This window comes from Paramisgurnus dabryanus, chromosome 15, assembly GCF_030506205.2.
Source record: "Paramisgurnus dabryanus chromosome 15, PD_genome_1.1, whole genome shotgun sequence".
Lineage (NCBI taxonomy): Eukaryota > Metazoa > Chordata > Actinopteri > Cypriniformes > Cobitidae > Paramisgurnus > Paramisgurnus dabryanus.
Genome location: NC_133351.1, coordinates 25,957,843 through 26,073,792, shown reverse-complemented (window position 1 = coordinate 26,073,792; position 115,950 = coordinate 25,957,843). Strand labels below are relative to the sequence as shown.

The 115,950-nt window shown below is 36.9% G+C and overlaps 8 protein-coding genes across 11 annotated transcripts; 2 read left to right on the top strand and 6 right to left on the bottom strand.

Annotated features, from left to right (window-relative positions):
- Positions 1 to 3,595: 3,595 nt before the first annotated feature.
- Positions 3,596 to 9,955, top strand: LOC135782543 (nucleoside hydrolase-like). The gene is made up of 6 exons (XM_065292894.2): positions 3,596 to 3,701; positions 5,654 to 5,838; positions 6,722 to 6,901; positions 6,977 to 7,088; positions 7,499 to 7,635; positions 9,558 to 9,955. The coding sequence occupies exons 2-6, from the start codon at positions 5,662 to 5,664 to the stop codon at positions 9,903 to 9,905; spliced, it is 954 nt and encodes a 317-aa protein (XP_065148966.1). The 5' UTR covers positions 3,596 to 3,701; positions 5,654 to 5,661; the 3' UTR covers positions 9,906 to 9,955.
- A 1,000-nt stretch (positions 9,956 to 10,955) lies between these two features.
- LOC135782544 (nucleoside hydrolase-like) lies at positions 10,956 to 15,537 on the top strand. Its single transcript, XM_065292896.2, has 6 exons — positions 10,956 to 11,062; positions 12,570 to 12,754; positions 13,713 to 13,892; positions 13,979 to 14,090; positions 14,709 to 14,845; positions 15,200 to 15,537. Exons 2-6 carry the CDS (start codon positions 12,578 to 12,580, stop codon positions 15,530 to 15,532), a joined length of 939 nt encoding a protein of 312 aa, XP_065148968.1. The 5' UTR covers positions 10,956 to 11,062; positions 12,570 to 12,577; the 3' UTR covers positions 15,533 to 15,537.
- A 370-nt stretch (positions 15,538 to 15,907) lies between these two features.
- Positions 15,908 to 17,154, bottom strand: coa5 (cytochrome C oxidase assembly factor 5). Its single transcript, XM_065292897.1, has 3 exons — positions 16,886 to 17,154; positions 16,342 to 16,425; positions 15,908 to 16,049 (listed from the first exon to the last, which is right to left on the bottom strand). The coding sequence occupies exons 1-3, from the start codon at positions 16,985 to 16,987 to the stop codon at positions 16,008 to 16,010; spliced, it is 228 nt and encodes a 75-aa protein (XP_065148969.1). The 5' UTR covers positions 16,988 to 17,154; the 3' UTR covers positions 15,908 to 16,007.
- Positions 17,155 to 18,789: 1,635 nt separating this feature from the next.
- mgat4a (alpha-1,3-mannosyl-glycoprotein 4-beta-N-acetylglucosaminyltransferase A) lies at positions 18,790 to 91,684 on the bottom strand. The gene is made up of 16 exons (XM_065292893.2): positions 91,516 to 91,684; positions 90,869 to 91,208; positions 59,668 to 59,835; positions 57,077 to 57,217; positions 46,911 to 47,044; positions 42,324 to 42,370; positions 41,963 to 42,076; positions 38,581 to 38,656; positions 36,140 to 36,254; positions 35,462 to 35,592; positions 35,199 to 35,306; positions 33,351 to 33,544; positions 23,741 to 23,819; positions 23,252 to 23,312; positions 22,811 to 22,923; positions 18,790 to 20,568 (listed from the first exon to the last, which is right to left on the bottom strand). The coding sequence occupies exons 2-16, from the start codon at positions 90,960 to 90,962 to the stop codon at positions 20,542 to 20,544; spliced, it is 1,602 nt and encodes a 533-aa protein (XP_065148965.1). The 5' UTR covers positions 90,963 to 91,208; positions 91,516 to 91,684; the 3' UTR covers positions 18,790 to 20,541.
- Positions 70,730 to 73,294, bottom strand: LOC141280848 (uncharacterized). The gene has a single exon (XM_073812011.1). The coding sequence runs from the start codon at positions 73,292 to 73,294 to the stop codon at positions 70,730 to 70,732; it is 2,565 nt and encodes an 854-aa protein (XP_073668112.1).
- Positions 91,685 to 93,233: 1,549 nt separating the features above from the next.
- Positions 93,234 to 97,912, bottom strand: creg2 (cellular repressor of E1A-stimulated genes 2). The gene is made up of 4 exons (XM_065292892.1): positions 97,426 to 97,912; positions 96,886 to 97,055; positions 96,030 to 96,143; positions 93,234 to 94,273 (listed from the first exon to the last, which is right to left on the bottom strand). Exons 1-4 carry the CDS (start codon positions 97,825 to 97,827, stop codon positions 94,132 to 94,134), a joined length of 828 nt encoding a protein of 275 aa, XP_065148964.1. The 5' UTR covers positions 97,828 to 97,912; the 3' UTR covers positions 93,234 to 94,131.
- Positions 97,913 to 98,389: 477 nt separating this feature from the next.
- Positions 98,390 to 106,575, bottom strand: cracdla (cracd like a). 3 transcript variants are annotated; one of them, XM_065292887.2, is made up of 9 exons: positions 106,503 to 106,575; positions 106,237 to 106,372; positions 105,989 to 106,124; positions 105,670 to 105,798; positions 105,247 to 105,453; positions 103,488 to 104,979; positions 99,814 to 101,027; positions 99,620 to 99,716; positions 98,390 to 99,533 (listed from the first exon to the last, which is right to left on the bottom strand). In XM_065292887.2, exons 1-9 carry the CDS (start codon positions 106,558 to 106,560, stop codon positions 99,340 to 99,342), a joined length of 3,663 nt encoding a protein of 1,220 aa, XP_065148959.1. In that variant the 5' UTR covers positions 106,561 to 106,575; the 3' UTR covers positions 98,390 to 99,339. The 3 variants fall into 3 exon arrangements, with proteins under 3 accessions (XP_065148959.1, XP_065148960.1, XP_065148961.1); XM_065292888.2 differs by having other exon boundaries at positions 99,814 to 100,964; XM_065292889.2 differs by lacking the exon at positions 106,237 to 106,372 and having other exon boundaries at positions 106,503 to 106,563.
- Positions 106,576 to 109,242: 2,667 nt separating this feature from the next.
- On the bottom strand, positions 109,243 to 113,917 carry mitd1 (MIT, microtubule interacting and transport, domain containing 1). Of its 2 annotated transcripts, none has more exons than XM_065292890.2 (8): positions 113,403 to 113,917; positions 113,225 to 113,326; positions 112,981 to 113,117; positions 112,777 to 112,863; positions 112,526 to 112,638; positions 111,921 to 111,981; positions 111,054 to 111,792; positions 109,243 to 109,368 (listed from the first exon to the last, which is right to left on the bottom strand). In XM_065292890.2, the coding sequence occupies exons 1-7, from the start codon at positions 113,545 to 113,547 to the stop codon at positions 111,697 to 111,699; spliced, it is 741 nt and encodes a 246-aa protein (XP_065148962.1). In that variant the 5' UTR covers positions 113,548 to 113,917; the 3' UTR covers positions 109,243 to 109,368; positions 111,054 to 111,696. The 2 variants fall into 2 exon arrangements, with proteins under 2 accessions (XP_065148962.1, XP_065148963.1); XM_065292891.2 differs by having other exon boundaries at positions 113,413 to 113,548.
- Between the last annotated feature and the right edge of the window lie 2,033 nt (positions 113,918 to 115,950).

Here is a 115,950-nt window from a genome sequence, read left to right as displayed (position 1 = left end):
TGGTGCACATTAAAGTTGGGAGCATTAAAGTTGGGAGCATGAAATTGTCCAAAACGTCTTTGTATGATGAAGCATTAAGAGTTCCTGAGGCCATGGAAGTGATTGGACACTGGAATTTAATGATTTTGAGAGGTGTCCCAAAACTTTTGGCAGTATGCACATTTATCCTACATTTCTGTCAAGTCTAAAATTGTCTTGCATCAATTGAAGAAGAAGTGTCACTGTACCCATAAATTATTGGGATTGTGACTGCAAGCCATAGCGCTTTTAGTCACAGATACCAGAGCAATATGTTTAAAAGGAATGTATGTAAATAATTTAAAATACATTATCATATTTACACTTCAAAGGTGATTAAACGAGGCTTATTATCTGTCGGGCTAAAAATAAACGCTTAGACCGGACCGGAAATGATACATTATTTATAATACAGTCAAAATAATACCTATGGCAGCTGTTATGATTGGCTAATTTTTTTATTTTGTTTTTATTAGGAGTGTGTTTTTTTCCTTTATTACAGAACATATAAACATCGTTACAGGAAAACAGCCATCAAAGACAGAAACTCCAAAAATTTGATCAAATTAAAACAGAAGACATTTAGGACTACAAGACGGCAATACAGACTGTTTTACAATAGAAGTATCTTTTACATTTTTCAAACTTTAAGAGACTTCATTAAAAGAGTAAGCATCGTATGAAGGAGTTGATTATAGCAACCTATAATAAAAAAATGCTGTGCGTGTGGTGTGCGTCGTAATAACTACGCTATTAGGGATAGGAAGTCAAAACTGCCATCTGATGTTCTTCCTCCAGGGTGAGCTCTGTGGCTCAAATCGCATGCTATTTTATGATGGTTTTTATGTCAAATAAAAGTATTAATTTCTCAAAGAACATACAACTAATAGAAAATGTTTCTCTGATAATCCCAAAGCGTAAGTGTTTGACACACTAAAACCCACCGCAATGTAAATTTGGCATATGCTTGAATCAATCAATGATTAGTCCATCCTGCCCTGCGCTGTGAAAAGTAACATGTATCACGTGTGCAAAAATCTTATTTAATCTCTCTTCTAAATCTCTTCTGACAGGACACGTAGAAAAATCATACTCAGTGAGTTTGCGGTTTCGGACGCAGCCTCCAACTCAAATCAAATGAAGGTACTTAATTTCAATGAGTAGGCTAGTTAACGAGCGCTTAAACAGTAGGCTAACTTAAGTACATTCGCGTTTGTTTTCCCCCCCAGAAATGTCATTTAGATACATGGATAGATACATTATTGGCTACGTCACAAAATGTATATAAAAAAGCATACATATATATTATGCAAAATTTTTAAGTGCACTTCTTTCACTTTATTTGGTATACAGTATTTATATGGTAAAAACCATGTTTTCTTCCATTTAATGTTATCTATTTTAGAACCCAAAAAATCATTTTTGGAGAAATTGAGTTGCGAGATTAAAAGTTGACGGATAAATGAATTATTACATTCTTTAACTAAAATTGAAACAACATAACTGTGAAAGTTATGGGTAAAGGCTTTCATTAGACATATATTAATCCATCAGGAATTGCCTTTATTACAGATTTAAATTCTTTAAATGAAACAGGACATATACATAAAGCATTCATAAGACAACAGATCACAATTAGGATTGAATAGATCAGCAACAAATTATTTATTTCAAATTATTATTCCATAAAATGGAAATTTTGTGGGGGGAAAGTTGTGGTTGTAAACGTTTCCAGGCTAACAAAGCTTGTTGATGGAATCTAGCCAGTTTAATTTACTAGTGGAGTAATTACATTTCATCAAAAAAGAAAGGCCACCTACCCTCTTAAATATATTATTAGGAATGAAATATCACAAAAGATCTGACCAAGCAAACATCTTTTTAACCAATTTATTTTAAATGTATTGTTGGTATCCTCAAAATTCAGGACTTCAAGACCCCCATCACTCCTTTTGTTTGCCAAAGGTGTGATTATCTACAGCCAAAGACAGGGAAGGGTACGCAAATCTGGATACTCCTTCTATTTTGGATAAGAAAACTCTGCCTAAAATTGATAAATCTCTTCGGAGCCACTTAATAAAAATATATTTTGTTTTCAATAACCGATGAGAGAAATTCAGAAATTGTCTACTAATTTCTAAATTTCTTAATTTTTTGTTATATGAATTCCCAACTATTTAACTTCATTTTTAATTGGAATATTTTCAGTTTCTACAGTGTCAAATAAGCAAATAATTTCACATTTACATAAATTAAGTTTGAGCCCAAAGACAGAGAAAGCATTGATTGTAGATAAGACTGGATAAACTTGCTCTTTATTCTTCAAAAATAAAGTAGTATCATCTGCTAATTGTGAGATTCAAATCTCTTTGTTAAAGATACAAAGGCCAGAAAAGTTATTATTTTGCAAAATATCTATGGATAATGTTTCTACAACAAATAATAATAAAAAGGGACTCAAAGGGCAACCTTGAAGTATTCCGCGAAGAATAGGAAACCTTGGTAATGTACGTGAATTTAAAATTATACAACTATCTATTTCTTTGTACAACGTTTGAACAATATATGAGTTTCAAGGGAATTCCAAAAGCCTCTAAAGAGTTTATAAGGAATTGGTGCTTTACAGTGTCAAAGGCCTTATAATAATTGAGGAATAAGATAATTGCATCAGATTTGATTTCATCTCTAAAATCAATAAGATCCAAAACAAGTCGAGAATTACAACTAATACGACGACCTTTCATAAATCCAGTCTGTGTTTCTTTAATGATAATTAAATGTTGTTTTAATCTCTTAGCAAGTATGGAAGTGATTTGTTTATAATCAAAATTGAGAAGAGTGGTAGGGTGCCAGTTATCAATTATAGTTACATCTTTGTCTGGTTTGGGAATGAGAGATATTTTGCCCACAACAATCACAAAAATGTCAGTGTTTTTCTGGAAGGACTGAACTTAAAACAACAGGAAACATGAATAAAAAAATGAATGAATAAAACCAACAATAAACGAAAACATATAGAAGTGAAACAAAATTTTACTATTTAAAAGATTTAAAATCCATCGATCCTTGCTTCATAATCTGGGAGGACTTTAGTCAGTAAGACATCTGGGGATTTCTCGCCTACTTCGGACGCAGCCAGAGTCTCTTATCTGTGGCGTTACATCCTATAGGAATGGGCGATAATTTGCATGTAATTGTCATTGCGCATCTCGTCAGTGAATCTGGGCGATTTCGCATACGATATGGCCCAGCTTATCAGTGAACTATGGCTTTGTGTAGTAAATGCCCCTTCATCTGAATAGCAGGTGATTACTACTAATCAATGAACCAGCTTTACTGACAAGATGCGCATGACATCGCATGCAAATTATCGCCCATCCAGGGGCGTCAGACTGGGGTTAAAAACCAATACTGATTACCAGGGCCCCAAAGGAAGAGAGGGCCCTTGAAAAGGCTGGAATATATGGGGGTGGGGCATGGGGCCCATCAGGACTGCCTATGAATAGGGCCCAAGATCTTGTGCAACGCCCATCAGGGCCACCTACAGCTTTAAATTGCTTTAACGTTACATATTAACTCAAACTCCTGCACTAACAACAGACAAAGAAACCTCTGTTTAAACACAAGGAGAAGTCTACTGGAAGTGCGTCTGAACTTCTTTAATAAGCGAGACTTCACCACAGGTAAGAAATTTGGACATCCTTATTCATTTGGTCACCTGATTCAGCAAACACTAGTTACAGTTTCTTTCACTTTTACAGTTGCTCAAGGTTTGATATTAAACCGTGTGCAGAACTCTTGCACTGTGTATGCTAGACGTAAATGATACATCAGCTGCATGTTACAGGGCTCTCAAGTCCCACGCATTCACCGACACACATTTCAGCTGGTTCACACGCTCAAACACCTTGCATTTCTCACGCTGAGAAGTAAAAGAGAGCTTTTCCTGCTATATCAAATTAATGGACGAAGCGCAGGGCAGTTCTGTCGAGTAGAATATTTTGATGCCTGAGTTGCCGAGATGAGATAACCTTTGACCTTTTCAAAATGGCGGAGAGCAACTGAAGAGTAGGATTGTACACTAAATGTTTTTCCTAATGTTAGCACATAGTTTTTGTAGCCTATACAATGTTGTGTCATTGACAATTGTAATATAATGCATTAACACTCAGTGTCACTTTTAAAAATACCGTTATGGTTTGGTGTTACCTAGCAGCTAGCAGATGCTAGCTAGCAGTCAATAGGAGCCTATGAGTGATCAGGCAGACTTGAACACAACACACTGGGAAATACCAGTTCACAAATGGAAAATATCATTTACCATAGCACGTTAAGGCAGCATAAGACCCGACAAGCAGATGACATCAGAGTACCGCGAGAAATCTTGCGTAGGAGTTTGATTTAAAATCGCTCTCGCGGTACTCATGTCATCCACTTGTCCAAAAGCAAGATCAGATGAATGCGGTAGATTTAATTAACCCCCTTTTTAAAGCATTTCGATTTTACGATTCCTTGATGAAAACACTTGCCTTTGATCAAAGACAGTGAGAGCTGATGTTGGGTAATACAATTAAATTTGTTAGTAATTATTAAATTAGTCAAAAACTCTACAAGAGCTTTGCAACCAGAAGCATAGCTTACTTAAGAGAAGTACTAGATAGGCTTCCTAAAATTAATGAAAAGAGTAAATATGCATTTTATTATTATTGCCCTGTCATCAAGGCATCAAATGTGCAACAAACTTAACACAAAACATTATAAGCTGAAATGTATAGCCTATCTCTCTCACACATTTATAGCCTATCTCTCTCACACTAAAAAGTATACTTCTATAATGTACTTAAAGTGCTCTATTTTCATGTACAAATTCGTACTTAATATAGCCTACATAAATGCCTTCTTTAGTAAATAATAATGAACAAAAATATGCTAAAATTTATTTTTAAAAATTTATTTAGGTACCACTTTCATTTCTTTGTATGAAAAATGGGTAACTTTACAAGTTTATTACAAGTGGTATAGATACATAAAAATTCTGTCATTATTTTCTCACTTTCATGTTGTTACAAACCCATATAAATGTCTTTGTTCTGAAGAACACAAAGGAAGATATTTTGAGGAATGCTTGTAACCAAACCAATCATGAGCCCCGTTCACTTCCATAGGGAAAAGTGAATGGGGCTCATTAATGGTTTGTTTACAAAATAATAGGTAAATTAAACTGTTAGCAAACACTTAAGAATTGGGTTGGGCTGAGGGGACGATGCTGCAAATACCCAAGTGTCCCCTCCACTAATAGATCTATAATCTCATTCCAAAGTTTTGGTAAACTTGAAAGGCCTGTGCATGTAGAAGAGACACAAAAATCAACAACCTAACACTGCCAGCCAAGCATCAGTTTTTTGTTTGTTTGTTTTGCAAAACAATTTTGTTAGCTGTGAAGCTTTTTTAAAAACAATCTGTAAACATATACACATATTTGTATAAATAATGTTTAACCAGTACTCCTAAAGTGCACAGAGCTTAGCTCATGGCTGACCCCTTGTGGGCTTTAAACTCTTACCAGCACATTTGTTAACCAGGGTCCATCACCAGCACTGGTAACTGAATCTCTTATTTCTTTCTTATTATCTAGAATCCATCATGAAGAAACTGCTTGTGGATGTTGATTGTGGAGTGGATGATGCTCAGGCCATTATGATGGCCTTGGCCGTGCCAGACGTGCAGATCCTGGGCATCACCTGTGTTCATGGAAACACTAAAATAGATAATGTCTGCAAAAATGTTCTGCGGGTCCTGGATGTTTGTAATCATCTGGAGGTAACACGGACATGCATGCTTTATTTAATGTAGTTTAAAAAAAAAACATTTCATTTAAGTTTAAGTTTTTAAGTCCATCCATATTTATTTTTCACTCTTTTTATTAAGACACAAACAGAAAATACAGGAAACAAAACAATTTTCAGAACTAAATGTCTTCTTCAGGCATCAGTCAGTATTTATTGTGACATCTCTTGACACTATTAAACACATCTTACAAGCAACAGTGATCTAGTGATAAGTCCCTGCTGTTAGCCACACCATATGGGTTAAAATAGCTTAAACTGCAGGGATTTAAAGGTGACATAGAATGATTGAATGGGGTATTTATCCTTCTTCTGCGACGTGACATGTAGACAAAAAATGTTTTGTTTGGGTCTGTAATGCCTTAGAAGCTTCCTAAAAACCTCTCTCAGATTGCTCTATTAGGGTGGGGGATTTTAAACAAGTGGTTTTGCATCTATTTGGCTCCCCCTACTGGTTTAACTTGCAATCTCATTACTGATTTGCTGACTTTGCTGCCACTGAAAAAATGTAGCCAATTATTTTAAAATGGAGGGGCAGTGAGATGCCTGTGATGTCATAAGCATCAGTTTTTCAGATTGGGCCGTTTTCTGGCTGACATTTCTAAAAGAGGAATTTCTATGAGATTGAGATGTTAGCATGTTTAGCACTTTTTGTATGTTTGTGAATGCGAGTAGACTACCATTATTCAACAAAGACAAGGTAAATATGTTTTTTTCATTCTCTGTCCCCTTTAAATTATTTTGAGAGCCTGGATGATTCCACCCATCTTAGTACACAATAATGCATTGTTGTCTAGCTAGCACATGACAACCATTTCACTTTAATTGGGAAAAACATTTTGTTTAATTTGCTTCAGATTCCTGTATTCCGTGGAGCAGCTAAATCACTCTTGGGTCAGATCACCAGTGCTGGAGAATTCCATGGGACAGATGGACTTGGGGATGCCCCAGATCCCAATGCTCCTGGTTTGGACCTCATTCAGGCAGAAGGAGCGGTGTCAGCCATGATTCGAATAGTCAATGAAAATCCTGGGGAGGTACGTAGAAATATTGAAAAAGGGACGGACCACACATTGCCAACACTTACCATAAATTTTACTTGGTTCTTCAAGGTATCTCTAGTGGCCACGGCTCCACTGACGAATCTAGCATTGGCAGTGAAACTTGATCCCACATTCCCCCAGAAACTCAAAGGCCTTTATATTATGGGTGGCAACACAGATTGTGAGTCCCTAAAACACCTAATACGTAACTAGAATATGGCTGGCTGATATATTTAATTTTCACAAATCTTTTGCTGATCACAATGATTTTAACTATTTTCTAAGCATTTTGTTAATATACAAGTATAAGAATGTTAGGACGTTTGTAAGATGTTTTAATATCATCTTTGAATTTCAGTAACAAAGATGGATTTTTAGTAAGGGAGTTAGTAAGTTTGAATTGTTAATGTGAATTAGTTAAATTATCCAATAAATAAGTTTTATGCTTAATTTTTAATTTTCACTCAGAAATATTTAGGTAATCTGTGGATTTTATGCATGTTTTAGTAAATGTTTTAGTTTGATTTACTCTTTTTTTATTTTCCTCTAATTATAACCAACTGGAGAATAATGACAAATATTTATCTTTAGCTCGTGGGAACACCACCATGTGTGGAGAATACAACTTTGCAGCTGATCCTGAAGCAGCTTACATCGTTCTAAATGAATTTCTTTGCCCAATTTACGTTGCAACCTGGGAGTTTACCTGTCGAAGTAAAATACCCTGGGTAAGATCCTCTTGACTTGTAATACAATAGATACATGCACATCGAAACAACTCTTGGTGGTTTAGGCATGCATGTGGGTGATTATATAATTGCAGGTGAATTTGGTGGCCAAAGTCATGATTATATTTTAAATTACTTCAATAATTTGTACTCATGGATCACAAGATGTTAAAGGCCATAACAATATAATATATACTGTAAAAGTGTCTCTCATAGCTGAAAATCATGATTTTCTGATGCAGATTAACAGTGTTGACAGTCATGTAACAGAAGTGGTAGTCATACAGAGAAACACACACAGGTTTCCTGATTTGCATGTTTGTCACACTGTAATGTTTCAGATCATGAAACCAATTCAAATATTAATCAAAGATAACACAAAATGCAGTTTTAAATAAAGTTTTTTAATTATGAAGGGAAAACAAAATCCATACCCACATGGCCCTGTGTGAAAAAGTGCTTGCCCTCTAAACCTAATAAATTTGGGCCACCCTTAGCAGCAACAACTGCAATCAAGTGTTTGCGATAACTTGCAATGAGTCTGTTACAGCGCTGTGGAGGATTTTGTTCCACTCATCTTTGCAGAAATGTTATAATTCAACCAAATTGGAGGGATTTTGAGCATGAACCACCTCTTAAAGTCATGCCATAGCATCTTAATAGGATTCAGGTCAGGACTCTGACTAGGCCACTCCAAAGTCTTTGTTTTGTTTATCATTAGCCAATCAGAGGTGGACTTGCTGGGGTGTTTTGGATCATTGTCCTGCTGCAAAACACAAGTTCGCTTCAACTTGAGGTCATGAACAGATGGCTGGACATTGTCCTTCAGGATTTTTTGGTAGACAGCAGAATTCATGTTTCCATTTATCACAGCCTTCCAAAGAATTTCAGGTCCTAAAACATCAAAATGGCACCAGACCATCACACCACTATATTTTACCATTGGTGCATGATGTTCTTTTTCTGGAATACAGTGTAACTTTTACATCAGATGTCATGGGACACACACCTTCCAAAAAGTTAAACTTTTGTCTTGTCAGTCAAACAAGTATTTTCCCAAAAGTCTTGGGGATCATCAAGATGTTTTCTTGCAAAACTGAGATGAGTCTTTATGCTCAGCGGTGGTTTTCGTCTTGGTACTCTAACATGCAGACCATTTTTGCCCAGTCTCTTGCTTATGGTGGAATCATGAACTCTGACCTTAACTGAGGCAAGTGAGTCGTGCAGTTCTTTGGATGTTTTTGTGAGGTCTTTTGTGACCTCTTGGATAAGTCATCTCTGCGCTCTTGGGGTAATTTTGGTCGGCTGGTGACTCCTGGAATGTTTACCACTGTTCTGTTTGTGGATAATGGCTCTCACTGTGGTTCACTGGAGTCCCAAAGCTTAAGAAATGGCTTTATAACCTTTTCCAGACTGATGACTCCAGACTCTTAATTACTTTCTTTCTCATTTCTCATCCTGAATTTCTTTGGATCTCAACATGATGTGTAGCTTTTGAGGATCTTTTGGTCTACTTCACTTTGTCAGGCAGGTCCTATTTAAGTGATATCTTGATTGCAAACAGGTGTGGCAGTAACCAGGCCTGGATGTGACTAAAGAAACTGAACTCAGGTGTGATAAACCACATTTATGTTTTAATGGGGTGGCAAGCACTTTTTCACACAGGGCCATGTGGGTTTGGATTTTGTTTTCCCTGCTTAATAAAAACGTCGATTTAAAAACTGCATTTAGTGTTTACTTGTGTTATCTTTGATTAAAATTTAAATGTTTTTATGATCTAAAACATTAAAAGTGTGACAAACATGTAAAAAAAACATCAGGAAGGGAGCCAACACTTTTTCACTGTACATGACTCTCAACACGGTTAGGAGGATGCACGTGTTAAGTATATTTTTAATGCATTTGTACTTGTTCTGTTACAGGACTTCTGTGATGGCTGGCTGGCCCAGGACACAGATAAGACTCGGTTCATGAAAAAGATCTTTAAGCACAGCATGGAGTCCAGCCACAGTGAGAGAGTGGAAAAGGAGCTGGTATCAGGACAGGGGTTCATCTCCTGTGATTCTTATGCCATGGCAGCTGCCATAGATGACAAATATCTCATTGAAACTGACCAAAAAGCTGTAACAGTAGAGCTTGCAGGCAACTGTTGCAGAGGAATGATGGTTGTAGATCATCTTGAACTTCTGCAGAAAACTCACAAAGTCCACATCATAAAGAAGGTGGACTTAGAGCGATTTAAAATGCTTATGATGAATGCTTTAAAATAATATATCCATAATTTCATTTTATGAATGTATTTTATAATCATCTTTGTAGATTTTCGTGTCTAGTGCATTAATGACTCTACTTCATTAAAATGTTTCCAATCATTTAATGTTTAATTTACTTTATGTCCTCATGTGCCTTCCCAGGGTTGCACAGAGATGTGTCCTCTGTTATTTCTTAACAATTCTGTGCATGCTGTTCTAGAACCAAAATCAAGAATCGAGCCATTATCGAGGAGGATTAGGGCCAAGCTAAAATAAAAACATCTCAAGATTAAAGTTATTATAATGTGAGATTTAACTAGTTTTTTTTATTTATAATTTCTGGGAATAAAGTCATAATATTTCAAGAATAAAGTCAAAGTTGTGAGGTTTCGAGAAAAAAAATAATGAGATTAAACACATAGCAATATGGAATTAGAGTCGTATTTTGAGAATATCATAATTTTACATGAATGTGCTTAGTGTGATGTGAACAAGGAGGTCTGCAAAGCAGATATCAAATTACATACCTGCCTTATTAATAAAACAGTGAGAGGGAGATGCGCTCAAAAAGGCGATTTGAAGGAATCTCCCTCATATTAAAAGGCAACATGAGGAAGATATTGTGAACAAGCAAACTTTAGACGCTGCAGAGAAAAAAAACACTACCAAGTGCAGGATTTTAAACACATCAGATGTCTTTATGGGATTTTTTACAAGTAAATCCCAGATGCATTTTCCGTGTATTATCTGTAATGTCTGTGAAAAGGGCTATAGTTAAGTCAATGATCAAGTTGGATTTGGAAGCCAGAAATTTTGACAAATCAGAAAAAAAATCCTTTGACAATGGGGCATTTAAAGAAAAGATAACATAACAAATATCAATAAATCAATAACAAAATTACAATTCAAATTAGTGTTACTAAATATATCATCTCATTTGTGGGGTATATTATTCAAATGTTTTAATGTAGTTCTTTGTTGGAGACACAAAATGTTAAGAGCCATGCTGTTTGTTAAATTAAAGAATAAGTAATTTGTAGACGGTCCCTCAGAGATTGGTGACGCGTTTCAAAAATGTCGACTACAGAATAACGGGTTACCACTATTATCAGTGGTTGCCACAATAAAAATAACGTATAGTAGGAGAAATACGTTGTATCGTTTGGACGTATTCGGTAAGGATAATTTAAAGAGATTGTAATTTTTAAATGCATGTTTCAATTTTTATTAACAAAGTTAGTGAACCCAACTTTATGAAATGAAACCAACTTTAACATTACCAAAATGTGGGCTTCTTAATTATTTCGGATGTGTCTGTGTCACATATTAGTCTGTGATGACTTCAGCATTGTTTACGTGCCTTTTAAGAGAAATCAAAACTCTGTATACATTCCAGTTTTATTTGAGTTTGTGTTTTGGTTATGCGTATCTGTTAACATTACATCTGCGTCACCACCCAAAGCTTTAAAAGTGGTTTACATATTAACAGTAAACTCATCCTGCACTAGCAGATACACGGGGCTCTCAAGTTTTATTTAAAGTTTGGATTGAGATTACATATGGGCCATCCGGGTATTTGCAGCTGCGGTTCTTCGATCGCACCCAATTCTTTTTAGGTTTTTGATAGATGTTTTACCTATTGTTTATAATTGACATGCACAAATACAAATTATAGCAAATTGTCTGTTAAAAGAAAAATTCATCTAAATAAATTATTTTTTACTGACTGAAAGAGGAAATGCTGCTGTAGATTGACTGAATGTCCTGTTTTACTGTCATCATGAGTGAATATTGAAATAAAAAACACAAATTAATTTTAAAATGACACAATTATTCTAATAAAGTGAATGATTCAGAATGCATTAATGCAGTTGCAATCAGAATACACAACTTTTTTTGTACAAATTTCACAAACAACTTTAAATAAACAATCCCCTTTAACTGCAAAGTTTAGACTTCTTTAACAACTGAATGAAAAGAAGTACAAAGGTGTGTAACTTGCATTAATAATACTAATCCTTAAAGTTCAAGCCCAGGTAAACTACACAGTACAACATATTAGCAAAATATAGATGTCCTTAAAATTAGAATTAAGAACCTGCTCTACCCAAGAACCTACTCCCTTTGACCCCAATTGGCCCTGGCCTTATCCTGACTGTATTAAACAAACTATTCAAACTGATGATGGCAGTGAGTATCTTCCAATCAGAGGAAGAGTAGCACGAGTCTTCACAGAATGCTGGTGTGATAGTTGGCATAAAACTCGCAAATAAGGGACAAACCCCACCTGTATGGATTGACCCCAGGGAACACAAATACTGATAAAATGTATACCTTGTAATGAACTTAAAGTCACATTGGATAAAAGCATCTGCGAAACGTAAATGTTTTATCTTTTTACATTATGTGTACTGGTGTGTAAAGCATATATTTCAGCTGTTTTTTCTCTTATGGCTAGTTTGGCTACCATCTGATTTATTATTGTAATGCTGTACACATATCTGTACTGTTACATAGAGTACGATGATTGACCAGTACTCTATTCCAAAGAAAGTGCAGAGAGCTTGTAGTTAATGGCTGACCCCTTGTGGCTTTGAACTCACACCCTTTGGTTACAGCACACTTATTTAACAAGGCTACAGAACTGGTAACGAAATCTCTTATTTCTTTCTTATTATCTAGAATCCATCATGAAGAAACTGCTTGTGGATGTTGATTGTGGAGTGGATGATGCTCAGGCCATTATGATGGCCTTGGCCGTGCCAGACATGCAGATCCTGGGCATCAGCTGTGTTCATGGAAACACTAATGTAGATAATGTCTGCAAAAATGTTCTGCGTGTCCTGGATGTTTGTAAGCATATGGAGGTAACATGGACATGCATTCATTATTCAATGAAAGTAGTTTTTAAAAACTGGCATTAAATCATATGGATATTAAATGCTTGTGATGTTTCTCATTTGCTTTGGATGAAAGAATCTGCTAAATGAAAAGAATGCAACAGCAAAAACAATATTATCATTTGCTTGTATTAATTTGAATGAATCAGACACTTAAATGCAAATGTTTATCCTTATTCACTATAAATCATGATATTTGCACTTAGCGTTCACCTGAGTATGAATAGAGCTGTCACACAATATGCATTGTTGTCTAGCTCAGTGATTCTGAAACTGGGGGCTGCGAGATTGTGCCAGGGTGCCCCAGATTTATGCATTTTATAAAATACATTAAAGGGCACATTTCACAAGACCTTCTTAAGATGTAAAATAAATCTCTTGTGTCCAAAATGTATGTATGTGAAGTTTTAGCTCAAAATACCATAGATAATTTATTATAACATGTTAAAATTGGCACTTTGTAGGTGTGAGTCCTGTAAATGCAAATGAGCTGATCTCTGCACTAAATAGCAATGCTGTGTTTGGATAGTGCAGATTAAGGAGCAGTATTATCCCCTTCTGACATCACAAGTAGAGACAAATATTAATGACCTATTTTTTTCACATGCTTGCAGAGAATGGTTTACCAAAACTAAGTTATTGGGTTGATCTTTTTCACATTTTCTAGGTTAATAGAAACACTGGGGAGTGGGGACCCAATTAAACATAGAAAAAATCAGATTTTCATGATATGTCCACTTTAAATGATCATAACTTCTGTCTTATTAAACCTAAGAAAAATAAGGCTAGTAACCAATACACTGTATATACAATCTTAGTTGTCACCGTACAGAAGGGCTGGGGCACACGCCGAAAAGTTTGAGAACCAGTAGGCTAGCTAGCACAATCATTTCACTGTAATTGGGAAAACCAATGTTTGCTTCAGATTCCTGTATTCCGTGGAGCAGACAAATCACTCTTAGGTCAGGTCACCAGTTCTGGAGACTATTATGGGAAAGATGGACTTGGGGATGTCCCAGATCCCAAAGCACCTGGTTTGGACCGAATTCAGAAAGAAGGAGCAGTGTTAGCCATGATTCGACTAGTCAATGAAAATCCTGGGGAGGTACGTAAAAATATTTAAAATAATATTATTAAGGGACGGACCACACATTGCCAGCATTTATCATACATTTTACTTGGTTCCCCGAGGTATCTCTAGTGGCCACGGCTCCACTGACGAATCTGGCATTGGCAGTGAAACTTGACCCCACATTTCCCCAGAAACTCAAAGGCCTTTATATTATGGGTGGCAACACAGATTGTGAGTTCCCTAATACACCCAATACATAAATAGAATAGGGCTGGCTGATATATTTAGTATTTACTAGACTTTTGATGATTGTGTAAAATTATTATTTTTTTAGCATTTTGTCAAGACTGATAATACAGTCATTCCTTGTCTTACAACAAGTATGAGAATATTAAAGATATATTTAACTCCAAAATAAACGTTTTATTATAAATCACTTACCCCTGTGTTGTTCCAAACCCATAAGTCCTTTAATCATCTTTGGAACATATTTTAAGATATTTTTGATGAAAACCGGGTGGCTTGTGACTGTCCCGTAGACTGCTATTTAATCTATACAAGCCCAGAAAGGACTGAATGAAGTCACCAAAAGTCTATGTGCTATAAGTGGTTCAATCAGAATATCATGAAGAAAAGAGAACACTTAAAGAAATAAAACTAATGACTTTATGCAACAATTAGTTTTTCCGTTGACGCGTTCACAAGCAGACTACGAGTTCACACCGTGACCTCCTGACGTAGAATTAACACTGACAATGTGAAAGTTCATGTTTTAGTAAACCATTTTCTTCTAGTTTTTTTCCTCTAATTTTATCTTACTAGAGAATAAAAACAAATATTTATTTTTAGCTTGTGGGAACATTACCGTGTGTGGAGAATACAACTTTGCAGCTGATCCTGAAGCAGCTTACATCGTTCTAAATGAATTCCTTTGCCCAATTTACATTGCAACCTGGGAGTTCGCCTGTCGAAGTAAAATACCCTGGGTAAAATCCTTTTGACTTGTAATCCAATAGATAAACGCACATCGAAACGACTATTGGTGGCATGCATGTGGGTGATTATAAAATTGCAGGTAAATTTGGTCTCATAATTTTTTCTGCTTTTTTCAAATGGTTATTACTTTAACAATATAATGTTTACTGTAAAAATTATCGCATTTAGAAAATCATGATTTCCTGTTGTCAAAATTTAGTTGCAAGTGTCAAATCTGTTACCAAGGCACAGTAAGAGTGCTGACAGCAGTCATGCAGCAGAACTGGTAGTCACACACATGCATGACTCTCAAGACGGTTAATAGGATGCACATGTTATGTATATTTGTACTTGTTCTGTTACAGGACTTCTGTGATGGCTGGCTGGCCCAGGACACAGATAAGGCTCGGTTCATGACTAAGATCTTTAAGAAAACCATGGACTACAGCTGCAAAGTGGAGAAGGAGCCAGGACAGGGATTCATCTCCTGTGATTCTTATGCCATGGCAGCTGCCATAGATGACAAATATATTCTTGAAACGGACCAAAAATCTGTAACAGTAGAGCTTGCAGGCAACTATTGCAGAGGAATGATGGTTGTAGATCATCTTGAATTTCTAAAGACTCCCAAAGTCCACATCTTAAAGAAGGTAGACTTGGAGAGACTTAAAGTGCTCTTGATGAATGCATTAAAATAAAAGTTTTCATAATTACTTTTTTTCATCTCTGCTTTATTAACATTTTTTAAATCAATGAACATTTCATTTTTTTATTGTCCTAAGGTGCTTTCTCTGTGCAGCACAGATGTGTTATCTTCACAGATTATTTCTCAATTATTTCTTAAAAGTCCTGTGCATGCTGTTCTAACAGTAATATTGTATCTTTAAATGTATTGTTTCTTTTCTCAACAAACAATATGCATTGCCATTAAACATTTCCAGCTGCTTTTTGTCTGAGAAAAACGATGCTATTGTATGTCAGAGATTAAAAAACAGAACGTTCAGACCTGAAGACTTTTCATTTAATGATTTTATATTGATGCAGTTCATAACACTTAAATCAATAGTCTGTATTTTGAAGAAATATTTGCATAAAAATAAAAAAGATTTCTATCATGTCTTAACGTCTTCTGTTCATGCTTTATCTTCACAATAAACACACAGGAGCTGTTATTCAGAATCCCTTTCTGCCTCGGAATCGAGATCGTGTGTCCAGCTAGAAGAAAAAAATGAGTTGTGACTTGTAAATATAAACTTTCAAAAGTTTTAAATATTTAAAAAGCATTTGACAATGTTAGAAGTTGCACATGGTTGTTGTTTATTAAACGTTCCCTTATCATATGCGACACTGTCTGTGAAATCTGGGCTCTAATCACATAATGTAAATCACTAAATTACTTTAAATGGGTTTTCACAGGCAATATCACATATTTATTTCAAGCTACATTATAATAACATGGTAAAAGGTTATTTTATACATTAAGAATCTGAGCAGCAGGTGTACTTACCATGGATCTCTTGCACTCAAAGAAAGCCACCTGCAAACCTTTGCAATGTCCCTCCTTCAGACACTCACTGGGCTTCTTGCCGTCCTGCGGACACAAAACAGACCAGCATGAGCTTAAAATTACATTTTCTTAACCTCACTGGAAGTTGTAGTTTTTAGCAAATATTGTTAATTATTGACAAAAAATATAACATTTTATTGTGTACCAAATCTACCTCGTGACCTTGGCATTGCTAGAGTTCAGCTGAGCTACATATACCTGTTGTTATATTTTCATACCTACAAAACTAATCTAATAAATAACAAAAACAGAAACTTTAAGATGCAAATATAGGATAATAAAAAAGACGGAATGTTGCTTAGGTTTAATCGAAGTTGTGGGGCAGCCAAACGCCTCAGCCATAGTGGAATGGACTTTATAACTGTGTTTGCTTACTTTAAATAAAATTAAAGAAACGAATGTAAATTCCATATTTAGTAAAATGCACGATAAAGCATGTATAAATATATTTGTCAGTGTGATTTTAAACAATGCTGCCTGTTACCTTCACCACACAGTCATGCTGAAGGAGACAAGCTTTAAAATCCTCTCTAATTCCAGCGCATGCACGACCATCTTCCTCTTTATCCTCGTAATATTTGGGCATTCTGTAGAGCTTTCATCCGAGCAAGTTTAAGCGAAAGAAGGCGATAGAAATTGTAAATGAAAAAGACAAAACAAGCTAATAACAAGTACTACTGTTACGAGACTGTTATGAGAGCGGCCATGTTGAGTATGACGCACCTTCGGAAGTGGACGTGAAATGCATTGTGGGAATTGTAGGTTCAATTCAATTCAAGATTATTCGACATCATGCGGTGCTGCAAAACACGACACGCCGATGACGTCAAAGTGCCGCGAGAGAAATTCGAGAAATCATACGGAGAAGGCAAATTTTGAATCTCTCTCGCGGTACGTTGACGTGATCGCCTGTCAGTTTTGCGGCGCCACATGATGTCAAAAAACACCTTTTGTCATCCTATACAAACCATGCATGATATCGACATCAATGCTGCCTGTATGTAACTAAGAATTTGATACAGAAGGTATATATAAAATATAAAATACATCAAATTGAATATATACATTTATTTCATACAATATATGTTTTATATTTATTTCTATTAATTATATTGACCAGATGTCGTCATGAAAACAACGCCAGTTTTGTATTGAACCTGAAATACAGTGGCCTGTAAAAGTAGGCATTTAGATTTTTACTGTATAGTAAAATATTAAAACAAGTGGCATAATATCAAAGAAATTGCAACACAAGCACACTTTTTTTTACTTTTTAAGCAGTAAATGTACAGTAAAAAAAATATGACATTAGGACAAGTAAAGTTAAAACCAGCATCTTATGTTTCCAGATGTCACACATGTAGTTATCCAATGCAACAAATCTCATATCTTATACAAATGTGGCCCTTTTGTTTTGGGGAAACTGTACAATATACACCTATGCGACTAGAATATACTATATGGGACACACCTAAAGGCGGGGTGCATGATTTTTGAAAAACACTTTGAAAAAGTCAGCCTGAGTACCAAAACACACGTGTAGCCAATCAGCAGTAAGAGGCATGTCTACTAACTGACATCGTTGCCTGGGTATGTGTGGGGCGGGTCTATCAAAAAAAATCCAGATTCTATTGGGTTAGGGGCAAGTTTGTTTAAGTGATTTCAAACGTCATCATTGGCTTTCAGAGATCATGCACCCCGCCTTTAAAACACCATAAATCACACATCAGCTGACCCACATACCTCATAAAGCTCAAACATTTACAATGTCACATAGTTGAATAGTTACATATAAAACTGATTAAATAATAATATCAAAACCGTTTTAATTCAGAACAATTTATTCAAATCAATGTCAGAGCAGGTAAAAGACAGATGAAGGCACATGAAAGTCCAGAATGTACCTTAAGGGTGCAGCTGTGAGGGACATGTTTCATGATTCATTTCAATGCAAGTTTGGATGGTTGGTTTAAAGACAAATATATGCAGATCCCAGATAGAGCTAAGATGTGTCTGGAAACCTATCACATGAGCATTTAACTAAAGGGCATTAGAGAGAAATCCACCTTAAAGTCATAAACACAAATCTGACGAAAATGTAGCAATTTTGCCAAAGACTCTCTTTGGATGGGTAAATTTCACAACAGTTTGTACTTCTTCATTACCCGGATCTCACAACAAGATGCAAAGGATGATACAGTGCTCTACAGTACACTTAAACATAAGGAAACATTTCTGTCGCGCCTCTCAGAAGAGATCATAAAGTGTAAACAAACAAGTATAACTGTACATTGGCTTAACAAACTTTGCATTTCACATCCAACCTAAAGTTGTCACAAAATCATGGGAGTAGGTAAATAAAATGTATGAGCGCTGCAATTGAGGACATAAAGGGGAGGACAAAACTAAAACTTTATTACCAATCATCATATTAAAGATATATACAATCACATGAGATGACAGCACTTTGAAAACTTTGTACAGTAGTTCCAACACCATCATTTCTCATAGCCAGTAACTACATGCAAAATAAATCAGACCCATAGTGTTACAATATAAAACAATACAACCTGATTCTGTTGATGAAGCTAATATTGCAAAAAATGATTTGCTGAAGTGTTCATTTTCCTTTTATCACCACTATAAATCTATGGTTCTGGTAAAATTTTGCTCATGACCAGAAACGGTTAATCTGTGGCAACGGGACTTTACAGAAAGCTCTGCAGTATTAAAATGCCAGTCGGTCATATAGTTGTACACACGCTCCTTTCAATGCTTGTTTTAAAATATTTTGACTAACTCTAATGAATGGTGTTTTCAGCTGAGCTACCTATAAGAAAGAAGTACTGTCAACTCTGTTTAAAACTGTTTACCCACATTACAGACATCTATTTTCACAGACTTCTCCCCAAATCAGTGCAGATTTTGTCCGAGCCTGCTCATATGCCCACCCATCGAACTTATTACAAATACTCATGTGTATGATACAGCGTCAAATATGGCCATAGGCAGGAAAACCTTTTCTATCTGACAAGATGATATATTAAATGAAAAATACCCAAACGTAGGGCACAGCATGAAGTCCTCTGGAAAATAAATATGAACATGCCATGCTCTAAACTTCAACGCTTCAGTTAAGCAAACACATAACAAAAGATCTATTGTATGGTTTAAGCATTTTGACAAAGGGCGCAAGGCAGTCCTTTTCCAGATCCCTTAATTTTGGGAACGCTGGACGATAAGGCACAGAGGTGGGCGGCCCTGCACCCTTCAGAATTATACAAAGATACTAACATGAAGTTAAGCCACAATCACCCAAAGCAATAAATTCTGTCACGTCATACATTTCCGATGAATATAAAATAAAATGATTTACCTCTTGTTAAAGATTTATTTTAAATAAATTAATTCACCTTCACAGATCGTCATAATATTAACAACAGCAATAAAAACCTTCAGAGTGTTTTACTGGTTGACGATAAACCGACACCAAGAAAAGCCACTTTCGCTGACCAGGAGAGGTCTAAGATATGCTGCCTGTAATTTTTTGAAATTATCTTGTGAAACAAGTCAATAAAATTCAAGATTTTTCTAAACGTTTTTAACACGCTGCCAAATATCTACATCCTAAAACCTAAAAACTAATCATTAGAGACCAACAAACCAAAAATACTTCTTAGAAGCAAAAACTTCTGTTTTCCGTTATCTGAGGTCACCTATGGTCCACGAGTGCCGCGCATCAGTAGGATCCATCACATTTTCTCCAGCATTGGTTGAGCCTACAATCCTTATTGACAGCAATGATTGCAATTCTTCATGATTCCAGATTAAACGTCTGGAAACAATCCATTCAAAAAGTGTCTTTTTCTGTACAGTAGTAGTCACATTTACACAACAGAAATCGGAAAGTAGAAAAAAATGAAAACTGCAAAGACATGATGAAGTCATCAGAGAAAGACGAAATGGTGAAAAGTGAGGAAAATTCAGTCTGAGAAGGAAGGAAAATAAAGTAAGGATCATTTTAAGAGATTGGCTCCTTGCCATGCAATGTCACTTTTTCTTTAAAGCAGCAGAGACGTGTGTGGGACAGCACATCGCCTCATACATAATCGATTCAAGACATCAGTTGGTGTGGGGTAGTTACCCAGGTATCCTCTTGATGTGAATCTATAAAAAGAAAAAGCACATTTGTTAGAAAAGCACACATCCAAAAATGAAAAGACCTAAGGTAAATTTTCACAATGCAGCATTCATATTTTTGGTCTTAAAGGGATATTTCATCCAACAATGTAAATTCTGTATTTTTTTTTAATTTCATGTTGATACAAAACTTTATTAAATTTTGTTGTTCTGATGAACACAAAGGAAGATATTTTGAGAAATGTTTGTAACCAAACCAATCAAAAGCCCCATTAACTTCCATAGTGTTCTTTTATCCTACAATGAAAGTCAATGGGGCTTGGTTACATACAGTCCTCAAACTTTCTCCCTTTGCGTTCATCAAAAACAAAGAAATGTATACAGGTTTGTAACAACATTAGGTTGAGTAAATGATAACAGAAGTTACCAGTAAGAGAGATTACCAGTAATTTACTAGTATGATGCTATATGTGAACAAAGAATAAGATTACCAGTATAGTTCAGTATGAAGTTTGGTCAAGAGCAACTGATACAAGTCAGATACAAGTCATACCTTGCCATTGTAAAGATAGTTTGATGGTTTTACTTTCAGACTTATTTTAAGCTGTGAATCTGCATGTAAACAACATCACATTCTTTTCATTTTCATTTGTGAATTCATTTGATTCCTGTCCTAATGCCAAATATCCGCATTTATAAATATTTATACCCATTTTCATTAAATCGCATATAAAGTTTGTGAAAACTTTCACAAACAAATCTGCTCGCAATTGACGGTATTATACAACTGAATTGTTAGTTTGTTGTGTAATGCAATACATCCATAGACTGTAAAAAAAGATGGACAACGCAACGTTGCTTCCTTTCATTATAATGAATCGAAGGCAAAATGTCTGACCATGGGTCTGACACAAAAACGTTAGTTTGGAGCAAAGGCATGCGCAGAATGAATCGTCCGTGGTCTGTGGAGCACGTTAACAAACCTCCGCCCAAACGCTTGCATGCCGCATTGAATTACGCCCCATGAACGTCTCATTTGACTGGTTTGCTAAATAAGGTAATTAAATACAACTCATTTTGTCAGTGTAAAATAACAGAAATTGAAAATAAATAAATAGTTATATCTTCAATCTTCCCTCGAAGCTCCAAGAGTCCGCATAGAGAAGCTGTCTATCACAAATGTCAATCATAACGACACACCCTGTTTCTATAGCATCGAATTACTAGCTAAAATGAAACGTACACAAAAATGAACAATTGAACATATATCAGCGTGATAACAACAACCTTAAAGGACCAAAACCACTTTCGGAAAATTTTATTGGAAGTGTCATTTATTTTTTATTTGGAGCCGAGTCCCGTTTGTTTGAATGAAGAGGGTGGGGTTTATGACCTGTACTGCAGCCAACCACCAGGGAGCGATCAAAGAGCCAGCAGCTTCACTTTTCAAGATGTATGAGGCACACGGGGGTTAATCACACCAGTCAAACTGGACTTGAATTGATATTTCGCTTCAGTACTTTTTGTGAAAAATTAATACTGCACAAAAATAATGACTTTTGCCTTTAAAGAACAGGAGAGGCCTGCAATTCATAACAATGATGACCTCCCATCCCAAATTAAATTAGACTTTAAATATTATTTTGGATCTGTGAAACATTTTCACCTTGCCTTAAAATGAACAGGAGAGGCATGCAATTCATAAAAAATGACAGCCAAATTGAAAGTTTTCAAAAATTTGTTAAAACGTGTATTTGTCATCTTCCGCTTTAAATGTTTAACAAGACTTGACGGTGAAAAACTGTACTGTGAAAAAATTTACAAATCAAGCTGGACATAACTACAAATCAACGTGTGCTTATTACAAGCAAAAAAAAGAAATAAAATAATTGCCAATGGGGTAAGAATTTTTTTTTTGAACTTTTTCTTATACCCTTTTCAAGAAAATGTTAGTTTTTTTTTGCTTGATTTAAGCATAAATTCACTTAAATGTTATGTTTTTTGTCTACAAACTAAATTTATATTCTTAGGTCATTTTGCTCATTAAGAAAATGCATCTTGATTCAAGAATCTGTAGATATTTATTTTGTACTAAAAAAAAATAAATAAATAAATAAATAAAAAAATATTTTTTGTAGTGTGTGCGTTCTTACTAACACCCCATTTCAATCCCAAGCAAATTGAATAGGTGAATAGAGTCCAGAAAACACTCATTAACAAAAAGAATTGGTGTATATGACTAATCAAAGCCCCAAAACAGCAAGCATACCTCACTAAGTATTGCCCAAACAGTAGAGTCCTTCTGGACGGAGAGACGTACAGCCACCACAGGATTGAAGGCAGAATCAAGCGTCCCTTCTGCCACTCCCTTCTCAAACTGAGCTGAAGACAGACAGAAATAATGTTGGCTTGTAAATAAGTACATGAACAACAAAAAAGTCCTGCTTTGAGCAAATGTGTGTATTTCACAAAGTAGCATGTTTTATGTTGTGCTCCTGTATAGCACCTTATATAGCACTGTAAGCATAAAGGTGTAAAGCTAAATGTAATGCAAGTATTGAATATAAATATGTACGAGTAAATTTACACATCACTTTAAACACAAAATTCATGCATTTACTACATTTATTGTTTGGAAAAACTGCTATTTTGTCTTTGCATATATCATACTCTCAAAAGAGCTGGTGTGAGCAAGCATCCAATAACTCACCAATTTTATAAAAGCGGTCCTCTGTTCGTTTATGTTTCTCTTTGGTCTTCACTTCAGTATCCTTTAAGAAATCAAATTCTCATTTAGACACAATTATAGAGCCTTCATGCTGGCCACTAACAAAGTTATACGCAATTTTGAAAGCAATGTTAGTAAACTTTAATGAAATTATATGCAAAACCAAGCTCACAAACTCATTTAGTCAAACTTAGACGTATAACCGGTCTCATTTATTCACGGGAAGTCTACACAAACAAACATCAAAGCCAATTTAAAGGTTGTTTAAGCTGTGTATCACAGCAGGGTGGTAGTAGGCTGCCTCATTATCACTGATATTGACTTAAATAAGCGTGAATAACAGCATGCACAGGAGACCTATACCAGATATACCCGTTAACCCTCGGTTAGACTCTGACAAATCTGTCACCCTAGGGTTTGTTAGGACATTTAGGGAAAACTTTATGGATCTAATTGAGAGTGCGGCCTTACCGTGAAGGGCAGGATCTCGACAGTAGTGTTCTCGATTTTATCTCCAGGGTGCTCCTGGTTTCCACTGCGAAAAAGGAACCTGCCAATCAGAAGCCTGAGTGTTAATGAATATTCATGTACAGGCACAAACTCATGAATATGCGTGAACACGCATGTACACACACATGCAGGACATGGGCAAGAACTTAGAAAGCATCGACGCTAGCTTAGAAAAGTGAGGCCTACACACACACGCACAGCCTTACTGAAGCTGTTTATTAAATCTAGTCACACTTAAGTAAATTGAAAGCTCATCTTGTTAGCACTGTTTATACTCAAACACTCTGAACAGGTCAAGACTTTGCTAGACAAGAACATTAATGACTGCATGTTTTTATACAACCTAACTCTCTGTCTGTGTCTATTAGGAAAGCTGCTTGATCTCTTTTTCTCTTAAATAGATCCTGCTTGTACCTTTTAGTGAAATATATGATTGATGGGTAAGTAGGCAGCCCTAGAAGCAGTACAACAGTTTAGCATTTAAAAATGTAGAGCAGTTTGTCTGTTTAGGGCTACTGTAGAAACATGACAGTGACTTTCATGTAAGGGGTGTATGTAGGTAAAAACATCTCATTCTAAGGTAATAAAAACAATACAGTTCATTATGTAGGGTCTTTATAAGGCACTGATAATATAGTTATGTATATTATATTTCATTATTGTCAAGAAACTTTCTAAAGTCCAACACTGCATCTTTAAAACTGACCACAAAGATGATAGTTTCTGAATATCATTCAAATGAGGGGCCCCCATAATAATAAAAACAGTAACAGTTTTATGCATTTTATTTGTTCAAACGTAAAAAACAAGTTTCAGAAAGCAAGTTTTTAAGAATGATAGTTATCGTCTCACGCAAGTTTGTAAAAACGGTGATGTCATGTGCATGTACGTGCATGTCCAGACATCTTGTGACAAACTGACCTGGCATACATAAAGCATTGTTGCTAATCGTTTGTGGATCCGTCTGAATTGGAACGTTGTCGTCTGTATGCCAAACATTTCAAAACGCAAAGGATAAACCTTTACCTTAAAGGGCCAGATTTACTAAACAGGGAAAACTAGGATGAGATTGCAATTCCAAAAAAGGGCAAATGGGAGTGGAAATTTCTGTAGGTGGCGCACGTTTAAAAACACAGGTGCAAAATAAGGCAAGAGCAGCGATAAACGGTTAAGACATGCTTTTTTCACCACATTGTGCGATTCATTAAAATACTCTCCTCTCATCAATTTTGCATCTAAAAGGAAACTCCTACAAATGCATATGCAATAATATCAGTCGCAAAAACAATTGAGTGTAAATTTTTCTCTGTGTGTTTTTAGCAAATACTGAAACTAGTACTTTAAAGACCTTGTGAACCAGAAGTCAATTTTACTTCGCGTTGTGAGGCATTTCTTAGTGAAACGCAATATCTCTGAAAAAGTGGGTGTGGCTTGTGTTTTCCGGTTTGAATTGATTGGATATAGAGGGGTAGAGTTAACAGATGATCCCATCCAAGACATCTAGCTCACATCAGAGAATGATTGCCACAAGAGGGCGGAAGTACATTTTCAGGTTTAGATTAAAGCTTTTAAGGACACATAAATAAAAAAAATGACTTGACACAAGGGCCGGCGCTACAGGCAAAGTAGGCAAATGCCTAGGGCCTCAAGCTCCAAGGGGGGCCTACACAACTGCTAAATCCATGTGGGCTAGTCCGACAATCACTATTGACAGAATTAGATTAGTTTTAAAGTGAGTTCGACTTTATGTGGCGTGCAAGAACCGCAAGCGGATGACATTAAAATAACTCAAGAAGGCTAGATAAGCAAACTCCTCTGTATGATTTCGCAATTCTCTCTCGCTGGGCTTTGATGTCATCTGCCTGTTGGTTCTTGCAGCACTGCATGAAGTTGAAGAAGCTTATATGAACTAAACTAACTAACCTAACTTAACCAAATTTATCTTAACTTATCTTAGTAAACTAACTAAACTTAACTAACTTAACTCAAGTTAAAGTTTGTTAAGTTAGGTAAAGTAAGGAAAGTTAGTTTAGTTAAATTAGTCAGGTTGAGTTGGTTTAGTTGGTTTAGTTGGTTAAGTAAAGTTAAAGTAAGTTTAGTTAGTTAAGTTAGGTAAAGTTAAGTTAGTTTAGCTAGGTTTACTTTGTTAAGTTAGTTAATTAAGTTCAGTTAGGTTTAGCTAGTTAAGTAAAGTTGGGTAAAGTAAACATTATTACTACGCTTTAGTAGTACTACGCGTTTATTCTTAGCCGCTGTATTCTTCTTCTTATATTACCTATAGATTATTCTGTATTTTCCCCTACATCTATTCATGTAAAGCTGCTTTGAAACAATTAACAATTGTGAAAAGCGCTGTATAAATAAAATTAAATTAAATTGAATTAAAGTAAGGCAAGTTAGTTAAGTTAGGTTAACCCTGTGGTAAGATGGTGTTTTCCACAATAGATTGATAAATTAAGTTGAAGAAGCCTAAATGAACAGCATTCAAATCTCTGTAGCTGACCGACTTTAAGTGACGCTGAAAGTGGCTAACACGTCCTTTGTTTTTCTGCTAAGCAAAACTTGCATGCAAAGACAGTGCAGCACATGATGCAGGTATTTTGAAATAATGCATTTAAAAATAAACTTGGCTTTGTTCTGCGTAACAATGCCATTTCAGGATGCTGTTGACTCGGTTTAGACACTTAACGCGTGTGCAAGATATCACGTGGGGAGCTGACTATCAAAATAGTCAAGTTAAAATGTTTTTAAGTCAAATGGCAAACAAAACTGGAGTTATTAAACTGTCTGTATATCTTGTAGGTCCTCAACACTTTATTTTAGTTTTCAAATCATGAAAACATGATGCATATTTATTGAAAAATTGTTAAAATGATGCAATGTAGTGTTGTCTTGAAAGTAAAACTGTTATCCTGTGTTATCCCACAAATGGTGTTTTTTTCTTAAATTACTGCATCCACAACAACAAATTTTTTTACCTGCCTTAAAATGTTTAACACATGTGGTTTTGCATAATTTTTAAAAATAAAAATAAATAAATTTTATCAATTTGTTAACTTAAAAAAGTAAATGGGAAAAAACATGTTAGATAACTGCATTCGTTCTTACATGGTAAAAAAACCTTTCTCACATTATTCTAAAAATTCGAAGGGTGTGAGAGGCCTCCAACAGAAATTTTGCCTAGGGCCTCCAAATATCTAGAACCGCCCCTGCTTGACACACAGATATTGTTTATAATAAACTCTGCAATATTTTATTTAAAAATTATGGAAGCATATGGGTAGCATAATTCAATTTAGAATGTAATATGCAATATGACAATGCAATATGTAAAATGGCAATGCATTTCTGTATTTAAGTTTACATTTTCCATGCTTGTATGTGCAATGCTTGGTGCAAAATAAAAATGAAAATGTAATACTTTAATTTACATTTTCCATTTTCTACAGCCCTGTTTTAAATACATATTTTAATGCTTTAGAAGTTGCAAAATTAAAATGGAAATGTATTACCCGAACTGATATAATGTGTTTCACATGGTCAAGCAAAAACTGTAGCAAAATTATAATTTAAATGTAATTCTCCCTAAATGCATTTACATTTACAGGTGGGAAACTTGGGATTGCATTTTCATTTACATAGAGCGCAACGGATGTAGCAAAATTAAATTGGAAATGTATTAGCTGGATTGATTAGATGTGCTTTACATGGTCAAGCAAAAACTGTAGCAAAATGACCATTTAAATGTAATTTTCCCTGAATGCATTTACATTTACGGGTGGGAAACTTGGGATTGCATTTTCATTTACATAGAGCGCAACGGATGTAGCAAAATTCAATTGAAAATGCATTCCGAGTTGACCACGCCCCCGCCCCGTGAATCACTGCGTCAAGGCGGGCCAATAACTCCCATTGCCTGGCCTCTCACGTGGGAAACATTTCGGCAGCAGGGCTGATTGAGAGTGTTATATTCGCTGACCGATTAAGTGAAGCATAAACAGAGAAATATTAGTGTTTATGAAGATTATTACGTGTCTGCTTTCACACTCTGTTTGCAGTTCGCTGCAGCTGCTGACCGCTGCTTTTGCCTATAAAATGATCGCGTGATTGACACTTCCTGCGGAAAAGCGCAAAAACAATATAACAGATCATCCTTTTTTTTTCACAAAACAATATACTTTAGATATTATTTGATAGACTAGTAAGTGTGGATTAATGATGTTTAAAATCTCTAGCCTGGTGGTCAGGACATGAATGGACCAAATCAGCAGATTAGCAAAGGTTTATTTATCTCCACATAATCATAAATAAAAATTAGCAGTGTAACTTTGCGATATACTTCTTTATATTTCCTACTATGTATATATGATTTCCATATTATAGACGAGAGTATTCAACGGCAATAAACATCTCATATGGCAATAAATATAATAAACATAATAAATATTTTTGGCAGATTGATTACGGTTTGTATTACCCTATGTTTTTTTTTTGACCATCACAGTTCAAATAAACCCTAACTGTTACATATGTAGTGTATGTATTTTTACGTTGAAAACATTGTTCAAATCTTTTTTTTATATCACAGATTATTTACGCTACCAGATTGTTTTTAACATGGATCCTGATGGATGTCTGTTTTATATATTTATGTTTGAGTAGGCTATTGTTGTGTTTAAATATTGTTGTAATATTTGTTTAAATTTAATTAGCTTATTGCGAAATACAGAATAGGCCATTTTAAACGTAATTTTTCTTCATACGTTTTGTTTGCTTCTTTAAAACGAATTTCATTTTAATCTATGATTTTGTTAATAACTTTTGTGGATATAAATAAATGGAACATTAAAAGTAGTGAATAATAAGCGGACCCTAGCCACAGGTCAGTATACAGACCCGTCGCCAGACCTCAGTCTTAAGGGGGGCATATGAAATGCATGGGAGGGCACACTTATTATTAGCCTACAGTACGTATACTTATAATAATATATACTCTATTCGCGCAGCACGTAATCATCACGTTAAACATAACCATCAGCAATATGACCAGATAGCCTATATAGCCTACACCACATTACATATAGAAGCAATTTTATGAATATCCATAAATCTATACAATATTACATGTAACACCAGAGGCATCTCTCAAACATTGCATTTTAAAGCAGTCAACAGAGGGATATATGCATTGCCATGAGACACGTGCGCGCGCACACACACACAAACACACACACACACACACACACACACACACGCACGCAGACTTTGAACCTACGGTACTTGAGTAGAGGCAGCGCTGTCGTCGTCTCTCCCTTCCCTCCTGTCAGTATAGCGGCAGGCGGCGTTTCTCCGAGCAGAACCTCCTCATTAATAAAGTGTCCACTCGGAATTAAACTTGTGATTGAGGTCCTTTTCAAAAGCAAGCTGAATCACCGCAGTGAACAAGTCCATATCTTCAGAATGTAGTAGTCTGTTAAGCCCGGGGTCGGGCTCCACGGAGCTGGTATTGGGCTCAGGGCAGGCTGTCGTCCAGTGTCGTCTTCTCCAACATCAGGCGTCAATGTCGTTTCAATTTTGGCAGAGGAGACTGTTTTTCAATTTTGGCAGAGGAGACTGTTGGTGGGCTTTTTAACCATTTGCGGATAATATCCATCTTAAGCGAAAACTCATCCAGTTTAAAAAAGTGTGGTAACTGTTGAGCGGCTAAACTGACGTAGGCTACGTCACGTACGTAGCCTCGTGATAGGCTGTTGCAGTGTAGCTAGATTCCCATCAATCAAACAAAATCACACACATGTTTTTTATATTTTTAATGTTTTAATTATAAAGAATACAACATTAATGCAACACAAAATAGCAACTGTGATAATTTAAAATTACAGTATTTTTTAAATACTGGGGGGGCACAAGCGTCTTTGAGGGCGGGCCCGGCCCCCTATGGCCCGCCCATAGCGACGGGTGTGTCAGTATAGCCTTTCATTCATTAAGCTTCTGCTAGGATGAAAGTGTATAAAAGTAGAAAGTTAAATGTACGTTTGGTCTGATCGGGTCAATATGCTAATGTCCGGGTGTGCAACTAGTCGATCTGCAATACTTATTCGAAAAGAAAAAAATCTATTCAAAATTTTTTTAACGTGTCACTGCAGGGTTAAGGTATTGTAATATAGAATGGTCATTTAATGCGCTATCACTTCATTTGTTTTATTTTATGTAAAGAAGTAGTATACCTGAAAATTATTTTGTATGTATTTCTGATTGTTTTGGCCATTCAGGTCGCAGTAACCTATTTCGAGATTTAACACCGCTGCTGGGTTTTCTGATTTCACTTGCTCGCGTGTTATTTAGACGTGCGCATCATGAGAAATTAGCCTCTTTTAATCCGATAAAACAGAAGAGCTAACCGAGACTGAGAATGAAACGAAACTTAGATTATTATATGCGGTGCTCTGGTTATGAACCGAATTGCTGGAGATGCAAACAGTAAAACAAGCAACGCCGTCTTAGACCCTTTCGAAAATGTATCATAGTTTGACTATAGTTAAAGTCAAAATCATGGTTACAACCAGATGGTTTTGAAAACCAACCACACAACAGCTTTAAAAAAAACTTAAACCTTACTGTAGTAAAACCATGGTTATTCTTGTTAGATGATAATCTATTATTGCATAATTGTTAAAGACTTTCATCGGAACAGGTAATGTTTATTCTTCACAATAACATGTCAAACTAAATAAAGAAGTAGTCTGTTATAGCTTATAAACCTTTTATCATTCGCACCGTGTGAGGTTTTAACGCCATTATCTTTATTTTAAAATCATTTTAAAAAACTTACAATGTTTTCAACGTAAAAATACATTCACATATATGTAACAGTCAGTGTTTATTTGAACTGTGATGAAATGTTCGCGTGCGAAGGCAGCCACAGGACAGTGCGGGGTGAACTAGCGTCTGATAATGCAGACAATTCGGTGAGAGGATCAAACAACGCTGTAGTTCTGTCACCTACAGACACGTAATAATCTCCATAAACACTAATATTTCTCTGTTTATGCTTCACTTAATCGGTCAGCGAATATAACACTCTCAATCAGCCCTGCTGCCGCCATGTTACCCATGTGAGAGGCCAGGCCAGGCAATGGGAGTTGTTGGCCCGCCTTGAAGCAGTGATTCACGGGGCGGGGGCGTGGTCAACTCGGAATGCATTTTCAATTGAATTTTGCTACATCCGTTGCGCTCTATGTAAATGAAAATGCAATCCCAAGTTTCCCACCCGTAAATGTAAATGCATTCAGGGAAAATTACATTTAAATGGTCATTTTGCTACAGTTTTTGCTTGACCATGTAAAGCACATCTAATCAATCCAGCTAATACATTTCCAATTTAATTTTGCTACATCCGTTGCGCTCTATGTAAATGAAAATGCAATCCCAAGTTTCCCACCTGTAAATGTAAATGCATTTAGGGAGAATTACATTTAAATTATAATTTTGCTACAGTTTTTGCTTGACCATGTGAAACACATTATATCAGTTTGGGTAATACATTTCCATTTTAATTTTGCAACTTCTAAAGCATTAAAATATGTATTTAAAACAGGGCTGTAGAAAATGGAAAATGTAAATTAAAGTATTACATTTTCATTTTTATTTTGCACCAAGCATTGCACATACAAGCATGGAAAATGTAAACTTAAATACAGAAATGCATTGCCATTTTACATATTGCATTGTCATATTGCATATTACATTCTAAATTGAATTATGCTACCCATATGCTTCCATAAAAAATAAGTCAAGTTTTAATTTATAAATAATTGTCGGTTTTGTTTTGCCAATAGATGGTGCTGGTGCAAGATGTTAGTAAATCTGGCCCAAAAACCTTTGATATTAGTACACTGTTATCATGTAACTGTGTTTGTCAAAATGTTTTGAAGTAAGCGTAAACAGGGTTTCATACTTGCTGTCTTTCTGAAAAAACTCCATGTAAAGTTATTAGATCTATATCTGCTAAATAGTTTCTCCATTACATCACACAGTCCTCTCTATCTATCTTGCTCGCTCGCTCCCTCGCACGTTCTCCCTCTCTCTCTTCCCCTGGAGCAGTTTTGTTTGTAGCTTATTTTAGAAGCTTCTCATTAGACACCTCTACTCCCCTGTGAGGACAGCCTGACATGGAGAAGTGTGACTGATTTCTTCTGATTAAAGCTCTCTGACTCTCACATTTAAGAGAAGGTGAAGATTAGAGGGAAGAAATCATTACGATATGAAAACTTTTTTAATTGAATACAACAAATTAAAGTAAAAAACGTTCATGTGTTCATCTACATACTAAGCCATGGATCGGGAGCAAAATTATCCGCATTATTGAGCCAACCATGACAAAAAAAAAATGTTAGTATAGTACATACAAAAATAAAACGATGGAAAAACATGTTAGTCTGTGTGTGAATACATGTGCTTGCATCTCTCTTAAACCCCATTTAGACATCACTTCAAAGAGGCTTCTGTGTGAACACAAACACGCCGTGTAAATGTTCTGGAATCACTCCCGTAAAGAGGACCTAGTAACATTGCCGTAAGGGGCGTGCCGTAGTGAGGACGCGTGTGTCATGCAACCAGAAACAACCAGAAGTGTGTCATGCAACCAGAAGGTTCAGCTCTTTGACACAGGGATTTAACGCAGATCAACATTCACAACTAAAGAAATGTCAGCAAACTGGACTGAGCAAAGATCAGGGAGCTCTTCAAATATCCGTGTTGAAGCTGAGATCATTTACCAATATGACAGAACAGCACATCACGCGCTCCTTATGATCTTGTCATAAACAAAAATGCATGTGCATGGTTTCTCAAGAGAAAACTCATGGATAATAATAATACTACTACTACTACTACTAATAATAATAATAATAATAATAAGCAAACTTAAGATGCTGCGGGAAAAACCTATAAAGTTAATTTAGTTAGTTAAGTTAGGTAAAGTTGTGTAAAGTTAGGTAAGTTAGGTAAAGTTACTTAAGTTAGTTTACTTAGTTAAAGTAAGTTAGTTTACGAAGTTAAGTAGTAAACTAACTTAAACTAACTAAACAAACGTATCTAACTTAACTTACTAAAGTGATTATTTGTACAATCATTTGTACCATGAGATTGGCGGCATTCGAATGTTTTGTGACTCACACGTGAACCCTGCCGTAAGATGGTGTTTTCAATGTTAGATTGCTAAATTAAGTTAAAGGTGAAGCGGAGGATTTTCTCGAATTTTAGAAAAGAATCGCCTTCTCCACTTTAAAAAAAATGCAATTGCGCAACACTCCTGATTGACAACTAGGAGGACCAATAGTCTTGATGAACCACCCGAAAAAAGAAAATCCTCCGCAATACCTTTAAAGCAGCCTAAAAGTGCAGAACTTTAAATACGTCAGATGGATGCACAGATTCCGGAAAAACTTTGGCACTGTGAACGAACCAAAAATCAAACAATCCTGGAAAAATCCTGGACACATTTCGGTGCATTTTCAGTAATCTCTGTGTGACTAATGTTGCTCGGAAAAGAAAATGTGCACGCACTGACCTTTCTATGTTAACCGGTCGATCAAACTTGAACAGGACGTAGTCTCCAGCCATTGGATTGATGGCCCAGAAGAAGTCCTCGCCCATGTAGGTCTTCTCAAGCGTGTGGCCTTGATACACTTTAAGAGAGGTGGAAACTTCAGCCGGTGGGTTCACGTGGATCTTATGGAGTAGTGGTTTCAGGAAGTCTTTATCCTATTCAAGAAAACAGAGGACGTCAGGACTGAAGCCAACAGATGCAGGTGACGCCCTGCGTTGACTTTTCTCCAAAGTACGGTACTTATAATAGCAAACTAAATTAAAGGATAATTCCGGTATTTAACGCTTTGAGTCTCATTTCTGGTTTGTTTTGGATGAACTACAGTGATCGACACTGAAATTTTGACAATGAATCGTGTCTTGACTTTTTGACTCGTTTAGAAGCGTCTCTTGACTGCTTCAGAATGGAAGTCAATGACCATGCACAAACATGTCATTAAAACAACACTTAACGTTCATTTTCAAAACTGTACTACTCACCGAGTGGTTCGTGGTGTTCGTTGATGATTAAAAACAAATATATTGGCGCAATGTATGATTTCAATTCGTGTTATTTGCTATAGTGGAACTATTTTTTCAGATACCTCACAACCGCGTATATACTTCCGCTCTATATTTGAGTCTGAAGCGTTAGCACACTCCCGATGGCGACAACCACTTTGCCGTACAAGTACGCTCGGTGTCTAGCGTATAGACAGTCACAATCAAGCTCAACTTCAAACCTAAAGCTGGTCACTGAGCCATCAAATATGGGAAAAATTTCTTCTGAGAGAAACAGAACGAAAAAACTACAACCACATGTAAACAGACCCTTTTCTGTTTCCCGGCGGCGTAGTGATATATCAGCGAGCAATGAGTCTTCCAAGAGAAGTCAATGGAATTTTACAAAATGCCAAATAAAATACAACAGAAACTGTATTTCGCTACACAACTTGTTTTTAATCATCAACGAACACCACAAACCACTCGGTGAGTAGCACAGTTTTGAAAATGAACAGTAAGTGTTGTTTTAATGACATGTTTGTGCATGGTCCTTGACTTCCATTCTGAAGCAGTGAAGAGACGCTTCTAAACGAGTCAGAAAGTCAAGACTCGACCCATTGTCAAAATTTCTGTGTCCATCACTGTAGTTCATCCAAAACAAACCAGAAATGAGACTCAAAGTGTTAAATACCGGAATTATCCTTTAAGGAAAAGGTTAGCAATTAAAGAAAAACAGTTATCAAACAGGATACTAAAGGAAAACAGGAGGCTAAAATACTTTGTATGGAAAAGACCTGGTATTCCGATCCGATCACAACTACACAGCATCACTTAAACCACATGCTGAAGTAGTCAGAAACATATTTGGCAAATAGCATTGTACTGTTAACCCAAATAACAGTGAATGACAGTACTCTACTCCCTTAAAAATCATGTATTGCACCAAAATAATGATTTTGAACTGTAAGGTCACCTTTATAGTGAGATTAAAGCATATTTGTAAAGTTTTTGGCTGTAACACACATACAATGTGTTTTTTAGCCTTAGATTGTGGATTCAAACCCAGCCCAGGTCACACAATATGCACAGCAAGTTATCTCTCCAACATAATAAGTGATGCATGTGGTCCTGAAATCAGAGCTTCTTCACTTGAAATCGAATGACAAGCGAGACACATTTGAGACTACCAGGTGTAAATGATAACGTGTCTTGGCTGACCACCAAAGACAGATTTTAATACAATGTAAAACCGGAGCAAAAGTTCAGGCAACAAAAAGCTGGTAAAAAACACCACAGTGGCAAAGAAGACTTGCGAAATAAGAGTTACCGTGAGCTTCTGGATTTTCCCAGCCAGGGAGGAATGCAAACCAACATGCTGGAATAAAGACGGCCTGAAACGAATACGCAAACTAGACTTCTGTCTCTCACAGTGTTTCTAAAGAGAAAGATAAATGGGGGACATAAACACATTGCAATTTACAACTGAGTTCAACTGAGTGTAAAATGTGTTCAGAGGTGTGAAAAGCTCTGGTCGGTCTTGACCACAGCAGAGGCGTTGTACACATCCGGATGAAACTCGTATTAACTTACAGCATCCTTTTCTGGGTTGCAAACTTTGACCCAGAGTATGTGATCCAGCAGCCAGTCAATGGGCTTCTCCTTATAAAACATGAAGATAAACTCCACTATGAGATTTAGATCCGGGGCTTGGAACATCTTTCCTGAAATGGAAAAATAAACAAGTCTTAGTCTGGATTCATAACCAATAACAATAAATATACAAGTAACAGTTCACCTAAAAATTAATATTGTCAACATTTACTCATACTCAGGGCTTTTGTCATGCCAACATTTATTCTTCTGTGGAACACAAAGGGAGAAATTTATGACCCTGCCTGTAAGGTCATGTCAAATATTAAAGTCAATGTAAAATCAATAATTAGAAATTAATTCGCGATTTTAGCCTGGATTTCACAGACAGGGTCACATTTTATGGTGCTTATGGTCATTTTTTTATTTCGGATTGGTTTCGATCACCATCTGCTTTTGTGTTCCACTAAAGACAAAATACAGGTTGGAAAAGACAGGGTAAGTAAATGCTGAAGGCATGCTTTTATTTGTTTTAAAAGACTGTAATCGATATAAAATGTATGAAATATTAATTAGCTTATTAAATATTAAAATAGCTGAAGCTCTGCATTAGCTTATCCATTAAAAATTATTTAAAACATGATAAAAAAATAACAATATTTTAAATAAGAAGCACACCAATGAAGCCCAGCTGTGAAAACTCGAGGATCATCCAGTCCTCAGAGGAGAGTTGTAGAGCAAAGTTTTTCATTGTGGCAAAATAGTTCGGCTTGGCAACGATATCGTCCTCTAACTGAAAGAAGAACAGGAAATAGATATGAATCATACAGCAGAGATCAAACTTACAAAGAAAAGCTACACATACTAACTCACAAGCAACCTGAAAAAAGATAAAACAAACCCACACACGCTCCATCTGCTAACAAAAACACAACTGAACAAAGTTTGTGCATGTACTATACAGTACCCTTGTGTGACTACAGTTACAAAAAAGATGAAAGCAATACCTTTCCCCTCTCCTAGGACAGCACAGCATGTATAGAGAGCACAAGGACATGAGGACACTGGAGAGGTTTATTGGCACAGCACAGAGAAAATCAAAACAAAGTGGATGAAATTAAGATATTCAGTATAGCCAACATGCAGACAGACAGAAATGAGCATGTGAGAATGAGACAGACATGAATGAATGCATCGTGACAAACAATATCAGATGATGAGGTTTTTGCTTTTCTTGGGAAAATGTGAAAAGGTCAGACATAAATGACATTTAATCCAAACATAGATACAAAGCTTCAGTGAAATGAAAGTGAACACTGAAGTGTCAGACATCTTCAGACTGACACTTAAACCTCAATGCCCACAGATGCTCACAGTTTCCGTGAGTACCACTCGAAACGTTAAACACTAAACTTGAAACTAGAAACCAGAAATCTTTCAGACGCAAAGCAACTGGATTCATGGGAATTTGTCAGTCTGTTTTTTTTCTTGATTCCTGGCAACCCCCCTACAGTTCATGTTTATATGTCCATCAGAGAGAAACAAATAACATACATATATGCATATATACATATACATACATATACATACATATACATACATATACATACATACATATACATATATATATATATATATATATATATATATATATATATATATATATATATATATACACATACATACATATATATATAATATATATATATAAAAAGTTATCCATATACTGTAGTACTTACCCAATATAAATGTTTCCTTACAAAAACCAATTGCTTCCCCCTTAAGAAGAAATGTAATAACTGTATGTATTAGTTTTTGATGGATGGATGTTCTTTTTGGAGCTTTAAAAATGGGGCACTATCAAATGCCATTATAAAACTGAGACAGGATATTATTTAATAAAACTCTGACTGTGTTGTGGGGGGAGAGAGAGGGAGAGAAAGAGGCAATGCAGCTGATTTACCCACACTGATTATGACTAGCTGGATTTATAAACTAAATGAAACTGGTTTATAAAAAATAATAATAATAAAATAAACAAATTTTACTAACCAACCCTTGTCTATGTATATTGTGTTGGACTTGATAAAACTATTTCCAGTGCACTTATTATGTATTGCTGTTCTTGTGCTGCTATAACTGCTTCTATTGTTTACCTCACTTGTAAGTCGCTTTGGACAAAAGCGTCTGCTAAATGACTAAATGTACAGAAACGGAATGCGGCACAACTTATATTACCTCAACATATTGCTTTTGTAATCATTTGAATCACAAAAAAAAAAAGATGAATTGCTCTTTACTGTCACAAATCTTTCTGCTGACAGTATTCCCAATTGTAAAATTTCACCTGATAAAAACAAAAATCCCCAAACAACCCACCGAGTTACCATGACAACGGCTAAAAATCCAATCGGTGTCTTTTGGGGAAATTCACATCATTAACAGTAACATAACTGAAGCCTAACCATCAAGTAACCAGAACCGCAAATACGTTTCAAAATATGTTTTGATATTTGAAAGTAAAGCATAAGGTAAACATGTTAGCATTAGCATAATAACAGTTGATAAAAAAAACTAAAATGAACAAATTTGTCTATGAAATATTTTAAATAAAGTCACAATCAGTTAAAAACACTGTAAAACCTCCTGTAATGGCAATTGACTTGCAGGACATTAACAAGTAACTCAAGTTGATCAGGTAAACATTTTTAACATTTCCAGATTTTAAAACCTACGGCCTGAGTTTTTATTGCAACCACAGTACTATAAACATTAAACACCCATTAAATTAACCAAACTGAGGAATGTGTTTAAATTACTGTGTTCAATATGGGAAAAATGTAATGTAAGTGTTTGAGTACAGTATGTTTACAAGATTATACTGCAATGAATGTGTGTTATTTTCTTTGTTTGTGCTCAAACACTTTCAAAGTATAATACACAGGAACGACTAGCAATTCAAACTACAAAGTCATTTTTGTTTAAATTCTCCAAAAACTGTCAACAATTTGACTATGTGACAGCATCAAAAGGGTTTCGTAATGGTCATTGTTTCTGTTATGCCACATTTCTATACCACAAACTACACATTTCACTTATAAACTTTGTGATTTTATTACCTGGACATAATAGACTCCCTTGTTGACGGCATACATCATCAGAAAGGAATAGTCCAAGTTCTGCTTGGTCCGCCATCTGCAAAAAACAAAAAGCAACTACATTGGAAAGGAAAAAACCTACATGGAAGTTAACCTGCCTGTAGAGGACAGGGGCCTTATGTATAAAGCGTGCCCATTGACCTTTTTGCCAGTTCACAACACGCAAAGGTCAATCAAACTTGATGGGAAAATGGGCTTGCAGGGTGGGATATTAGGATGATTCATGTACGCACACTTGCAGATGATCTGTGATTTATAAAGGGAACAGTGCTTTGTTTTAGAAGTCTTCATAATTTTTGGTGTATGCCATTTTTGGCTTTTGTGCGTACGTAGACTTTTAGTAAGGATCCTACGCACAGTTTTATACATGAGGCCCCTGGTGTTTATGTGGAATGTGACGGGCAGAAACTGAAAACCGATCCATGTTCACACTTCAAGGGGCGGTTTCCCGGACCAGGATTAGCTTAATCCAGGACTAAGCCTTAGTTTAATTAGGAAATATAAGTAGTTTTAACAAACATGCCTTACTAAAAACATTACCTGTGTGCATTTTGAGGTAAAACAAAGGGTACTGATGTATTTTAAGATATGTCAGTGCAAGTTGTTTTCAGTTTGGAGAGCTCTTAAAAGTGTTTAAGTCTAGGACTAGTCTAATCCCTGTCCGGGAAACCACCCCAATATGCCAAAACACACTATATAAGTTGTGTTATTCATTCAACCTCTGCAGTTAAATGTTCAGGGAAGTATTAATATTTAAAAGGGACAAAGAAGTTTTAATGTGAGGAGCATCAAAGCTGCCTGTTTCCTTTGATCAGACAGACTTGAGAGAGTTAAAGTGGATGAGAGAAGAGTCTGTTGCAGAGAATAAGATGCTTGACATGCATACTTAAATCACGGATACGGACAAGTAACACACGCTAACACACCTACACAGACATGTAAGATGTAACGTTACTTGCAATTTTGTTTTAAACAGAGATGGTGATATAGAAACAAATGTTAAGGATTGCGGCTTTAATAACTCAATATATTGGGTGGTGTGGCAAAAAGCTCATTTTGAACCACCCTAGCAGTTATTTTCCTTTTAATGTAACAGTCTTGCAAGTGAAGAAGGGTAAGCCGCAATCCCTAAAAATTTTTGCTAAGCGCATGTCAAAGCAATGACCAATCTCACAACAATAAAATCCCAAATATAGCGCAAAAAGGCTGTTTGAGCTAATGCACATGCATCACTTTGCTGTTTTTATGATAGATGAAACTTTCTTTCCTACAATCCCATACGAAGTAATTGTGACTTCACACATTCGTTGATTTTTAAATCATAAAAAATAAACCGCAGAGAAAGAGATACGCAGGGTGATTGAGATTAAAATGAGACAGCTGTGGATGAAAGATTTAAAGGGAGCTGGAGATAAGAACGAGAGTCTTTTTAGCACAGACAACATGAATCATTATGAAAAGAGAGAGATTGAGTGAGTGAGTGTGAGAGAAAGTCAGACAGACAGACACAGACAAAGAGAGAGAGAGCGAGAGAGAGAGAGAGAGAGAGGAGGAAGTGAAAGGGACCTTGAAGTAGTACAGAAGGATGTAAGACCGCTGCCTTTTGCTCAATCAACATTCTGTCTTTCACAATAACTCTACCACTTCTCTATCTGTCTATCCCTAGAGACAATCTAAAGATTTCTGTCTGTCTCTCTCTCTCTCTCTCTCTCTCTCTCTCTCTCTCTCTCTCTCTCTCTCAGCCCTGGCACTGAAATATGAGATCTGCATTAATCAAAACTTTATTATTTCACCCTCATCGCGGAAAATGTGGTTAACAAAAGCACTATGGGTACATAAATATTGTAATAGGCACCAGCCAAAGCAACAATATAACCTAAACCAGCACTTAGACACACCCGAACATGCATTTGCAACCTTTTGACAAAACTTACAATTACAGGGAATGAAGAATAATATGTGTATATAAATTAAAAATATATACACAAATAAAAGTTACATTAAAAATATAAGTAATTACAATAAATGTTATTTTAATGTATTTATATTTTCTCTGTAATCATTTATTTATTTTAGGGTGGACGGGATGAAGCATATTTTGTTGATAATTGCTATGAAGTATTAAGTATTGCCATGCTTTGCACTAAAATATCCCAGTTATATGGGAATGATTTAAACAGGATTTAACATTTTTTCTATTTTATGTTTATTTTGATAATTTATAGAAGCAAAATTATGTAGCATATTTCAATTTTCAAATAGTTAGGTAATAATTAAATGTCTTCACAGTGTAAAGGCAAAGACCTAATATAACCTAATGTGTTTTAAATGTAAATTATCTCCAGAATTGTGAAATTCTTTAACCTTTATTTCCTTTTCACAAACAATTACATAAGAAAAAAAATTATAGGTAGAAATAGTATTGTATAAAGTAAGTTTTTATAACTTGACCAATATAAAAATGGTAATATAGTAATATAATATACTTTATAATTAAGTTGGTGTAATTTTTGACTGGTAGGGCTAAATACCTATTTGCATACAATCCTTAAATGTAGCATGCAAGATAGTTTACCCCAATTTATTTTTAAAAGTATGTTGGGTGACCAAATCACACACACTTCTGGTTTTATAAAGTGTGCATCTATGCAAATCTTGTGGGATAACAACAACCTTTGAATTACAGAACAGGATGTTTGTACGAGTGCTCTTTGACTTTTTTAGCTGTACTTAGAAATGTGTCTAAAGCATAGACTCTAAAAAAGATGGACATATTGTCTGTGACGTCACCCATAGGTTTCTGAAGATCGTTTTTGAAGCTCAAAGTAGGCAGTGCCTGCCAGCGCCATCTTGTACGCGCGTCACCGCATATCACTCGCGGATATGCGAAAATGGGTAAAGAGGAGGGACGTGGGTGAAGCTGAGGTGGCTGTTCAACCGTCACTCAAGTGGCCATGCCCTTAATTATGCAAAACTTTAAGGCTTAATCATTTAAACACTGAGTAACAAAATATTCACCCCCTCACAGTTTTCATGGAGGGCAAAATTAGCTATATAGACCAAAAAAAACTTTTTGTACCCGGCTGTAAACATTATTTTCTGCTCTAAAGACGGGCATTTTAACATGGGGGTCTATGGGGATTTACTCTCTTTTGGAGCCAGCCTCAAGCGCACAGTCGATGAATTGCCATTTAAATCACTTCAGTATTGGCTTCATTAGAGAGATCAGAAGGTTGCCCCTTCGTTCTAAAGCTGCAAGAGCAAAGTTTAAAAGTGTCCATCTAAAAGTTAAATAATTTTAGATGATAATGATCACATAAGTTAATGATTTCGGTATACTTACTTCACCCTTTCCTTTGAGTCGCCGAAAGTCTCTTTCAGGTTGCTGAAGTCTGGATAGTAGCTGACAGGGGGAGAAATAACCTCCAGCAACCCAGAATTTAGTTCTGTGTAAAACCTTAAAAAAAATAACAGATGAAAACACAAGTTAACAGAACAGTCACCCAAAAACTATTATTTGCTCTTTCTCATGTTATACTGCACTTGGGGCATTAAAGGAAAACATTTTGGAAAAATTTGAATTTTCAAGGACAGGAAAGATGTTTGTATTGTTCATGGTTTGCTATTCTTCTTCTTGTTGTAAAGACATAAAACACTTTTATTTAAAGAAAAGACTTGTGGCAAAGAAATTACATCACACTTACTCTTTCTCAAGGCCTGCAGCAACACTGTTTACGTAATCAATGTCCGTCTGTTAGGAAGCAAACATGACAACATGCTGGTTAGTACAGTATACACAAACACACGCACATACACTTACAAAATGCAGGTGCAATAACAAGGAAGTAAATAAAAGCCAATGGCTGGACTTTTTGTTATCTCAGATGTCTGTTCTCACTGAATTTTAGGCAAAACTACAGTGGATAATTTAGAAAGGAAGGGATATTCTCTCTCAAACACATGGTGCAGGATAACACAAGTCTCTCATTAAAGGCTATTTAGCTGTACAGCCACAGGGTGTGTCCACTTTACTAAAGCACTCAACATTAATGTACGCCATTGTTCCAGAAGAACACAATGCATGATGACAGATCAAACTAAAGGCTAAAATAAGCCAACAGATATTACAGATGATCACCAGCCATGCAAAACAAAAATAACTTCATGAGAGAGCTATTGTATAAAAACACGACAGGAAAAGAAAGTTTCCAGAACAGCTGTCTGTAATTATGTCTATTAATAATTTTCTAGAGTAATTTAAGGGGTTTCTGTATAAAGAAAAAATCCAAACAACTTTAAACTTTCAATGAACCAATGTTTGAAAGCATCTTATTTTAAGGTTGAATGGTTACAAAGCCAGCTAGAAATTTTCATTATTAACAGTAATAATTAAAGTTACTGTTAATTATGTAAATCTGTGATAAATTCTACAAATAAATCTTTATCTCCCTTAAACATGTATCAGAAATATAAAGTTCAATATATAAACATTTGTTTTGTTTTTCATTTTGATTGCTATGAGTACCTAAAACTACATACAATTTTAACAGTTTTGCTGCACAGTTGCTGGAAAATATGTAATGCACACGAAGATTTCGGATGCAGAGTGCATCTGACATGTTCATCCAATCTTCTTGAATGCACTTAGAGGACTTTGCTAAAAAAAAGGATGTGGCATTTACTGGAATTTTACTTACAAACAGGTATTTCTGAATGGCCTTAGGCTGGGATTAAGCAAAGTTTAAGAGAAAGTATTCAATAAACGTATAGTACATGCCGAGGAACAGGGGCGTCAGACTGGGGGTAAAACCAGTACTGATTACCACTGGGCCCCAAAGGAAGAGAGGGCAGTTGAAAAGTCTGGTATATATATGGGGGTGAGGCATGGGGGCCCATCAGGACTGCGTATGCATAGGGCCCGAGATCTTGTGCATCGCCCCTGCCGCGAAAATTCGGTAAATATTTTGACAGAGCTGGTGTTAAGCAGTTTTGCATCTGAACTTTTCACGACAGACCAGCATGTAACACACGTTTTTAGACGTAACAAGCGAACGGACAATATTGAAATATTGGAAATGTGTTTAGAACCATATAATCGTTATTGAAAAATATACAGCTTATTGTCAAGCCCTACCCTAGGTGTTATTATACATGCAAGTTCTGAGAAATGATGATTAACAACATGTACTTACTATAGAATAAGCAAGATCATGCAAGTGTGCAAAACACATATAGCAAGAGAAAAAAATAAAGCAAGCACGCAGAGGTTAAACCAGCATGATCACAACGATGCTCGATGCCAAACACACACCTGTGCTTTTTAACGTCATGCGAGATGAAGCTGGTTGCAAATGTAATGAAATGGCATCCGCAGTGGATCAGAGAGGGTCCGATAAAGAAAATGTAAATTAGGGATGCACCGAAATGAAAATTCTTGGCCGAAACCGAAACCGAGGAAACCAAGGCCGAAAAACAGAAACCGAAACACAGAAATAAAAAATTATGCCAATTATTAATACAAGTGCATTTTTGGCTATCACTGTGTACTAACTTTACTAGGGGTGTGTGACAGATCACAAAACTCACGGTTCAGATCACATTACAGTTTTTGAGGCACGGATCGAATTATTTTTCAGATCAGCAAAAAGGGGGTGGGGAAAATCTAAAAACAAATAAAGAAATTACAAACATTTACAAAAAAGAACAAAGCTGCACATTAATAAGGGCTAACATTAGGTACAGAAATCGAATGAAAATGAGTCATAACACTGTCTTTATTGTATAAATTAAATATATTATTATTTTTAGAGCTATTTGTCTCTTTGTTAGACTTAAGTAGGTTAATTGAGGTTACTGTCTCTTTAAATAAGCAGAGACTGGTTTACGACTTATACACTTAAGAAATAAACAAATGTTTTTATTAGAAAAAGAATAGAGATAATTTAGTTTATATGTGCCCTGTCAATAACAGAAAGATTTTACGTTCGCTTGTTTGCATCTCACTCGTGTGTGCACTATTGAGGGCACTTAAACGTGCGCACACAGAGAACGAAGGCGAATCCCAAACAGCGCAGCATAAAAACGTTACGTTGTTTTTCATTGCTTTATTCGGCACATGTATGTTAATGGACTATACAGTATGAGACACATTTGCACGACTCTCTCTAAAGTTTACACATCAAGAGTTCTGATCTTTGAAGGGCGTACTCACTGTGATGATCACGTCTGGACCGGACACAACCGCATGTGCCTCTATGCGTACTTTAGCGCCTTTTTGCGGTTAAATACATCCACGCCGCATATATGTTGCTTCAGACAAGCACGTGCAGGTCGCGGTTTCTGTTTGCGTCATCACAACATTTCCCTAATGTAAATACGGTTAGGATACTGAATGCAAAAACCCTTTTCAGGGAAGCCTGCAAGCTTAGCATAGCAACGCTGCTAACGTTGCTATACACAGGGAATGAGACCGGAAGGCGTTTTTAATGAACAGATTAAAAATGTAATCTTAAATTCTGGAAAGAAACTGTAAAATGTAAACTGTGACTGTCGTTACACTCCGAATGCCCGTAACATATATCACTGATCATAACTGACTGGCTGATGCACTACACGCTACTCAAGTTGACTGTTGCGTGTTTTCTAATGGAAGGTTGCCTTGCCATCTCCCTAATATAAGCATCTTTTCTGAAAGTACGCTGCAAGTCTAAACTTAATTAACCAGAATGCAATGCACAAAACTGAGTCATTAGCTCCACCCACTAACCACTGACCAATGCAGCCTTTAGGTTTGTTTGACTTTATGCGGTGCTGCAAGCACCGACGGCCGGATGACGTCAAGGTTCTGCGAGAGCGATTTAAAAGCAAACTCCTCCGTATGATTTCATGAATCACACTCGCGTACTTTGACGTCATCCGGCTGTCGATTCCTGCGGCCTAACAACTTCTTTTACCGCTCAACCTGCTCTCAAATCAACTTGAAGTTAGCCGGCAGATGAACCCAACCAAAGAGTAACTCCGCTTTTACCATCTCTGAAGGGGGAAATCGCCAAAACCCTCCATAAAAGATGACTAGAACCTGTGCATTATGTGGATGCAACTTCAGACAACAAATTCAGGTCACCGGGAGTTTTTATTGTTTACATCAACGCGATCCTCAGTTGACAAACAGATTACTCAAAAATTTGAATATGCAGCAAGCACTGTCGTCAGGAAGATTTCAAGTACTGTTTTCAGACAAGTTTTTCCCCGGACTAAGGTCATGTAAAATGGTAAAAATATCTAAAACATCATTTGGCTTAGTTGTTGCTTGTTTTGTGTAATAACATCGGTAAACATACTACGTAGAAAGTTATTATCATGTTGTTGTTATTATGAACACCAGCAAAGCAAGCTAACGTTAGCTCATCCTGTGCAACTGTCAATCAACGACGTTATCATATACTGTCAATCATCTCGCCTCAAGACCCGCCCCCATTTAGAAGGTTCAGAAAATGTAGTCGTGCATTTTTCTAAGCCTTCATTTTTTATATGGAGTTAATACATTTGATGGCAGCACAATCAACTACATATATGTGATGAAATATAGCGTTGGAGCATAATGTTGTTTTAGGGTGGACTTCCGCTTTAAACTTAAAATTAAGTCCATAATGTAAAGCAATATGAACCACAAACTACTGACATCTACCAGAATTATTTTCAATTTAAGACTCTTGTTTTAAACTAATGCTCAAAGATTCCCTCCACATTTTGTTCGGAAACGTTTACAGCCACGCGACCTTGCAGAGGATATGTGCAGGTGTGCTGCATGAAAACATCAAGACCCCTTACCCACTCACACTTACAAGCAACCAAACCAAAAAGCCCCCTAACACAATTCAGCTGTTTACCATGGGCACAAAAGGAATAATTGACGATGGGCCATTGAATTATAAGAACATAATGCACACCCAAGGTGGTAATGACGTGTGCATTATTTTCAAATAATTCAAAAGGTCAATTATTCCACTTATACCACGGTTACAACAAACATTGCCTATTTTAATACATTTTATAGGTTAGATGTGCCGTTTACAGAATAATTACCAACACCCATGAAACATTTCTCAGCCAATCAGAATACAGCATTCAACAGGCCCGTGGTATAAATACTTATAAGCACTACGTTTACTATATGTTTGCATGTAAGCGTGACTCAGTCTTCGAGAAAGCTCTATCTATCTTAAGAACCTTCAGACAGGAAGACATAACCACCACAGACGTCGTCAACCATAGCTTATAAGGCTGCTTACCTCTCCCACAAAAACTATGATGACACAGTCGAGTTTCTCTTCCGCTGAGAGTTTATCGATGAGAGAGTGAAGAGTTTCTGACAGGTACGACTTCACTTTTCGCTTCACCGTCGGGATGCCCATCACCATGGAAACTGCATAGGACAGAGAACAAAAACTTAATTTAAACCTCATAAACTCAATTTAGTAATATTTCATACACACATTGCTCTGAAGATGGCACACTTATCAAAATAACGTTTAAATAAATTTAGATACAGCCATCAAAGAATGTTTGACAGATATCCTGAGGTTTTGGCACCTTTGACCATTGTAGTAATGTGTTGAGACACTTTTGCTTTGGTGGAATAGACAGAAATTTTAAGGGGCAGTTGTAGCCTAGTGGTTAAAGAGTCGGGTTTTTAACCCAAAGGCTGGCAGGTTGCGACTGTGTTGCCCATGAGCAAAGCAAGCACCTTTAACCCAGCTGCTCCCCTGGTATTGTAGGGATACCTGCTCACTGCTCCAGGTGTGTGTGTGTGTTCACTACTAAATGGGATGGGTTAAATGCAGATGTCACATTTCGAGAATGGGTTACCATACTTGCCAAACATGTTACATTTTCACTTTCTTACCGTAAGGTCAATGATAGCAAAACATAAAAACATTGGTTGTTGATCAACCAGGAAACATCAAACAGTACTAAGGTGTGTAAGGCTTTGGACAGGGTTATTTCTGTAAATGCAGTTATTATTAATCTGTGTTGTGACTTATATGTAAGCATCTGTTATGTGAAATAGCTTGTTCAGGAGAGTACTAAATAAAAAATAAAAAACGCATTTTGTGTGATTTATTTGGAAGATGTTACAATGGGGATGTAAACTTATATTACACTGCATTTTTTATGCAATGAATTCAGAGGAAGACAAGCAAAGCACAAAAACAGAGACTGTAATGTACATTAAGTGTTACTGTACTAGGGATGGGACGATTACCGGTTTCATAATTAACCACCATAAAACAACTTGACTGTTAGTATTATCGTTTAAAATGTAATTATCATTACAACTAGGGCTGGGACAACGCGTCGATGTAATCGACGACGTCGACGCAAAAAATACGTCGACGCAAAATATGCGCGTCGATTCGTCAGACCCAAAAAGGCGGCGCAGTAGTAACAACGCGAGTGGCTTCAGTCCACGCCAGTTTCACACAGCAAGGGTGAGCAGTGCCTGCGGCCGTGCGGCGCATGGTTTTTTCAGCGCCCATGTAAAACAAGCATGCACCCCGCCGCATGAGCAGCGCGAGCTCGCGGCTCGAAACGGATATAAACGGAGGTCGGAGCCAGCTGCAAATACTTGGGCGGCTCTGTAGCAACAGTGCTGCAATCGTTTCTGCGTGGTTCTGCTGCGCTGCTCACGCTCAATTAAAGTGAAAGTGCTTTGTTTATGGTTTAAATGCTCGTGGATTTACGCGAAAAAGTGTCATTTTACCATAAAATCATGAATGTGATGCCAAGTGTGTTTTAAACAGTCATTTGAGCAATTTAACAGAAAGCAATGAAATATGTCACTGTTGCCAGAAGACTGCACTTTCATTCACTCTCTGTCCAGCAGTAAATGAGTCCTCATCTATCTTAACAAACTTAAGAGAAAGAGATTTAATAATATATGTGCTTCTTAAGTCTATAATAAGTCTATCTTAAGTCTATCTTAAGTTTAGATCTGTCATTAAATGGACTAGAACAGCACGAAAACAATGTGGATTAAACAAATCTAGTTATAAAAATTACACAGACCATCAAAAGGCACATTGAAGAGGTTTTGCTCATAAATGCATGTAAAATAAAGTAATTTGAATTTGAGATTTTTATACGGTTACTTAACTGCACAGTATGCACTGCAAATGCTTTATTGAATGCTACCTCTGTCTAAGAATGCATTATTTTGCATTTGTATAGTCTTTTTTTATTTTGAAATTTTAAGAGCAATAAAGATATATTGAAATGTTTACATTCAGATATGTAAATCAACATGTATAACTTGCTATTAGTTAATTAATGGGGAGATAATCGAGAATCGAATCGAAGTCGAATCGGACTGACAAAATGAATCGTTAGATTAATCGATGCATCGAAAAAATAATCGCTAGATTAATCGTTAAAAAAAATAATCGTTTATCCCAGCCCTAATTACAACCGTGCTTGATTACCGTGATTTAAAAAACTCGCGGTAAATCCTGTCCAGCCAGAATCAGTATGACGCAGGCACGCACATGCAAAATAGTTTTTTGCACAAGAAGGCATTTAAGGGATAATGTATTGTATTAATTCACGGTAAACTTACTAGGCAGATGTATTTATTTTTTACCACAGAAATAATTTCAGGGACATGAAATATTCAATTGTGATTTTCAAAAATAAAACATTTCCATTTCATTGTAACAAAAGCATGATAATATTGATAACCGTGGTAACTCTGGTCAATATAAGCATGATATGAAATTTTCATACCGTCCCATCCCTATACTGTACATTACATGAGAAACACTGCCTCTCATCTCTCCGAGATGATCTGTGACATCATTTTCAGCTAATTTTTTCCCCTTTTTTTGTGTATTCTTTCATATATTCTCAAATGGTAATTCTCAGTTTATGCTATTTTTAACTTTCCGCAGTACAATTTTAATTTAAACCAGTATAAAATATATTAATGCTACATATTATACTGTATTGACAGCCAAGTGGATTTAATTGTCATAAAGGTTACAAACTAAAAGTTTGTTCCGTTTTAGGGAGGTTCTATTACTTTTACTACAATGGTTTGTACAACCGGTATTTGGAAAACTGGTTTAAAAAAATGTGCAACACTAGCTATGTTTTCATTACCCTTTAAAATGCGCACCAAACTGAATGTTTACCACCAGGATGTGGTGCACCAAAATTTTTTTAATGCTCCAATAAGGGAGCATTTCAGGCAATTCAGAAAAAAGTGTATTATTTCGCAAAACTGTTAAACAGTTTATTCACATTTTCAAAAGTAAGTAAACATAATTATTATTTGAAGATCACACAATACGTACAGTACTAAAACCTCCCAGAAAAATCACAATACGTGTCTGGTCCCAAGTATAAGAGGTTTTTCTTGCCAATAATGTTTGGATAATACTCTTACGTCTCCTTCTGTAAAAATGATAACTAGTGCGGTGGAAGTGATATTAGTAATTTTTCCAACATCAGTCGAACTGATGTTTGAAATAAATTATCGCGAGAGAGAAAAAAAATGTTTTAGTCACATATCATCGGTTAATGGAAACGCCGTCATTTTGCAATAGTGAAAGTGACAAGCTTGTCAAGTATGCAACGTATACTCAGTATGTGACTTCTGCATTTAACCCATCCCAGTGAGTGGTGAAACACACTGCAATTAGCTCAAGGGCACCAGAGACGCGAACCGGCAACTCTCAGGTTACAAGCTTGACTATCTTAACACTATTCTACATCTTAAAATTTCAAAAAATGAGGTCAAAATTCATGTAATAAAGCAAGCCAAAACCGTATGTATAATATGCATATGACCAAAATAATTCAAGCAGACAGACACTTTTATCAAAGGTGAAATTACAAGGTACCGTCTACTAGTGTTGAAGTTCTTGAGACCGGTCTCCGTCTCAAGACCACTTTTTAAAGTTCTTGGTCTCGTCTCAGTCTCAGACAAAGAGGACTCGGAATTTTATTTCAAGACTGGTCAAGACCACAACTGATGGTACAATGCAAATAATTATTTTCAAGAAAAACATTTTTTTTGTATTTTTGTCCTGTTTTCAGTAAAAAAATAAAAAAATTCTTAAATTAAGATGCTTTTTCTTGATAACAAAATAACTAGTCTAGTTTTTAGAGCAAAAATATCAAATTTAAGTGATTTTGTGCATAAAACCAGCAAAAAAAAAAAAAAAAAAAAAAAAAAAAAAAAAAAAAAAAAAAAAAAAAAAAAAAAATCGGCCAATGGGGTAAGCATGAATTTTTCTTGAATTTAGTGTTTAAGAAAAAGGTTTTTGCTTGTTTTATGCACAAAATCAACTAAATTTAATATTTTTGGTCTAAAAACTAGACTTATTTTCTTGGGTAGTTTTGCTCATCAAGAAAAAGCATCTTAATTTAAGAATTTTTAGATATTTTTACAAATTTATTTTTGAAAACAAGACAAAAAAAACAAATGTATTTTTTATCATTTATTTTATGCAGTTTATTCAGGTTTGGCATATGATGTTGGCATTGTTTAAGCATTGTTTAAGTTTCTCACAATGACATTTTTTCTAATTTTATTAAACACCTGCATTGTGTAAAGTGAATGGCAAGCCATGGAAAGACAGTTCAGATTAAATGGTTAAGTTGATTTCAGCTCTTTAGTGTTTGTTCACTTTTATTTGCTTATAGACAAAGATGAATTCCCACATATCTGCAATGCCTTTGATTATTTGATCAACTTCTCTGATGGCATACACACACACACACATGCACGCACACAGACAAGAAGTGCCTAATCATACGCATATTCCACATTTTATCATAAGTGTTTTAATGCAGTGACTTGCACTGGTCTTGGTCTTATCTTGGTCTCGGCCTGTCTTGGTCTTGACTCTGTCTCGACCCTTTAAAGTCTTGCTCTTGTCTCGGTCTTGGCCTGTCTTGGTCTTGGTCATGACTTTGTCTCGGTTTAGGTGGTCTTGACTACAACACTACCGTCTACATTTGATCATTATGTGTATTCTCTTGGTTTGAATTCACAACCATTTGCGCTGCTAACACAATGCTCTACCACTGAGCTACAGAAACAATGGACAGAAATGGACAGAAATACCTTCAATACAAGTACTCACGTCGAGCACAAGTGTATGAATGTGTGTCACGTGTGTGTATGGCAGTGATCTGATGGGAGTGACAGGGTGACAGAAGCCTTGTCACACTTCATCAGCACCAAACAGAAAATAATAAAATATGCCCCTGTATCTTCTGCAAGTGTTTTGAATGCCATGGTTTGTCTGGTTGAGTATCAGACAGAGAGAGAGAGAGAGAGAGAGAGGGAGAGAGAGAGAGAACACATAAAAGGGTAAAGTCTATCCGACAGAGATAAAGTACCTGAGAGACCGAGATAGAAAAACTAATAGAGACACAACAGTTAATGTGCGTTCAACACAAGTCATCTTCTCCTACGCCACCTCTTCTCTTTCACCAAAGTAATGTCTGGCCTTCAGGTGCTCGGTTACATAAAGACATGCTGAGCTCCATCATTAACCAAGAATGCTTTACTTTCATCTGCAGTATGATGTCTGCATGCTGTTTGGCTGTACTTTAAGACAAAGCCACAACTATAAAACAAAATAAACTACTGTAGATTTAAATAGACAGTCTTTAGGGAGATTACAGCACCCTACAGATGACAAAGATTGTGTGTTCGTCTTAGAACTGGTGTATATAGCTAAAAACACCATGTCAAAAAAAAGTATTTTATACATGCAAATCATGAGCCAAAGAAAAAACTGTCAGTATTGCTTATTATATATGGCCAGCACATAGTTTGGGAATTAAGTTTGTGTGATCTAAGCCTTCCTACCACATCCCCTTGGCCTCTCTCGGGGCTCACTACGACAACTGTACAAAAGCATTTTTGAAGCCCAAAGTAGGCACCGCCAACTGTCGCAATCTTGGCCACGTGTCACCGCATGTCACTCTCGGATACCCAAAATGGAAAGAGACAGAACGTGGGTGGAGCCAAGGTGCCTGGTTGGTGAAACCACACCCATGTAGCCAAATAATGTGAAAAAAAATTTATATGTTCTTTGATATCTACATAGACGTTATGGCTTTATTAAGCACAAAAAACTATCCAGAGATAGTTGTCCATTTACAACCCTAGGATTTGCCTTTAGAATTAAATGGTCTATAAATAATAAGCTCTTCTCTGATTGGCTATTTTACAGAACAGCTCTTTTGAGTAGCTGTATCAGCTGTATCATGTTTGAGCCTGTATCAGACGAAGATGCCAAGCTTGAGGAATAATCAATTGTTTGGAGATTGTTAAAGCGTCATGAAACACTAACCAACACTTTTTTTAGATATTAACAAAATTAGTTGTGTTGCACATCATAGAATACACAGTTAGTATCTGTTAATTTTAACATTAAAAGAAAACTGGTAAATTTTTAGCTTTTTTGTGATATTTTTGTCTTCCGGGTTTAAACTCCATATCGTGTAAACATCACAGGGCTATGACGTGGCAAATTACTGCAGTACATCATGACCGTCAGTGTCTCATTATTATTTAGAAGATAACATGTTCTTATCCAAGCGGAGACATTTCGCTTTTGTGTGTGCGCACGTGCATGTGCTCCGTGCCCCAGGTCAGCCGGGGGAGGGTTGTCTGTGGCTCAGGATAATCGCACATGGATATGGTTCTGAAGAAAATTTATAAAATATCATATTCGTTTAATTATTTCTGTAATACTGCTCATCTTAGTAAATCTAGCTTATATCAGTTGCCCCGCCCACTCATCGCCGTTCTTCTCAAAGCGTCCATGCCCATTTAAATAGCATTTTTCAAAATGATAGTGAGGTAGACTGGAGCTGAAACAGTGAGGGTTTCATGACGCTTAATGGACTTTTCCGAGTGGTAAGTTTGTATTTTTTTTTAGTATGGACCTGCAAAACATAACTGTAAAGTCAAAAGCAGAACTTCAGCCTAAACGCTAGCATATAGCATTAACTAGCATATAACGCTAACTTAGCAGTCACAACTTTTTTTTAACATTGTAACAACATTGTAATTAATTTAATGTGTCATTTAATATTGGGGGCGTATATCACAACTGTAACATCACAGTTGGTGTTATGTGGAGATTGGCCTTTGTTTTATTTATGTGCCCTTATGAGCATCTTGTGGCGATCATTATCTGATGACATCAGCTAGACAGCTTGGGCGGGAGCATCTGTTAACTCCACCCCCCAACTGTCAGTCAGCTCCAGTTCTATTTCTGAATGAAACGCCTACTTATATAGACCTAATCAAAGCACAGTGAAAAACACAAACCATCCCACTATTTTACTCACGTGATATTCTGTTTCACTTGAAAATACGTCACAACACGGAAGTAAAGTCGATCGCGACTTCCAGCTTACAGGGACTTTAAGGCTTAATATAATTTAAATGAGTAAGTTACAAAATCACAGTTGTCATGTAGGGCAAAATTAACTATATAAACCAAAACCACTTTTTTGTAGAGTTGGTAGAGCATTACATTAGCAGGGCAAAGATCAAGAATCTGATCCCCAGGAAACACACATACTGATAAATAAATATATGGTTTAATGCACTGTAAGTCACTTTGTATAAAAGCTTCTACCAAATGCATACATGTAAATATAACACGAATGTTCGATCACTCAGCCCCATGCATGCAAGAGAAAGACATTGGGGACTCTAACAGCAAGAATGTCTGCCAGAATGATATCATTTTCTAATGTCAGCTTTTTTTCAATATTTTATCAAGATTGGTGAGTGTGGGACATTGTCTCTAGGGTCCAGACAGAAGAAGATGTCCCCATTTACAGATCTAAAAATAGCCTCCCCTAAGCCACGATCTCATTAAGAGGAGAAGGACCGCATGCACGGGCACGAGCCAGAGTCAACCGCAGTCTTGCCACACAATCTGAATAGGGCGGCTGACATTACTATAAGCCAGCAGCGGAGGTCCATCAACGAGTTGGGGAGGGGATGGGTGTAGACCATGGGAAGCTTTTGGTGTTCCAACAAAAACACGCTCTCTGTTTTTCCCACATACTCAGAAAAACAACCTCCTCATGTGAAAGGATGCCAGACACATGAGTTTTTTTTTAACGTGCTCTAACGTCATTTAGTCATCCAAGAATATTGTTGTGCACCGCAGACTGTTCTGGAGTAGGATGTTGCATGTAATAAAACCATCTAGTTGTTTAGTTACATGTCATTAACCCACATACCGCATGAGATGGGACAAATGAGAACAAAACAGGGCTTACAAAAGAGCACGACAGCTCCAGGCTCTGGGTGTCGACAAGCCTGATGACAGTAGAGATGTATATACCAGTAAAGCAGCACAGCCAATCACAGACCAGTGGGCTGTAACCACTATACACCCCTACCTCCTACAAGTTACATTTTACAATTTGGACCCTTATATCAGAAATGTTTGGTTAAATAGTTTATGCATTCCATTTGCCAAAAGCTTTTTATCCAAATCAACCATTAAAACACACAAAAAAAACTAAAACCTGTCCAAAACGTGCATTTTTATGTTATGCCATCCCTTCAGAACTGTCCTTTCTGTGACCCTCTATGGATCCAGAAGGTGTTGATTCCTCTAATGGGAATCTGATAATCCTGCTGTGGGTGTGATGGAGAGCAAAAGTTCACCTGGGCTTCACTCAGGGCTGCTGGCTACGGCTTCAGCTCTGACACATGTACTAGGCCTACGACAGCCCACGTGTAACACAATATGAAAGGCAAGGACGAGGTAAACGGCAATCCCCCATTGTTTGGGTGAAAATGGGAGGAACGGACGGTGAAAAACTTCAAATGAATGCTTTGAAGCCTCACAAGGCCACAGCAGTTGTTAGCATTTGTCTAGAGATGAAGAGCAGTGGCTGAACAGTGCCAACATAAAAAGATTTAAATGGATCTGATGTGGAAAAACTTAAAATTTCTGCTGATTTGTGAGAAATTTGGTAACATACATCATATCCTGCTTGGTGCTTTCCGATGATACCCCAGACAGGGAAAGACTCTGGACAGGTGGCCAGATTATCAAGAAAAACAATCCTCAAATCTGCAATTCTTTAACTTTTGCCACGCTATAGCCATCTCGGTTTAAAACATAAACTTCCAAATTACTTTAGGTAACCGTCTTTTACGCTTTTACGATAATTCTAGCTTAATTCAAGCTCAAATTAAAAACCATTACTATAATGCTGCGCACACACCAAACGCGAAGCATCGCATTCCTCGCTCTAAATTACATGGGGGAATATTTTCAATTTGCGTTAAGACGCGTTGGAGGCAAATTGCACGTGTTTTCGCTGCAATTGCGCTGCCCAATTCGCATCGGCCCATGCATGTTCACCTCTATTTGCGTCTTTGCATGTAATCTACATCATGCAAATCATTGAATTTACGTTCAATGCGTAGTGAGTACGTCCCATAATGCTGCATACACACAAAACGCGAAGCATCGCATTCCTCGAACTAGATTACTTGCGGAATTTAACTTTGTGTCATGCAAATTTTTTACTCTAGTTAAATATTTGCAACTTGCACGAAGACGTGTTTGAGGTGAATAGCGCATGTTTTTGCTGTAAATGCGCCACCCAATTCATGTCATTCACATCAACCATGTAAGTTTGCGTTTTGAATTGACTTTCTATGTAATCTACTCGCGTATGGTGTGTACACCCCATAATGCTGCGTTCAGACCAGCCACGGTAGAGACCAGCCGCGGTAGAGGCATCATGTGCGAGTGATTTAAGTGTTAAGTCAATGTGAAGACGCGTTGACGAGATTCCTCCACATATGGCACGTATTGAGCGTTGCCGCGGGAAACGCGCACGTTGAACATTTTTTACTTTGCCAGAAAAACGCACCACGCCAATCAGGAGCTTGCTCTAGTAGTGACGTGATTACAGAAAGCGAGCGGAGTCACAGAAGCCCCTCCCATGACGTGAATTTCTGCATGAATGTCTTGATGACTAGAATTTCACTCGCGAATGAAGTGGGTAAACTCAAAATGTTCAAGCGGCAAACTAGATGCGGTAGGCGTGAATTTGACGCCTCAAATGCGGCTGGTGTGAACCCATGGTAAGGTAAGAACCCATGGTAAGGTAAGAAGACAGTTTTAAACACTGACTGTTTATGTACTTGTAAGCTATAGATTGCACCTTTAATCAGTAAAATATAATCAAATGAGATTGATTGCCTTTCATTTGCCAAGTATTAAAATAACTAGATTATCCAATGTTGGCAGCATTTATTAAAACATGTTAAAATATCCAGGAAAAAATAATAGTGAGTGACACATACCATTTCCATGCTACTGGAAACGCCTTTCACTTACAAAATATAACATGCAAATGAATGACTGCTAATAGTTGTTTCGCTCACCTCCTGTACGCCCCTGGCCCACCTGTACTGCGGGGTGCAGGCTGCCCTCATTGTTGAGCAGGTGAGGCAGGTGGTGGTAGATATTCGGCACCTGGAGAGGCTTCCTATGAGCCAACTCCTTCAATAACTTCTGTGTCTCATCTGTAGAAAAAGCACAGCAAAACGTTCAGATCAAATCTAATTCAGCAGAAGCATTGGAGAAATCTGCATACATAAACTTTTGACATTTAAAAATATTATTAAATTATACAACATACATTATTTTAATAAGGTTTATCCAAAACAACAGCAAATTTTAATACTGCAATAAAACATTCAGTTACCGATCTATTATGGTTGGAAACATGCGGAGGTGGTTTACTGTATGCGGACTAAATGTGACCATGGACCACAAATAAGCTGCATGGTTATATTTGTAACGATAGTCAACAATACACGTTATAAGCCAAAATTAAAAATCCTTATGATATAAAGTAAAGATCATGCTCCATGAAGATATTTTGTACATTTCCTACTATAAATATATTTAGAATCTTAATATCATTAGTAATGTGCTAGTAAGAACTTTCTCAATATTTAGAATTTTGCAACCCTCAGATTCCAGTTGTATCTCTGCCAAATATTGTCCTATCCTAACAAACCATAAACCAATGACCCTTATGATTGTTTTTTGGTCTAGAGTCACAAATCAGGACAAAAAAAAACATTCTCATGGAGAAACTGCATCACCTAAGACTCATGTTTGGCTTGGAGTGTAAATGTCTTTTTGTTTTGAGAGATTTTATTAAAAGTTTCAAGACACTCATTTATAATTTGTCTCCTTACCATATAATTTATATTAGGGATGGGACGGTATGAAAATTTCATATCATGATTATACTGACCAGAGTTACCACGGTTATCAATATTATCATGCTGTTGTTTTCAATGAAATGGAAATGTTTTATTTTTGAAAATCACAATTAATTATATGTCATGTCCCTGAAATTATTTCTGCGGTAAAAAAATAAATAAATCTGTCTAATAAGTTTACCGTGAATGAATACAATACATTATCCCTTAAATGCCTTCTTATGCAAAAAACTATTTTGCATGTGCGTGCCTGCGTCAAACTGATTCTGGCTGGACAGGATTTACCACGAGTTTTTAAAATCACGGTAATCAAACAAGGTTTTAATGGTAATTAAATTTTAAACGATAATACTAACCGTCAGGTCGTTTTATGGTGGTTAATTGTGAAACATGTAATCGTCCCATCCCTAATTTATATGTATTTACAGTTATAACTATAAATACAAAAGCACTTTTTAAGACAACTCTATGATATGGGAATGCCACCATGAGCGATATTGGTTTTAAGCTCAATTTCTAGAAGAATATATCTTCTGTTTTTAACAAACCAAGGCACCGTTTTTCAAAGGTGAGTATTTTTAGGCAGATTGAAGCCCCCAAGTTTAGTAAAGAGCTTTGTGAAAAAATGTTAATGGTAAGAGTTTAAAATAAACAGAACAAAGCTGCCTTCCAATGCAATACACTTAGGATCTGTTACTTGTAGTGTTGTCACATTTTCAGTTTTGAGGGGGGACTCTGCATAATTCTGTATTAATGGACTAATTCTGTAGTTAACACAAAGTGACATTTCATTGGAGCACTTAGAAAAAGTTTGCAATTCTTAACATTAGTTAAAATTAACTAACAATTTAACTTTCTTATAAAATAATAATATTTGTTAAAGTGATACTCCAGCCAAATATCCAAAGTACCCCATTATGTATTCCCCCTCAAGCAATCAGATACATATGTTCATCATCTTTCAGATGAACACATTTGGAGTTATTTTAGTAAATGTCATTGCTCTTCCAAGCTTTATAATGGTAGAAAACAGGAATCAGGGAACAACTTCTGACTTTAAGCAGCAAAACAGTCAATTCATCCTTTACAAAAGTAATCCACATGGCTCCAAGTGGTTAATAAAAGGTCTTCTGCTGGTAATTGTTTTAACTTTGTATAAAAAAATATACATATTTTGAACTTTAAAACCGTAATAACTAGCATCTAGTAACAACGCCATCTTGGAATCAGCCTTGTGGATAACTTACGTGAAGGATGGATGCACTTTTTGGGCTTTAAAGTGAGAGGCTGTTACCTAATCCCTGTTTTTGCCCATTTATAAGCTTAGCAAATCAAGGACATTTACTAAAATAACTCCAAATGTGTTTGTTTAAAAGATGATGGACATATGTATACATCATGGGACATTTTTAATATTTGGCTGGAGTATTGCTTTAATGTTAGTTAATGGCTATACACTTCTTTAAGTGCATTAACTAAATGTTAACAGTTACAACTTTTCATTAAAGGCTGGCATTAACACAAACAAAGATACTACTAAATGCTGTATAAGTATTCTTCACTGTTAACAAACGTTAACAAATACCCAATACTTTTTGTGTATAGAAAACCGTATAGCCGATAAACAAAGTAATCATTTAATTTTGTATAGCAAAGTCAAACATGAGAAGTTAATGCATTAAAAATAAAAATGAGTGATGCCAACCAAATCTTTAATGAACATAGAAGCATCCAATAACCTGAGAAATTGGAGAGAGCATCTTTGCTGCCATTGGTCTCTGCGATGGCGCGTCTGAACTGTTCGAGGATGTTGTTGAGCTCAGATGAGCGCTGGAGGGTTCGGTGCTCCGCCACACGCAGTCGCTCCCTCAGAGCATGAAACTCCCTCTGGTAAGCTACCAACTTTTCTAAAGAAAAAGGAGAAAGAGACAGAATATTACGTCTGACTGAAAACATGAATTTATCGGTTTGTCATCCTTCAAGCAGCAGCAAAACCAACAACTGTCACACAAAGAAGCACCAAACACAAGCCATTCCAATGTATTTCCTTCTAGAGCTTTAGCACTCACAATTCAATTCAATTTATTTATTTATAGAGCACTTTCACAATTGTTAATAGTTTCAAATTAATGAGAGCTTTAGAGGGTTCAAATATTCTTGACATACTTTTCAAATACGTCTGATTTTTAATATTTAATATTGTTTAAAACATACAACATATTTGCCAAGATTGTTCTCCTTTTGATAGGCATCATTATTGTATCTCAGACCACTCATTTATGTGTTTTGTTTAAATCAACCTACAAATCACTTTTTCATACAAATGCATATTAAGCTAAACAGAAAAAAGTACATCAACATAGATTTTTTTACACTTCTTTAAATGATTTATGACAGTTAAGCATGCTTCATGCAGTGAATGAACAGGCATCTGTTTAGCAGCATGAAACTAATGAACTTGCATCGATAAAGATAAGCAATTGCTGTAAGTTGGGGGTTGCGCAAAAATAAGCTTCTAAGCGCAGAGAAGCTATCAAGTATCTAAAGTCAGCAAAACCGTTAATGTCAGGAAGCAGACCTGCTTGACTTTTCCTGGTTACCTCACAGTTTCTGAGAGACATGTGGTTCCAGGAAGAGTATCTGTCTGTTGCTTATATGAAGAAAAACAGACAGACAGAAAGACGGCTAGATTCTGGTTTGAGACATTGCCAGTGGGAAGTATCCTTCTGCTAGAGGAGATTAGAAATGGGTCATACCACCTACTGTATTTGCAGAGTCAACATGCTATGAACATTTCAAAGATGCTTTAAAGATGAATGAAGCTTAATGTGTTTACCCTACAGACAATGAAGAACTGTGAGAGCATTTTTATCGGAGGGGGCATTTACACCACAACGTTTTCAACGATAAACGTTTATTTTGTGAGATGTGGCTGTTTGTTTGCATGATAATGGCATTTTGGTTTTTTAGACGTTTAAACAACGCGGTAGTTCTGTCACCTACAAACACGTAAAAATCCTCATAACTTTATGCTTCACTTAATCCGTCAGTGAATATAACACTCAATTATCCATGTTTCCCACGTGAGGTCACGCAACTGGCAATGCTGACCCCGCCTTGACGCAGTGATTCACAGGGTGGGGGCGTGGGCAGCTCAGAATGCATTTTCAATTGAATTTTGCTACATCCATTGCGCAATATGTAAATGAAAATGCAATCCCATGGGTCCTACCCTGAAATGAACATTTTTCTAATTACATTTAAATGATCATTTTGCTACATTTTTAGCTTGACCATGTTAAACACATCTTATCAGTTTAGGTAATACATTTCCAATTTAATTTTGCAACAAAAAAAAAAAAAAAAAAATGAGTTTCAATTTCAACAAACCACAATCATTGCGATCAGTGTTTGCATTTCATCAGCTCATTTGCATTTTAAATGACACATTTGTTCGCACCTACAAACTGGCAATTTTAACATGTTATAATAAATTATCTGTTGGGCATTTTGAGCTAAAACTTCACATACGCACTCTGAGGACACCAAAGACTTATTTACATCTTAAAAAAAAAACATAACACATACATATTTTGTCCAACAAGGTAATCTGCACAGATGAATACAAACAAGATAAATATAGCATATCTGTGTAATCCAGGACCTTTTTGACATCGTTGTCATTTATACAGGAAATTTTTCTAAAACTCAGGGGAAAAGCTTTTCATTTTTTACTATTGGTGTCATTTAAACATAGCCTGACTGATACAAAACCTCTTCTACGTTCAATCAACTTCCATTTCTCCAAAAGTTCATGGTTTAAATCCTGCAGTTGATGTTCATGTACATTTTTCTATGAAAGCGTCAATGTTTTTCTGTCAAAATGTTAGACTGTCTTCATATAGATGGGAGCATGATGATCGATTTGAACTTTTCCCATTGCATCTAGATCTACTTGGGGCCACTACATGTTTCTAAAAGGATTTCTTTTATATCCAAAATTACTGTATTTTATTCATCAGCAACCTTTTCATGCTGTCTACTGCCTTTATAGGCAGCCTTATAAAAGTGTCTAATTTCTTTACAAAGGCAGCAACTCTATACATAACAAAGAGTGATAGTATAAATATATAAATAAAGAATCATGATTAATCCATTCAAAGTTAACAACTACTATCATGTCTTTTTTATATTACTGATCTAAAGTGGAAGTGTCACCCAATTCCTCTGTGGTTTAGACAGACAATCATCCAGTGCTACAAGGGAAATTCTCATATTCCCAAAAGTATTGACTTCATCATGTAGGACAGTAAAAGCACCCTATTCACCAATAACATAAGGATCAAATGGCATGTTTGTTAGCAGACCACCTGAAAAACCTTAAGATTGTGTAAACCTTAGATGGTGTTTGCAGTAAATAAAGCAGGAGGCATTTAACCTACATACAGATATGTAGTGACTGTATAATAATCCACATGAAAATATGCACACATTTCAAATAAAGAAAAAGATGATGCAGAGCTCATGTGCAAAAGATGAAGAGGAATGTAGCTGCTAACATCCTTAAAGGGATAGTTTACACAAAAATGAAAATTATTTTATCATTTACTCCAGTGGTTCCCAACCTTTTTAGCCCTAAGTACCCCCACAGCCCTATCAGTAAGGCTCAAGTACCCCTTCATCGAAACTTAACCAAAGTTGTGTTTTAAAGACAAATAATTAGTAATATTAATTAATTAATTCATTTTAAACATTAAAGTAAAAAGGACTGACTGATGAAGCATGTTTATTTCAACAAACCACTATCATTGCGATCAGTGTTTGCATTTTATCAGCTCATTTGCATTTTAAAAGATGCAAATTTTGCTCAGGCCTACAAAATGGCAATTTTGACATACTATAATTAATTATCTATAGGGTTTTTTGAGATAAAACTTCACATACGGACTCTGGTAAAGCCAAAGATTTATTTTACAAATTAAAATATTTCATCATATGACCCCTTTAAGGCCCAGATTTATTAACGGCTTGCGCAAACCATCATTTTGGCGTTAAATAACGACTGAACTTACTAAAGACACGCAGTAGATATTTAGCTCTGAAAAGGTGTTATTTTTGCGGCCTTATTGCATATGCATTTGTGAAAGTTTTCCTTTTAGAAGGAACATTAATGGGAGGATAATATTACATTTCGCCAGAGGAACATACTTTTTTTTTAAATATATATAATTTGCCATGCTATGTTTAATTTGCTGGAGAAAAGAGAAGTAACGAGGAGAAGTTAAATCAGGTATTTCAAAACTTCTTTTAACCCTTCATCTTTCGTCCTCTGGTTCTTAGTGTACTTTTACTTAGCTGGAATTTCACACTCCACAGTCCGCATTTTCATTGCGATGTCCTGCGGAGTTCTCTTATTTGCGACCCTGCACTAATTTGCGGAGCTCTTAGTAGATTGCAATGGTCATTATGAAAATGTGCTTATGTCATTATTGTGCCTTTGTATTTTATTTGCGCCTTTGTAGTAAATCGCACGCAAATTGTCGCAGGTTTGGAATTGAGCTCTAACGTCCTTTTTAGTAAATGCCCTAAATTTACTAAAATCTTAATTTAAGTTACTGATAATTAAAATGTGCAAATAAGTTAAATAATTATGTTCAAATATAAAGAGAAATAAAATGTGTTAAGACATTCACTATAAATACAAAAGACATCAAATATGTTAGCCAAAAACAATGCAAATATTTTTCTGCATCATTTGAAAATGCAAAGGCAGCGGGAATGAATATCATTATTTGAACATTATTTATAGTTAATACATTTTGTGTCTTTAGAAACTACTCAGGTTCCTTGAAAATAGTCAGATGTTCTTGAGTTGGCCATCGCTATTGCGTTTTGGAGCATGCAGGGCATTTACTCACGACGGGTGAATAATATTAATGATAAGATTAAAATTACATTTAAAGTAGTCCTTTTTACAATGCTTTCCTCACAAAAATCAATCTTAGGTCAATGACTGGACAAACGAAAGACATTTTTATTAAAAGTAAATGAGATCACAGCAAAATCTAAATCTTTTCGCGTACCCCCTGGAAACTCTTCACGTACCCCCTGGGGTACGCGTACCCCTGGTTGGGAATCACTGATTTACTCAACCTTATGTTGTTCGAAACCTGTACAAGTTTCTTTCTTTGTTGAACACAAACTGAGACATTGAATGATGGGTAACCACACTGTTGACTACTGTAGCCATACACACTAAACCCCAGGTTAACTGAATCCTGGGTTTTCTGTTTCACACTATTCATACTTAACCAGGGGTTAAGGGTAGTGTGCGTGATTTAAAAAAATGCTTACATTAGCCTACTAGCACTTGAATCACGATCCCACCCTCTATTTAAATCGACAACCAAAACCACGTCTCCTCCAAAACACATGAACATGCACAGTCTAAGCCCACATCTGATATCTCGGACTATAGATATATATGTAAACAGATGCTACATTTGGCAGTGTTGGACACAGAGTGCATACTTAGTTTCACGTTTGCAACACACAGTTTTTTTCCGGTGCTAATGTTAACAGATAAGAGCATTCACAATGCACATGCTCGCCATCACAGATGTAGAGTTGAAGCAGCAGTGTTGCAATCGTTTCAGTGCCAAGCCAATGCAGCATCTATCCATAGTATCTAAGGCACGAACTACTGATCTACTCAATCAACTGTGAGGCTGTTTACACTAGGGCTGTCACTTTTTATTCGATATTCGAATATGCATTCGAACATGATGTGAAATATCCGTATTCGAACTTTAAATAAACTATCCGGTTTTTTAAATGCCATATGTAACACATTTTTTACAGTAACACCTCGTAATAGGAAGGAGGTTGAGAGTGAGACCGACGACGGCAACTGTGCGCAAGAGAGGGTATCAAATTGGACCAACATGAACCTAATGTGCATGTCAAGATAGAATTATAGTTTGTATATAAAATGACATATTAATGTTTATAGTGTTAAATATTATAGCAGAATAAAAGCTTGTGTTAATACGTTCGCATTATGAAATTAGCATGAATGAAGATAATTTTATTATTTTTACAACGCAATGTAAACTTTATATTAAACAACAACAGCATTTGTCTTGTAAACGGATTTTAAATGATCATGTGCTGACTGTCACGCGTCACATAGACGACAGAGTCAAGTGAGATCTGCTTAACTCTGCGGTAAGTTTAATTTCATCTCAAATATCAAAGGGTTTGTGCTCTCTATCATTGAAAACGGGCGAGCAAACAGCACGCGCAGGGTTAATGTACTCTCCACTGACGGCTCACAAACGCGTGAGATAGGCTATGTATGTATGTGTGCTTGTTGTCAATGAGATTACTTCTCACAAACACGCTCAAGCGCGGGATATGTGTGCTTGTCAATGACGGGCATTAAATCCGCAGAATTCCGCAGTTTTCTTCCGAAATCTGCGGGCGCGAATTCCGTTTGGGCTCCTATACTCCTGCTGCTGTTTAAGTTGTCATGTTATTGTCTGTAACTGTTCTGAATCGTTTTTCATATATAAGTTTTGTATTCATACGTTGATAACCTGCTGTTTCAAACATTAAGTAAAAAGGTAATCCAGACAGCCCAGTTTATGACTGTCACTGTTAATAATCTTGTGATTGAATCACTTTTTTCTCAAAAGTGACAGCCCTAGTTTACACTTGGCATAAACATGCATTTTCGTCAATCCGATCACAAGTGGATGATGTTAATGCCAGGTGTAAACGATGTTCAAGACGTTTTGACTTACAACCACATTCAGAGATAGTGAAAAAACACTTTAGATCGGATTGCTTTTGTAGTGTAAACGCACATGTGGTTGAATATGTTCGAAAAGCCACCAGACCGCCTTCTCTCCGCCCATTTATCTAATCTGAGGTACTGAACACATTTTATTATTTTAGAACATTCCCAAGCCCACAACAAATGCAGGTGAAACTTCTTTGTGTTTGTTTACTAGGACTCTTTCTCCATCTCATGCATTATTTATGATTTCATGCCAGCATCATATTATACGTAAATTTGCACTGATCTATAAACCAACCATGAAGGACACTCCGGCCTTAAATCACCATTAGCCTAGTGTTTGTCTCAGCCGTACAAAGTCCATCTAATATCCTGACAGACTGCAGCCTCTAAATGGATTAGCACATAAACTGTTGCACATCCACTTAATCTTGTTATCTTCTTCCCTACCCCTCCTTCCTGCCTCTTTTCTGTTTCTCTTGTTTATCTCAGGCTATAATCCAGAGGTACTGCACACATATAAAAAGTGCCTTTGATGGATGGGCCAGTGGGTCAGTGTAGTGTCTATGAATTTTGGTAAAACTGACACATCGTCCAATTACACTGTCTGTGTGTCTACCGAATGAACAACTACAAGAAAAATAACTATAATCCAACACTGAACTGATTTTAAAATTCTGTTGTTCCTTCTGTATTCCTTTACAGGCTAACAAAACCGACATTGCCTAGATGCACAATGTTGTATCACCAAAATAACATGACCCCTATATTTTTAGAAATTGAAAGTTTGCCAAAAATTACAACTTATAGTCCAAGCAGGATATGCCAGAAAGACCTGCTTTTTACTGGTACTGAAGGTACTGGGTAGATTTAACATCACTTAAATAAAAGAAATTAGTCAAAATTGCCCTTAAATCCAAGTAATCATATTAAAATAAGTATTATGGAAGCCAACATGAAATGGCATATTTAATATTAATAAGAAAGATAAATGATATTTGCATGCAAATAAGTATAATATGCTGTTGCAAGAAATCGTTTAATTTCATATTTACATGCACTGATGTATCAAGCATAAGATAAGGCACATAAAATAAACTATTTTAAAGTGACCATAGTATTAGTAAAGGCCTAACAAGCCTAATATTTTGGCACAATGCACATGTATAAACCACAAATATTTCTGAAATGTGCCACTGGCTCTCAAGTATCGAGTCAAACATGTTATAGGGGAGAGCGGGGCACAACCTAAAGCTTTTTGGTTTTGACTAAATCATTCAAAAAATATTTGAGTTTGATTAATTATATTTTTACACAAGCAACACACACACAGACACACACATCTCTACTACAAATGAACATTTGAAGTTTGTTTCTATTAATTACCATTCTTGGACAATTACACCAAACGTGACAGAAGTGCAAATGTTACAACCTACCCTATAGGTGGGGTTAATTGTAACAGGCAGGGGGTTAGTTGTAACACTTGTTAAAAATTAAGTTTGCAGGCAAATATTTCAATACTATTCTGTCTATATCTGTTCTGATATTGTTTATATATCTGTCTATAATTGACAGGTATCCACACTGTATTCATTCATCCAGCCCTTTTCTAACAATAGTTCAATTATAAATGGATACAAATGTCGAAATATGTGAGAAAAAGCAGCACAATTATGACAATTTGTTTTTATATGTGACCCAGTCTGTAATAACCTACAGTTTCAAAATCAAATTCTGAGATAATGAGCATCAAAGTCTGATTTTAGCCATTCATTTCATTATGATTTCAATCTTTGACGTGACCTTATTCAATCAATATTAAAGATATGAACAAAAATAGATTTGATACATGATTTTGATAAGACAGGCACATTTATTTTGTTGGCAACAAGCAATTATTCGTGTGTAGCCTATTTAAAACAACGGCAAGAATTCGCTAACGTTAGGGGTCTTCATATCGTCAGTGCTGAGTGGTTAGTTGTAACACAGCGTTACAATTAACCCCGCTGGGTCAAAATATTTAAAAAACGATGCTATGTTAGTTAACAAGACACTGATTAATATGACATGTATCTTACACACCCCGCGCACCCCTTTAATTCATTTTGGGTACACATATGGAGCTATTTTTGGTTTCATGAATGTATCATTTGTGTCTGTTATTCACATTAAGTCTTATTGTGTATTAAGTGTTATTATTATTGGTTCAGCTGAGCTAAGAGGATCATCATTTATATTTTCAGTTAAAAGGGCTGGTAAAAGTAAGCATTTGCTTGTAAAAATTAAGGTATAAACATGGGAAATGCATGTATTGCTTAAATTTACATTCAAATGTATGTTTAATTGACAAAGCTCATATAATCTTGTGGCATTTTTAAAATAATAAACCTATATTTTACTTTCATTTATGCATTTAAAAATGACAAAATGAAACAACATGCAATAATATTTTTGTTGAAAATGTAAATAATGGTATGTTCATCATTTGCAATGTTCAATTTAGTTTAAATATGTCAAGAAGGTCACGGAACCAACAGAAAGATTGCAGAACGTCTCAATTCTCACAAAGGTTGATCGGGCAGGACAGGTCTTCACTAGAACACAAGTCTGTTCTTTGATTCCTCGACAAAAGTAAAACATCTCTTCACTCAGGGTTTTTGTTGCTTAACTGGTAGAGCATGGTGCTAGTCACGCCAAGGTAACAGGTTCAATATCCAAATACAAATTGATCAAACATACACTGGATGCACTATAAGCCTCTTAACATAAAAGCAACTAAATAAAAGACAGATACATTTATTTCAATATATACGGAGTTTGGACAGAAGACAAGATTTTCTTGCACTCTCCACCCTTGGGAGAGGAGTACAAAAATGTTTTAAGCAAGAAAAAAACACTCTCTGTCACAGATAACCTCCATTGTCAAGTTAACCTGTCAAAAAGCACAGAGACCAGGAGGACTGCAGAGGGATTGGCTTTGTTCTGCCTTGAGAAGTAATGAAGAGCAGCACTTCAAAGCGCTGCAGATGAAAGTCCACAGGCAACCACACTGGCAAGAGTAAAACAAAGCTGCTTAAGCCCTGCAACATGGTGAAAAAGCAGACTTTCAAACCTTTGTTATAAAATATGAATCAAAGAGCAAAAATGTAGTGCAGGTCTATGACTGGAACATGAGCTAGTGTATATAATGTCATTGATGGGTCATGACACCAGTTAAACCTCAAAAAGTCACATTTTTGACCCATTTTATGCTTGCAATCTATTATTATGATGGGAATTTATTTAATCGATCAATCTATTCCTAAAATATGGGCAAAAGGAAGGCACTGAAAAACAAGAGGGGTTGGCAGCACCAACAAAGGGCAACGTTTGTTTAAAAGCTAAACAAATTTTATGTGTTAAATTCTACTGAAACATTACATTGACTAAGATCAAAAATGTGTCAAAAATAAAAATAAATCTGACTTTAAGTGGATTTTAACCCCCTGGGGTCCAAAAACGCGGCGCCGCGTTTTGACGTGTTTTCTCCTTATCATGGCAGATCAACTTAAAATACTCCATCATTAATTTACATTTACATTTACATTTAGTCATTTAGCAGACGCTTTTGTCCAAAGCGACTTACAAGTGAGGTAAACAATAGAAGCAATTATGGCAACATAAGAACAGCAATACATAAGTGCACTGGAAATAGTCTCATCAAGTCCAACACAATATACATAGCCAAGGGTATGTTAGTAATGTTTTATTTTTTATTTTATTTTTTAGATAAAGAGGAAGGTAGATAGAGAAAGAGATAAAGAGAAGGGTAACTAAATAAAGATAGTAAATCTGTAATTAGGAAGTTAGGTAATGGTGGAAGAGATGGGTTTTTAGCTGAGTCTTAACCTCTCGACGCGCACTAGCTCGCGGACGGAAGGACGTCAGTTTTTTTTAATGCTGCTAACAATATATATATAGCCTACTGTGTACAAACAAGAATAATAATAACACTACTATACATCGTTTAAAAGGTCTAAGGGTTTAGCATCAGTGTATGGTGTCCGTTTTGAGATTAAATTGCTCTAGTATCATAAATATAGTATTTTATTACAGAAGTCCAGATGCATAATATATGCATAATATAAACTGACTCCTTACCTTTGTGCTGGTATAAGGAACGCGAATCGAATCCAGTCTGTTTCAGATGTGTGAATAACCCATAAAAACTCTCCAACAAAGTACATCCAATGACCACTGTTGTCCACAAATGCGTATAATCCGTGAAATATGGATATATTTTCCATTGTTTACATCAGATTTCAGATGCACGTCTTGTAATAGATTATAATATACAATCTGAGGACTATTTACATCGTAACACTTGTATATGAGAGCACACTCGCGTTCAAAACCAGCGCTCAAACTTGATTGTACAAGTAGGCGGGAGTATAATACATAATATCCAAACAGCGCTGTCTAATATCGTGACGTCATCTGACTCGCGCGTTCCTCCAATGACTTCATGGAAAATATTGATAGACAGAACGTGTAGCCAATTAGAACACGAATTCAACGATCTTTGTGTGAAGTTTTATTTCCTGGTGTGGATACGGCATTTTATACGCTTATATAAGGATAAACAATAAAAAGAACGAACGTGTATGCATGTAAACAAAAGACTTTTATTTTGTGGCTGACTGGCACTAGTCTTACAAAAACTCTTGCAAGAACCTCATTTTGGGTCTATTGACTTCAAACGTGAAATATAACTTCTTTAGACTTGTGGCTTTGGCCTCATTGCATTTCTAGGTTTCACACATATATTTATCATTAAGATTTTTAGTGTTAAAAAAGATGTTATGCAAAAAAAATTTATTACAATGTACTTCAGCCTCTCTAACTTTTTTTTATCTTAAAATAATTTTGAAACATGGAAAACGAAGCTCAAAGTGTCTTCTATCTAATGATACCACAGTTATGCTTATACTATAAATGGTTTAGTAAAAACAGCCCTTTTAGTGAAAGTAGGTATTTTCATGGTTTCGGGCCAGAATGGGGGTGCTTTTCAAGAGGTTAAAGACAGCTACAGTGTCAGCTGATCGTGTCACGACCGGCAGATCATTCCACAGTTGTGGGACAGTTCCTGAGAAGGTACGCGTTAGTGTTTTCTTCCCTTTTTGGGATGGTACCACAAGTCGTCGCTCGGTGGCAGAGCGCAGTGATCGAGAGGGTACATAAGGCTCTATAAGCAAGCGAAGGTAAGGGGGTGCTGACCCAGTGGTGGTTTTAAAGGCCAGGAGCAGAGCCTTAAATTTGATGCGGGCTGCTATAGGAAGCCAGTGTAACTTGACAAAGAGAGGAGTGACGTGCGCCCTCTTTGGCTCATTGAAGACCACTCTTGCCGCTGCGTTCTGAATCATCTGTAAGGGTTTGGTCGTGCAGGCTGGAAGTCCTGCCAGTAGCGCATTGCAGTAGTCCAGCCTGGACAGGACAAGAGCTTGGACCAGGACCTGCGTAGCATGCTCATCTAGGAAAGGTCTAATTTTCCTAATATTGTAGAGGATGAATCTACAAGAGCGAGCAGTGCTGGCAACATGCTCCGTGAAGCTAAGCCGATCATCAATGACCACTCCCAGGTTTTTGGCCGTCTTGGAAGGCGTGATGGTCGAGGAACCTAGCTGAATGGAAAAGTTGTGCTGAATCTTTGGTTCAGATGATAAGACAAGCAGTTCTGTTTTCGCAAGGTTAAGCTGGAGATGGTGATTCTTCATCCAGAGTGAGATGTCCCTCAGGCATGCCGATATGCGGGCAGAAACCGTAGGATCATCAGGGTGGAACGACAAGTGAAGATGAGTGTCGTCTGCATAGCAGTGGTAGGAAAAGCCAGACTGATTGGTATCCAGGAGGTTATTTTGTGTGAAGAAAGTGGAGAGCTGGTTGAACACAATGCGTTCAAGAGTCTTGGAAATGAAGGGAAGAAGAGAAACGGGTCTGTAGTTCTCTAGCATAGCAGGATTGAGAGTGGGTTTCTTCAGCAACGGGGTTATCCGGGCCTCTTTAAATACTACAGGGAAGGTGCCAGTGGAAAGGGATGAATTGATAATGTGAGTGAGAGCAGGAATAACAGACGGAGAGATGGCCTGGAGGAGATGGGTGGGTATGGGATCTAGCGGGCAGGTAGTCGGATGATTAGAAGCCAAGACCTTGGAAACATCTGCTTCGGATAGGAGAGAGAAGGAGGGAAGGGAGCATGTCTCAGGGATTTGAGAATGCGCAAGAAGCGGCGGCTCGGAGAACTGACTGCTAATTGTTTTAGTTTTTTTCACAAAGAAGGAAGCAAAATCATCAGCCGTTAGGTCGGACGAAGGTGGAGGGGCAGGGGGACAAAGAAGGGTAGAGAAGGTCTTGAAGAGAGTGTGAGAGTCAGGTGAGTTGTTAATCTTTGAATGGTAGTATAGGGTCTTTGCAGAGGAGACATCCTTGGAGAAGGAGGCAAGAAGAGACTGATAGAGGCAGAGATCAGAAGGATCATTCGATCTGCGCCACTTCCTCTCTGTAGCCCTGAGTGTGGAGCGATGCTCACGGAGAACCTCAGTTAGCCAAGGAGCAGGAGGTGTGACCCGGGCCGGTCCAGATGTCAGAGGGCATAATGTGTCTAAGCAGGATGTAAGAGTGGAACAAAGTGTGTCAGTGGCATTGTCAGTATCTAACAGAGAGAGTTGGCTGGAAGCGGGCAGCGTGGAAACAATCGCAGAGGATAAGCGGGAGGGAGAGAGCGTGCGCAGGTTGCGCCTGAACGTGACCAATGGGGGATCGTATGTAGCGACAGGGGGAGTCAGGTCGAGGTCGAGAGTAATTAGGAAGTGATCAGATGTGTGAAGTGGGGTGACCTGGGTGTGGTAGGTGGAACAACAGCGTGTGTAGATAAGATCTAAAAGATTACCAGACCTGTGTGTTGGTGAAGTAGGGACTCGCTTGAGGTCAAACGACGCAGTCAGGGTGTTGAAGTCAGCTGCCTGTGGTTTCTCCAGGTGGATATTGAAGTCACCAAGTACTACTAAAGGAGTACCATCCTCAGGGAATGAAGACAAAAGTACGTCTAACTCCTCCAAGAAGTGTCCAAGTTGACCTGGGGGGCGATAGATAACTAAAAAATGCATTTTAGTAGGGTGGATGATAGTAACAATATGCGATTCGAAAGAGTTGCTGTCACATGAGGGGGTTTGCTGTTGGAATTTCCAGTCCTTTGGGATGAGCAGACCAGTTCCTCCACCCCTTCCTGTTGTGCGAGGACTGTGTGAGAAAGTGTAGTTGTTGGAGAGGGCAGCCGGAGTGGCAGTGTCCTCTGGTTTAATCCATGTCTCAGTAAGTGCTAAAACAGAAAGGCCAGAATGTGAGGCAATGGCAGTAATGAAATCTGCTTTGTTGACAGCAGATTGGCAGTTCCATAAGCCAATGGGAAGAGAGAGTGAGGCAATAGTGGAAGGTGGGAGAGTGCGGAGGTTATTAATATTTCTCCCACGGCGACGTGATACAACATATTTACGAGTTGTAATGACAGTAGAGATTTGAAAGCACATAGTAAAATTATAAGAATAGGAAATGTACAAGAGAGGAAAAAGAGTGCTATATAGATAAATAGAAAAAGTTAGTACAAAAAGTGCAATACTTAAGTGCCCAGTCGGTGTCCCTGCTCGGTGGAGTCGCGCAGGTAGAGTCGATGGTCTTTACACTCTTCGGTCTTCACACGACGAGGGCTGCACGCGACCGCTGCCGCGGTGGACTGACTGTTTTTATAAGTGCTTCAAATGTGGGCTGAAACTCAGCAGGCCACGCCCGAAAACAATCAACAACAAGTTAATGGCCGAAACTACTACTGTATTTACTGTAATACGCTAAAGCACGCGAGGACACGCGAGAACAAACGCGGATTGCAGCACGTGAGACAAAGGTAAACAAGAGAGCGTTTCTTAGCAACGACACTGCGCTAAAACTTCACAAGTCTAAAATCAAATACACTTACACGTTTCTGTGGACTCCTGTTGATAACTGCTTCACCTGAAGACTGAACTGTTTACTGCTGTTTAATAATCATACACTTACATGTTTGACATCATTTGAAACCGTAAAGGGTCTTCTTTAATATGTGTACATTCACAATAACAACAGATCTTTGTGTTTTTGTCAAATAAAGAAAATAAACAGCGTGTGCATCCAGACATTTTTGTCTCCGCCAGCTGCCTCTCAAAACACGTTACAAAAATCAATTGAAACTCCGTGAATAGTCACAAAAACATGATACGCATATCCAAAGAAAGCCTGAAATGTCTACTTTTAAACAAGCTAATTATAAGTGAAAACAAATATTTCCTCTTTATATAATCTGCATTGAAGTAAAGAGAGTACCGTTTTTCCTGGCTGAGCTTATTATCTCTAATGCGGTCACGCCCACAGGCTGTTGACATGGTAATGAACAGAGGAGCAGTTCAAACCATAACAAACAAAGCGTAAAGTTTTAAAGACTTGACCATATTTTTTGGATGATAAACTTTATACACACATGTGAGGAATATCTTAATTTATGTCTGGACATTGTGGAAGAGAAGCGTTTATCTTTAACCTTACCCAAGAAGAAGAACAATGGAAGACACACTGGAGGAGGATATATTTCTGAAGTGAGTAACTTATTTATCCTCATTTATATTTGCTATCATGTAATATGGGTATGGCTTGTGCATTTCAGCCTACATAAGCGACCTCAGCAGACTGCACGCTTCGGATTGAAAAGCTTTCGCATTGTTTACAAACGAGGACACGTGATCTCATGTAATGGCGGATATATGTTACATGCTATACAGTGTTAGACACAGTAATTTACTTTCATATCCTTCATGGAAACTTTCAGTGAGCCTGCAATGCAGGCTCTTTTAAGTGTGTGCTGTAATATGATTCCATATATTGTTTACATGCAATGCAATTCCATACAATGCGCTTTACACGTGACGCCGTTTTTTATGAGCGCCGCGTTGTTTAAGCGGAGACGCGAGCTCGCGCACGTGGTCGCCATATGCAATGTGTTTTTAAAGTTCATACGCGCTTACATAAACGCGTTAACAACAGAAACTATATGATCAGGCGATCGGCATCTGAAAACAGTCATCTGAAAACAGCTTTTATAAAACTAATCACTGCAGATGTTTATCTGAGATGTTCTGAATTTATGAACATGATAGTTTATCTGAATGTAGTGCTATCAGTGATATTATTTACCCATCAGTTATGTATATAAGGGTATTTCTGTGGACAATTTATGCTAACAGCTGTTTATAACTCTCTTACAGGTCTGCATCCCTCTCATCAGTACAAAACTATGAAGTGGAAAAACATATTCACACTTTTTTGACATTAAGTTATATGGTAACATGAGCAGCTCTGTTGTGTATCAGTTTCTTAGTTTATACAAGTTAAGTTTTTGAACAGGGTTTGTTTCCAAATAAACTGAAAATGTCCTACTGACCTTCATTTATATTTTTATTATATTGTTAACTTCTTAATAAACCTCAAACAAACATGTTTACATTTGTCCTCACATTCTTTACTGTAGTTCCCTCCTAGCTCATTATGCGAGTTTTTGTTTGCTAGCTGTCAATCAATCCTTCTCGCATACGGCCTCTCTAAACAAAAAGTGTCTTACAATTTCTAAATCAATATATTGTTTTATGTGAATGAGTAGGCAGGATGATTTTCACATCATTTCTGTTTAGAAAAGTCTTGTTAAAACATGTTTAGTATGGGTTTTGTGGACTTATATCAGTGAGTTCAAAAACCACGCATAAACATTTTTCTCTCAAAAATACAAACATGTACATACATGTAGCTCATATAATATTTTAGCCCAGTTTGTGCTGAACGCAGTGGTATGAGACACTTGCCATTAATATGTTTTAAAGCAACTGAAAAAAGACCAAATGTAAGAGCATGTCAGAACCTCTGCCAGTGTCCTAAAATGGTCGGACCCCAGAGGGTTAAGGTTGCCCACCAGAGCATTAAATAAAACTGCCTAGAACTACTGTATATAGTCACTACGCTATCATGCACCTTCATAACGTGATTATGAGATTTTGAAAATATTTAAATTACACTTTACCTCCAGTAAACACAACATTTTGATCAAAACAATGCAACTGAGCTCATAATGGCAGCCAGCAAGCACCATCATACTAAAACATGTGGAGTATGCAGTTTAATAAACAGCAATAGACGGGCACGTAAACACTTTAGTCGTATCTATTCCACACTACCTGAAGCGTGCATAAGCTTTTGTCTTGCACATTACACAGAGATTCATCTTAAACATGACATTAGGGGGTTTTCCCTCCCAAGAACAATGAAAATTACATGTAAACAGGAGTGAAGAGGTTTGCTGGAGTCATGTAAACATTTTACCCTGACTAAAGTGCTCATTATAGTTCTGCATAGGTCGACACCGTAGGGTATGCATCGCAACTTCTGCTTTATCGTCCATGTCAACATGCAATTATACATGCAGACGCTAGCATCGTTATTTACAGGGCTCCAGACTGCCACCAAAATTTTAGAGTGTGCCACTGAATTTTACATCCAGTCGCACATGTGCGACCAGTAAATTTAACCATTTTTTTTGTGATGTGACACTGAATTTGAAAACAGCACATTGTACTTTCTGCATCTATCATTAAAGTGTTTATTAGTAATACAGTGGAAATTGGTAGAAATGTGAATATTTGGTTAGCATTAGGGTTGTAACGGTATACCGCTATGACGGTATACCATGATATTAACATGTACGGTTATCATACTGTTAACATTTGCTTATTACCGGTTATGGAAAAAATTATAATAAAGGAGATCTCACCTGCGCTACTGCGCATATGCAACTTCATTTCACGTGACTGCTAGACGCCACTCGTTAGTGTACAGCAGAGAAAATTTAAGAGCCAGAGACCACAAATTCTAACCTCTATCTCCCACTGGGAAAAAGTTAAAATCTGCAGTATGGGAATACTTTGGGTATCCCAAAAACGAGCACGGGTTGTCCTTAAAGATGGATATCCAGTTTGCAAGAAATGTGGATGAAGAGTGGCTGCAAAAGGAGGAAATGTGTCAAACCTGTGCTACCATATTTGCAAACACATCCCTCTGTGCCTCTAGTTAGCATGTTGATTTACGGTGTGTGCCCCTAAATTTTCTGGTTGCGCCCCTAAAATGTTTAGTTGGGGCCACAGTGCTCCTAGTAGGCTTGTTGTGATAGTCGGTGAAACGGTGATTACCGGTGCTTCAGCCTCTCACCGGTTAGATCACTTGCCCACCGTCTTTCACCGTCGTTTTGATATTTTCTTGTAATTAAATCATTTAGTTTCGTTAGAGAGAGCAAACACTTACAACTGAATGTGTCTGCTGGCTGAATCCAGCGGAGCTGAACGCGCGTCATCACAGCAGCGGCTGCGGGTGTCAGATTTCATTCCTGTCAGACTGCGGCGAGCAGACGATGGCAGAAGCCGCGTGCTTACTCGTTTTTGTTATAAGATACATATGATGTTATAAGATACGTATGTTTAATATAGGCGAGATCGTTTTGTTGTTGTGTTTTTCATTAAGAATAATAATAAACCCATCATTCAAGCAGCGCTTTATGGAGGAATAGCCGGTTGCTCTGCTTGGGACTGGCGGGTTTCTGTCAGAAGTACCTGCGCACATTGACTCAAGCACTTAAACCAGCTGTTGCACTCACATTTGCACGCAAATTCATACGCGATTTAACGCAGCGTACGCAAGCGCTGGATTTAAACAACAGTTGCATCTAACTCAAAAGTGAAAGTAAAATGCGCACTTCTGTGCATTTATAAGCCCCTCCCACCCGGTGAAACCGGTAAAACCGGGTTTGTCACGCGCTGATTAACCGGTGGGAAAATTCTGTCACCGCAACAACCCTAGCTCCTAGTGAAAAAAGTTAGTCTGGAGCCCTGATTTAGAAAATGATTTAACAAAATCCAAGCCGAAGAACGGACATTTAATCTGGAAAGGCAAGTTATTCAACTAAACAATAGCACAGAACAGCAGGCTGGTGTCCGTATATGTTAAAGTAACATAAACAGTTATTTACACAATAGCACATCAAACATACCTGGGAGGCTAAATAGGCTAAATTAACACAACAAGCCAAATCAAGTTCACAAAGGTCCCGAAGTCATTCTGCATTACTGAATCCATTAAATTACATAAATACAGGAGCAGCACAGAGTGGACTCTCGCGGCTGTAGACGGTAATGCTTTCTCTTGGTTCATATGAAATAATTTTGACTAGAAGTTCCAGGACCCGCCAAACTATAAAAAAAGTGCGACTTATGGTCCGGAAAACACAGTAGGCAGTATACACGCGTGTAACCCACAGAAGTAGTGCAACAGCCAAAACAGCAGCAGCAGCTTGGCCAGTAAACCCACAAACGAAGAGGAAGCAGCAGATTGTTGTGTATGATTTGAGAAGGCCAGCAGTGATGGAGGAAAATCAGCAATTTTTGTTGCAGTTTGGGTTAAATCACCTTTCAACTTGGTCCAACTTTGTTCTTATCATTGCAAGCAGAAATGCCCATGAAGAAATGCAATGCAGATTTATTTAACCTGGCGAGAGGGGTTCTGGTGGACCAATCACAGTGCGTCCTGTACACGTAGAATGGATATGTTGTTACATTTTTGGCGAGTTGCGCGTCAGGCTACGCACAGCCATGTAGCTATGGTGTAGAACCTAAGCACGACTATAAATTACCCATACTGTAAGTCTTTACTCTGATTATTAAAAATAATCACATTATTGATGCGCATGTAAAAATTTTCAACATTGTTGCCTTTTATATTGGACAAGGAGGAACAGGATGTTGAGATTTAAAATAATCTTGAAAAAACTAAAACCATAAACATACACACATGAAAATTACTAAATGAGTTTACAGCGATAAGAGGTCATTGGAAGAGTGTGTGTGTGAACAAAGACATTTGCTTTTAACACATGGCCTTGTAAAGAAAAAATGGAGGGGTCAAGACTAATGGGACACTGAGAGCTCAGTTCACAATCACAACATGTTTCTTTTTGACACGCACAGTAAACAAGCAACAGGGCAGAGCTGCATCTGACTGCAGCAGTTTTATCAACTCTACTCAGGAAACGGCTCCACCCTCTTTTTGTAATGTCTTCTCCTTCCTTCTCTGAAGATCTTACAACTTCAACCTTCATCCTCAAAGGTGCATTGTGTAACTTTTCGAAGGATCTATTAACAGAAATGCAATATAATCTGCAAAACTATACTATCAGTGGTGTATAAAGACCTTAGACAATGAACTTTGTTTTTGTTACACAGTAATAAACTGTATTACAGTATTATTGGCAACCAGCTGCCAGAAATACTGTCATTTCTACAAAAAAAATTTACAGTGTACTTTAGAATGAGCTGTTTTTATCTACATACACCGCAGGTCTGCTGACATGGAAGTTGGCGTCATGTTTCTACAGTAGCCGTAAACAAACACACTGTTGTACAGAGCGCATTTCCACCCTACTTTGTTTCAGATGACCACATGTTTGTCCTGTGGCGTCCTGTGGCAGCTAACAAATGCATTTTGAAATTGAGGGGTGAGCTGTTGGTTGTAATACGCAATCTAACTACTAAACCTCTGACCTCTGGAACAAACACTTGTCAAAATAAATAAAAAATCGGTTTCGTAAAGACAAGGAGATGGCAAACATGAATTAGAATGTGCAAACAGCGGTTCGGCAGCCAGGCGAAAATTCAAGGATCTGCAGCTAAAATTGTATACATTCATTTTATCCCAGTAACGTTAGCTCAGTGTAAAGCTGCATTCAGACTAGCAGCGACTAGCAGTAGCAGAGCGACGCGATCTCATTGATTTCAATAGAAGCTTGGCGACTTCCGGCGACACGAGCGACAGTCACCATTGGCGACTGGATGGGATGTGTCCAGTCGTGGGACAAAGTTGAGAAATGTTTAACTTTATGCAAATTATGAGCGACTTTTGGGAGCGACCACCAATGAGAATGAAGCAGCGGGGTTCACATCATTCGCCTCTTATCAAAGTGGACGTTACTGATTGTTTATGACAACCACATTTAGAAACGCCTCCTTTGAAAGAGCCGAGCGACACACAGCGACAAAGTCGCTTTTAATGTGAATGCACCTTAATAGTTGATACGCTTTAGCTACATGGTAATTTATTTATTTATTTTGCTTGTTGTAAGCAATAATCTACTCTAGAGGGACTCGGCAGTTATAGATTCTTTGCGGACGTCTATCGGAACTTATGCTTGGGCAACAAAAGCTGTTTGTTTATGTTGTAGCCAGTTAAACCATCTATAAATTTTGTGTCTGAAGGAAACTCCTACGTTAAAATATGTTAATCCTTTTTAGTGCAAATCTTTACGTCTTTACTAAATCCAATCAGTAGTTTTTTTTTTTATCGCCAAAGGTTGGTGCTGGCGCAAGCTGTTAGTAAATCTGGCCCTCAGTGTGTTAACTCAGCCCGCATAACACATCTCTCTAAATTAATGCCAACCAGTTCATTCATACAAACCCATAATTGTGATGAGGCCAAGCAGAAATGAACTATGAATAACTGAAAAAGAAAATGCAGACAGAAAGGAAATATTTAGAGTCATTGTGTGACAAGATCACTTCGTTGGTCATATGATGTGTGGGTGAATTGTTTCGGGACAGTGGTATGAATAGAACAAACAGGAAAGGTGGTGGTTTAGAGGGGTAGGGGTATGAACTCGATTCTCGGGAACCGATGAATGAGTCACTTTTCCTTCTCTGCCAGTTAGTGAGAAACAGAAAGTGCAGGATAAGCAAAATGCTGTATCTCAGTGGGAAAATCTGGGTTCTTCTACAAGGACACTAGACAGGCACCAAATACAGTGCTTGTATCTTTACACTCCCCTATTATTTAACATAACTCTTGCCTGTTTAAAAAAAGTTTTTTTTTCAGTGAAATTATACACTTAAAAAGGTAATTAAAAGGATAGTTCACACAAAAATTTAAATTCTGTCATAATTTTCTCTTCCTCATGTTGTTCCAAACCTGTAGTTTCTTTTTTCTGATGAGCACAAAAGATATTTTGATAAATGATGGTAAGCACACAGCTAATTCTAACCATTGACTTCCATAGTAGGAAAAACAAATATGATGGAATTTAATGGGTACCGTCAACTGTGTGCATGCCATCCCTTATCAAAGTATCATCTCCATCATTTATCACAATAATATTCTATAATATTTGTTTTCCTATGGAAGTCAATAGGAACAGAAAATTCATGCATGTTTAGAACAACATGAAGATGAGAAAATGACAGAATTTTCATTTTTGGGTGAACTATCCCTTTAAAAGGTTCACAAATATTCACAGCTATGCCACACTCTACTTTATTTTTGACCCATAATGGGTAAATATTGGACAGAACACACCACTGGGTTAAAATTGACCCAATGCTAGGTTGTTTTAACCCAACTGTTGGGTAATTATAATCCTCGGTTGCATAACAACAAACCAACATTGGGTCATTTTAACCCAGCATGTGTTCTGTCCAATATTTACCCATTATGGGTCCAAATTTTTGGAGTGGATAGAAAGAACATCTTTGGTTCCTCAAAGCTAGTTATTACAGTTTATGTAAGGAATAATTGACGATGGACCGATGAATTACAAGAAAATAAATTATTTCACTTATACCGCAAATATTACTAAGACATTGCTCTTGTGGGTTTTTTTAAGACATTTGACAGGTCAGGTGCGCGTTTATGGAAAATTAATGCATACCTGTAAAACATTTTTCAATCTAAATCAAGTGTTCAACATCTCTGTGGTATAAAGAGTTTTAAATATGGATATTACTTATTACAAAATCACAATTATTACCTTCAGAAAGCCTTTATTAGCCCCCTGAAGCCATTAGTGGATATCGTCTGTGAAGGATGGATACACTTTTACTAGGCTTGAAAGTCATGGACCCTGTTTTCTACCGTTATAAAGCTAGGAAGAGCCAGACATTTTCTACAACTGAAATTGTATTTTAAAATTATAATTGTATTATATAAATTGTATTATATTTTCTATAACTTAAATTGTGTTCATCTGAAAGATGATGGACATATGCATTTCAGATGGCTTGAGGGTGAGTAAGTCATGGGGTAAAGCACTTTTCATATTTAATTGTTTACAAATGATTCTGTTAAAAAGTACACAGTATAAACCCTTAGTTTGTAATATAAGTGAGCTCCTTGAGCTTCAATGACTGTTTGCAGCCTTTAGTAAGAGTTGTGCATGAGTTGTGCAACACTGAGCTGCTGTGAGAAGAATTCAAACATGCAGCGTAAGGAAAGCAAGGAACCAAAAGGACCTGAAAATTTTGTGCAAAACAGAGGGAAGCTTTACAGCTTAGGACAAACCTTACTAATACAAAAAACTTTGCTTTGCTAAACATACCCAAATATCTGATTATTTAAATGATATGTATTCAAATTTAGGATTCTTAGGTATGTAAACCTGTGAGCAGAATTGTATATGCAAACAAAACTAGACAGAACAAAATGAAACATTTTGACCGCATGTTACATATGTTGGCTGAAGCAAAACCAATTGTGACCTTACCACAGCTTTAACCAGCAGCTTCATCGAAATTATAACCTCAGTTAAACAACAGTTTGTCCCCAACACTATTCATTCACTTTAATAGGCGTTACCCTAACCTTCTGGTATGGAGTGCAAAATTCTTCCATTCAAATCCAGACCTCTGATCCTTATCCTGATCTGAATCCAGATCCTAATGGCGGTTATGGAAATGCACTGCAATTCCCTTCCTAAACCTACAGTCACCATGCCAACCTAACTACCCTGTTGGGAAGTAGATGAGCCATCTGTTTAGAGTCCCTGCACATCTCCCTCTGTCCAGCTCTTATCCCTCTGTGACCGTGTCTCTCAGCTCAGGTTTAGTCCTGGTGAATCACAGCGAGTTGTCTAGTGTTAAAGATGAAAGCCCCTTCTGGTTCTGCTGACATCACTGCTGCTCTGTTCTGTTTCCATTTTGGTTGCCGAACTGCCAAAAATAGTGCCTGGGCTCCATTAGCCATGTGCTTCGATTGGATTACCTATCTCTGTTAACTGTCAGCATATCACAGAAATATAGGAGATAAAAACCATGACGTACACATAAAACACAACTATATAAAAACAGGGATTAGAATCATTAGGTCTGACATTTTAAAAAGGCACCTATTATGCAAAATCCACTTTTACAAGGACCTAATGCTGCGTTCAGACCAGCCGCGGTAGACGCATCAAGCGCAAGTGATGTCAATGTTAAGTCAATGTGAAGACGCGTTGATGGGCGTCTGGAGGTCTCGCGGCGCGAATGAGGCGTTAAGCGCAGTAGACGCTATTTCGCCTCGTTCGCGCGAATTAAGCGTTGCCGTGGGAAAAATGTTAACGGAAAAACATGCCGCATTAACCAATCAGAAGCTTGCTGTAGTAGTGACGTGATTACAGAAAGCGAGCAGATTTGCAGAAGCCCCTCCCATGACGCAAATTTCCGTATGAATGTCTCAATGACTAGAATTTCACATGCGAATGAAGCGAGTAAACTTAAAATCTTCAAGCGGCAAACTAGACGTGAATTTGCACCTCAAACGCAGCTGGTGTGAACGATTAATCGTTTTTTAAAACGTGGTCGATTAAAAATCTACTCTCAAAGAGCAGAATAATTTTTTTTCATATTTATTTCCGCAAACATTGAACGGAGGTATGGAAGCATTTTAGATTTTGCAAGCAAGACGTGTTGTGGCTTTTAATTTCTTTTTATTAATTACCCATTTGTAAACTGCTGATCACTGTTCTTTTTTATTAATATAGTATTTGTATTAAATCTATATTCATTGAGTTGAATCGAGAATCGAGTATAAAAACCTACCCGAGAACTGGAATCGAAAATTCTACCGAGAATCGAAATCGATTTGATAGCTTGTGAATCAAAATCGAATCGATCTGGAACATCTGAATCAATAGACCTCTCTCACAGTAACCGGAAATACGTAATCGTCGTGTAAGCGGAGTTCCTGTCAAGCGTCAACACACTAGAAAAACATAAACCCGGGCAAGTTTAAAATGGATCAAAGAGTCTACAAAACTTCGTTAACGGATTTGCCAAATATTACATTTGCTGATGTGACACAACTAATGGAGGAAAACTCTTTCCATGAAGAATTTGTCAATAAATTTCTAGGTAAGTAGAGAGCGAGTATAACTGTTACTGAACTGTTAACTAAAACGACATATAAGTCTCGCCGGATAGCCTGAATCCACTTCTGTATACCTTCACCATCAACAGGGAATTGATGGAACAGATACGGCTTTTTACATTGCCTTGACTGCGGAGGAAGTAGATTTCCGCGACGATTGCGTAGTTCCTGTCATAAATACGGAAGTTGTGAGAAAGGTCTATACCCAGCCCTAGTTGACAGTGTGAACACAACCACTGTACAATAAAAAAATAAATCCACCCACTCTTTCTTTTTTAATCCCAATTAAACCAAAGCAGTCTCATTAGACATGCTGTTTTGATTCTCGTTAATGTGATGTCACACTGATAAAGCCCCACCCACAGCCACTCATTGACAGTAAACTCACAACTCGCGAAACAAGCCATTTCTTTTAGCAATATATTCAGCAGCGGCATGCAGAAAAAGTGTCAGAATATTTTCAAAATGGACGAAGCATGCACGCAGCACAAAGCATGTCCAACTGTTATTCATGAAAATCATTTGGTTCCAGAAGAATCAATTTTGCAATTATTAATACTAAACAGAAGTGATGTTTCTTACACAACTATATATACCCATGTGCGAGAGAGAGAGGGCAAAGCAAAGTATGTTGAATAACACCTGCCAGGAATGACAGCCAGGAATGAGTTCATGCAACAGCTCTTGAAAACAGCAGCCTCTGGCACTAAAGAGATGCGAGGTGGTAAAACTGAAAAATGTCAACAGCAAGAGCCGAAAACTTATTAGGACTCAATGACAACAGCTGCGTTCTTCAACCTAATATGGAAGTACAATGGAGGGGAATGCCACAGTAAAGTGTAATGGTGACTCAATGAGAGCTTGTCTGGAATACCGACAATGTTCTTGTGTCTTCTTGCACAGCAAACAACACTTGACAGGATACACACAGTCATTTCAACCATACACAGCTTGTGCAAAGTAAAACAAAACCATGTGCTACTCAAGACAACACAAAACACACACACTTTACTACTTAATTACCTTTAAACAGCCCCAAAAAGTTGAATAAGAACTAATAATAAAGACTGAAATGAGAAGCAACTTCTTGAGTTAAACTAAACATTATATACAGACTACTTGATGCATATTTGGCGGATCAAAGCGGTTTACTGTGCATTTAATTCATACATTTTTATATCAGCATGTGCTTTTCCAAGGGATCATAATGCAATGCTCTACCATTCAAGCGGTTTCTATTAACTTGCTAAAGCACAGCAAACTAAATCCATCAGAATGTGTTTCTAAATAAATCCCTTTAAACCTCCAACAGGGTAACATTAGTGCTAAAAAAAGATAAAATCTAAATGAAACTTGCACGTCGACCTCACTAATCAAACTCTCGCTCTCAGAGTCTCCGAGTTCATTTTCTTTCTATTGTAAATCTGTGAATTTCTCTATCAGCAGTGTGCTTAACACAGCCCCCTCGCTTTCCTGCACCTCGGCTCTGCTTGACAGGGCACGCGTGGGCTCCTCACGAAGCAAAACAATCCAGCCCCACAAAAAGCAATGCTTTGAGAGCGCTACGATGTGCCTCTCCATAATCTTCATTAAAAACTGACCCCTCCCGCACAGTTTCTCTGAGAATAATCATCCCTGGACTGCTATTTTCAGCCTATTGTGATTTCCACACATCCTGATGGAAAGCCTCTGTGGTATCAGTGGAGGAAAAGAATAAGAAGAAGTAATAAGCCAGTGGTGCAGTTAACATTAACCTCTTGTACTGGAACAGTATCGTAAAACAGTGGTTCACAACCTGGAGTCTGTGCCCTCTTAGGGGGAGCCAGAGTTCAGGGGGGCGTGGGATCTGATGTGCTTCAGGGTAAAATTTTCCACTAATAATATTATGGGGCGGTTTCCCAGACAGGGATTAAACTAGTACTAGACTAAAATAAATGTAAGAGCTGTTTAAACTGAAAACAACTTGCACTGACAAGTAATTTGTTTTGCCTTGAAATGCACACAAGTAATGGTTTTAGTAAGGCATGTTTGTTAAAACAAGTTATATTTCCTAATTAAACAAAGACCTAGTCCTGGCCTTAGCAAATCCTTGTCTGGGAAACCGCCCCTATATAAAAATATATTTTTATCATATGCAAAGATAAGGTAGTTAAAATAAAGAGCTCAGATGCAAAACCCTTTCACATGTGCATTTAAGATTTATTCTTGTAAATAAGTATAGGCTTTTTTTTATCAGGCTCTTATGTTTAGGTTTAGCAATTCCACTTTAATGGCAACAAAAAATGTTTTCCAGTAAATAAGTAGTCAGTAATTAAATTCAATGTCACACAAATGTCACTTTAGTCATTTCATTGGTATTTAACAAATATGACTGTCTTTCACTGCAAACCCCTCTAAGTGCATGCAAGCTTTGCTCAACGTGCTTATCAACAAAACGGCAAAATCAAAAGGAAAGATGGATATAGAGGTTTGGGGGTCTCAGATTGTCATATGTACATGGGAGGGACCAAGAAAAACGTTGTAGTAGAATGCTGTAGAATGCTGAATGATCCATCAACATTTCCCCTTTTAGCCCGAGCAACTTTTGTGAACATAATACAGAGACCCACATAGATCAACTCTTGTGGGTTTGAACCTACAATCATTTAATTACCAACTCAGATCTTAAATCACTACAAATTATATAATCACCACTACACACTTACCCTGGTTTCTAATCAGTGTTACTTAAGATGTCATACACATGAGAACATGCAAACAAACATCACCGTTATCCTATACCTTTCTTGATAAAGTAATAATCAGAAAGTTGAACAAAGGTTCAACTTTGATCAAAGGGTAAAACTTCCCTATTTAAGTACTAGATAAACACATTTACATTACAGCTAGGTGTGGCCAACTATTTTCCAATAAATATAATTCATTTAAGATATCACACTGAGACCTCAGTATGGCGCTGAAAAGAGGCATTGCAAAAGAGCAGAAAACGCAATAAAAGATTTTCAGTGACATTGAATTGTGTGACAATGAGTCACTGAGATGTGCACATGTGGGAGGGGCTCATTTCAACAAATACTTTTCAAACAGTGTGCTTTTCACAGAGCATGTGACTAAGGCTGGTGACGGTTGGTGTGCACGTCACAAACTATGAAAATTAAATCTCGCCCAGCAAGATGTCTTAATGAGGTAAGATATTCTCTCTTGGTCACATAAGGTTGCAAAAAAGTAGCAATCTGTGTGACAAGTACATCATCAGGTCGCATTTTAAGCGCAGCTGGAAATATTAAACCCCCAATACAGTTCCTCACTTGAACCGTGTGTTGTTTAATGGATGGAAGTGCTACAATAAACATACACATAGGTGCAGATCCCGTGCGTGCTCTGGGACTCAGCTCATGCATCCACCGAAATTTACATTTTTATATTTCAAAACATATGTACCGTATGCATTATATATAAGCCTATATGCATCAATGCCCACGTGCCATACGCACCACTGTGGTGAATTGGTGCAATACCATCGTAGTCGTAAAATACTGCCAGCATCACAGTCCTACACGTGACCACAAAATTCACCTGAAGTATATTTGGAATTAGCTGTAACTTCTGAGACCTTTCAAACTGATCATCAAGCGTGCCATTGTACCTTTACTGCATAACTACCAAATTAGCCCCGTTATGATTATTCAGGATAAACAAGGTTATATAGACAGGTCCAACAACAAGGTAAACGAGATTTTAAGAAGAATTCTTCAACTGTCTTTCCAGAAATGCATAAAAAAGTCTACTATTAGAATAAGATATGAAACGGATTCTGTATTAAAATATATATATAACATTTACATTCTTATTCGTTTTACAAAGCCTTACTGTTGATATGAAGATGACATGAAATTAATATGGCATGAAATGAATAAAAACATTTCAAACTCTGCACTTTTGAATGTGTACTGCTTAGTTAGTAAATTATGAGGAAAAATGTACAGGACTTAGCTTTAAAATTACAGAACACAATATTTGACAATTAAGATAAACCAATTTATGTACTGTCTGTTGATCATCTGCAATCCAAATCTCCCACATTTTTTTATATTTTAATATTTTTTACCTCAACTCAGATGAATAAATACATCCCTATCTTTATTCAATGCATGCACTTAATCTTTGTACAGTGTGTCGTGAATGTGTTAGCATTTAGCCTAACCCCATTCATTCCTTAGGATCCAAACAGGGATGAATTTAGAAGTAGGGCTGCACGATAAATCGCATGTGATTGTCATGCGCATCTCGTCAGTAATGCCGATTCCTTGATTAGTATTAAATCGCCATCAGCAGCTTTCAGGTGGAGCGGCATTTACTACACAGAGCTGTAGTTCACAAACAATCGGGCAATTTCGCCTTAATTATCGAGGACGTATCGCCTGTGATATGTATGCGATATCGCCCAGCTTGTCAGGGAACTACGGCTCTGTGCAGTTAATGCCGCTCCATCTGAAAGCAGCTGATGGCAATTTAATACTAATCAAGGAACCGGCATTACTGAAGAGATGCGCGTGATATCTCATGCGATTTATCGTGCAGCCCTATTTAGCCCTATGCTTAGTAGTATTTAGCCACCAAACACTTCCATGTTTTCCCTATTTAAAGACTGTTACATGAGAAGTTACACGAGTACGTATGGTGGCGATTTTTTAAGCGGATAAAAAAGAGAACTACCCTATTTTCCAGACTATAAGGGGCACTTTTTTCATAGTTTGGCGGGTCCTGGAAGTTAATGTCAGGTGCGACTTATACGTCAAAATGATTTAATATGAACTAAGAGAAACCATTAACGTCTACAATCGCATGAGTCCACTCTATGCTGCTCCTGTATTTATGTAATTCAATGGATTTAGTGATGCGGAATAACTTCGGGACCTTTTTGAACTTGATTTGGCTTGTCGTGTTAATTTTGCCTATTCAGCCTCCCACGTATGTTCTGTATGCTATTGTGTATCGTGTAAATAACTGTTTATGTTACTTTAACGTGTACGGACAACTATTCAGCCTGCTGTTCTGTGCTATTGTTTAGTTGAATAACTTGCCTTTCCAGAATGTCTGTTCTTCGACTTGGATTTTGTGAAATCATTTTCTTAATAAACGTGACGTATAGTCCAGTGCGATTTATATATGTTTTTTTCCTCTTCAAAAAAGTTTGAGCGAGAAGGGGAGTAGTCAAGAGTGATGATGTTACTGCGCTGCTCTTCCGCCATACAATATAGTTCTCATTTTTTATCTGCTTAAAAAAAACGCTGCGTTTTATTTTGTGCCACCATACTTACTTGTGGAACTACTCATGTAGCAGTCTTTAAATAGGGAAAACATGGAAGTGTTTGGTGGCTTCTAAATTCATCCCTGTTTGGATCCTAATGAATGAATGGAGCTAGGCTAAATGCTAACACATTTACGACGTGCTGTACAAAGATTAAGTGCACGCATTGAAAAAAGATAGTTATTTATTAATATGTCTAAGTTGAGGTAAGAACATAGTAAAATATTGAAAGACGGTGGTGTTTTCCTTTAAATGGCAAAAACGTCAATTAACACCAAACTTGAATTCTCAATATTTATCATGTGTAAACTTCTTAGAAGCTTTTTCCATTTGTGTTTGGGAAATGCAAATGTGAATAAATGCATTCAAGAAACACATTTGACTACATTTGAATGCTTTCTAGAAAACACAATGAGCACTGCCGAAAGTCAGGAAGTATACGGATGTATACGTTAAACTTCCCACAACTCTCGTCAATACAGGGATACACATGATCCACTGCTGAACACTGAGCTGTGACCTTGTGCACCAGAGCTCATTCATTTCCAGCTGGGAAGGTATGGCATTATCCTAAACACAAATTCCAACATTAAGGGGCGGTTCCCGGACAGGGCTTATCCTAGCACCAGACTATAATGCATGTTTGAGCTGCCTTAATTTAAAAACACCTTGCACAAACATATCTTAACACTTGTCAGTGACATTGTTTTGTCTTAAGGTGCATCAGTATTGTTTTATGTAAGGTATGTTTGTAAACTACTTAAATGTCCTTATATAACTAAGGTGTAGTCCTGGATTAATCTAAACCGCATCTGAGAAACCGCCCCAAGTGTTTTCAAAAGTTAGATCTGATGTAGTCATGCTCCTTAAACTCACAAAAATATAAAATAACGCTCTTTTATGAGACATCTAAATTAGTTTATAGACAGCACATGGTGTGTAACAACCGTGTTACAACTATTTTGAACTATTTAGCATTTTACAATTGTAATAGTTTGTGTCAAAATGGCACACTTATTAAAGTAAGATGCCGCAATAAAAATGTAACTTGTTATAAAACTAAAGAAAAATGCATTCTGAAACTGTCTTACACTATTTAAAGATGACATGTTTTTTTTTTTTTTTTGGATTTCACAGCATCAATAACTATTGTAACTACAGTCACTATGTAGTAACTATGTGTTTTACTGGGGCTATAAATCTTTAGTGTTTCTCAACCAGAAGACCCAGGTCCATTTCAAAAGGTGAATCAAGTTAGCTTAAAATGATACAAAACATGAAAATACAAGCCTTAAAATAAGCTAAATGTATAACTGTTTAGATTTTACAATACATATATCACATATCTTTTTTGTTTCTATAACAACTGGGTAGAAATTGTGAGCCTTCAAATATTGTTGTGGACAATGGGGGCCTCTAAATCAATTAGGTTTGGAGCCACCTTTGCAAATATTTACAAACTAATGTGTTTGAATGCAAAATGAATGAATCTTGTAGATCAATTTACCTTTGCCATTTTGCCAAGCCGTGTACCAGGACAGAGAGAGAAACGAGGTGAAGAAAACAATCGCAGTGGCAACAGTTCCATGTCTGAGCCTCATCTCATTTCAGCGCCTCCCCGTGCAGCTCCTCCGGATCCAGCCGTGCATATACGCGCTTCAGAGGAGCCGAGGGGAGGTGACAGAGGCACGAATCATCCGCTGTCTGCTTCGCGGTCCTTCTCCTCTCGGTCGCTTCTAGAGTCACGAGGCAAACCAACAGAACTGATGCATTTCCAAAGCAAAATATGCAATCCTCATGCTTTACTGGAGATCATGAAGCGCAGATAATCTTGTGATTTCCCGCACCTAAGAAAAGGAATAGACACGGTTACATTATTTATTTGCGTTTCTGACAGCTTTGCTAAATTAACATGCAACCTTCTGTTTGGAGGTAATTTTAGCTGTAGGAAAATTACAGACCACTATTTAATACACATAACTTACAGAAATAACGTTACTGCAGGGGTCCGGTGTTATAATAAATGGGGAGGTTACGTAACGTTAAACATAACAATGATAGTTTTATAAATCAGAGTTGACTACCTGTCGGAGGAAGCCAGAATACGTCAGACACAACAGGCATGCTCAACAGCACAAGTTTAACAGATCTTACCTTTTCGCCCTGTTATTGAATAGCAAACCAGTCCGAGACCGATCTCATACGCACACGCTTTTAATAAAATCAAACACAAATACGTTTTGTGACGTTTCGTAAATTTATAAATGACACGCGCCGTCCTGCCCGGAATCTTCAGCGGTGATGTGAGCTCTCAATCAAGCTTTGTTGAAGACCACACCCACCGAAAGCTGCGGTAGCCCACTGTGAACGATGATTGGGTAAAGTAGATTGACCCCGCCCATCGAGAGTAGTGATCGCTCATCTTGGATTTGATTGGCTAGAGTCAGCGCGCAGCTCCTGCCTGTCACCACATGGTGAACTTAACGCATTGCACAGATTTATTTTCTGACATAACACTTAACACACATTCTGCTTATTTAAGCGGCTTTGTCATTAATATATTGTTTGTTTGTTTTTCAGTGCAAAAACATACCATTAAATATTATGCAGCATAAATAATTTAGTAATCCGTATGCATACTTCAGGTTTACTTCAATTTAATTTGGTACAAGCATGAACATTCTCTTTTGAGTGCTATATGTGTGTGTGTGTAATGCATGCTGAAAGTAGGCGCCTGAGGGCATGCACATTTAATGAATAATTGATTGGCTTATCTGACCTTCACTGTCATTGATAGCATGAGGGCTTGAACCCTTGTTGCATAAAGGCATCTTTTATAAAATTTTTCTACAGTCCAGTAATTGTTAGGCTGGTAGCTACCATTGTGCTATAGAATAACCACTTGACAACTGTTGTAAGTACTTTTTGTTTTACCCCATCATGTGAAAGTCACATTCTCTGGAGCCTGATTTTTATCCCCATGGCCAGCAGTTAACTGATCCACACGTTTCACATTGTTTAGAAACTAAACTATTTCCATGTATGGGTGAAAACTCTTAATTCTGTTTCGCTCTGCATCTTGAAAAAATGTAATACAAATGTTTACGTATATAACATAAAAAGTATATATTAAGTTAAATTCTGTATCTTATTACTGAAATCAAACAAATTACATTTTCAGGATCATTGTTGTTCTTTCAATTTGAAACACTAAAATGATAAAAAAAAAAGGATAACAACTTATTTTCCATGTAATACTTTATTTTTGCAGCATATGTATTAGTGTGAATAGGGAATACAAGGCACAAACTGTTATTTAAGATTTCATTAGGATGATTTATGGCTATAATACAAGGTTAGTTACTGTCCTCCAGAAATAATTAGAGCTAAAGCTTCGGTTGAAGAAACATCTTTGGATCAAGGTTTTTCAAATTGAGGTCCAGGGGCCTCCAGGAAGTTCTAGGGGGTCTCACAAATTTTTAGTGAACAAAAAAAGAACATTTGTAAAATGTATTTATATTTCATTTCTTACTAATAAATTCCAAAAATAATTTTTATATGTATTGTATCTTTCTATTGTGTTTTCAATGTTAGATAATCTCAGTCTGGGGTTTGTAAAGCAATATTCCTTGTATAAAGCAGCTATAAAACATTTATTGTCAAAGTTGCTGCAGTATAAATTAATTCAATTTGAAAATGTTTCTTTTCAACTTTATACTTTCAACGTTACTCTAAACGTAGCAATTATATTTGCTATACACAAACATATATCAATAAATATATAGTTAGGGGGTCCTAACAAAAGTTTCATCATATTTGGGTGTCCTTGGCTTCATAAAGTTTGAAAACCCCTGCAAGATTATACGTGTAAAAATTAAGAGACCACTTTAAGATTATTTTCAGTTTATCTAAATCTACTATTTATAGGGGCAGGACTTAAGCATAGTCCCAGACTAAAATGAATGTCTAGGGAGTCTTAACTGCAAACTACTTTCGCTGACATTTCTTAAAACATATCACTGACATTGTTTTGCCTGAAGATGCACACCTCTAATGCTTTTTGTAAGGTAAGTTTATAAAAATATCCTAGCATAACCAAGGCCCAGTCCTGGCTTAATCTTTTACAGATTTACCGATATTTGCAGAAAACGGAAATCAGACAAACTATCAAAAAAATGCAATGTTTTTAAATCTTGAATACGGCAAACAAAACATGTTTATATTCATGCTAACACAATGCTAATAATTTTACATTTATTTTAGGAATAATTAAAAAATGAATATTTGATAGAATAACCCTGATTTGTAATGATATCTTTCATGTTTCTTGCTCTCTCAGTCTTTCACATTGCTGCTGGGTGACTTTATTGTAACTCCTAAGATTTGCATTTTTTGGAATTCAACAGACACTGGACTGAAATGGTCACAATTCATGTAGAAATAATGATTAAAGGTAAACTGGAGTAGTCTCTTATTTTTTCCATGGCTGTTATAAAACATAAACATATTTTGTCAGGCCAAGTCTACAAGTTGTTGTTTTTTAGATCATTCTTACATACAGTAACTTGAATTTTTTGTTAAATGCTCTCTTATTTGTAATTCACTTTTGATAAAAGAATCTCTGAATGTACCAGAGGCATGGTAACCAACATTATGGCCAAGGCAAAATGTAGTCAGTAACAGTTTAGAAATAAATACTACCACCTTCTGTCTTAATTCAGTTTGAATATTCTCTTGAACTATTTTCAAAATATAATGCATTTAATTTACTCAGAAAGGTGTTGCTTTGAAATACTCTTGAGGTGGAATGAGAGAGACTCCACCAACCCAGTCCTGAAGCCAAACTTGTTCTAGAACCAGCTTCATGAAAAACCACTTATGTTCTGGAGGCCACTTCTTCATAACAGGATGCCTAAAGAAACAAAACAACTTCAATGCAAATATTTCAAGATACTAGGCGTTGTTTGCCACCAGTCCATGGTTTGTTGAATGTGTCATTGGATTAAATGTATTTTCAAAGCACATTTAGAGAAAATGTATGTTTTGATGATACAATTACTATTTATTTGTTACTTTGATTGTGTCAAAGTAATGTATTCTGTATAGACCCCTTCACAGTTCACGTCACAGGCGGTTCCCACCGCTCATGTCGCGGTCAGTAAAGTCATTACAGCAGATTGAGTTGCGTATTACTCGGTATCGTCAAAAATGCCTTCTTGCGTTGTGGGCTGTGAAAATTGCACCAGGTCTGCCGTTAGGTTTTTCGGGATTCCTGCAGAATCTTAAAAACAAAAAATACAACATCTGTGCCTGCAAGCAATTAAACGTGCAGACTGGGACAGTGCAAAGATCAAAGAGGCTTGTGTTTGTAGTGCTCACTTTATTTTAGGTAATTCATCATTTTTCAGCCCTGTTAGATTAAACTAGAAAGCCTAAATGGTATGTTTGACCCCATGCTGCGCACGCACCCGATAGTCATTCAATGTTTACAAAACTTAAAGGGGTCTATACTGCAAAAAAGGAATAGTTGTGAAATAATGCAAATCTTAGTGTTATTTAACACAAACATATTGGATATCCAAGTACTGTAATAAGATTGAGCACTTCTTTTTCTAAAAATAGAGGACTCTATGCTCAATATGTCCGCTCTAGCACCTTAAGTCCCGCCTTCCAGTTAAAAGAACAAATCATCAATCGATAGAGACTGATGATTATATGGGGGATGGGCTCTATACAGTGCTTGCAAACGTGTCCGAATACATGCGATGTAGCAGAAATGACCTTGAATAAATGTGTTTTTACGGCGATTTGAGCTTAAGTATATGTTGGTCAAAAATATGTTATTTAATTGTGATTTTAACACAAGATATCTGTATTTTCCCAACTAGATAGAACAACAGTCTTGCATGACTGAAACATGGCTGCCTAATGGTGTGTCTTCCCTGAGGGGACTTTAGGGGCTAACATCATGTATTCATTCGAGCAGAACCAATGAATCCAAAGGATCACAAGACTTCAGTTGCTTGCTCTATACTGTATAGTGCCAAAATGAAACAAATGTCACTGCATGCAAATACACTGCATTTTGTAGACAAATGCATGCAAACATATTTGGAATTTTATGGCAGAAAATAATACAAAACTAGAGTATTTTGCATTCACAAAGCATATAATGTAAACCATGCTGGAACTAAGGAAATCTGAGATGGACTATGTTAATTCAGAGTGGGTCAATACAACCCAAAATTTATGCACACTGCCCTGGCTGAATGTAATCAATTGATACCCTAAGCTGAGAGAAACTATACACAGGATGGATGTTTAGTTTTTCTGCTTATGACAATAAAAGCAACATGGAAAATGGAAGTGGAAATGGAATTGTGCATCATTTCACATGGCCAAAAACCAAATGTTGCATGCCGTATGGTAGGTCACTAACATGAGACTATAGTGTTCTTTTTCTGAATTGTCAATATGAGATGTTTTGAAATATTAAAACTGACTGTTGGTTACAAAACAAAGCTAATACAAGAGTAAAAAATAAGTTAAATTATTAAAAAATAAGTTAAATAAATATAGCATTAGTGTGATTACAGCTTAGCTGCAGATTATTTCAAGACAAATGTGTTTACAATACAAATATTTATTTGCATATTTTGCATAATCACCTGGAAAACATTGCTTCTTTGGCAAAGTCAAGCTCTTCTGGCCCAACCTCAACCATTTTACCAGTCAAAGTAAGTCTAGCACACCTTGGATCCTCAGGGTCATAAACTTGCTTCCTGTTGCAGAAAAATATGTAACGTGGTCAAAGAATAGGGTGTGTCAAATTCAAAATTCAATCATTACATGCTCAAGCCATTCCAAATGTATTCTTTATTTTCTTTTTTGTGGATGAAAACAAACAATTTTAAATTCAAATGGCTTTCTCCAAATTCATTTTGAAACTCACAAATGTATTGTTTCGATTTATGAAAAATATAGCCCTATTTAGAAACAAGTCTGGATTACTTTATGATGGATGTAGGCTATGTGCTTTTTGGAGCGCCAACATCTTAAAGGTGCCGTAGAATGTATATTTACCTTGACATAGATGAATAATAAGAGTTCTGTACATGGTAATGACATATCGTGAGCCTCAAACACAATTGTTTCCTCCTTCTTATGTAAACCTTGTGCATGCAAAAGACTGCTGGAAAACTGGCCAATCTCAACACAGACTGTGACGTTACAGAATCAGGATTTACGCCCCAACATTAGATTACACATTGAATTTATTACAATGTTGTTACAATGTTAAAAACAAAGTTGTGACTACTGAGTTAGCGCTATATGCTAGTCTTTGGCACCCTTAAAACCTGTAAAATAAGCTGAGGAGGAGTCACAAGCATATTAGATGGCATGAGGGAGTACATTATGAGAGAATTTTCACTTTTGGGTAAAGTGTTATTTTAATACTTTATGGACATTATGAAATGGAAATGCCTGTTTCACACTAACTACTTAAAATCTGACATACTGTACCTGCAGAAATCTCCTTCTGCTTCAGAAAATGTTAAGGAGGCAAAAGGGAAACTGTGAAGATCCATCACAGTGTTGTCCATAGGTGTTACATAAAAATATGGCGTTCCGGTGCTATTGTCCAGTGGGCCGTCACTGATGGAGAAGATGTTTCCAAATGGAAGTCCTTTGATCTAACATTCAGAGACAGGAAATCATTGTGGATTATAAAGTTTTTCTTATTAACATTAAGTTTAAACTTTAAAGAGCTGTTAGAATTTCTTGTGTTAAAAAATCAAGTGAACACATTTTCATTTTCAGGTAAAATTTCAGTGATTTTAACAAACAAAATGTTTATTACAAAAATTAAGTTACAACATGTTATAACTTTTTAGACCAATTTTTATTTAATTACGATTAATAAGGTGAAAAATGTTTTGTAAGTTTTAAACGTTATTTATGCTATTAATATTTTATTCATTTTAGTGTGTTAACAAAAGTTGTATGACTGACTCCTGCCACACACTGCATAAGTTCAAGGCAAACAAACAAATTTAGCATCACCTTATCTTGCGTGGAGATGGTTGCTAGGAAACCCCAGGCGCTGTAGTGCGCTATGTATCTGGCGGTTCTCGCAGTCTCCTCATGAGGCGGAGGGGTCGGGATGCTGGACGGCGCTTTAACCTCCGCCAATCGGTATGAAAACACACGGGATGCCGGTGATAAGTGCTCGCCCTTCGATCTCTGTTCGGTCTTTTTTTCTGCACCGTCCCGGTACACAGAGGACGGATATGTTTGTTTCCAGATCGCGGTATTATCGACGAGCACAGCTGGCGTTTCATCCGAGTGTGTGTCCAGCTCTTCATCCACCACATCATTCGTGACAGCCCACGAGACCGAACTTCTGATGGTGTAGCTTTCACCGAAACATACGGTCAATAATGCAACCAGCAGATGAAGTAACATCGTAGGGTTTAAATCCTTGTGTTTTCAAACTGCACGTGAAACATGTTGATTTGGCCTCACGTAATAGCTGCAAGAAAGTTTATTAAGTTTAAAAGAGTGACACCACGTGAACCGCCTGAGAACTGCACTGAATATGACTCTAAAAATATATTTTACCACCATAACATTTACCACAGTTTATACTGTACCTGCAGGAATTTCAGGAAGATTTTACACATATTTTGAAATATAGAAGTATTAATAAAAGTATTAATATGATACATTTAAAACAGTTCATCATTATGTATGTTAATATCTTTAACTCCATAAAACCGTCATAACACTTAAATTTAACATCAGGATTTTAATAGGAGCTACTGTATAGTTATCATGGTAAGTTCATATGAGTTATATTTATTTATTTATTTGGTAATACAAGCTTGGGCAAGTTAGGGCAGTATTTTCCAAAAGCAAACTTTCTAATATTCTTTATTGTCAAATACAATAACAATACAATAACAGAATTATTCACATGTATACTTATACATTCAGAAAAAATGTATACATGTAATCCATGGTGAATGAATAAAAATGTGTAATTGGAAAGGAAAAGAAATCATGGGTCAATTAATACTTAACATTTGAACATAATAAACACACATAACCTGAGAAATGATGAAAATGCACGAATGCATTTGGATAAAACAGAGAGTATGTTTCTATTCCTGAGATTGCACTCAGGTGCTTATTTTGATTCAGAACCTGAATTTGGTTCTCCCCTTCCAATCCCCCTGATTTACATTCATGTTGTGTGCATTTGCAAATTACTACCAGCTACTCTTAACCTAAATCACCAGGAAATGTAGCTGTAAACCTCATAAACATATTACTGTACATATTATTGCCAAACTGTTTGTACTGTACCTATTATTGTCATGTATTCATACTTCAGATGAAGAGATTACAAGATGCTCACATTAGGGTGGTTTCACCTCGGCCAAACGGTATGAAAACACATGGGATGCGGGTGATAAGTGCTCACCCTTCGATCTCTTTTCGGTCTTTTTTCGGCACCGTCCCGGTACACAGAGGACAGATAGGTTTGTTTCCAAATTTGCGGTATTGTCGACAATCACAGCTGGCGTTTCATCCGAGTGTGTGTCCAGCTTTTCATCCACCACATCACTTGTGACAGCCCACGAGACCAAGCTTCTGATGGTGTAGCTTTCACCGAAACATACCATCAGTAATGCAACCAGCAGATTAAGTAACATTGTAGCATTTAAATCCTTGTGTTTTCAAACGTGACACATGTTGATTTGTCGTTACGTAATAGCTGATTGTCATGTATTCATACTTTAGATGAAGAGAATACAAGATGCTCACATTAGGGTGGTTTTACAGAAACACATAGAATTAAAGATTGATACATTTACAGTCATCCCACAAAGCATACACAGCTAATAGGGGTTCTTTAAGTTTACATGAAGCAAACCTCAAAGCATTATGCTTATGCAGATGCCAGACTGGGTTTTAGTCCATAGTCTTATCACTCCATGCCATTGATTTCCTTTTGGCCAGCTCCATCCATGATGGTTGGTCTCTGTCTTGAACAGACTGGAGTGGAGATGATGATGAAGGTGGTGATGATGATGGTTGCACTAACTTCTTTTGCCATTTATCCTCCCTGTCTCCTGTCCTCATGGCAACACATGAAACTGATGCTTCTATGGAATATCATAGCAAATATGAACATAAGCATGCATGTCGTACATTGTGTCACACATACACACTTGGTAGTGAATATACTCACTTGGGTCTGTGCCTGTGTCTGTTGCTGAGACCTTTGAGACAGGAGCTGTAGACTGAGCTGTCGCTTGGGACTCTGCTGTGTCTTTCTGCTCACCTGCCTATAAAAATAAGCAATCGTTATAAAATATACTTTGTATAACCAATAATGCTTTTTATATGACATTGAATGTTGTCCTGTCTTAGGTGACATAATACCTTGGTTGCAGCAGTTGATTGGGTATCCCAGTGTTGGACCAGCTGGGTCTTGTTTCCCATTCCTGTTGCCCACAATGGTTTGAAATCTTCCAGCCTGTTGCCCTTCCCCTGCGGCATAGAAACCCTGTCAGCTTTTCCTGAGTTTACAGAGGGCTCAAACCCCTCATTCGGTGGCTGATCCTTTGGGACAGTATTTGTAGACTGTTGGGATCTCATCTGAGATGTTTTTGGGGGGCTTGATGATAGGTATTGGTAAGCTGGAGATAGTTTCGGATGTAGTAGAGATTGTGTGCAGGTCTGGGATGTTTGGAGGGGTCCTGCTTGCCCTGTTGGTGAAGAACGCTGGATGGGTGGTGTCTTGGGCTCAAAACCTTCATTATGAGGCTGATCCTTTGAGACAGTTTTAACAGACTGTTGGGGCATCAGGTGAGATGTTTTCTTGGGGCTTGATAATAGGTATTGGTAAGCTGGAGATAGTTTGGGATGTAGTAAAGATTGTGTGGAGGTCTGGGATGTTTGTAGGGGTCCTATGTGCGGTGGTAATGACTGTTGGATGGGTGGTGACTTTGGTCGTGATGATAGCTCTTTTGCTGTATGAGTAGGCTGAGTGGTGGATTGTATGGTTGATGTGCATGTAACTGTAGACTGAGTTGTTTTTGTTGTTGAACTACAAATTTGGGGTTTGGATTGAAACAGGTGTTTTTTGATACAGTCATCTTGTGATTGACTGGTGGTTGTCTGAATTGTACAGGTTGATAATGCTAAAGGTTGGGTCGTTGTGCTTATATTGGTTTGCACAGGCTGTGTGGATCTTCCAGAGGTCTTCACAGATGGCAGCTGTCTTGTAGACATCTCTGTAGGCCTCAACAAAAGGTCTGTTGCTGTCTGTTGGTTTGTAATGTTTTGAGTGGTTCTAGCGCTGGCTTGTGAAGTGGATGTTTGGGGTGGTGGCTGTGTTGTATTCAAGGTTGTTGGTCGTGTTGTTGTTTGGAAGCCTGGAAAATCGGACAGTCTGCTGGTAAAAAGCTGTTGTAGACTTCTGGTCTTCTCTCTAGCCATCTCCATCCAGGACATCTCAGAGGCTGTAGATGTTGGTGCATTTTCCTGAGAGGTGACTGCAACAGGCTCTTTTGGAAGCAAGTCTGTACCTTCTTTAGGAAATAAAGGTGCAATCTTAGTGGCTTTGCTGGACAACAATGAGGGCTGATGAGGTTCTGAAAACACAAAGATGTTTATTAACTTATAGTTTTACACAGATATACTGTTGACTGTTGGAATAAACCAAAGTTTGTGTTTTTTTTAACCAAAAACCAACCATCAGACTAAAGCCCCATTCAGACCACTACTTTGTCACTGTATGTTGCCCATTAGGGCTGGGCAAAAAATAGATTTTTCGATTAATCGTTTTTTTTCCGTGGCTGATTCAAAATCGATTCTCACAGGCCACAAATCGATTTTTTCCCATTTTATATCCACAAACATTGAACGTAAGATTAACGTTAATCTAATTACTAGTCTTCTCCACTAGATGTCACCCTTATTTTTGCCTTGCGCAATGTTACCAAGGAGCGAGAGGCGATCCTGTCATTCATTCATTCAGTCTATATTCTAATATAATAGGGATGCACCGAATATTCGGCCACCGTAAGAAAGACTTTTATCACCAAAACAATACGGCCAAAATGTTGTGATGACGCAAACAGAAACCGCGACCTGCACGTGCTTGTCTGAAGCAACATATATGCGGTGTGGATGTATTTAACCACATAAAGGCGCTAAAGTACGCACAGAGGCACATGCGGTTGTGTCCGGTCCAGACGTGATCATCCCAGTGAGTACGCCCTTCAAAGATCGGAACTCTTGATGTGTAAACTTTAGAGAGAGTCGCGCAAATGTGTCTCATACTGTATAGTCCATTAAAGGGATAGTTCGGCCAAAAATTATATTAAACCCATGATTTACTCACCCCCAAGCTGTCCGAGTTGCATATGTCCATCGTTTTTCAGACAAACACATTTTCGGATATTTTAGAAATTGTTTTAGATCTTTCAGTTGATTAAATGTAAAGTTACGGGGTCCACCCATAGTCCACGACCTTCAAGTCCAAAAAAAGGGCGTCCAATCTTCACAAATTAAATCCAAACGGCTCCAGGATGATAAACAAAGGTCTTCTGAGGGTAATTCGCACGGTGTTGTTGTAGAAATATCCATATTTAAAACTTTATTAACGAAAGGAAATACCTTCCGGTAGCGCCGCCATCTAAGTCGCGTCCGCATTCAGGAGAGAGTATTAGCGTAGTGTACGCACTTTTCTTAGTGACGTATGACAAATTCGGAGGGCGGGGGCACAGAGCAACATCAGAGTAGCCTCCGTAGGCTCTCATCCTAAATGCGAACGCGACTAAGATGGCGGCGCTACCGGAAGGTATTTAATTTGCGTTAATAAAGTTTTACGTATTAGATTTTCCCCACCCCCTTTTTGCTGATCTGAAAAATAATCCGATCCGTGCCTCAAAAACTGTAATGTGATCTGAACCGTGAGTTTTGTGATCTGTCACACACCCCTAGTAAAGTTAGTACACAGTGATAGCCATAAATGCATTTGTACTAATAATTGGCATAATAATTTATTTCGGTGTTTCGGTTTTTCGGCCTTGGTTTCCTCATTTTCGGTTTTCGGTTTCAGCCAAGAATTTTCATTTCGGTGCATCCCTATAATATAATATAATTTTCTATATAATCTATATTCATTGAGTTGAATCAAGAATCGAGTATAGAAATTGAGTCGAGATACGGAATCGAAAATCGGATCGAGAATTGAAATCGAATCAATTTGATAGCTTGTGAATCGAAATTGAATCGATCTGGAACATCTGAAGCGATACCCAGCCCTATTGCCCATCTCTTTCAAATAAGTCATTAGGAGGCAACTAATTCTGGTTGTCCTACTAACAGTTATAAACAAATGAGCCAGATTGAATAAGTCGACCCCTGGTAGTCACCCTGAAAGTCACTCATCATTTGCATAAACCTATCTCAACTTTGTTGAGTTCAAGAAATCACCACTTCCTGTCACTAGCTTCCACAAAAAAAAATGAGATCTTGCCGCTTTGCCACTGCTAGTCGCAGGCAGTCTGAACAACGCTTAAGCATAACAAGAGTGCCTGTTTTAGCAAAATTCTTCTGAAGCATTTATTGTACCCTCCTGATGCCTTATAAACTTGTCCTGACTCCCGGTAAGTGCATAAACCAGCCATAAATGTAAGCAATCAGAAGGCAGTATCGAAAGTGTACAGATCATATGCATTTGTCAATTTAAGAACACTGTCCTGTTTCACAAGACAGCTTTATACACTTTTGTTACAGTCATATGCCATTATTCTACTGCCCCTGATGTTCAATACTCTAAAAATTAATCATTAATGAAAAGGGGCGAGTTTGTTTAGTGGTTCAGGGAAGAATTTTTGTGATATCATCACCTAGACATAACTTAAATGACTGTAATTTATTTGCTTTGTCTGTAATTACACTGATAGCAATCATACAACTGAGAGAGATTGGGCACACTAAACTTTAGGATCATTATCCACGAGGCATTGCTCGTCATAATTCAACAACTAAATATGTCAAGGGAATAATATTCTCAGAAGCACAAGTAAAAAAAAAGAACTCACCAGCCTGTCTAGGGAAGCCAGTCGTCTCCTTATCTTTAGAGACACTCTTGAGTGTGCAACTGGGGTTGGAGGACTCATTGGCTTGGAGTAAAGGGTTTTTTAGTTTAGAGCCCATGCTAGAACGATGGTCCTCAGGTTCCACTTGACTAGTTGAATCAGACCGTAAGGTTAGAGGTGGAGACAGTGTGGAGACCTCAGCACTGTGTTGTTTTACCTTGATTTCTGATTGTGTCTTGTCCAGGCGAAACTTTAGCGAAAGAGAGGTGGAACGCAGCTTTACACCAAATGCATTTGTAGCTTCTCTCTCATTTGCTTCCTTAACATCCGTCACATCCTCTCCTGCTTCTTCTGCCTCCTCTACTCCCTCCTGTACCTCTTCCTCTGAAGCCTCTACTCCAAGCTCCTGCATCCCATTGTCCTTACTCTCCTGCACATCCTGGGTTTGAGAGCTGTATGTTGCTAAATCCATGAACTTTGGTGGTATCACTTGTGCTTTCTTTTCCTTTTGTGTATGTGGTGGCATGCTACAATGTGGATCTTTTTTTGTTTTCTCAGCTTGTGAACTAAGTTCTCCTTGTGTCTTGAAGGTAAGAGAAGGTTTAGAAGGATACGTAGGATCTTGTTTCAGTCCACCTTGGCCAGTAAAGCTTGCAGTCCTTGGAAGCTCTTGAATCTTGTCTGAAGATGGCTTGAGTTGGAATGTTGCGGATGTTGATCTCGGTCGCTTCATGTAGTCAGTCTGAGATTGTTGTTCCTGAGCACTAGGCAACGCAGTCGTGACTGACTGAAGGATCTTTGACTCACATTTTTCATCTGCAGAGTGTGCATTTCTCCTTAAGGATGACGGTCTTAAATTCACTCTAGTAATCACATTGACTGGAGCTTGAGGAGAGGAATGTTGAATTTCTACATTTACTACAGTCTGAACACCACATTTGCTTAATGTGTCCATTTGGTCAATATTAGACTTCTCATCTTGCATAATTCTCGGTTCTTGTATGGTATCTACATGTGCCCTTGAAGTTGACACAGGGTTGCTTTGGCTGTTCTTGAGCAGTTTGGAGTCTTTCAACTCTTGTTTTATTGCTCTGTTGATTGACACCACTGGGCTTTGAGGTTTGGCTACTTGGGATTCTTCTGATCTTGAAAGACTTTTAGTTTCTTTTGCAACCTCTTGCCTTATGGTGGACACTGGCACCTCAGCTGGAGTCAGCTTCTTTAGGCAAGTGTTTTGAGGAGATGTGAACAGGAGGCTCTTATGCTCTTTTTCACCAGAAACATGTCTAGTTTCTTCAGTACACTTCAGAGACAGGGACGATGAAACTGTAGGGATACTCTTGCTTTGTAAAGCAGTTTGCCTCTCCCCTAGGCTTAACACCTTAGAGGAGTACGAGCGAATACAGGGCATCTCTTTTGCAACTGGCTTTTCCTCCCTCTTAGTCAATGAATGTTCCAAGTTGTTTAAACTTTCAGATCGTGGTCTGCTTTCAGCCTGGCCAAGAAGTACAGGATGGGAGAGCTCATTAGAAAAAAACTACAGTTGAAATTACTATTTATGGTGGTTATTATGAACTCATTGTAAGGAAATACATGCATAAAATGTTTCAAAATTCCTCTTTTTTGTTCCACGGACACTTTAACCAACAGCATACAAGTTTGGAACAAAATGAGTCCATAATGACCGAATATTATTTTAGGACAACCGTATCAAAAGGCTGACATTGAGTAAGAAATGTAAAGGAGAGCCAAAAAGACTCACTAGAGTGACCGTTCTCTTATTCTTGGCACCTGCCCGTTGTTTCTTAGGTTTAATGGACATACGGTGACGTGCGGCAGAGTTGTCCAGGATGGAAGTAAACTGGGGAGGAGTGCTGAAGTCCACTCCTGAGCTTGAAGCACTTGGGGAAATGGGTAAAAATGCTGTGCTTATAGGCTGAGGGAAAAGTGGCTGGAAGGACACATGGGCCTGAAACAGAAGTAAACATATTAAAGTGGCATTACACAAAATTTTAAACTGGAAATTTATGAACTACGTGTATGATTTTTTCAGATTCTTTTGTATAAATAACTAAAAACAGTTTTAGTCACATAACATTGGTTAATGGAAACGCTGGAAATTTGTTACATTTAGAAAATAATGCTTAACTTCAACTGTATATGCTGTATATTATAGCACAAGCACCTTGTTTGATATACTCCTGGATAGGCAAGGAAGGTCATCATCCGCTGCACTTCCACCCAAGTTTGTATGACGTTTACTTGACAACAGCAAGGGCGGACCTAAATGCATCTTCTGCTGCTGGAGTTTCATCTAACCAACCAAAATAGTACTTTAAATGAGATGGTCTTAATTACAAAATCAGAAAGGTTTCAGTGTGATATGAGAGTTCAAAAAATTTTAATTTATGTAAAACTGTTTCATGTTCTAAACAAAATAAGTATTATGTTTACATATAAAAAATAAATGTTACTATGTCCTGCATGAGTTTGACAGTACCTACCTGGAGAGCTTGAATATTTCCATGAATGTTCTCATGAGACAGGCCTCTTTGTGGCTCAGGGTCCGAATAGGTATTTTCTGCCAGGAAAACACTGTCATGTGATAATGTCCGGGATCCCAGCATGCTTTGGGAGCAGCTGAGAACAAAAGATGTAAAAGAGAGGAGTCATGCAGAGATGAAAGCAACAAAGATTGATGTGGAAACTATCCACTGTATAAACTCCACAGCAACAGTTACTGAACACTTACAAGTCATGCTCTGAGTCTTCAACACTCAAAATGATGTCACTTTCAGACTGACTCTTCACACCACCATCACCATCTTTCCTGCTTATCTTCCCAAACAGCCGTGACTTTAAAGACTTTAACCTAGACTTTCTCTGCCCTAAACATAACAACACCATGCCCTTGAAGTATGCACTTCCAATATATATTTTATATAATGTATTTTAAGAGTGGATTTGATAAGAATAACTAAATTTTATTTTGAGATAATGTCCTGTTTTTATTCTGACCTGTTAAGGCATCACCGCCTCCACCCTCTGGATCTCCGTAAGGTTCCAGAACATCCATCTTGGTACAGATATTAATGAGGACAATTACAGAGAAATCACAAACACTGGATTAGGAAAGGTGAATCATAAAGGGTTTGGAAAACAGTTTATCCATAAACTAAGTAATCTGATTTAAAGTCTTGTTCGAGACTACTTTACACAGTTGTTAAACGACGAAAAGTAGTCAGGCCTCAAAAGCAACCACTCTACAGAGACTGTGCTGGTATCAGTCTCTGAAACCCTGAAGCTTGCAAAGGTAGAGTTTAAATAATCTTTTCTTATTCTGATGGATCTCTCTGTAACATCTGACACAGTAAATCATCAGTTCCTCCTATCATCCCTCTAATCGCTGTGGATCACAGGACCTTTTATGGTCACTATTCTAAGTCATACCTCAGAGGTGATACTTCAGGGTATTATAGAGAGCTGTTCACATCAAATAACTTCATGTTCTCTGGGGTTCCCCAAGGGTCTGTACTGGGGCCACTCCTATTCTCAACACACGCAACATTCTTGGGTCCCATCACATAGGCACTTGGTTTTTTAAATCACTAATATAATGAAGACATTCAGGTTTTCTTTTTTTCCAGCCAAATGATCCCACTTCAGAAGCATGAATTTCATGCTACATGAAAGACACCTCCGATTGGATGAGAGAAGAGCACAAATTCAACCTATCTGAGGGGTAACCTTTTGCTGTAGTGTAATGCAGCAGCTCGAATAGTTTTCCAAGAGCCCAAATAGACCGGATGCCACAACCCTTCTAATTTCTCTTTACTACCAGTTGTTGCACAAATTAATCTCAAGTCATTAATGTTTGCATAGACAATGGCCACTGGCTCTTCTGAACAATCACCCGAATTCTGAATTATATGCCATGAATATGCGAATTAGTCCACACCTCCACTCAATTGCACAGACTCAGACCATAGATATATGCGGATATAGATATAGATGCTACATTCAGCAGTTTCACACATTTTTTTAGCACTGATGTTAACAGGTTAGAGCCATTACACTGCACATGTGAGTATATGCAGGACATGCTCGCATCACAAAAATGCAGCAGTCTATGCGCCATCCATACATAATATATATGGCTCAAACCTACTTATCCACTTGTTAAACTGTGATAATGTGACTGGTTACTTTTGTGACTTAAAACACCCCATATACATATAGAACAATACAAAACTTGATTTTCATCACAGGGGGACTAATCTAAAGTTACAACACAGAAAGAAAGCTATTCTTTGCTTCAAAAGGAAGGCACAATAAGAGTATTTTTTTGACTGACTTGTGAAATAAGAAATGTTATATCTATTGAGTTTCAGGGTTAATGAATTCATTCTGCTTGCTATAGACCTACACTACTATCTGATAAGAGAAGGCTTTCTCTCAAGCAACCAGAGATCAAAGGTTTGTTGCGCAGTCATAACATTTACATGTCATATGTATTCCTGATTGTATTGTATCATATAAGGAAATAGCTTTAGCTTCATAAAAACTTTTGTACCTAACTTACATGAGTAGAAAATGCACAACAGAATTACTATTTTATCATAACCTGTTATGTACTCTGAGTCACAAAGACGACAATGCAAGACGCAGCTTGCATTTCAGTTTATCATCCTTTAACTACAGAACCATTAAAATGCAAAACAGCAAAAAAGTTTACATATATACTTGCATACATAGCAATGTGCATCACACTTTCTACCTTATGAGCATCCATGTTCTTTATAATGACAACAAACTTTCCTTATCACTAAGCATAGCTTGATAACAGAAATGAACGAATGGAAGAAATGCAAAGTCCACCAAGTCCATCCCCGTTTAAAGATCCTTGTTGTACTTTTTATGTGAAAGGATTAACTGAATATAATGTGCCGTGCCATGTCCTCTTTTTGTACTGTTTGAGTACAAAAAGATTTCATTGCTATGTGCGATATTCTTTGAACCATAAACCTTTAAGTGTATATACTGCAGGAAATTGTGTATTTTTCATGTGTCTGATACCCAACATCAAACCAAATATGAAGACAATCTCTCTGGGTTTGATAATGTTGCACAGAGATCCCTTTTAAACTGTATTGAGCATTAATCCCTCAACGATAGATTAATCCTAACAGTTACATCACAGTCCAACAGATAAAGGGCTAAAATGTATTTATTTATTTTTTGTACACAAATGCAAAAAGGTCAGAGTATGACAGCCTATTAGCCACAACTTTATTTAGCTAGTGTCCTGTTAGTCACAACTCTCTTTCATTTTGTATACAATTAAAGCACATCTAATGCCTTTTGGCATCCTTTCCTGTGGGAATTAGGAGTATTTTTGCACAAGCTCTTGTGGCAGCCCCAGAGGAGGGCTAACTCTACTACCTCTAACTTGCTCAAAAGGGACTAAGCAGTTTACGTACACACTAAATTGAGGTGAAAGTGACTATAGGGCTGTTAGACCCTATAATATTCTGCATATTTTTTCCACATAGAAAGGAAAGTCATACAGGATTGGAATAGCATGAGGGTGAAAATAATTGAATGATTCATTTTTGAATGTCCTGTTACTTTAAGATGAGTAATTCATAAAATAACCAAATACCCATTAAAGATTATAAATAACCATGGACAACAAAGCACAAGCAGCTCACTGTATATAACAGCAATTATCAATAAAAGTAAACTTTACTTACCTTTATTTTTATTTTTTTTAAAGAATCCTTATTTTTCCTTTTCGTTTTTTTCCATCCAATTTGTGTTTTTCTTACAGCAAAAGCGACAGCTATATCCCAAAACACTGTTAGACGTAAAATCAGGAGATGCACTGGTGAGCCAGAGAAAAACAAGCAGGTATGAATAAGGACCACACAAGTTTGGCAGAAAGGGGTTGGACACACGTTCTCAAACCCTGTTACAGTACATTCCCAACATTTGGTTTCCGGCACGCTTAAGCTTCTTACAAAACACTAAACAGCTTTTGGAGTGGGATATTGGTGGTATGCAGAGCTGACAAGGACATCAGTCAATATAAAGCACCACCCAGCATTTTATCAACAGCCGAGTATTTGTTGATAAACAGAGCATTACGCATAATTCAAATTCCACATTTGTTTTGTATTTAGATATAGACATTTAAAAATATCACTGTCAAGCTAACCGAACACTGTGGCTTGTTTCATGCATTTGCATCAATGCACGCCACTGAATTTTTTTGTATGCAAATCATAGAAACACCATCACACACCCCACTTAGTTTGGTCAGCCTGGGTGAAAAATAATCTAATCTAATCGAATTATCACATACAGTATGTAGTGTACAATAAACTGTTCTGTTTCACTATGTTGATGGTAGATGATATGATAGAGAAGATGATGTGCTTTCCTTCTTTCTGTGCGGACAGGAGGTTTAACTCCCTCCCGTGTGTTACTATAAGTAACTGTGAAAGTAGGCTACAACCTATTTGAAAGGTGTTTTTTGTTTAAACCTTGATTTAAACCAATGACAGTCAAAAGTCTTTCAAAATAAAGTACATGGCCAACTGTACACATTTGTTTAGACCATCTAATCTCTAATTTAACTATATGAAATGTTACTGTCTTAGTTAATCATTCATTGATCTCTGAGGAGGAAACGTTTTGTATCCGGCACTCTGCAAAGCATAGAGCAGCTTTGCCCCAGATACGAACATAAATCTGTGTCATGATCCAGAGGTGGCCACAAATCCTTTTCTTCCCTCTTATACTGGATAAAAGTCACCTCAACATCTGTCAGGTTAACAGATAGCCTACACTACACGTCTGGCTTTTCAATCTAATTCAATCATTCATTAACACTTTATATATTCAGTGGGTATATTTAAAAGGAAGAAAGAAACTTGTTTTAAATTTGGCTGTCATGCATTTCACAACATTTTTTCATTTAGATAAATTAAATTCATAATTCCATATTAACATCAATTCATGCTAAGATTTTACTACACTTTTATAGAGTTTAAAAACAGTATGAAAATATTATCTTGACGTTGACGTGTTTTCATAATCTTTACTACTCAATGTAGAGAGGATTAATAATATTTTTTATAAAGTGAGATGAATTGAGACCAAAGGCGATTATAAACAGATTAAATCTCTCTTCCTGCAGGGAATTCATGCGTGTTTCTAACTGCCATCATCTCTTCATAAGAGGCAAAATTTGAAACATACAAATAGCCTACTGTATGTCTATAAAATACACTGAAATAAGCACAGTGGTTTTACGCAGGAGTTCATTTTACTTTTATATCTCTTCATAGACAATCGTGTCATGGTCTGAATGTCATATATATACAAATTCAGCGCCCCATATAAATATATGACTATTTTAAAAACCAAGACTAAAAAAGCGTGCATCATTATATGCCATATATTCTCTTTTATTCGATAAAAGAAACGTATACTAAATATTTTAAAATATGAGAGATTTGACTATTATTAATATTTAAAAAAATATTGTTGCCATATAGTACTCACATGTTGATGTAGATTATTCAGAAAATAAAGTTAGTCTCTGTGTTCACGCGATGTCTGCCATACTTGCTCTTTAACTCAGTTGATACATCGATCCTGTCTCAAGAAATATGGTGACGTTGGACACAAGTGTAACATTTCAAAAACATTCGCACTACAATTCAGCTGTCGTTCGCCCAATGTGCACAAGATGGCGCTGGTGTTGCATATAAGAGATATTTTATTAAATATTTTATTTAAGCACATTATAACGTAAAATCTCCCTGACACTGTAAACACTGCTTATTTACATTTCGAAATTGCAGTTTGTTGGCTTTTAACTACAATTACAGACTACAATAAATACAAATATCAGTTTTAAAATATATTAAATAGCTAGCAGTAACGGCACTGTATGTGGAAGTATAAACATTTTAGGACCCAGATGCGTGTAACCCATTAAAAGTAATTTTTTAGCCATTATTTGCAACACAGAGTATCCCGGAATACCAAAAAAAACATAAAATCAGTTGAAAAGGGATGGAGAATAGATTTGATAATAGCATTAAGATTAAAGGCACATTTCCAGTTGTCCATGTAGGTATCCGAAGACTGCATTTCTCCTTGTAGACAAAGTCAGAGAGTGCAGAAGGTTTTAAAGTGAGCTTTATGTCGTCTTAGTGTGTTTTGTATGAAAAATGTCCACGGTAGTCTCATGACACTCTCTTAAATCATAATCACAGTATCCTATGGAGAAGCGACCCTTAAAGAAAAAAAATTATGATGCATTAATACGTACTGTATCAGACAACAGGGTTAATGTTAAACATTTCAAAAAGTATAAAGCCTTAATGAATAAGGTTGTGCAAGAATGATCCATGTAAGTGTTACCTTTGGTTTCTTAAAATAATCAAGGCCTCTGCCAATCTTAATAATCCAACCATTATTAAACCTAAGGAGACAAAGTCAAAATGTCAACTCACACCAGGATAAACAACAACTAACAAGCTGGTTTTACAGTTTTAAGGCCTATCCATAGCCGCTGTGACTGTTCAATACTTTATTTGAGTTGTGCTAGCATAAAATGCCCACAATTGCTGGAATCAGGTATTGAATGATTTAACAAGCAAAAGTCCTGTTGGAGAAAGATTATCTGTGATCAAATGATAAACAAGTTCATATTCATTGTATATTTAATGAACTTAGATCTATAATAGTAAATAAATACATTCTTTTATTAGTTTATTTTAAAAACAATACAAGATGAGTCACACAAGGGGTGAAAGATTCAGTGCTGTTATATGATACATTGGTTCTTGGAATGCAGCTTATCTAATCAAATTAGTGGAGCTGAATTACTGTAACTGTTGTACAACGTACAGCAACAACAAATTGTACCTTGAACAGATATGAAGAAATAATCTTTTAACAATTAACATAATCCTTAACAATGCATTTAATGTATTACACAGTAAACAGTTTGACTAGGGTTATACCTGATCTCCCTGTCATGAATAGTAGAGGAGTATTGAATGTCCAAACAAATATTTTGACTCTGTAGTGACTGCTTTATCTCTTCCAGGGCACTGACTTGCTGAAAGGAGCTGTCCTGGAAAACCATAACATTTAGTAAATTATAGGAGGAGTAAAAAGAGAAACATTTCTGTTAGTTGATGCATGCATGTGTAAAACTAACAGTACTTGTACAGTACTAGTAGTTGCGAACATAGGTTGTTAAAAATCTTACCTCATCCTGTGAGGTGAGGAGGTGAATAGTCTTTACTTTACAAGGGCCTTTCAGCAGCATTTCACAGAAGCGAAGAAAATTATACAACTGTAACGTGAAACATCTTGAATGTTTTAGCTACATTACTGCTTTTGTAATACAGATCATTTATAGTTCAGTGTTTATATTGACTCTTTACTGTAACTAAGAGCATGCTGTCTCTACCTGATGGATATGCCGTACATAAGGGTCTTCCACCCAGACTTCTGTCAGCCCATCTCTGATGTATGGTTTAAAGAGGGATTCATAACTAAAACCAGTGGAATTGTCAGGTATCTTAACCTGCTCGTGATATTTGCCATCTGAAAGATGAGAAGAAAGTGAGAAACAGAGACAATTTGCATTACTTAATAAATAGTTTGGATTGAGAGCAAATTAGGTTTTTTGTCACTTTTATCTGGACTTTTACCATCTTTCAACTTGTTCACGTGATCTTTAATCTGTTCTGCTCGGTCCATGTATCCCTTGATCTTCTCTCTGTAGTGAACCTTCTTTGAGTCATCTTTAACAGCTTAAAAAAATGATCATATTCAGACATTTATTAAAATCTAAGGAAAAGACTACATATAGCATGTTTTTGGGAATACCTTTCAGTACATCAATCAGTAGCTGGATCCCCTCCTGGTAGCACACCAGTGATTCTTGAAAGCGGGAGTTTTGATCAAGCTCCACAGCCCTCTTCAGGACAGAAATAGCCGAGCTCTCCATCCCTGGGAGAAAATCTTGACTCATATCAACTTTATTTAATGGCTGGACCAACAAAAGCAGTGCAACATATCCTTGTGCCAACGATGAGGGTGATTCTTACTCCGATTAGGAAAGGTTAGTGAGTAATCATAGCTAATATTTCTACACTTGATATAATTAAGTTAGATTAAGAAAGCCACATCGTTTTCATAATACCGCCACAAAATAAATAAAACCTGTTTTTCGCGATCCAAAGTGGCACAAAAACAAGGGAACAAAATGAATTTATTTAAAACTGATTCAAATAGCGAGATTAAAATTAGGTCCAAGCACTTATACAACTTTCGGAGCTAAATAAATTGTTATTTAATCAGAAGATTGGATCGTACGCTTCCTGTAGGAACTAAAGTTTGAATACCCCCGTTACCATTATGTTGAAGGACCAACTTCCGCTTCCGTCAAGCAAGTAAAGGACGTTTCTCAATCCGAAGGCTGCAGCCTCCGGAGGTCGCATATGCAAGCTGCATATGTCATTAATCCTGGTTAAGCCTGGTTTATTTAAGTTATCTGAGCATTACATTCGTTAGTCATAAAAATACGACAACAATTTAGGATTAGTTAAGAATAATAGTCAACTTTATAATTGTTAATATTCTGAAATAATACAGTCTTGATGACGTATGCAGCCTGCAAATGCGACCTCCGGAGGCTGCAACCGGCCATTAACAGAGATTTTTACATTTGTGGCACTTTTAATTTAATAATTGTTTTTGTTTTTATTGCATGTTTAATTAAAACAGTGTTCATAACATTATTTTCACATTCATTTGGATTTTTTTAAAAATAAAATTAAAATAATGCTAATTTTAGAAGTAAAACTAATGCTAATTTGATCCATATTGAACTATATTTATTTTTTATTTATTTATTAATTAACAAATTACATGTCCAAATTATTATTATATTTTTTTTGCTCAACAAAAATATCTTTGAAGCGAAACATGGAGAAATCAATGAGATTGTGATTGGAGGGCTTTTATCACCTCCACCTATAAACTCAATACATTTTTAATTAGATTGAGTTTTATTTATCCATTTCAGGATATTACATTTGTTGACTAAAATGCATGCCTGTAAATCTTTAGCTTTATAAGCATAGTGCTAAAACTTTAAAGGAACGTGTGTAATTTTCTTGTTAAAAGTACATTTGATTTTTGTGTCTAGCACACTCCATCAAGTTTTTTCCATGACTTGCTGTAGTGTTCGTGTTGCTCAGAGCATGGTGTAAGAAATGCCTGAGTCATTGGTTCGAATGCACTGTAAGTCACTTTGAATAAAAGCATCTGCCAAATGTGTAAATGTATCACATTCATTTTCTCTTTCCCTCCACAACTAAATGCAGAGAAGCAAATCCACAGCATGATTTTGCCGCCACAATGCTTCACTAGTGGGTATGGTGTGTTTCTGTTGATCCACTTTGTTTGACTTACAGCAAACATGGCATTTAGTGTGATGGCCAAAGAGCTCAATTTTGGTCTCATCTGACCATACATCTTCTTCCAGCTGGCTTTAAAGTCTCCTACAAACTGCTGCCAGGATGTCATAAGACATTTGTCTTAACAGTGGCTTCTCTTTGCCAATCTTGCAAAAAGCTGTGACCGGTGAACAACCCAGTCAACAAATGGTGTATGTACGGTCTATCCAAAGTCAATCGCTGAAGCTTAAATAAACTCACTTAGAGATGGCATTGGTGTATGGGTGGCCATACTTACAAGCCTCTTTTTTGCAGTTACAGTCTTTGCCTGCATTAGGAAGATTTAGAGCCCTTACTCCCCTTACTCTTTGCTTTTTAAATACTTTATGTTGAGTAAAGCAGTGCAGAGTATTTTTTCAGAATACTGACTCATCAAAAGACTTTACAGATTCAGGTGTATTTATACTACTGTCAGTTAAACACTCTTAAAGACACCATGTAGGTCTAAAAAGACACCAATATTATAGGGCTGTCAAAAGATTAATCGCATACAAGATAAAAGATTGTGTTTGCCTAATATATTTGTGTGTAATTATTACACATAAATGTAAGATTTTTTTTATATAATATAATATAAAAATTGTAAAATCTAAATAAATATATATGCAATGTAAATGTATCTTAAATACATGCATGCATGTTTGTGTATTTATATATACAAATTAATTAAACAGTGCACACACATATACAGTATTATGCAAAAACAAAATCTTATTTTGTGTGCGATTAATCACGATTATTCTTTTGACAGTCCTAATATTATCCTTTAATCTATTTACTGTATGTGACTTCTAAAACAAATTTCCAACATTAACTAACCATTAAAATGACACTATACATCAAAATCATCAAATTTTGACATCGTTTAAGTCAAGTTGGGTAAACCTATGCTGGGTTTTTTCAACCCAAATCTT

Coding starts and splice junctions, on each gene's coding strand:
- LOC135782544 (XM_065292896.2), top strand. CDS start 12,578: ATGAAGAAACTGCTTGTGGATGTTGATTGTGGAGTGGATGATGCTCAG. Junction 13,893..13,978: donor TCAATGAAAATCCTGGGGAG/GTACGTAAAAAT, acceptor TGGTTCCCCGAG/GTATCTCTAGTGGCCACGGC. Junction 14,846..15,199: donor GTCGAAGTAAAATACCCTGG/GTAAAATCCTTT, acceptor GTTCTGTTACAG/GACTTCTGTGATGGCTGGCT.
- coa5 (XM_065292897.1), bottom strand. CDS start 16,987: ATGCCCAAATATTACGAGGATAAAGAGGAAGATGGTCGTGCATGCGCT. Junction 16,426..16,885: donor AGCATGACTGTGTGGTGAAG/GTAACAGGCAGC, acceptor TTGTGTCCGCAG/GACGGCAAGAAGCCCAGTGA. Junction 16,050..16,341: donor TTGAGTGCAAGAGATCCATG/GTAAGTACACCT, acceptor TTTTTCTTCTAG/CTGGACACACGATCTCGATT.
- LOC141280848 (XM_073812011.1), bottom strand. CDS start 73,294: ATGTGCTTTCAAATCTCTACTGTCATTACAACTCGTAAATATGTTGTA.
- mitd1 (XM_065292890.2), bottom strand. CDS start 113,547: ATGAGTCAAGATTTTCTCCCAGGGATGGAGAGCTCGGCTATTTCTGTC. Junction 113,118..113,224: donor CGTGAACAAGTTGAAAGATG/GTAAAAGTCCAG, acceptor CTCATCTTTCAG/ATGGCAAATATCACGAGCAG. Junction 111,982..112,525: donor ATTCATGACAGGGAGATCAG/GTATAACCCTAG, acceptor TTGTCTCCTTAG/GTTTAATAATGGTTGGATTA.
- LOC135782543 (XM_065292894.2), top strand. CDS start 5,662: ATGAAGAAACTGCTTGTGGATGTTGATTGTGGAGTGGATGATGCTCAG. Junction 6,902..6,976: donor TCAATGAAAATCCTGGGGAG/GTACGTAGAAAT, acceptor TGGTTCTTCAAG/GTATCTCTAGTGGCCACGGC. Junction 7,636..9,557: donor GTCGAAGTAAAATACCCTGG/GTAAGATCCTCT, acceptor GTTCTGTTACAG/GACTTCTGTGATGGCTGGCT.
- creg2 (XM_065292892.1), bottom strand. CDS start 97,827: ATGTTACTTCATCTGCTGGTTGCATTATTGACCGTATGTTTCGGTGAA. Junction 96,144..96,885: donor GCAGAAGGAGATTTCTGCAG/GTACAGTATGTC, acceptor TTTCTGCAACAG/GAAGCAAGTTTATGACCCTG. Junction 94,274..96,029: donor AAAGAAGCAATGTTTTCCAG/GTGATTATGCAA, acceptor TTGTTTCTTTAG/GCATCCTGTTATGAAGAAGT.
- mgat4a (XM_065292893.2), bottom strand. CDS start 90,962: ATGAGGCTCAGACATGGAACTGTTGCCACTGCGATTGTTTTCTTCACC. Junction 33,545..35,198: donor GGAAAATCCAGAAGCTCACG/GTAACTCTTATT, acceptor TTTCTTGAATAG/GATAAAGACTTCCTGAAACC. Junction 20,569..22,810: donor TTTGGGCAATACTTAGTGAG/GTATGCTTGCTG, acceptor TTCTTTTTATAG/ATTCACATCAAGAGGATACC.
- cracdla (XM_065292887.2), bottom strand. CDS start 106,560: ATGGATGTTCTGGAACCTTACGGAGATCCAGAGGGTGGAGGCGGTGAT. Junction 105,454..105,669: donor CCAGGAGTATATCAAACAAG/GTGCTTGTGCTA, acceptor CTTCTGTTTCAG/GCCCATGTGTCCTTCCAGCC. Junction 99,534..99,619: donor AGACACAGGCACAGACCCAA/GTGAGTATATTC, acceptor GATATTCCATAG/AAGCATCAGTTTCATGTGTT.